The following is a 144,179-nucleotide window of genomic DNA, read 5'->3' on the forward strand; positions in this document are numbered from 1 at the left end:
CTTTATTTGAATGCATTGTAACATAAGCATCCAATACAATACCTCAGTCCATTCCCTATAAAGCAATGCTTATCCTTCGCTCACTCTGCTGTGACAGTGCTGGCCTTTTGCAGCGGATTACACAAGACAGGCCTGACTGGAAAGCAACACTAACACAGGCAACGCCCTCTTCCTGCCTGCTATAGGATGTGTGAAAGGGCCCACACAAAGCAGAAGCACGCACACACACACTCATACACACACAATGACAGACACACACACTGACCAGGTGACATGGTAAAACAATAACAGCACACGTGTCCCCTATGACACACGCCAGTGGCCTGAGACACTAATGTGACTGGCTGACTGACACACACGGTGCGTTTACATGACACATGCTGTCAGAATGTTAAGGATTCCAAATCTGGAATACAGATCCAGAATTCTGTTTACATGTATCAGCATTATTCATATTCTTGCGCATTTATGGCCATAGAAATAATCCCTTGGCTCCTGTATGAACTTGGACTGCCTGTCCAGTTTTGATCATTCATTACACATCCCAAAGGACGACACATGAGCAGTATGTGTTTAGTGTCATACAAAACAAGGACGTGTCGCAGGTTCATCTTGCAACTCAGATATGAGCAGAGGCCAAACTTTCTTTTTGTAAACAGTAGTAGGCCAACCCATGCACCAGCAGATGGCAATGGACGCCCGGCTGTGTCTGACATCAGGGCTGCTGGCTGTGGAGGGAGATGTCACATTTAGGGACCATCGCGTCTAGTGCGCAACTAATAATGTAACACAACACTTGTACTTTTCTGAGTCTCCCTTATTTCCCCAAACACTGAGCCGTGACCGGATGGTATTGAATGATACTGAATATGTATCTCTCCTGTGCAGTGTGACGTCTGCACCTCTCCAGCTGGGCGCTTGTTGTGGTTTCGTTTCTCCGCGCAGCTCGACACACCGCGACGCTCCCTAAGCGCGCAGGGTCCCGGCGGCGGCGGCGGCGGCTTCATGCGGATCCAGGCACCGGGAGCTGTGAGGACGGAAACCCTGCGAGTTCATTCAGCGTGGGCGGCTTCCCTCTGAACATCCTCCCGGCCCGCAACCCCGAGGGAGACGGACACGCCGGGGGTTTTGTCGTCGTTATTGGCGGCTCGGCCACCTCACACGCAAGGTAAGCGGGCGGGCGAGTGTTGTTGTTGTGCGCCGGCTTGCGTCGAGGCTGGCGGGGACGCACTGGTCCCTGCGCCCACCCGTAGATCCGACTGCGCTGCGAGGAAGCGTGACAGCCAACGGCAAATGTCTCCCTGTGTTGTGGCTCGCAAAAGCGAGGAGGGGACGACCAGGATGCCGGGGTGCTTCTGGGGATGGCCGGGGCTGTGCACTGCTCGCGTACGTGTTTGCTATACAGGTCCTTTAAATCCTGCCTTTTCACCGTCTGTCACGCCGATGCATGCATCTCGGTGCTGCTAATAATAACCCAATAATGCAGACTGGCGGCATCATTGTGAAAAGTTCCCTCACATCACGGGTTAAGGCAAGGTGACTGTATTTTGTGAAGGAAGTGGTGGAAGAAAACGCATGCATTGCATTGGGGTGTGCTAGTGCCAACGCATGGTGTAGCCGACTGAGGACACAGGAGGCAAAAGTTGATGGTGATCTTTTATGGGAGTTGGGAGTAAGTGTCTATTGCATGTATTGTTTTCTAAGCAGTAGGAGAAACTGATTTGTCTTGCTTACTGGTATATGTTGCTTAATATGGTCTGCAGCGTTTTTCTGTTGATTTGATGTATGGAGAATCACTATTTCCAATGTATTACAGCTAAGCATTTGCATCTGGATGCTTACGCCAGCATCCTCCCTTTTTGAATGAATGTTTAACATACTACTAATATCTATATCAGGGCTGCTATATGATAAAGCCGCTACGCCTGAAGAGCAGGTTTATCTGCTGTACTGATCAGACGGGTGACGTCAGTGAGAGTGGTTACATTGAGACACCTTACCAGTTACATGGGAGCTGGATTTACACTTTGTTACTGTAACTTTCTCAAACATTACATTCATCGTTATTTCCATTTATATACACTACAGGCGGGGAGAAGACGATTGAATAAATACGTAAGCCAAGATCTGTATAATAATACAAATAAGTATAATATATACACCTATTATTTAAATCTATAATATTTAACCTATTATTTAAATCTATAATCTCTAATCTTTTTGGGTGTGTAGTAGGGTGAGGGTGTTTACTGTTCTGAATCGGGGACAATGAGTGATTAGTGTGTAATTTAAACTTAACCTCTAATGTAATCAAAGGTTTGGATGTGAGCAAAAGATTGTATTTTTCACTATACTCCTGAACTGTGTTGGACACTACTTACATTCTGGTTGTGCCATTCTGTAAAGAAAAATAATGTCCGAAACAGAAATGTGTCTCTGCTTGAACTGACAATACACTCCGGCCAAAGCCCAGCTTTCTCCAAAATCTCTGTGAAGGCTCACGTAACATAGACTGGCATGGCTTTTGTGCCGCACAGATTAAATAATATTAAAGTCTGTTCTTTCTTAAAATAAAGTCTGTATATTATAAAATCCTGAAACATTAAACTCTGGATTACCAAAACCAGACCCGGCAAAATCATACTTGCTGCCTGACTTTTTAAAGACTTTTTTATCCCCTCGAAAATTGATGATCCCTACAGTAGGAAAGAAAGGCATGACTAAATTAGTAGTTTTGAAGCAAAGTTTACTAATTAAGTTTCTATGAAAGACACAATTGTGTCGTACATTTGAGCTATTGTATTGATTCGCCTCAGCTGAAAACCTCATGTCACTCCAGATTAAGTGTATTATGAGCTAATGATACACTCAGAAATTCCTTTAGAAATCAGTAAATCATTGATGAATTTTATGATTCAAAACAATAGTTAAAAGAGAACTAAATTGAACAAGCCTAGTCTAATCAGGTGAAATAGTGTTTTCTTTTAGTAGAGGTCATTTATCATATCATGAAGAGTAGGTTTATGTGCCCAGTATAATTCATTCATGTGTTTATGAGTAGAGGTTTGTAGCGTATTTGAAGATTTGATTTCTTTATTACTAGAGAGTGGAAACCCTAAATAAGATCTAAATAAAATATAATTTAGTATACATAACATATGCTTATATAATACAGTGTGTTCTGTCTGAAGTGCCTGCTATTTTCAATCTCTATATTAAACGCTTTACTCTCATAAATTGCCAGTTTTCATTTTAATAAGGCCCTGGTGGTTTGATACAGTGGTTTGAAGTGTTTATTTTTATATGAAGTTTGTCCTGCAGGAAAATGTAAGAGATTGTTCTTCTTAACAATGGAATATTACAGCAAAAGTATAATTCACATATGACAATTTTATTAAAAACAAAGAAGAGTAAGCTTTAATTTCAACCTTCAGATAAGGCCCACCTAAAACATCTAGGTTGGTGTTATGTTACAAAAAAGTATTAGGCTTGCTGTTTTAATTGACCTAATGTAAGAGGCATTATCTCATTTAGTAATGGTATAATTTATTCAGTAACAAATTTACAATTTGCCTATTTTAAAATTATATTGTGGGGTAGTGGCTTTGCCTTCAGTGTTGCAATGACATTACAATTACAAATCACAATGACATGATTTATGATCTAATAGATGTATAAATTATCTTGGGCTACTCTGTTGTAAACACTGGTAGAAACTTGTGCTATGAAGACTATTTTTCAGTTGGATTTTTCATAATGGTATGATCTGCATTTTTAACTAGGTTAATATTGTCCTATACTCCATCAAGGTCAGTAATTCACAAATGGCATAGATTTAGATTAAAGAAGGTAGGTTTTCAAGTTCCAACAAGCCTTTGTTTCAGTTAAATTCCTATCCAGTTGAAAAGAAAAGGTACTTCTGTTTTTTTTTTTTTTTTATATTTACATTTGATACTGAAAGCCTTCGACATGTTTATTTAAGATATGCTTCAGTAGAAATGTTCTGCTTTAAGTAAAATGTAAGGAAAATAGAAAGAGTTAATGGTGATTAGAAAAAAAACACCCTTTCTAGTATTAAACTGGCACGCACATGCTTCTATTTACCTATTAATAATGCCGTTGCAATGGCACATCAAAATATTATACCCAACTGGTAGATTAACAGTAAAGTGTCAGTCTGATATTAAAATTTTCTAGAAACATATTCTAGAGTCCAATTCTGTGTTGGCAGATAAACAATTGATGTTTCTTTTTGCTGTGTTTATGAGCCTTTATGGCCCAGGGTTGAGAAGACTTTTCAGAGAATGGTTTAACAAGAGAGAAAATGTCATACAATATCAATGTCATCTGCCTGTACTCTCCTTATTCAGTTTTTAGAAGCATACCGTGCATAGTATAGTCAAGAAACAAATACCCAAAAGCTAATTTGTGTTTAGGAAAATCTAATGGTAATGCTAGGTTAACTAAACGCACTGTATTGTATTCGGTTTAGTGCAAGTCACATTTGTTTTACTGTGGTTAGAAAGGATGACTGCGTTGTTTGTGCAAGTTTCTAACAAACCCTGACGCTTCTAAGTCATGTCCTCACACTGCGACACTGACAGGGCACATCATATCAGCTTTGAAAGAATCGTCCACGATGGCTTAACTCATCACGGAGTCGTGTAATTACACTATGGTGGTGCAGTTCGGATCCCTTTTTTATTTTTATTTTATAAAGATCTCTTTCAGGTCCCTGATCTACAGCGTGAAGGGATTATAAATCTGTTTGAAAGGAGTTGTACTCCTGTGGCATGTTTGTCTGGCAAGAAATCGTTTGGCTGCATCAATGGGCACTGAGAGATGATGGAGGGATTGGTGTTGGAAAGCTGATGGATGCTCTCCAAAGCAGCAAAACACTAAGTCTTTCAGTGATTAAAAGAGTCTAAGCATTTATTTCTACTTGACATGACTGCGTTAAATAGTGCTTAAAGCTCTAAAAAGGAATACAAATACTGCACCTTCTGTTCCTGGTGTTCACCTTCATCAGTACCTTGTTTGTTTCCAATTATGTTATTGAAGCCTTGGCTTGAAAGCATTATTCACATAGATTCTCGTAAGAAAGTCTAGACACTGCTCTGTAAAAACAGCGCCACATTCCACGTCTTGACATTTGAACACTTTTCAATGTTGGAAAATGAATTTCAGGGATTTGTATTACTGAGTACTACTGAGCAACAGCTCTGTGTTTGAAAATCTAAGTCTGCAGGCCTAGCTATTCCGACTTCCCAGAAATCAAGAAGTAAACTGGGGAACTTCCTGCTGCACTGTAGTGCGTTGCAGAGTGCTTTTGCGGTGGATTTAACGTCACAAGGGTTGTGTCTCATGTGAGATATGTGTCCAAGGTTACCTTTGATCTTTTGTGAGGTTTCCTGTCAAATGCAGTAGCTTACTGAGAGAAACGTCAGGGTGAGTGAGTTAGGGATTTCACTTTTAGAATTGAGTGGAAGTTTTGCTGTGTACATTATTGTTTTCTGGACTTCGGATTCTCTCCCCCAGCTTATTTGTTTGTAAAATAACACATTAGTGTAAACGCTGCTGTGTTGTACTTACAATTTTCCATAAAATAAGTTGGTTATTAGTAGTTATTTTTTTTAAATAATAAGCGATGACTTATGTTAATTATCATGGAGAGGTTTCATTTTTTATAATTTCATAGTTGCAGACAATCCCTGTTTTCCCATCAAAGTACACATTCATGCACCAAGATTGAAATTAAACAGATACAGAGCTGAGCATGTTGAAAATTGTTTTAAGAACGAAAGCTTAGTTTACTTTGAAGGGTTTGGTATGCCTTCTTTTTTTTATTCAATAATACCAGACCTTTTCCAGATTAGTTTTCCTATATGCAATTATAAGTAATTAATTGAATGATCTTTGAAACTAATTGAACTCACATCTTGCTTAAAAACCCCATAGCAATGTCTCTGTATTATTGGGAGATGAAAGTATTCACTATGAATCAGCTGATATTAAGGCAACAACACCATTGGTGGCAAACATGCCATACTTAAAAATATCAAGGTATCTTATAAGACAAACAGAATCCTGGTGCAGTCCACACCTCAGAATAATCTAAAATCGATATGTACGTTTAATCAGCATGCATTATTTAAGCACATTTTCAGAGCACATTATTGGTTTGTAATTTGGTAATTAAAATGTATCTTCACTGTATTTTGTACTTAGTAATTTATGTAAGATAGTTATTTTTGCAATTTCAGCAACCATTTCTCAGCTGTGTACCAATCAGTCCCTAACACTGCATGCCTACTGTGATATTTCCACTCGGCTGAATGCTCAAACCGATCTCCACAGTAGTGCTTCCTTGTACAAGCCGTGTTCGTTTGTGGGAACAGCAGCCTAGATTGATAACAAAATGATGGATAACTTGGGTGTAGTGTTATTAGTCTACATTTATTTCCCTCTCAAACTCCACATAATCAGGCCAAATTAGTACTAGCCTGCACATTGTAATCTATCTTGCATGCATTTGTATTTGTGTACATAATGCAAGCCTTTGCATTTTGACAGCAGTTCATTCATTGAACAAATGAAAAGAGACTTTTGCAATTTGGTTTATGATTACCTGAATATCAGACTATGCTTCTTGTGCAGCCTAAGCCACTTTTATTCTTTATTACTTGTGTGAACTTAATCTGTACAGAAATCTTTATGGATGATCACATGTATTGAGTACCTTGTTTGAAAGCTTTTTAAACGGATCCTTGGCTAAGACTAAAACAAGAGCAGTTGTGTTCTGTATAAGAATGGTTGCCTTAGTTAGTACTGTAGTACTGTAAATAGATGTGGGAAGACAGGTTTATTACATTATAGCGCCACCCTTCCACCGAGCTAAAGTTTGGGGTTAATAGGGGTGACAAAAGCTCTGACAGATTTAAAACCTACTTTCCGAGAGTTTAATTTATTGGACAAAATCCCAAATGGACAGAGGCATGAAAAATGTCATTTGCAAAAGGTGGCCCAGATTCAAAATTCATTGCACTTAGTAGTATAAAATAGTAGCCTAGTCAACTTCAAAGAAAATAACATTTTCTAAAACTAACCATCAGATACAAGATACGTCTCTAATTGAGGAGGGAATATTTTCTAAATATTTGAGGCAATGCTTCAAATAATAATAATTAGTGTGTGTGTGTGTGTGAATGGGTTTCTTTATGCCTTCCTAATGGATATATTAATTGTGTGCCCTCTTCCTGTTTGCGGTGCTGGTAGGCAGACTGATGACCTTCAGTAAATGGCATCTCCTTGGAGGGGCTCGCCACTGTGTGCCTGATGGAAAGGCTGAAGAGACAGTCACATGTCTGAAGCCCACCCACAGTCACAGCAGGGCAGCCATTGTGTAGCTCTAGTCTGCATTGTCTGCTTTAAACCTGACACTCTCCGTGTGTAAACGGTTATCAAATTTAGCCTGAGCCTGGCGCTACAAATGCAGAAGATCTATTTAGAGATTGTACAGGGATGGTTTTCATTTACCTAGCACTTCTGTAAAAATCTAATTTGTGTAGTGTCAGCTTTGGGTATAAATTCCTAAATGTATAATGGAAATTATGTTTTCATTTTTTTAATTCTAAACACCGTTAAATTTAATGTAATCTTTTTCAAATGGCTCGTGACATAATACTCATTATAACAGTAAAGAATTTGTGATGTGAGATGCTACTTGAAGACAAGAATCTTTAACTGCAACTTCACCTTAAATCCTTCAGACTGTAACCTGCTTTCTCCCGGTATGGCAATAGGTTTTAGCTTCACAAAACTGGTGGCTTTTTAAAGGAGGAACTAAATAGGTGACATAAGCTCTTTTCAGTTAGATGTATCTTAATATTTACTTCACTTTACCTGTTTCAGAGCAGCAATTATGTAATCAAATTACAACGACAACAACAAACATGACTAGATATGCATAGCATTGTTCTTTGTCTGAATGCAATCTTCAACAGTCTGTTTCCGCTCCTGGTGCAATTGTATTACATCAGTGTTGCCGACCCCATTTTAAACCCCAGCAACAGTCTGAACCCCAACCCTAGCCAAAATGAAAATTTGAAGCGAAGCCCTTACATATCTACACACAATAGTATTTACTTTGTAGAAACAAAGTAACTCGGCGTCTAGCAAGGAGCAAACATAACCCCAATTTCATCGTCAAACTTAATTTTAGTGCAGAATTTAACTAAATTACTCAAATTCCAAAAAATATACTAGAAGCAACATAAATGTAACTGTAAGAACATTGATACCTAAATCTGTATCCCCAATTTAAAGTTACCATTGCCAATTTATACTATGTTTCTAAATCATCAATACTATTAGTTATCACCTACATAATATTCCGATTCTTTAGTACTGTGCTGTGACTGCAGCGCATGAGGGCAATATGGACATATCTCTTGCAGCACCATTAAATATGTTTTTGGAAATTACTTTTTAGAGAAACGGAACAAAACAAACCGAGCAATGATTTCACTGGCAGGATTTTAAAGGTCAATGCCTACTTTTAGATTCGCCCACCCTCACGGACGGATCAGGTGACGGGCTGATACAGGTTTCAGGAAGCTTTTTAGTTGCAATTGATGCCATCTCCTTTTGCAGCTTTGGACCTGTATTCGTACAGTTAAGACCATTTATAATGATTCCCTTTAGAGTCTTAACCGACATGATACTAATTCACACAAACAAAGTGTGGAGTAAGTGTATTAGCCATGCACTGGTTACATTATTCTTTTTCTGAACCTGTTATTGGACTATCGTGCGGTTCTGTGACTAATTAACAGATATATGCAGAGTATTTTGTGTTTTCATCCTTGCAGACCTGAATTTACTTCTCAGGACAGCTATGGCATTTCACTGTTTAGTGTGTTTGCTGGCAGGTGGGCTTAAAAAATGCCACTTGAATGGCATTTGGACTGCATGTGTAAAATCTGACTGTTTACCAGGTGGAGCTCAGAAGAGAAGGAGTGACGGAGCTTGTGAAAATGATGCTGAGGTTTCAGTACTGCTTTGAATTGGATCTATGAACGAGCTTCCTGTCTGTCTTTTGAAGCCAGTGATGTCAAGGCCTTGAGTCCCCTGCAGCCCAGACTTATATGATTCAGAGCCACGGGGCTCAAAATCCCACAGCAGACTTTTCCTGGTTTATTTTCTTATTGTGCATGTCTGTGTGGAAATGAATAGCTGATGTAGTAGCTATGGTCCTCAGCAAGCAAATCTGCATTGATTCATCTGTGAAAGGCCCCTTGAATGTTAATCTCTCGTATATTCCTACAATTTAAATATTTTTTTAAAGATGTCTTGCAACTCTCTACAAATGGGTGTTGTTTTTAATGCTTCTGATTACTGGGAGGTAATTTAAACATCTTGCAATGTGGATTAGGAGTGTGTTTTTCTAACAGTAAAAATTTAAATACCTACCTTTACATTGCTGTGTGTATTATGAACAGCAAGACGTGTAATAATCATGTGTATTCTCTGAATTGCGCCCAGAAGAGTGGTTCAGTGTGTTTATATTGCTTTTCCTTTTGTAAAAGATGGATCCCCATATTTATATTACAATACATTGAAGAATTTGTTCTCCAGCTGGTCCGCACTCTTTGCATTTTGTTTGAACGTCACCAAAGTACACATTTGAAACCACGCTTTACTGAGTTATGTTTGCCTGTTCTGCAGTAGAAAGATAAACAATACTTCTTTCTACCGCTCACAGACAAAGCCTCTTCATTCTGTATTCGGTAAGGCCAATAATGAGGGCCTTCATGCACCTTTCAGTGGGCTGTTGAAGTATAGCTATTAAACAGGCTACATGTTGAATGTTGTGAATGGTAATATGCGATACTGTTTGCTCCATCTCCAAACTAAGTGCCTCTTCACTCATGTCTTGTCAAAGCAGCATCACACTGATTTCGATCTGCTCAGCTTTTCACTTGCACAAAATTCAGTGATCACCTGGAAATACGTAATGAAGCAAGCGAAAATGTTGACTGTAACGCGGAACAGAGCTGTTTTATTTGCAAGTGTAGTGAGGTGACGAAGTTGAATCATGTTGACAGATCTCGATTAAAAATATAACCTCCCAAGATATATCTTAAATTTCTTCTCTGGCTTCACTTCCTCCTGCTCCTGTTATCTGGAAAATCAGCCAAGCAGTCTACAGTTTTACAAAAATGAAACTGATGCACGGCCATTCATGTTGCATTGGTTAATAAAATATGAGTGTACAGTGTCGTACCTTTTTAGCAGTATTTTAAATTTCACTTTGCTACAAAACAAAATAAAGCTCAGTTTATCAGTTGTTGTAGGTGGGGAAATGAAGCTGAAATTAAACAATGGTTTTGTATACCTGTAAAACTGGTAGTGCCACTGTAATCAGGCATGTAGAAATATTCCTCACCAATCCTTTCATAATACACAAGTAGTGACACCACAATCCACAATCTATTTGAGGTTTCCCACGTTTCTTCTTTGACAGTTCAGTCTTTTTCTGCGGTCCTATATTTATAATGTCTATATTTGTTTTAGTAGCATTTCGCAGAGCAAGGGTAATGCTCCTGAATGTTTGAAAGCTCAAGAGGAGAGCAATTGAGGGCCTGCTGAATAAATCTAAACCGCAGCACGTCGATGACCGTCAAAAATTTAGCACTTAACTGATTCTCATTGGCAGTCTGACATTAAACTCTTATTAGCTTCCAGCAATATATCGTAACAAGAACAGAACAGCGCGTTGGATTAGATATGTCTAAAGTTGTCTCTCTCTGTTAATCCGTTCTTTGGTGAGGGGAGGTCTTTGCTGCTGTGCTATAGTTAATAATTCCAGGTTAACCTCACAAGATAAACCACCTGTTTGCTGCAGTTTATCTGTTGTATCTGTGGTTGGTTTGTTATTTCCTTAACATTTCGAACATTAACTGTTCGAACTGCATGGTAGCCGACAGTGTCCCTAGCAATTTTTTTTTTCAAACTGAGTTCTTATTTTAGTGGCACTGGAACTTGCATTTAAAACAGGAATCTGTGATCGTTCCGTATCGAATCCTGGTTTGGGAAAGCTTTTTCGAATTAACGAGAGATGCAAGATATTGATGCAGGTTTGTACTGTAATGATTTTGAAATTAATCTAAAGTCAAGTCAACTATTTGCAGTGAAGTAAACATTTTTGACAGATGTGTACAAATGGACCTTGATGGAGTATGGGACCAAAATCAATAGGAAGGTTTTGCCTTTTTTTTGCAGTTTGATCAAAGTACAAAATTAGTCGGGTACTTTGTTGAACTCCAAAGGCTTTATTTAACCTTGAGAATGAGAAATGTACACATCACTTGTATTTTTTAAGCATTCACAAAACTATTGGCATCTTCTTAAGTTATACATAACTATAACTATTTAACTATATGCATAAGTTAAGAAGATGCCAATATATTTTTGTGAATGCTTAACAATGCAAGTCAATGTTGTGCTTCGTTTTAGTGATGGGAGTAATGGTCCACGGGCCAAAAAAACGTTTGTGTAAGTTTGTTAATGTGATGGATGTACAATATGAACATACAATTCCTGTTTGTTTTATCTTTTCAGAAGGATATACTGTATTTGATTTAATCACATCTTTGTTGAGCAGTAAACACTTTTCTTCGACTCTAAATAACATTCCACTTCCAGCATGCTCTGCTTTTAATATTCATTAGTATTACACAACATTTTTCACTTTTAAACCATCTGATATCTCCACACTGTGATTTTGAGAAGCCAAGCAGTCTGTCAAAACTGTCAAACAGAGCGACTATTTTTATTTTAAATTTGAGATTTGCGGCATCGATAGCAGCATTCTTGAGCAATAAAACTGCAGCCAGCTCTCGGGTGAAGTGTGTGATCAAGCTACTGCTAACAAAGCCAGTTTCTTCATCTCTGGAATCCAGAAGCAAATGCTTTTAATGAGTTATTTGACCAACATCCAGCCAGTGAAAGACTGGGCAGCATGGGGTGGGAGCCTGGGCCTCTATTGGCTGCTTTTCTGTCAGACTTGGCCTCGTTGTTTGTGGGTTCGCCTGGCAGTGAGGCTTTGGTTCAAGGCTTGAAGCTGTTTGGGTAAAACAGTTGTGTCAGTTGTGAAGCTGTCATTTAGCTTGTTTACAATAAATACCAGTGTGTTATGAGTTTGTGATTAACTGTATAAGAAATGAATACTAAAGCTATAAGTGGGGGGAAACTATAAGTATGACCTCAAATTTGATTATTCAGGTTTTGGGTTGTTGTGTGTTTTGATCAGGATTAGTCACAAACTTGATTGTCTACAATAAGTTGGTTAGCCAATAGGATTATCCTATTTTGTAGAATGGTACACACATTTTTCATGACTTTTTGCTAGTGAATTATATGAATGTATCACTCTGGTTACAATGCAGTACCACATACCTCTTTATTTTATCAACAAGAGTTTTAAAGTGGTTTTAGAGTTTCAAATATTGTAATACTTATTAAGTCTTAATTGACCGTTTCATTGCTTCTAATAAGACCTACTTAAATACATTACATTACTTAAGAGCATAATCCCTTCCTGTGTGGAAAAAAGGTTGAAATCTGACTTCATTCAGACTTGAGAAACATTTAATCAGATTAAACAGAAATGCAGAATAAAACTTTTTTTTTTAAACAGATATTGTTTTAATTTCTTAATGGGTTTTCAACTTTAAAGGGCTGCTTGAAATTGAAAGCTATGTATTTAGAAAGCAAAATGGCTTATTTACTGTATTTAATATTCGCCAGTGATATCCATATAAGTAAGACAATGAACAGTTCTTATTCCTCATATTATTTTTTTCTGTAGGCCATAGATGATAAAATAATAATTTAAATACAATTATAATGGCAGTAAAATTGATCTTACCCTAAATGATTGATAATTATTGTATTTATTTCATTATTGCTTTTATTCTACTCATTTAAGTTATATATATATATATATATATATATATATTGAAACATTATTCCAGAAACGTACATTGTGACCTATTTAAGAAGAAGAGTTCAATTCGAAATCTGTTTCCCCCAAGACTTCCTTTCCTCTTTACTGCTGTGATATTGAACTGAAAAAGGGGTGAGAAAGTGTAGAAAAGTGGATGCAATATTATATGGATATTGTGCTTAATTAAAAGGTCCTTATTTCTTTGTAATCATGTGTTGGGTCTTCCATTTGATAGAAATGATGCAGATTCTGTATGAAAGTGACAATAGATATTATTGTTAATATCCTAACCTCACTTACTGTGTTCACGGTGTTTTTGGCTCTTCATTTGCATTGAAGTCTTAACCCAGATCAATTCTTCAGCTGCTAAAACAATGATTACCTGCATAACCCTGTGCGTTTACTGCTCTGGAAAAACGCCCATCTGTCTTTCCAGTGCAAAAGGTTTTATTGAAATTAGAAAACAAGGTGTGCTAGGCTAACTTTACGCTATAATTAAGGAATTGGCAGAACAGATGAAAACCACTGCGTGTTTGACGCCGTGGTGTTTAGATGAAGTAAAGAGATCCTTTGAACTCAAGTGCCTCATCAAAGATTAAAGACACTAGTGATAATAAAAGAGGAGGTAATATGAGAAATTTGGGATTATTAAGAAACGAAAATTGTAAGGATAACTTAAGATTTATGTATTTACACACAAGATAGAGCTTATCAAGAGCTTTCATTTGATAGATGGTGCAAATTTTGCCCAGAATATCACTGGCACCCCCTTTTTGTGAGTTTATCCAGTTCTGTGCTCGAAGAAAAACAGATCCTGCAAAGGGAAAGCTGACCCATTTACATGAGATGGAATTGGAGCGAAAATAAGCTTCTGCAAACCCTGTCAATCTTTACATAGTCATTTGTTTTGGACTGGAGACGATCTGTCATAGATGTCTAGAGCTTGACATTTTTATTTTCTTTAGTTTCACCATGTGACTGCTTTGTATAGTTGCATTCGACTAGAACTTCAGCATACTACTTTAGTTTGCATGTTGTTTTCTGTTGTATTGCAATGCTCTCACAGTGGCAGTCTTTAGAAAATTACCATTATTGTTTTGTGACATTAAATATATATGCTTGAATGCAGTGGATTAATAAGCACAGGGGAAAAACAATTATCTCCTCAGCAAAGCTTACTTTTTAATAGTGATCAACATTTAACAACATTTAATAACATTGCTTCATTGCTGGTTACAGTGTATTCACCTCAATTGACTGTGTTGATCAAGATACATTTATTTTGAAAGTATTGCAATTTGCTAAATCAAGATAAACTATATTAAAAGTTTAGTTTGGCGTGACAAAATTGAGAACAAAATTAAACCTAGTCTAGAGAAGTACTATATTATTTAAAAGAGGCACAAACCACATATTGGTCTTTAACAGTGCATGGTCTATAAATGTAATTTCCATAAACTAAATACTGTAAGTTAATTTCTGAAGGAACATTGTAAATCCTATTAATGGAAGGAAATTATACTTGTGGAAAATGAATTGATAATAAAATAATGTGCTGCATAGTTTAAATATCAACATGGAGGTGAAGGATCTTGTGCTAAAATCAGAAATATAGCTTTGTATTGTGATTGTGTTTTGAAAACTGAGTGATTTAAAAATATACAATAAAACAAAGAAATACAATATGAAGTAGACAGATTTTACTGTTTTACTTATTATGTACCCCAGAATGATTAACTTTCCTAGAAGTCTCAATCAAGATACGAGGTAATTTGCCTTTGTTTGCCACTGTAATGGAACGAATTCTCTGAGTGTGTCCTGTTGCGTTTGCTCGGCATCTGTTGTTTTTCCTACTCAAAAGAGCAAATTGAATGCTGGGGCTTTATGCTCTAGAGGTATCCCAAGGAGCAGGACTGAGGCAGCTCTACAGTGTATGCGGATATGTTTCTGCCCTGCTAACTCTCCAGATGCTTCCTTTAGGCTTACGAACTTGCTGTGTAAGCCTAATGATGATGGGAGAAATTAGTTCATCTGAGACAGATTTCCGGGAATGCTGTCTTTCCCTCCCCCCCAAAAAAAGATTATTCCCATTCAGCAATTTATATTCCTGATATAATTTAATATAATGGCACTTATACTTTTGCTTTTAACGTACTTTTGTATTATTTTATACGTCCGGTTTTGAGCTGAACCAAATTTAAACTTTGACATCCATAAATGATCCATAAATCATCAGCGATTTGTTAGAATTCAAAGCTTTGATTTGGTCCAAGGCTTTATTAAGATGAAGACTAACTTCAAATCTTCAGGCTACACATTTGTATTCAGATAGAGCAGGCATTACACTTCTTATTTTTAGTTCTGGTTTTTGAAACACAACAGAAGGACAGAAACTGCATTTTTGTTTTTGCACTGAAAGATCTGTTTTTAACCGTTTGTTTGTTTGTTTGTTTGTTTTTTTGCTGTGTTTTCATTAATCCTTCTGCCTTCCTCTCAGGCATGACCAAAGTTCAGACCTTTCCCAGGCAGCAGAAGTCAATCTCGCCAGCATTGTATAATCAACAGTGTCATTTTCCAGAAGGCTTGGATTACCTTCTGCAGCTTTCTGCGATTACCTGTTTTGTTGCAGAGGCTTGGCTTTTCTGCTCATTTCTTTGTAATTATTGGATTAGAAGGCTGATAAAAAGGGAACATCAAAAAAATGCCTCGGATGAATTATTCTCTTTATTTCTGCACTCGAGCTCATGAGAATAGAAAGCGAGATGAGGGGGAGTGTAATGGCTTCAGACTTCTTTTGAAAACGAGTGATTGCTCCGGTTAGAGTCATAAATACACACCAAGCAGTGCAGAAGCTGGGTCTGAAGTCTTTATTTTAAAGAGTGAGATTCTGACAGCTTAAGTTAAAATTTGTAGAACTTGGGTTGTTTCTTTAATGTGATTGCTTGTTTTGTGGTCCTTCAGGGTAGTATCCATGTATGCAATATGCTAAAACATTCTGACTGAAGGCCTTCCTGTTTGTGACACAATACACTATCTATCCAGTGATTTAACCTATGTGTGGTGGTTTCGGTAGAGCTATGATACAATGAGTTCTTCAGTTTTTAGAGTTAAACAGTGTGAATGAGGAAGTAATGCACAGTGACATTTGAGCAATTCAAGGAAGACTAATGCTGATACCTGGGACATGTTCAGAGGAAATGAAAAAGTAAAAGATATTCTTGAAATTGAGATAAACATGGACGGGAAGTAACTTTATTGTCTTATTGTGTGTCGGTTAGAGTAAAAGAACAAGGTCATAGGATACCAAAGATATAGTATGGATTCTAAAAATAAGATGCATTTTTGTAGTTCTTCTTAATCTGCAATACAATTTTGGTCCAGGAAGTCAATACCAGAATTGTATTTTTATTGTATAATATCTGCCCTATATATTAATGTTATGCATCAAGGTATCAAGCTTTAATTTTAAAAACAAAACAAAAAAACTATTATTTCTCAGTTTTATGAAGAAAGTTAATTTAAAAATATATCCACAATGGCGCTGGGACTATCTGGTATCGGTCAAGTTGTGTACCAGATATCGGATCATTTAGCATGCTCCACTGTAAGACGTATTCACAGCTTTGCAATGTCCAGGAGTAAGAAAACACACAGGTCTGAGGTTTCCCGTCACGGTGGTGGTGTTCTGCTAGTAAACGCTATGTATGCGACACAGCAGCTCAGTGGTTTGTCACTTTATATGTCATTTTGTATCCCTCTTAAATAAAATATAATCCCTGTCTCTTGTTGCCCTAAAGTGTTGTGTCATGTCAGAATATGACACTAGTGCAACCGCCATGGGAATCTCTGAGCATTAAGAAATGAACACAGAACTTGAGAACAGAGGGGAGAAGTCATTAGCATGGAGAACGGGACGAGCTGATTTGCTGGAGTCTGAGCAGATGAAATGTCATCTTGACAGCATGCTGGATTATTGGCATAAGTCACTGTCTTGGCAACAAACGCAACTGGTGATGCTTCTTAAATAAGACGGGTGTACTCTACAGCAGTTGTTAATTTTTCATTAGAGACGAAAGACAAAAATCTCTCTAAGGTGCGTAACACCCTGTACTTCGGTGTTTTTTGTGTTGTATGGAGGAGATTCTAAGTAAATTAAGTTTTTCCTGATTCAGTTGTGATTTTTAATGAAAATAAATGTATCAATCATAACAACCTGATAACCTGATACACTTATATGCATGAATACATTATATTATTTGTCTAATAATTAAAGACCCAGATCAAATAAAAAAAGACCCATCTGCTAATGGTAATTAAAAATAGTGCCTGATTTAAAATATATAAATATATATATATAATGTGAGCCCTTCAAACAATGTAAAATGGACACTTCACATGTAAAAATTAGTCCTTGACAAATAAAATTGCTTCTTCAAAGAATACTTTACATAATGCACGGCCTGTGGTTTTATTCCAAAACATTACCCTTGCTTATTCTTTGAATGATCATGATTACAGTAACATTATTTAAAACATTTAGTTTGACTGCTCATAAAATAATCATATTTCCTCCTTAAATCAGTTATCTTATGCACAGTATTGTTTTAAAACGAAACATTGGTTATTGTTTTATTCATGACCGTTTCTCAAAATAAAACCTCTCCTCCGAGGCAGCACTTTTCTAAATGGGCCCTGTTCTCTGCTTCAGGGTTTCAAAGATAATAATGTGTTGTGTTAGCTTTTGACCTTTCCTGTATTCCAGCTACATTAAATGTTTATTTTTATATATATGCTTCCTTTTTCATTCATTTAATAGTATAGTTCTATTTATAAGATTTTAAGAATTGTTGAAACAAGATTCTTGTTATAGATTTGTTTGTTTGTTTTTGCGTTGCATTACTGTTTATTTTAGTTGTATTCTTTCTTTCAGATTTGAAGTTTTGCTTACTGTTTCCTGATAGAACAGAAATGCTATTGAATATTAGAAGAAGCAATTGTCATGAGTTACAAAGTGCAGAGGGACTGTGCAAATCATGCAAATTCTTATGACACCTCTGCTTCTGAACTCTGGACCTCTTAATCAGTTGGTTTTGTGTGATCTTTTATGGCTCCCTTACTTTCCTTTAAGGTGAGCTTCACTGCAGAACTGATTTGATGGAAGAAAGGTGCAGCAGCTCCAGCTCAATTAAAACTCCCAGCTTCATAATTTTATGTTTATTTTGTAACAATGATCTTGTGTTATTATTTTTAATCTTGCTTACCCAGATTATACACGGTCGGTTTCCATTCTTCATACTTCATTGGTCTTATTTGTATACCTGTCTTGTTCTTGGGCTGCTGGTACACACCTGAACGGAAGGATCTGCCATTTTGCTAGATATCTGAAATCAAGTGAATGGTGTCAGAAGTGAAAATGGGATGTGTTGTCAGATTGTTAGGCTTCTGCTATTCAACGAAATTCTTCACATTTGTCAAAGTGAAACAAATACATTAGTTATTGTATGTGGAATTTAAAATGGTACTGAATTGTTTTGCTTTGTTTTAAAGAGCATTGTCTGAATATATAGTTGTTTGACTAAATACTTTCAGGACTGAAAATAATAAATAAATCTTGAAATGTTTCTGTCCTCCGCAATGTTCTCTGCAATGTAGCAGAATCATCTGGAGGTGATAGGTGGTTATAGCGCATTTATTACATACCTTTGTATCTTTATAGCCTAAAGTACTGTTCTTATTTTATTAGAATCCTGATGACCTCACAAGTATTGATCGTATTGAGTGCTTCTTCTGTGTGTTTATCTTTTATTATTATTGAATGCTGAAAGTGTTATTTTTCTCCTCTTTCTTGACAGCAGGATGGGGATGTGGAGTGAAAATTACAAAGACTAACAACCGATCCAGAGAGATGTGGTCGAGTGAAATCCTGCGGTGCTGAGAGGACCGCAATCGATTCGGCACTGTGGAGCAAAACGACACGAGAAGCATGAGCCGGCTCGCCTCCTAGATACTTCGGGGGAATCGTTTCTGTCCTTTTTAGTTTATTCATTTTTTTTATTGACACTTTTACACTTCTTGGCCATGGGGTCTTTTTACCTATGGAAGCTCTCCTCGCAGAAGCTGGGATTCTTCCTTGTGACCTTTGGCTTCATCTGGGGCATGATGCTCCTGCACTTTACCATCCAGCAGAGGACGCAGCACGAGAGCAGCAGTATGCTTCGGGAACAAATCCTGGATCTCAGCAAGCGCTACATCAAAGCCCTGGCGGAGGAGAACCAGAATGTGGTGGACGGGCCTTATGTCGGGACAATGACCGCGTATGGTGCGTATGTCCTTTCCTCAAACGCATCGTCCATGTTTGTTTCTTGTGCAGGATTAAGGCAGATGGCAAAAACGAACAAACCCGACTCTGTGTACTGTTAATGGCTTTGTTAGGACCTTTGCGTGATGGTGCGCTGACCTTTCTGTAGATGAAGGCCTGCACTCCTATAGGTCAACCTGAAACCTCTGTCAGTTGACATAATTGCCTCCCACTAACACTGTCCATTAGTGGCAGCAGTTTCCTGAAATGATGAATGGATGCCATTTGTCTTGTAAAGGTGTAGGACTGGGACGACCAAACCTTAACTAGTGAATAAATTATGTCCTTTGATGAGGTCCCTGTTTTTGAGACTTGCATTATCCCTTTAGCTAACTTGGGTCAGTCTGCTTTTTATAATTTTATATCACAATCACCCTATTAGTGAATGTCTACACAATGAAAGATAAATCGGGCATCTTTACGCATTTCTTCTCCCATTTGTTACTGCAGTTAGGAATCTAAATAGATCGATTGAAAAATAACGCAGATGGATTAAAGTCAGCTAGAGATCTACAAATCAAAATGGAGGATTTCAACAATAAGAAAAAATAGTATTTCAGAAGCCTTTTTCCTGGAGATATTTATGATTAAGTATGAATCTAGGTTGAATAGAAAACGGGACACGTCTTGCCTTTACAATAATATGAAAGTAACTGGTTCACAAATGGCCCGAAAATGGAAACCTATTGCGTGTGACAAATGCAAATTATGTAACCCTGTTAATTCAACAGCTGATGCTGCAGAGGGAAACACATTGATCAGAACATATTAATGCTAGGATGTAAACATGCTAACACTCAAGAATGTGTTGACCGAGCTTGAGAGATTTCCAGTGCTTTTTGAATCGGGTTTCATGTTTTATTTACTTCCTGTTACATCCAGGTGAGTTAAAAGCGTAGGCTACATGCACTGTTGGCACTGCAGCCTCCAAAGGTTATATAAAACTTTAAGTAAAGCAATAGTCTTGTTTAACTGTAGAGTTCTTACGGTTTTCAACTGTGTTTTCGAAAGTCTGTTTGAATATATACAAAGATGAGAAACGACAGATAAGGCATTATGTCTGTGCTATTAAAATTAACTAATGGATCAAAACGGTTGTGTTTATCTCAGTCTACATACTCAATTCACAGTATATAGGCTATACCGTACTCTAGTAGTTTCATGTTGCTTGCTATCTAATCCCGTTATATATATATTTTGTATCGATTTCATGTTTTTTTTTAATGAAATAACGAAGATCTTTGTTTTGGAATACGCTATCTTAAATGTAATGTAAAGCACCGTGGTGTGTTCTGTCATACTGTAGTCCGCAGTGTCCTGGTTTTGTCAGTAATTATATTCCTGCGGTCTAGGTTGAATGATGTATCTGATCATTTTCTCTTAAACTTCTATGTGTAGAAGCTCAGTGCAGTTGAGAAGAGGCTTATCTGACTCCAGTGTGTCTGTATCGATGACCAAGACTAATGGTGTTCTTGGAAGGTGCACTCTGATCTGTTTCCTGTGTTGTTCATCGGAAATGGAAGAAGAGCCAAAAGAAAAGGCATCGTTTTGAAAATAACAGATACAAAATACAGTTGTTCTTTTTTCTGGAGCTCTCGTCATTACTTTGTTCAGCTTCAAGGTTAAGCATTTTCCACGTCTTGAATTAATTTTCTTCTCTACTTGTAGCACGAGTACCTTCAGTCTTCTATTTCATTAATTTAACTTCAGTGTTATGTATTGTTTCACATACATAATTAGACTTTTGTCATTCCTTACATTTTACAGGTACAGTGAGGGAAAAAAGTATTTGATCCCCTGCTGATTTTGTACGTTTGCCCACTGACAAAGAAATGATCAGTCTATAATTTTAATGGTAGGTGTATTTTAACAGTGAGAGACAGAATAACAAAAAAAAAAATCCAGAAAAACACATCTCAAAAAAGTTATAAATTGATTTGCATGTTAATGAGGGAAATAAGTATTTGACCCCTTCGACTTAGTACTTGGTGGCAAAACCCTTGTTGGCAATCACAGAGGTCAGACGTTTCTTGTAGTTGGCCACCAGGTTTGCACACATCTCAGGAGGGATTTTGTCCCACTCCTCTTTGCAGATCCTCTCCAAGTCATTGGCTGACGTTTGGCAACTCGAACCTTCAGCTCCCTCCACAGATTTTCTATGGGATTAAGGTCTGGAGACTGGCTAGGCCACTCCAGGACCTTAATGTGCTTCTTCTTGAGCCACTCCTTTGTTGCCTTGGCTGTGTGTTTTGGGTCTTTGTCATGCTGGAATACCCATCCACGACCCATTTTCAATGCCCTAGCTGAGGGAAGGAGGTTCTCACCCAAGATTTGACGGTACATGGCCCCGTCCATCGTCCCTTTGATGCGGTGCAGTTGTCCTGTCCCCTTAGCAGAAAAACACCCCCAAAGCATAATGTTTGACGGTAGGGATGGTGTTCTTGGGGTCATTCCTCCTCCTCCAAACACGGCGAGTTGAGTTGATGCCAAAGAGCCCGATTTTGGTCTCATCTGACCACAACACTTTCACCCAGTTCTCCTCTGAATCATGCAGATGTTCATTTGCAAACTTCAGACGGGCCTGTACTTTCTTGAGCAGGGGGACCTTGCGGGCGCTGCGGGATTTCAGTCCTTCACGGCGTAGTGTGTTACCAATTGTTTTCTTGGTGACTATGGTCCCAGCTGCCTTGAGATCATTAACAAGATCCTCCCGTGTAGTTCTGGGCTGATTCCTCACCGTTCTCATGATCATTGAAACTCCACGAGGTGAGATCTTGCATGGAGCCCCAGACCGAGGGAGACTGACAGTTATTTTGTGTTTCTTCCACTTGCGAATAATTGCACCAACTGTTGTCACCTTCTCACCAAGCTGCTTGGCGATGGTCTTGTAGCCCATTCCAGCCTTGTGTAGGTCTACAATCCTGTCCCTGACATCCTTGGACAGCTCTTTGGTCCTAATCTCAGCTCGTTACCTGTATAAAAGACACCTGGGAGCCAGAAATCTTGCTGATTGATAGGGGATCAAATACTTATTTCCCTCATTAACATGCAAATCAATTTATAACTTTTTTGAGATGTGTTTTTCTGGATTTTTTTGCTGTCATTCTGTCTCTCACTGTTAAAATACACCTACCATTAAAATTATAGACTGATCATTTCTTTGTCAGTGGGCAAACGTACAAAATCAGCAGGAGATCAAATACTTTTTTCCCCTCACTGTACATAAAGTGAATTACCTATTTGCACTTTATGCCATATCTCTCGAAAGACTTTGAACTTTGTTGATGCATAACTTGCATAACTAGTTTTTACTGGCAAGGAGTTGTAATTGTAATTCAGAGCCCAGGCCCATATCACATATAAACACATTTTAAGTACTGTTCTGTCACTCTTTTCAGGGCTGTATGCATCTCTATAGTGATTAATTGAATAATCTCTCTGTTGCTTCTTAGCCATTATTTAAATTTTAAAAATGTCAGATCTGTGTTTTTAGTGTAAAGTTAGTAGAACGTCGGACAGTGATGAATTTTAGTAGAATCCCTTGCAATGTTTTTAGCAGTGTGATACATGTGGAAGTCTTTACATATGGCTAGTTTTAATTGAGTTTGCGATGTTTTCAATTGTTGGGACCGAGAAAGCTGCACAGTAGAAATCTACAGACTTGAAGCATTACATCTGATATTCATAGACATTTAAAATGTGAAGCAAAACAGCAGTGCTATACATCTGCTGACACAGTAATCCATTATTAATAACATGGCTCTGTATTTTAAGTCCTTAGTCTACGGTGCTGTTTTAGTTGCTGCATTGCAGGTTTTTAAAGTACTGTTCTTTCCCTTATGCTTCAAGGAAAGGTACAAAATCGGAACTGTTAGAAATACTATCAAAAGTTAAAGCTGTTTCTCAAAACACTATTTTACTCTCATTTTATTACCACCTAGACACTGTTTTGTATGGTACTTATTTTTGTCTAAAATGTATATTGGCTGATATGATTGTAATGGTCATTGCTATGTAGAGGTTAATCAAAATAACACCATTATCTTTTTTGTGTTTTATTTTACTATTATATTTTGATATGTTCATGTGTGTCTTAGGCCTTGAAAGGAATATCTGTGCTGCACCTGTAGAGTGTGTCAGCATTAAGATGAGCCACATTCTGTGTAGTTTTACATGTAATGCAGGGTCTGAAATGATCTTTTTGGTGAACCAGCCACTGTGGCTGGTGGATGCAAACATTTTACCATTTAGACTTTTTACCAGCTTAATTTTCCCACGGTAAAAACATTAACATGCTCTGCAATGCTCGTTTTACAATAATGGAACTAAATACATTAAACAAGCAGAATGGAAGAACAATTCCATTATAGCAGGTATATAAACTGGAATACACACACACATTAAGAAACACGAAACAAAGGTAATTTTCTAGTGCTACATCAAATTAAATCAAATTTCATCTAAATCATAATGCAGGGTAAGAATAGGGTTATATCTACTCCATTTATCAAAACTGGTTTTGTGTGTAAGTATTTCTAACATAGGTGGAATGGGAACTAAATTGGCTACAAGTTCTATAAAGTAGACCAATCCCTACATTTAATATCTACAACGGGGGATGTGGAAAGGTTTAGTTCCCCCGGCTGCATAAAACTTCATCCATCCGTTTAAGCCATCGAAAATATAACGCCAGTTGTCATGGGACAATTGTTATACTGAACCCTGAGACCGCTCTGACTACTTCAGTATAATTTGAAAAAATCAGGCGAGAAAGCTTCTGTGCTGTTCAGTGTGTATCTTATGGGAGAACTAGAGGGTTTCTGCAACTACTCTCTGCAGGAAACATAATCCGTCGCATCCCCAACCACTTTAATTCTGAATTCTGATTGTGCAACTTTACAATGTATGCAAGTAGCAGGGATTGATTTTCTTGTTAATTAAAATGAAGAAAATGCATAAGGGACCAAAGGACACCATTCCTTCTTCACTGATTCTAATCCAAATCTCTGTGAACTGACAATAGTATTCCATCGACATATGCACCTACATCAGTGGAAATAGTCCCCAATTGAGAAAAATGTAATTTCATGCGTATGTAATTCTGCAGTTGCAACTGAGGTGTTTCCGTTTGTAGCGACTTGATGTTAGAAAAAAGCAAATCGGATATTTCTAGCTTTTGTGGTTTCACCAGAGAAGAAACATGTTCTTGCGAGACATCCATTTTGGGTGTTAACAAACAACCAAAATCTCTAAATAGCTCCTTGTGTGTCTATTATATTCTGTGTTTGGCTTTCAGAATACAGCACTTTAAGGGCCCAGAGTCATAAGCAAAGTGTTAGGAAAATCACAAAGGATTTTATAATTATGTAATTAAAGCAATTGGGCACTTTTTCCACCTTTTCTTGGAATTTCAGGGCACATACTATTTTCACATAGATGCCTTAAATGATGTTGAAATTCAGGTTCTACTGGTACGTATCTGAAAAGAATATTGATTTTAGTACACTTATGGTCCAGTGTGAAACCTCCACACTGTGAAAATGGAAAATAATTCTGCCAATGTACAGCTACATTATAGCATATTCTAATGCTAGCATTGAATTATCAATAAGTTATTCATCCCGTAAATAGGGCTGTTTTGTTAAATTACAGCGCTCGTTAGGAACATGAGATTACTATTGATTCTGCACCATTTCAAAATTAACCCGCTGGAAAGTTCCAGCTTTAAACTGAGCTCTGAGTTTACTCTAGCTTTGCCTTCACCTGATGTTTTTTCATCTCTTTATTATTATCATTAATATTATTCTTATTTCTTATACCTTTTAATTCCCGGCCCCTGACTTGGAGGTATATTGAGGCTGGACGGTACCTGAGCCACTTAAAAAGTCTTGAACATTAACGAAGTGTTTTTAAAACCTTGGCACTGACATTCCTGTGATAGGAAAATATGTGTTTCTGGCAGGTTTGTTGGGCAGAGGTCAGAGAGTGTGTTGCTTCCTGGAACTGATGCTATTGAACAATAACAATACAAATCCCTTAGTTTTTATTTCCAGATCGGATTAATGGTATCATTAGTTTAATGTAATTATCCAGGTTTTAGTCGCAGTGTAAATTATTTTCCTTAAGCATGAAATTAGTTTTGGGTAAATTTATGTTATGGAAAAAATGTGCAGTTTATAGCCATGGGTAATGTGTGTTATTTATTTATTTATTTATTTTTAAATTACCTGTAAATAATACAACAACCCCCAATACATTATGCGTATTAAGGAATATAGAAAGCTTTAAAGGTGTATTCACTTTTTTCACCCAAATACAACAGTAAATAATGATTCTCCATATTTTAGAAAGAAAACTACCTTTTGAATGAATTCACAGCCCTGCTTTGACACAATGTTAATGATTTTGTTAATATTGTTAATCTGATGACAATATAATAGTAAATCAAGAGAGTGGCTGTCCAAATTGTACACTTCCCCTGTCTTAACCCTCTTAAATTTGCTGTAGTCATACTTAAATGTAGGCTGTGTTGCATAATGCAAGTCATTTTCAAATGATGAGAGACGTGTTTTCTTTATCGAGAAACCAGTGAATAACTGGAAGAGCTCACCACAGCCTTCTGCTTCTCTAGAGAGTTTCCTGCCCATTTCAAAGCCCAGCCTCTCGGAGATATGCTTTGTTTGCACTGGCTTTAGTTTCCTGAGTTCTGTTTTTAGATGACCAACTGCCGCAAAACTGGGTAAATGGGTTGGTTCCCATTGTATCCTCTCCTCTATCCAGGGACTCATCTTTCAGCAGGACTTTGCAGAAATCCATTGTTTCAGTTTATTTCAAACAGAAAAAGGTGGAAGTAAAAGTCGAAGCTGCTTAGCTCTCTAAATTTGAGCCATTGATGCGGCTCGATCCGTTTTAGGTGGTTAAAGGGGAACGAATTGATACATAGCATATTTTGCATGAATGGAATTAATTTTTGATTTTTAATACGTGTATTTTAAGAGTAAGGATGAGGTGTTTGTCTCGATGTGACATTTTGTAATGGGAGACATGGTTACTCTTTTTATTCTCGATTTAATGTTTGGAGATAAAGGATTGCTGATTGCAATAAAACATGCTTTCCAGGGCTGACGCAATTGTAAGTGTTGCTAAGGATGGCAGCTTTAGCACATCTCATTGAAATAAATCGTACACCTCGTTTACTCAATCCCCACTCCATTTTTGTGTCTCTTTGCACAGAATTCATCTAGGCTTAAACACAAACACAAATGATTCCTCGAAAACAGTTCTTTAAACAATGCAAAAGTAATTGCTCTTGTTCAGTACATGTTGCCTGACATTCCAGACTTGTTTGTGACAGGTTTGCGGTTAGCCCCAAGTGTTTTAGCTTTTGTATTCATATATGGAAACTCCTTATTCACTTTTGCTATAGTTTTCTATTTTTCCTTCCAAGAGAATCGAAAATGAAAAAGGAAGCAAGGTTTATTTCGCTGTGTTCAGTATTCACAAAGGTCAAAATTATAGTTTTTCCTGTCGCATTGGTGTTTGTTCTGGGAAGTTCAATTAACGCAGAATGGTGTTTTCAAGGCTGACTGCGCACACACAATGTTGTGGTACATTGAGCTGTTGCTACACTAGGCATATGAAGGCATGTTTACCTGGTGCAGATTACAGTATTGTGCAGGTTGCATTTCATGTGCATACTGATGTGGTTGGTGGTTCCAGTCAGGATAATTAATATAAGTCTGAACATATACTGAGATTCTGAAATGAGGGCAAACTGGTTCGGGGTTGAGATCTCTCTTATGACCCCAGTGCTCACACACAGCTCTGCTTCAATGGCATTCTCTCAGATTACCCTCGGTAGCCGAAATATGTTCTGTGGTCATTCATCCCTACCAGGCTTTGAATTGACCACTTCTGTGGAAAGCCAGTATCGGTCATAATGAAATCCAAAGCCCACGGGTCCTTTCTGCATCTGTGATCAGTAATGGGAGTTAGGGAATAAAGGAGCGGATAACGGCACATCCTGGGAAGCAGATATGTAGAATTGTATTACCTTATACACCCTTTATAATATAGGCTACTCTATTGTAGAAGCAATGAAGATTATTATTATTATAGCGGTTGGAAATGGCGGTGGTCTTTTTGATTTATGTTTTGAGTTTGTGATTAACCAAAATCTGTGCCACATTAGGATGCGCGGCTCTAATAAAGAGAACCCGATGGAGCGTGCATGATGAAGCATAACAATGTGTATTGCTGGGGAGTAGGAAATTAAAGATCCCCCATCTGTCACTTTCATTCATCGCAAATAAAAAATGCGCTTGTGATTTGTTCAATAGCTGCACAGGCGATCAGCAGAGTGACAGTGCTGCCGGCAGATCTTCAGCTTCCCCTTAAAGATGATCAGCAATATTGTTATTTGTTGAGGGCCCTATATAGGTCATTCATTTTATTTTTAATTTAGTTTACTTATGCCAATAAAAATGCTGCAGGAATTTCTCCAATTATAGGTGTCTTAAAAAATAGTTTATGCAACATGTTTCAATGAAAGTACTAAAAAATAAATTAAATACAATTACATCATAATCATTTGTGGAGATCTAAGAAGTAAAAAGATGCATCATTTTCTGCGCCTGATCTTTTTGGTCTGTCGATGTTCCACAGGTAATTTTGTGAGCTATAGGCTAAGCAAAAAATCTAGGTCAACAAAGCTTTGTTTTTAATGCGATTTTCTTTTCAAAGAGACCTACGGTATGGTGCCTCGAAGTGTGTTTGTAGTCATGAATATCAAAAGAGACCCCGTGCTTGTTCGTATTCAGTTGTGCTGTCAGGGAAAATATTCCTCGCAGAATTAATGCTCGGCTGTGTCGTACACCGAGAGGGCAAGCTGATTCTGGTCAGTAAGTAAAATGAAAAAAATTAACAGAGCATCGCATCAAAGCATGCAGTGCATCTTTAGAACAGACCCAGTGATTAAAATCTAATTAAGCCCTGGAGCCAATGAGAATGTGAATAGACCACTATTCAGGAGTGGCGTATTGAGTAAAAGGCCCTGTCCTCTGTGCAGGATTGGAGAATCGAGTCCATGTTTTGCCACTGGCCAGGTGGTCAGAGGTAGACGCACATTGGGGAGGAGTGGGAGTGGGATATCTGTTTTCTCCCAGAGAATATAGCCCTGCTGGTGGTTGTTTCAGAGGACAAGGGTATATTGTCTCCCGTACCTGTAGCTGTTCACTCGATCTAGTCAGTAGTAGGGAAGATAAGCTACTGATCGACCTGTTTGCTTCAGTGATGATTAAACACCAATATATGTGTCTCAACAAAGGTGTTATGATTTATTTCTAAGGTAATTTCTGCCAACTTTACACATCCTCTACACCATTTCAGTGTGTGTAGCCATTTAGTCAGCATATCAACATTTCTAAGGTTCTACTGTACTACTAAATTAATTATGCTATATCATGTTTTTTTTTTAAGCTGAATGGGTTGCATGCTGGAAAAATGACCACTTTTTGCAGTTAAATTGCACAAGGGCATTTGAATATTCCAGCTAAATCACGCACCTGCTTTTCACTTTATTCATCGCCGTGATTTTTTTTTTTTTTTTTTTAAACGGACACAAACATTTGTTCACGACTTCAAATCTTCATCACTTTGTGTAGCCCCCCACATCGAGGCCGGAAATGAACATCAGCGTATGTAGGCATGTACACACTGGTGCCTTAATTATATCCCTGTGAGAAGGAATTTTAATAGACAATTACACATGGAAGCAGACCTTCAGAAGGAATGTCTTGGGTCCTAAATCTTTTCCTGTGTTAATAGAAGCTCTGGGAGGTTATCTGCAGTCTTCTTGCTTATCCTATAGCCTATAATTATTTTCAGTTTAATGCCCCGGCAGCTTTCTGAGGTTTTCAGTTCATTTCTTCCTCATCCTCTCGCTGCTCTCTGCATCTGCTCATATCCCCAGTGGAAAGAGATGAATGCCCTAGTGGAACGTATTATGCCGGAATATCGAGTCCTGCGCTGTATTGTTTCCCCTGTGCCAAAATGATAAGGCATGGCTTACTTAATTTAATAGGGTCAAACAATGACTCTGTAATCCCATATTGCAAGATAATGGCTCCTCCATATCTTACATTCCTCTTAAAGTGATGTTTTGTATTATGTTACACAGCAATGAGGAATTTTAAACACATTTTTTAAAAACATTTTAAAGCATATTAAGGCAAGAAAATGACACTCAATCCCTGTCTCCTCAATCGGATGTAACGCAGAATTTTGGAGCAACGCAGGGCACTTAAAGTCTTTCATTTTGCTTGACGTGACCAGGCTCTGAATTGAAACACTTTCTCGTTTCTCATCAACGTGGATGTTTTCCTGCACAGGATTAGAAACACACATTTATTTTAATATGTGTTTTCGTAAGGGTTTTACGAGTGGAAAGTACGTTCCTGAGACTTGGCATTTTTAAGAAGAATGCATGGTATAGCCTATGTATATATCTTGTGCACAAGCATTGCAGTGGCAGGTAATGCTTGAATCTGCTCCTCAAAGGAGTTATAGCTTTCATCATTCGTTTGATCACTATATCAATAAAGTGTTCAAATCCCTCATCACAATGGAAACCAATACAATAGTGTTGGGCCTTTTGTAGGAGCTAGAAAATCACAAAGAGGGGATGCTAATTCTTTTATGATGTGTGGTAGCAGATACAATGATATTGTAGCTCATTTAAAAGTTTTTTATGTACATGTCAACATTAATTCAAAGGAAAAGAAGGAAGTGAATGAAGTTGATACTCTAGCCTACTTTTCCTCAAGTAAAGAGAATCGAAAATCTATGCACCTTATGAAGGTTAAAGAAAGCTGATATTTTTTGCAGTATATATCTCATCCCCCTCCAGAAATAGTTTGTGCTGCTTGTCACAATTTCTTACTTGAGGTCAGTGGAGTAACTTACTGTATCCGTGTTGTTTTCCAGCAATGTTTGTCACTGATGTTCAGAAAAATGACAATATACCAATATTGGCAAATGTATTTTCATATTAAAATAGATGCGTTACTGCACTGTTCTTGTTCTTCTTTGTATTGTGCCCTTTTCAAGTCTGTCCAATCTGTTGTCAATTATTGGATTTTTGTTTTTCAGTTTGTAAGTGGTTTTGTGGATTCATTTAACAGGTGTAATTTGATTTCTCTCCATCTTTTTCTATATAAAATCGTGTTACTTACAGACTGAGAGGAGAACAGTTTGTGAGAAGAACAGTACAGTTAAATGAAATCATCCAATAAAAAGACCGAAGACTAAGCCATTCAAGATTGAATGCCACATGATTACTAACGAAAGGGCATGCATGTTCTTTTGGGTTTACCAGTAAAAATAAGTGTCCTCTATCTTTTTGTTGTAGGTTATTGTTGTATATTTCCCGATGTTTTGTATCTTTTGTCCTCTGCGGCAGCCAGACTTGTCATCATTTGCTTGCTTCCGTCTCAATGTGGTGCTTTGACAATACAGAAGGTATCATTAACTGGACGACACAGTTGTGCAGGAAGTGTGAGTGTGAGGACAACAATTGGATCTCTCCGCAGGGATGAGAGCACAGATAATCTCATCTGAATTTCAATGCCCAGCGCCAGGGGAGCACTGAATTGCGGCTAATGTGTTAGTGCTCACTAGGTTATCCCACCAGATCAGCACGGAGAGAGTCTTCCTAACACACTGTACTGGTGTTTGTTTGCACTCTAACACAGTGCCTCAATATAGATACCTAAGTCGTGGAACTAAAGGAAAATAAAATACAGGTTTTGTTTTTAAATGACCATCTTTATTCTAATAAAACCACTGCCTATTTTTATAATAAGGCAGCAGGCAAAAATTATGATTGACACATTTTTGACAAATACTTTGAATAATTTACATTACATTTGTAAAAGTAAGTAAGAGCTTAGGTCTGGCAATTAGAATATGCTGCATGACTAAAAATATACCCAAAAATGTTAATTGTTGACAAAATGTATGAGCAAAAATAAGAGAATGATGTGCCTGCAATTTCTGTGTGACAGTGCCGTCATTTGGACATTGTGAAATCATCAGAGCAAAATAAATTGCTGCGGGCTCACTGTATGTTTCCATTTCATGTTTTCACAGATTTGAAAAAGACCTTGGCTGTTCTCCTTGATAACATTTTGCTACGGTTGGGGAAGCTGGAATCCAAGGTGGATAACATAATTTACAATGGCACGGGTGGAAACTTAACCAATGGGACATCCACGATTGTTCCCAGCGCAGGAAATGCAGAGAAAGTCAATGTCGCAGGTAAGCATCACAATATAGCCCACTTTGTCACACAGTGCAGGGTACATTGCGACAGACTGCAGTAAAGTCTCCAGGAAGCAAGTAGGTGTATTACCGTCTAGGTTTTGGGCTTTTTTTTGCATCGTTTATGGAGCAATGCTATGCTTTTTTTTTTATGGCTGTAATTTCTTCTAAATTGCTTCCTTTAAGCAGTTTGCAGATGTGGGCTGCTTATTCGGGAGGAGAATGAAAGGGTCTGTTTGAAAATCTCCTCCTGATCCCACTTAGACAAACTGTTGGGAAATTGAGAAGCCCTGCTTTCTCTTCAGAGCAAATGTCGGTTGTACTCTTCAGCTGTAATGACTAAAGGTACTGAGATGCCCTTATATGTGGTTTCAGATGAAAAACATAATAAACGCTTTTGGGTCATTATGTACTTTCTCGTTGAGATTTTTTCCCATTAAGTGTCAAATGTGCCGTGTTCTACAATACATTATGATATGTATGTTTTGCTTTGTGTTTTTACTTACCAACGGCCTGAGCTTTAGCCTGTAAAAACGCTGCTCTAGAAATGTTCACTGGATGCCTGTGATCGTGCCGCCTGCACACAGAGATACGGTCACAGGGAATCTGGCCAAGCTGTGCTCTGATCAGTTGTGATTAGTTTCAAGCAAGAGCCGGGTATACAAGGCGGTCAGAAAAAGAGGCAGGTTGTTAAAACTAGTGGCTGCAACCTCTAAGATTGTAAAAAAAAAAAAAAAAAAAAAATCTTTTCTTGCAAGGATCTCTGCTGTTGGGGGCAAGAAATCAGTTTATTTATTGTATTCATTGTCTTTCAGTAAAGGGGAAAAACACCCTGCCCAGCTCCTCTCACGACCCGTATAGGAAAATACAGTTTAATTTCACAGAGACAGCAGTGGTGCAGCCATCCAGAAACTGCATTTTGCACTGCAGTGTTCTCCCTTAGCAAACCGCACTGCCAAGTTTCAGATGCATTCAATAGTCTATTGACTTTCTTACCTTCATACAAAAAAGGTGTGTTTGACAGAGGCCCTTTGTTGCTTTAGGAATTGACAAACAGTGCAGCATTATTACATAAATTAGAAAAGGAATTTAGGCAACATGTTTATTTTATTAGCTTTCATTGATTTATTTTGTTTTGGATGATAAATGCATAGCTAAGAAAATGAAACCGTTATTTTTTTGGTAATTGAGTGAGTATTGCAGTAGTTGGTAAAATATTTAGTGTTTGAATCAGAGCCCTGTGCTGAAATTTAATTAGGCTGAAATAAAGTTATGATGATTGATTTGAAACTGGAGGCCATCAGAACTGCATGTTTGAAATTCACTGCATAATTCACAAAACATTGGAAGACATGGCAGTATTTGTCGTTAATATTGGTTACCGCTGTATTTGCTGTAATAAGTTTTAGAACCTTTATTAACTCTGATTTCATCCTAACCCAAAGTTACTTTCACAGTATTATTTGTGTATAATGCTAATCAAGTAGTATTAATATTTAGAGCTTGTTTTAGAAGTAGCCCAAGATGAGCATAGTGTAATTTAATGAAACTGGCAGGGTCCTTCAATACCTTCTTTAAAACGTGAATTTGTCCTTAAATTAAGCTTTTGAAATTACCAACCAACCAACTACCAACTTATAGGATGCAACAAAATACATTTACTACATCATGTCACTCCGGGTATGTTGAAGTGTTTGTGCTGGCTGCGTGACTTTTTGCAGTTAAAATCAGAAGATTTGAAATAAACCTGCTTGTTCACTGAAAAGGCAGTATCAGGTTGTGGCAGGCCCCTTTGAACATGCATGTCCTGCAACAATAAGTCCCAAGTGTCTGATGAGCAATAGGAATAATAGTCAGCAGCATTTTGTAGTAGTTTTTAACAAGTCGGGCTCTGCCAGCTTCTAGCCATCAATTCTCTCAGAGCAAACAGCTGTTTTTTGAGCTCTGTAAAGTAACAATTCAAACACCAGCTGCTCAGTTGTTGGGTCTGCTTCATAATTGGATCAGGAACTAAGAAACAGAAATCAGGCATGATGAGATCTTAGTAATATATTAAATTTTGCTGAATAAAACGTTTCAATCAGGTTTTCAAGAAGTTGTCTATTATCTTGTTTGGTCCATTCTGAAATATCACAGGTTGCATTCGGCATTTTAACCCTCAGGAAGCAAATCTACTGCTTTTAGGGTAAACTGAAAACCTTTTTAAGGTTTAACAACAATGGCACTGACTTTCATGTACTGATGCTTTTGAAATTTCCTGTAGTATTTTAGTTTCCAAATCATTTTCCTGTCCCAGATATACGATTTATCCATAGAGAAAATCTGTCGGGAATATGAAAACTGTACTTTTAAACGGAATATACAAAGGCATATTTAGTACTGAGTGTTCCCCATTTCTGTTTTTCCTGATTTCTCAATTGGAGAACATTGAGGGCTAGACCAAATCAAAACTTGGACCCACCTGTGAAGCATAAATTACAAACGTGTACAATTTCACATTTTGATTTATAAGTGGTGTCTTCTGGCAATACATGAAAACAGGATACAGGTTTGTACTTCGCAGGTAGGTCTAAGTTTTGATTGAGGTTTAATTGCAATTTTTTATTCAAGTGACAATGTACTTTGAAGACCTTCACAAAATCCGTCTTGCTGTCGGCTCATTCCGGTGATTTAAATTAACTTCCAGGATGCCCCACTCACGAAGAGAAAGTTCATTTTCATTAAATTGTCCTGGGGGGGTTGCACATTGAGTCAAATCAATCAAAATGAGTTGTTAATGTGACACGATAGCGCATACATTTTTCAATGCTGGAAGAATAGAGAATGCGAATCTCATGTCAGCTGACAGATTTGGTATTGGGCATGGGAAGCCTTGTGCTGGATTTCACCAGCCACTTAATAACTGATTGAGGACGGTCTGCCCCTGGGTCATCGAAACGGGAGTGAAGGCAGAGCTTGTTACGGCAGTGCTGCTTAGCAGAAGACTTCTGCTGAAGACAACTGATGTCTGACATCCCGGACCAATCCACATTTGTCTCAGTTTCCATTTTGAGATAGAAAGCTGTGTAACGTCAAATCATTTGATTAAACCAATGTAACATCCTGTAATGTGTTTTTTTATATGCATAGCTTTCTTTTGCAACATTTAGCATCAAGTCCAAAGATACAGGCCCATTTTTAAATTATTATTGCAAAGTGAAAGGTATTAACCATAATTGTACATGAAATATTACAAACTAGCCTATTTTTTCTACATTACATAAAACCATCTCAAATCTAACTAAACCGTATGTGTAAGACAGAGTTTCGTATGCTCAGATTTGTGATTTTAATGAAGATTCTGGGAAATGCACTGAAGATAAACCTGCACACGTACACACCACACACAGCTCAGCACACTAAGTGTCTTTGTACCTGCGTCTAACAATACCCAGGAAGACGGGAATTATCAAAGGCTTGGGTCACTTTGGGTCCTTCTTGTACCTGGCACCCAAGGACACACTGCGCTATTATACAGACTGAGGTAACGGAGCTGTGCGGCTCCCAAGCTGACTGACAGGCCGGTAACGTTAGAACGCTGGACTGGAACCAAGGGTCATTTCGGTGGAATCAATCTCCTTGAACGAGCGCTGTATCTATACGGTCTATCTAACCTTTTATGTGGAGCCACTTGATGTGGATTAAGACTTATTGATCTGATGAGAGCTCGTCAGTTTGTGTCAGGTTAAGGACATTGCACTGACTAAGAGTGCCGGATGCATACAAAAGTGGTGCAGAAACGTGTTAATCTGGAAGTCACATGCTTGTCCGTACAATAGATCACAGCAGGACTTGAGCATCTGTCTGTCCTTCCGTCCGTCCGTCACTAAGTCTATTTGCCATCTATAGAAAAATGCGTTAATGTTCGTTTAAATCTTTACTATACAAACATATACTGATAGATCAATTGAAAAAAGATGGTCTCTCTTTCTAATATTTGGTTTGTAGTGACATTAAATTCCAGTGACTTGTTATTTCCAATTTACAACTCACTGTAGGCTAAAGTAAATGGCAGATTTTTTTTTTTTCCTCCCACACCGGGTGTAATTGCTGGCATCAACTTGAAAATCAGCAGTGCAGGCCAGCAGGTGGACATCTGGTCAGTAATGACGAATGCTCTTTGAAATGTTAAACACAACGCATTCAGAAACTGAAATGAAACCTTAAAGGATCAAACTCCAATCATTCAGCAAAGTCAAACATGTTTTTTTTTTAAGATAAATCTACTTCTGCAAGAAAGACTAGGTCTATTGCTTTAAAAAAAAAAAAATTATTTAAAAGTTATTTAAAAGTTATTTATTTACTGTGTAACCTGTGAAAGATTGACCGGTTTAATTACAAAATAATCAATTTCTTACTATGATCCTGGATGGATACTGTGTTTAGTTTATTAGTTGTACTTGCTAGATAAACATTTTTGTCTTTAACTAGTCACCAGGTTTTATCCAGTAATATATGTGATTGAAATGGAGAGATTGTCGCTAACAATAAATGAGTGTTCATCACTGCAGCGCCATGTATGGGGCAATGAAGATCTGGTGTTGGAGTCTATAACTTCCTGCAGTTCTTTTGAAAGAGCCATATCTACTAGTGCATACTTTCTTAATCAAATCACACATATCTGAAGATGAATCATGCATTTATGAATAATTGCATTACATAAAAAGCACCAGGTGAAAAAGCGCAATGCAGCTGTGAAAGTAATTAACAAGTTGGTGCACTATTGTGTAATCTCAGGGTGAAAGATTTGCTCTCAATGCTTTCTGTTCACTCGAAGGATTGTGTGACGGCTCTCTGATTCTTAACTGCTGTTACAGGTGCGTTGCTTTCTGTCACCCCATCGCAGTTTAAAGAGAGTAATTTAAGTGAAAGCAACAACTATTAAAAGTGTGAATTGTCATCAGATCTGTCTAACTAAACTGAGAAACAAACATGGATTGACAACACACATTATCGCGTTAACGGCAGGTTAACAGCAGAAATAAACACTGAAAGTATGCAGCCCTAACCATGATCTTGCCTCACGTTCCAGGCAAATCCATTTTATTGAGCATTTACTGTAAGGGTGGGATATAGGTTTTCCACACATCAAGTAACCGCACAGTAGGATGGTGTTTGAAGAATCGGTCTGTCAGGATTACTGGATAGATGTTTTGTGCCATTAAAATATCTGTCTGTTAATAGAACCTTTCTCATTAGATCCGATCGCACTCCACAACGAATTACGTTTGGAAAAGCTAAAATGCAGATTATTCTCAAAATGACAAATAATGGCACTACATTAATAGTCTATACATCACTAGTCATGTGCCTGTAAATACAATTTAAATTAAACTGATCTTGTTAGCAAGATGTCTTACAACTAACAGCTACGCATATATTATCCAGTGGCCATTCTTACATTTCCATACTGTCAAACTGAAAATATTAATCTTTTTGTCTTTCTAGTTTAGTGCTTAGGTTAAACTTTAATCTGTGATGTTTTTTGCACTTTATTATTTTGTCGTAAACAATCTCATACACTTACTCATGTTACACTTACACTGCTATGTATAGTGAAAACATGTTTTAATGCAATGAAGGTGTGTTTTGTTTTGCTATGGGAGGATATGTTTTAATTTTTTATGTTACTCTTGTAACAGTGCTAGGAGGTGAGAATAATCATGCAGGGGAAGCACCTGACCGGCAGGCTGCCCCTGATTGGTCGGCTCCTGTATAAAAGCAGGAAGCTATCACCCTTTGTTATGGGGTGTAGGAGCTGAGGAAGGAGAGAAGGAGAGAGAATGCAAGGACAAGCCACACTTTCAATACTCTTGGATTGCGATTTGGACTGGTTGTGGTCTTTGTCGGGTTTTGAGTGGCTGCTTGTGTACTGAGGGACCTGTTGTCCACAGTTTACAGGCTCAGCAAGGAGCTAGGCTTTTGTTTTCACACTCCTGCACTGTTAAATAAATCTTAAGTTTTGCAACCATACACTCTTTTTCCTGTGCCTGTTTCCTGGGGCCTCGCCTATTTAAAAAGCCCAACACTGGCGAACCCCACACCATGTTACACTCTATACAACAGCGTCTTCATCGGCGGGTCCAGCAACAATGTTCTGGTCTCACAGTGTTAAATTATGTATATTATGTTTGTTATTTGGAATCCATTCCAGGCTTGATTAAATAATGTATAAAGACCATACTTTTAAAACCATAAAATTACAGATATACCCTACAAATCCATGATATTAGCATTTCATTCATCTGTACCTAATTGTTATTTGGGATTTTGTTTTTATTTTGTTGGCAATTATGGGAGCTCTAGATCAATAGTAATCAGTTAAAGACCGTCTCTCTCCACTGAGCACAGTGATATAGTCAATAAATCATAGACAGCTGCAATCCGTTCTGCAATGTATTTTATACCAATCAAAATCCATTTCACTTTGCTTACATTTGAGTTATAATTTTGTTTTTGTTTCTCCATTTCTTTGTATTGCAACAGATCTATGCCTTATTAGACTTCTGTGAACAATCATACAATTGTACTGGGTGTGTTTACTAGTAAAACTTGAATAAAAAAATAGCAAATGTTTTATTGCATGAAAGAAAACGTTCAACAGAACATTGCATCAACAGAAACATTCTTGAAAACAAAGCTATCCACATGCTATTGGTTTCTGTGTTTTGAGAGGTGGTTATCCCACGCTTATGCACTGAAATGCAGGTGGGTTGGGTTGCTCTCTGCATGCGAGACAGTGAGAGACAGCCAAGTCCCTATGAACACAATACAGCAAAACAAGCGTGACTGGGGATACAAACTTTTACAGGCAAAAGGACATTCTTTTAAAGGCTAAAAATGTAAATCTTGTAAAATTCCAACACTCCAAAATCTGATATAGTAGACTCACTGAACAAGCTGTTCTTCGTTGAAATCAGCATCATAGCAATTTAACCTAAGCCTTTTAAAACAACCCAAGCACTAATCGCTGAATCTTGTCACTGATATTTTAAAGCATGAAAGTACCTCCTGGACTACTTAAACCATGTCTGTGTGGCAGGCTGACGCATCCCACTGTGTAAATGGTAGTGTAGTTATATTTGAGTCCTATTCGTCACCCTCTTTTGTTGTAGTAATGATGGAGAAAAAGCCATCAATTGGATTTATAGGACAATTTAGCCCTAACTGTTTTCCTGGAGTATGGACGTCAACTGCTATTCAGACCAGTAAGATGCATTTTGTACTATAAGGCTGTTTTAGTTGCATGTTTATCAGGACCCAGATGTTCGTAAAGTATTTCTTCATGGCTGTGTTTTGAAAAGCACTGTATTCTTGGCGGTTGCATTTTATGTACCAAAAATAAAATGTGTGGAGTGGCCTCCGTGCGTGCTGGACGTTCGAGAGTAATGGAATTCTTCAGCTGTGCCAATCTAATGCAAAGGATTGATAAGCTTTGCAGCCTCTCGGGGAGTCAAAGGTATTCACAGAAATATAGAGTGAAAGCCTCTATCTGTAAGTCCTCCCCCCCATTATTTTAGCTTGATTTTTTTTTTCTGACACCCATGCACTTTTCTAAAGATAGGACTGCTTATTTCTCATTTGGAAGCAAGTACCAGTGTAGGTGTGAGTAATGTTTTGAATTGTGAGCTTCTGAGTATCAAGGCTGGCTCATACCTGTTTAAATTCCACGCATAGTTTTCACAGCTGAACTGATGTCTATAGCCCCAGGACTAGGCGAACGTTCTCCATTTACTCACCAAAGGAAATGAAATTTGCAGCTCGGATTACCTTGAACATGTTAGGTTACAAATTTGTTAACTGGTCTCCAGTGTAAGCAACAGAAAATATAAATAGTCAATTTACTGGCTTCTTATAATTAAAAAAAAAAGCCAAGGATACACACACATATATATATATACAGTGAGGGAAAAAAGTATTTGATCCCCTGCTGATTTTGTATATTTGCCCACTGACAAAGAAATGATCAGTCTATAATTTTAATGGTAGGTGTATTTTAACAGTGAGAGACAGAATAACAACTAAAAAATCCAGAAAAACGCATTTCAAAAAAGTTATAAATTGATTTGCATGTTAATGAGGGAAATAAGTATTTGATCCCCTATCAATCAGCAAGATTTCTGGCTCCCAGGTGTCTTTTATACAGGTAACGAGCTGAGATTAGGAGCACTCTCTTAAAGGGAGTGCTCCTAATCTCAGCTCGTTACCTGTATAAAAGACACCTGTCCACAGAAGCAATCAATCAATCAGATTCCAAACTCTCCACCATGGCCAAGACCAAAGAGCTGTCCAAGGATGTCAGGGACAAGATTGTAGACCTACACAAGGCTGGAATGGGCTACAAGACCATCGCCAAGCAGCTTGGTGAGAAGGTGACAACAGTTGGTGCGGTTATTCACAAATGGAAGAAACACAAAATAACTGTCAGTCTCCCTCGGTCTGGGGCTCCATGCAAGATTTCACCTCGTGGAGTTTCAATGATCATGAGAACGGTGAGGAATCAGCCCAGAACTACACGGGAGGATCTTGTTAATGATCTCAAGGCAGCTGGGACCATAGTCACCAAGAAAACAATTGGTAACACACTACGCCGTGAAGGACTGAAATCCTGCAGCGCCCGCAAGGTCCCCCTGCTCAAGAAAGCACATGTACAGGCCCGTCTGAAGTTTGCCAATGAACATCTGAATGATTCAGAGGAGAACTGGGTGAAAGTGTTGTGGTCAGATGAGACCAAAATCGGGCTCTTTGGCATCAACTCAACTCGCCGTGTTTGGAGGAGGAGGAATGACCCCAAGAACACCATCCCCACCGTCAAACATGGAGGTGGAAACATTATGCTTTGGGGGTGTTTTTCTGCTAAGGGGACAGGACAACTGCACCGCATCAAAGGGACGATGGACGGGGCCATGTACCGTCAAATCTTGGGTGAGAACCTCCTTCCCTCAGCCAGGGCATTGAAAATGGGTCGTGGATGGGTATTCCAGCATGACAATGACCCAAAACACACAACCAAGGCAACAAAGCAGTGGCTCAAGAAGAAGCACATTAAGGTCCTGGAGTGGCCTAGCCAGTCTCCAGACCTTAATCCCATAGAAAATCTGTGGAGGGAGCTGAAGGTTTGAGTTGCCGAACGTCAGCCTCGAAACCGTAATGACTTGGAGAGGATCTGCAAAGAGGAGTGGGACAAAATCCCTCCTGAGATGTGTGCAAACCTGGTGGCCAACTACAAGAAACGTCTGACCTCTGTGATTGTCAACAAGGGTTTTGCCACCAAGTACTAAGTCGAAGGGGTCAAATACTTATTTCTCTCATTAACATGCAAATCAATGTATAACTTTTTTGAAATGTGTTTTTCTGGATTTTTTAGTTGTTATTCTGTCTCTCACTGTTAAAATACACCTACCATTAAAATTATAGACTGATCATTTCTTTGTCAGTGGGCAAATGTACAAAATCAGCAGGGGATCAAATACTTTTTTCCCTCACTGTATATATATATATATATATATATATATATATATATATATATATATATATATATATATATATATATATATAGCTTTGGCACTGACATTCAGTTGGGTTGAAAAGCCACCATATATATACACACACAGTGTAAGTAGTTTAGTCTAGGGCTGCGTGAGAACCTTATTAAAATCCCTTTGCCAAACAAGATTTGCTATCACCATGTTTGGAGGTTCCTTGTATACAGTAGGCCTATCTGTTGAAAAAACAAAAATATATCAGTCTAGTATTAAAACTTTAGCTGTCAGTTTTCAAATTCCTCAGATTAGTTCTTATATTTGTATTCGTATACTGTTTTGGGGTCCTTAAAATATATTGCATGTGTATCTGAATGCTTCTGTTGACGTCCCCTGTGTTCAGGGTAGGGGAAAAAAAAAGATGATGAGAAATTTGAAATGCAATGTGAATGATGCCGGTCCAGTGAGATTTTCCTATTTGTGAAGCCATGGGGCTCTGTCACTTTGTGACTGACAGAAAATCTATGAAGAAATAATGAAGCTCTTAACTGTAGCATATGGACTATATAGTACTAAAAAGACTTGGGATCAGAAAACCACAAGGTAAAATAAGTAGTAAAAGAAATGGGGATTTGGAGGTTTGAGCAGAAAAGCTCAGTATAATTTTCTATTTTCCACAAAATAAAGTTACCAAAAATAATCACCTTAAAAGATACCATTATTGTTCTTGCCAAGATTCACTCAACTTAATAAACAACTGTGGGGATTCTGTTTTGCATTGCTATCACATTTATATGTAATGGAACAAGTGTGAGGATTATTTCACTTCTCCTGAGGTATAAATCTCCTATTTGAAATAGATTGATTGATCAGTAATTATTAGTTATCGTGTTGGAATGTATGTGAAGAACAGATTTGTGTGTAAGTGTTGCTTGGGTAGCAAACGTATAGAATTGTATGTGTTTCTAATTAAAATGTGTTCCTCTTGTGAAACTGTCATTATGCATGACATGGGGGCATAGGGACGTGTGGCTTTATTAATTTTAGACATGATTGTTTGTGTTTTGTCAGGCTCAGTTCAAAAGCTCTCCTACAACATGCATATTGTAGGAATTAGTCTGCTCCTCAGGAGACAGCCATGACTTCGGTTCACTGTTTACTTCTCCCTTTCAAAGCTTTTAAAGTATTCCTTCTTGGGCCCCGAAGTACCCCCGCCCCCCAGGGCCCCCTTTTATCATTGTATTAGATATCTCTCTCGTTTGTGGATCAGTACAGTTCACACCATCTGGAGAGCAGAACCCCAGCCTGAACACCACTGAGCGACAAAGTGAATTATTAAAAAAGTTAAAAAGGATTGCATAACTTTGTCTTTCCGCCATCTGTCTCTTTGATTATATTAGAATCATTGTTGAAAATTGGCCTCTTCATGTGGTCATTGGAAATCAAACAGTGTGTAACACACATGTGGGCCTGTAAGGGCTGGTGTACTTTTCAGTATTTTGTGCTCTTGAAATGTTTTACAGATTAAAAATGCTAACAGTTATGGCCCAATTTATTAGTAATAAGCATTTAATCAAGATTAGGTTTAGAGTGTCTATAACCTGCCGTTGATCACAGACTTGACTGGTTCTTCTGCATCTGATGAATTGCTAAACAGTTTGTCACTTCTCTGGAAAACATAAACCAGGGAAAGTTAATAAGCTGCATAATATTGTCTAGAACAGGTCAATCTGAGGGATTTATTCCAGATATACAGTAGTGGAAAGGGTTTTAGTTGTCCTCATATTTTCCATTTGAGGTCAGATCAGTGATTGTATTTCAGATTCGTTCACCCCCTGCCTGAGAAATATTTATGCAAGAAAGAAAAAACTAAAACTGCTCGGTAAACAAGGAGATTGTGCGACCTTGGCTACCAACCTTTAGTCTCATTACTCATAACTCTGTAAAACATTTTTCCTTCTTGTGCTTCAGAGTAATTAACATATTTCTAGACAGTATTGTTTGCTAGTGCACGTATACTGCACTCCTTCACATCTAAGCATCTTATTTTTTAAACTCATCCTTAAACTTCATACCTTTTCTTCTGACGCATTTACATTCCTCTTTCTGTGCCTTAAATATACTTGTTTATGTTGCCTCTTCATTTCCTCCACCACCACCCCCTTCTATATTAAACACTGTCTGAGCCATATCTCATAGTCTGTTCCCGGTGTGGAGTAGGAGGTCATACCATCTTGGCTCTGTAATTTTATGAAAGTGATTGTATGCATTCTTCTTCACATTATGTGGCAAATGTCCAGAAATTTGCCATAATGCCCATCATACAAAGGATTGAGAGCTAAGACTGCATGGCAGACGACTGTAATAGAAGTATTAAGCCTTGGATTATGGATGACATGATCAAGCAACCAGACTTATTCCAGGTCTGAAGGGAATGTCCTACTGAGAGACTGAGGGACCTGAACCTTTTCACCCTGGAACAGAGGAGACTGCGTGGGGACTTGATCCAAGTCTTCAAAATCATGAAAGGCATTGAGCACATCAAACCAGAGGAGCTTTTCCAGATCAGCAGGGACACACGCACCCGGGGACACAAATGGAAATTGGGCTTCAAGGCATTCAAGACAGAAAACAGGAGACACTTCTTCACACAGAGAGGCGTCACAATCTGAACAAACTCCCCAGCGATGTGGCTGAAGAGACAATTTGGGAACATTCAAAAACAGACTGGATAGGATCCTTGATCACTTAGTTATTAATGGACACCAAACGAGAACGATGGGGCGAATGGCCTACTATTGTTTATATACTTTCTTATCTTCTTAAGGATGTTTTGGGGGGGGGGGACCCAAAACAATGACTATCATTTTGAAAGTTAATGGCAAACAATGTTTATCAGGAACGAACATCTGCAGAGCGAGTCCTACAGCCACAATCTCAATCGAAAGCTGCTAATCTGACCTTGTGTTCAAGCGTCTCCCGAAAAGCCCCTCCAGGCACTCATGCCAGGCTGTCATTTATCTTTTGTCCACTGAATACATCCCCAGCCACTGTAACCTTGGATTTGATGCATATCTTTCATTGTTTGTATCAGGTTGTGCTATGGACAGTTTAGATTTTTATCACGTTTAGATATATAAATATAGGACATTCATGATGTTTAATTACTGACCAAAAGTAATTTCGAATCCATTTAATGAACACACCCCAGCTACAGCAATATGTATTACGTATCTATTAGGTGCACCCTGACATCCACCCACTTTTTGTTGGACTGTGTGTCTATATCAAACTGGAGTCAGCAGATGCTTTTGAGTTTTGTTGGCACACGATACAATTGTGTTACACTGCAACCTTTGCCAGTGTGAATTGAGTACGTCACATGACTGCTTGTGTGTTACCTATGACTAAGATATTTACAATGTGTTGTCTTCTCTTGGCTTGAATCGTCGGGGGATTTGCTTCTGATAGTTTGGCGTCTCACATTATATTATTTGATGTTATACTGTGATGTAAACAAATATTCCCTCGTAGCCCTGAGAAAATGTAATATATTAGCCCGACTCTGTCATTGGCAAATCATTCAAATTACCCATTGCTTTAAATGGATGATGTGTCTCCACCCCCACTCAAAACCTGCCGTGAAAATCTCAGTATATAAAAGACCAATTCAACTGTACCATGTCAAGGGAGGGTCCCTATAATTTGCTGTTAATTTCACAATCTTGTCAAGTACTCTTCCTCTGTCCAGTACATTTGTACATTTTCAATCTTTACCGTCTTAGAAAGTGATGGTAGACACCTTGAATGACCCTTACAGGAACCCGCATATCATAGCCAACAGTGAGAGTGTAAACTGTGTCCCCTCCTTCAAAATAATTCCCACTAAACTGGATTTCAATTAAAATCTTGTTTAATATTGATTTATTGTCCTGCTATTATCAGGGATTTCTAGGTTCTTATTTCCTCTGCTGTTGATCAAAATGGCACCAGTTAATGGTATACAATTTGTGAGTCACATATGGTTGATATTTCTCAATGGTGCCACTGTAGTTCTAGGAATTAATCCGTATTCTGACGGATCCTAAAGCTGTGCATCTGCTGATGTGCTGAATCGTGACTGAGAATAGTAAGCCGTCCGAACCTTTGTCATCCTGCATTTGCCGGCTCTGTAAACTGTGCAATGCAGCCCATCGCCCGCAAAGCTTTCCAGTGGCTGCCAAATCATGAGATAATGCTTTCTGTACTGCTGCACAGATGAGATGACCCTGTTAAACAGACAAGCATACAGTTTCTTGCCTTCTTGGAAATATATTTTGTCCCTTTCTGAATTACTTGTGTTGTTTGCTTAGGCTAAGTGGTGCTTTCTCTTATTGTTTAAGTGATCTGTATTGCAGTTTACTTGTAACACAGGTGTTTATTGTTCCTGTCACTGAGCTTCCATAAAAAGTAGACGACTCAATACTGAATTGTTGAAAAGAAGCAATTTACACTATGTAAATAAAGCACAGTTAAGAGCAAATTACATTTTGATCTTGCAGGTACTCCAGTGACACTTTGCCTGTGACAGGTTTGATAAATGCTATCACACTTATACAGACTTTCTCACATTGGTGACCTCGGGATTACTCTGTAACACACTCTGTTTTTGTTTAGCTGCAGGATATTATTTGGTGTTTATTATACAGTTTAAGGAAAGCATTTTTTCCACCTTGCTGACTCTTTTTTTCATTGTGGACACCATATTTGTAAAGAGGAAAGCAATTTAATCCTTTGACATATATAAGCCTTGGGGTTGATTTGAATTGAAAGGTCATGTGTTGTTGTTGTTGTTGTTGTTGTTGTTGTTTTGTTTATTTTTTCTATTTTTTCCCTTCTGGGTGTTTCGGCAACCAGCAAAAACGTGTTTCTGAGGATTGACTGATCAGCGGAGCTTAGCTGGAAGTTGTGTTTAGCCTCAGTGAATTTAAATAAAACTGTTTCAGAAAAAAACACTGAGCTGAATACTAAGTTTATTTTATACAATTTTAACCAAAATGCACATTCAGGAAGCTCAGTGTTGGATGAAAACCATATTAATCAGTATTCACCGGTTCCTTGTTTGCATAAAAAAACAACAGTACTGATTACTTGATAGTAAATGCAATAGAAGAAGAATTCTTTCCGTCCAACAGCAGGGTCATATCAAAGATGTGTTAATATGTGGAAGTTGCTCTTCTCTGCAGGGCATCGAAAATGGCTCAAGTCATGAAACCAGACTGGTTTTGATCATAGTGATTTGTTATCACTTCATGCTTTCTCCAGGCAGAGCTATTCAGTCACTTCAACGTGTTCTTCATCTGCTGACTACTGTGCACTACTCTGCTTTGCACAGGACACTAATGAAGGTCTTTGTGGATCCCAGTGTTTAAAATCGAAACCTATTTCTATCATGAAAGGTGAAAGAGTTGCTAATCAGAAAAAGGTTTTCGTTTTCAGTGGAATTGAGTGTGAATAGGCCTTTTTGTCAGAGGTTTGCTGATAAGTGTTGTAGTTTGTGGTGATATTGTTCCTCTGGAAGCCCATATGAACAAACAACAAGTTTAAACAAACTGTATAAGGGTGATTCTCACGAAGTTGGTTTTGGCCTGAGACAAAAATAAAATCTGTCATAATGGATAAAATATAATCTCAAATTATTGTCTATGTTAAATGTATAATTGTAATTGTTCAGATTTAATAATTTTTTTTAACGTTTTTGTGGACCATGCACACAAATATTTCATTACCGTAACAATTTTAGTTTTGGAAAAAAACATTGAAAATGAAAATACTGCCAATACAGGTACAGATACAGGAGAGGTTTAGAAACAATATTTCATGAAATAATATTCAATTTTAATATTAAGTATATTGATATTTTAATCACTAATCTCATTACTTTAACATATGGGATGCTCATAACATTAAAGTTTAAATTATTTCTGCCTTAAACTATTAATTAATTTAAAAAACAGTACACAAATATAAAGAGCAAAATACACATTTTATGCGCAACATTTTTATTTTTTATTTTGTCATATTATTCTACGGTAATGAGATCCATGTTACGGTAGATGAGGGACCACATTATGGTAATGAGAACTAAGAAAAACAAATGTATAACAGCCACTAAGAACAACAAACTTCCCACCACTGCCCATTTCCATTTCCCATTTCATAACAGTCCTTTGAAGATATCTTCCTTATTGTTCTTGCCATGTTTGTCTTTATCAGCTTACTGTTACTGTTCAACCGTCATTTGTCTCTTAATTTAAGAGAAAACATTCTATAGAGGGAAACCTTTTTAACTTGTTATCAAGTGTTTCATATCGTGTAAAAACATACTTTTCTCAGATATGTTTCAGTAAGAGATGCTATTTATATTCTGTAAACAGTTACTGCATCACAATCAGGCATGTAAATTGTATTGTTTAGCAACCACATTTCAGAAAATGCACATACAATACACAATGTAATTATTCTATTAGTCTCTTCTTTCACACCACACAAGAGATGGAGACTATTTATGTCTCTTCTGAACCAGTGGTGTTAGTTTAGATTTGACTGGGTATTATTTGAAATGCAAATGAGAAAATGCAAAACCTCTTTCAGAAGTGTGTCCTGCTACAATTACCTTCACCTTTGATTAACCCGGCCTTCTTAGCAAGCATACTAGTATCCAGTCCTTGGTCCTATTTGGGATTTTATATTGTTTCTTTCATTTTTTTAAATGGCTGGTGTGTCTTTCTCTTTACGGAATGTGGTCACTTTCGCAAATTAAGTTATTGACTTTATCCAGTTTCCCGGACAGTTGTCCAATTTAATGACTTCGGTGGGATTGGAAATTTTAGTCTTCAGTCTTTAGGCATTGTATGTTTTCATGTCGTGCTGGATTTCTCATGAGATCTTGTTAAAGTGTCTCAATTCTTGATTCAAGTCTTTCTCAGGATCTTCAAAGATCCTATTTTGAATCAGGAGACTTACAGCTGGGTGTTCCCCCGTGCTTTTTTTTTATCGGAGTCTCTTGTGTATGTTTGTGTCTTTTTCATTTTATTAACATATTGCCTTTCTGTGATATTAGGAAGTACACATTTTCATTTTAACAATAATGATACACCTCTTTGCTTTGTTTCAAGTGTGAGCTGATTCTGTCATGGGTGGCTGTACATCAGAAAATCCCTGACAAAATGTGTTTTAATAATTGTCTTCAAACATAAAGAGTTGGCTATAATCTGACACCTTTGGGGTTTGATTGGAGCTTAATTTTATATTAAACAAGAGTGAAGAACCAAGGCATCATTTTGGACTGTAATCTTTCCTTGATCCTCATATTAAGTTTGTAAATTGAACACCATCTTTTGGAAAATACTGTATTTGAAAATATTTGAAAAGTCTTTACTTGATAGGAAGTATTTGAAGGTTTTTAAACTCTACTGGCCGTATATAGTAAACGTTTACTTACACTAAATTAACAAACACACAGAAATGAGGAAGTGGCACAAGTTAACCAAATGTAAATCAAATGCTTTTCTTTTTAATTTCATTGTACTCCTTTGGGTGTGTTTTTTATTCTTGTCAAAATGGCCAGGTAAATTGAACCATTTTGCTGGTTTGCTTACCTGTCCAATTTCCTCTGAACAAACTACCCAGGCGTGTTCTAGAGTCTTTGTGGTTCACACCTGGAATCCTAAAAGTGCAGTTTATTTGGATTCTAAACTGAAAACCTGCAAAAACACGTGGTGGCGAACGCAGCAGCTATTAATGCTTGACTTATTCAAAGCTATTACAATCCATTTACCCATTCAATATCTATATCATCATTTGATCCTCATACAAAGAGACATGTGCTTTCCTTAACAAACCTGTACATTCTAAATAATACAGATTTTTTTGTTAGATACTGTTGGTTTTCTTCAGTAATCCTGTTTAGGCATCCACATCCAGGAAAAGTATTACATGACAGGCAACCTTTAGGACACTAGTTCAACCATTAGTTAGAAAACAACAACAAACTTACTGTCTTGTTAATGCAATGTATTTTTAATAGTTTCCCATTGTAAGCAACATTGAGCACCGTAGGCTAATTGGTTTAAGCCAGTAAATTCGGCTCCCCTGTAGTTCATGAATCTTTTAATAGAGGCAATATCTACCATGCTAGTTGCAGTTCCCCGCATGGACTTCAGATGAAGAATAGTACCTTGTCTAAGCATAAACTAGCACAACACACTGCATACATCCTTCAGTAATTCAGCACATTGGACAATTTCATACCTGAGCTGCTGCAATTCATTCCCCAGCGGAATGGTGACCTCCATTCAGAGGACATATGAACAGGAAGTCCTTTGAATTAATGTTTCAATTTAGGACTAACCTTTTTGGTGGCTGACTTGTTCTACATGTTTATTTATTTATTTATGATTTTCATGTACAGTGGGGTAACGGAAGGCAACAGAACCACTCTCTCACATTTCTCTATACAAATGTTCATCTAGAATGGAGGCACATATTCAGATTGCAGTACTACAGGGGTACAAATATTAAACCAGGTTTCTCTTATACCCCTACACAACAGTCCATGTATTTTAGTTCCATGAAACCTTGGTGTCAGATATGCCAAATTTATGTTTTTGGAGAAGTGCATTCATGTTCTCTGATGTCTCAGCACTGACAGCCATTTAAATTAAATTAATACATCACTCAAATGCCACCCATTAGATTGATGTATTAATTTAATTTAAATCCAAATATTCTGTTAATCAGTATTGGCCTCTTCTCCACAGATCTCCTCAGCGGCGCCCAGGAACAGTGCGAACTGCCTCCCATGGATGGATTTCCACATTGCGAGGGAAAAATAAAAGTAAGCAGTCGGAGAAGAAAATAAAAAATAAAACTCCTGTATATTTTCTTGAGTAGCCTCATCTGCATTTTTATGTTTGTAATAATTTAGATAATGATACAGACCAAATTTGGTAAAGTGTTGATAACTATCAAACTATCAGGAAGGGTTCCAGGAAGTGAATTCAGCTCTGTGCTGGCCTCCCCAGTCACCAGATCTCAATCCAATCACGCAGCTGTTTGGAGATCCATACACATGTAGTAGAAACAAAACAGACAAGGTTTGTCATTCCTTTGGTCTGTAATTACCTAGTAATTATTTGTATAGAGGCCCCTGGTCATTTGTAGTGTTGCGTGCTGTAATGCCTCGCTGTTTTTTAGCATTTTAACTTCCTTGCTAGAATTTAAGATGTTCTAGTTCTGCTTAATTGCAGTCAGTTTGCCCACATTGGAACATGTCAATGAAGCAGGTGTTCAGAATAAGCAAGAGGAAATGAAAACATGTCTGTTATAAGCCTATTACATTTATCATTTTAAATCAAAGATTTGTTCACAAACCAGAACAAATGTGTTATGATCGAACATATAATAAAACAGTTGGTTAAGAATTGTCTTTCTATGGAAAAGTACTGGAGATAACAAAAGATTGTGATAAAGTGGGATTTTTAATTATACAAGTAGCAGTGTGTAAAAAAAAAAAAAAAAAAAAAAAAAAGACATTTCCATATTCTCAACAATCTGCGTATTTAAAGCACCTCAGAGTTTATAAGCAGTTTGAAACGCACCCTGAGTAGCCACTGGTGCATTTCAAACCCCCTCATGCAATAATTCCTCTCATTTTTAAAATAGGATTTCTAAATTATACCAAGAGTTCTGTTAGTTATTAAAATAGCAAATCTAGTCAAAATTTAAATTAAAAAAACACGTAATGGTTAGCTAAATATTGCAGAAACACCAGCAGCTGCATCAGGCTTGCGGTGTGTAAAGAGGGCTTACTATTTTTGCAGCCAAGTTCCTTTTATCTGGCTGATTGATTTTGGTACAGATCTTTTTCTTCTGATCACAGAGCTTTAGGTGAAACATCATGTGTTCAAAAGATAGATTCCTATCACTGATCACCCTGCTCTTACACTGCAGATGTTATCAAGATGGGTTTAACCACAATGGAAATGTCACTTAATTCCCATGTTGATGAAGTATCTCAAAAGGCATTTCACAAATGTAGATCTTACTGAAATGCAAACAAAACAACCACACAAAATTAAAACCCAACAGAACCATCGAGTGACTGAGCTGAATAGTTAGCTACAGCTGTCGTCATAAATCTATGCAAGTCTTCTGTACAACACCGCCTCCCTGTTTTCTGCCCCATTATCTCCTCATCTAAACGTCTCTCTGCGTCCGTTTGACACGGCTCGGTGAGAGCGGCCTTTGAACTGTCCTGTCCTGTCCTGTCTCTCAGCAACCGTCCTTCAGCGACGAGGAATTTTCAGTGGCGAGATCCACAATCTCCGTACCCAGTGACGAATGTACATAAAGCCTTTGTGTCCAGAGTTTCACAACAGTAAAACGTCTGCTAGAGCTTTTCATTATCATCCGAACCAGGGTTGTAAATCTGACTGCAGTTTTGTATTCATTAATAAAACCATTTATTTTTGTCAGCCTTTTACTCATGTGAAATTCTAAACACTTGGAGTTACTGGTTGTGGACACTGTGGGGATATTGTGGGGGTCACTGGTCATTCATAAATGTCTTATATTGACCCGGTGTGGTGCAATAAAGCCGTAACATGTCTCTTTTCTTCCCTGCAGTGGATGAAGGACATGTGGCGCTCAGACGCCTGCTACAGCAGCTACGGTGTTGACGGCTCCATGTGCTCATTCTTTATTTACCTTAGTGAGGTGAGCAGGACCGCCATCTGAATCGCGCCCTTCCTTCCATCATTGTTGGGATTGTACTTACACACATACACTGAATGGAAATATAAAGAAGTGCATTACTTTTTTATAGAGTTTATAGAGTTCAAGAAAAGAGCTTGCTTGTACATTTTGAGCTGTTGTCCTGCTGCTGACAGGCAACATTATCAAAAACACACTTCAGCAGCACATGACATGACTGTGTTAAGCAATTGTGTTAAGGGTTTCTTCCAGTACTCTAAATAATTAGTCCAACATGTCATTAACCTTTCGAAAGAAGGGGGTTAAAATTCCAACATGCTTAATCCTGTGATTAATCACCAGCAGCCAGTGTTGAAGGCTTAAATGTTTGTAAAGGGGAGCACAAAATGAAATTGTAATAAGCGCTGTTAGAGTCTAGATTTATGGGCTGTGTGGGTTAGATATAAGTTGCAAATGCCATTTCGGGTAATTTGTTTGTTTGTAATTTGTGGGCACCAAGCTAGAGTTGACCAGTGCCTACGTGGGTGAGAAATGATCTTAACTGATGCACCGATCAGCAGGAGAATCGTGAGAGAAAGGGTAGACCTTCTTCATGCACTAGTAGATAAAGTGATCAATGGCCTGGTGTACAAAGCCTTTTGACAATCTGGTATCTGTAACCTTTGAAATGAGAATAAAGCAAGGGAAAGTATGTCAAGGAGACATCTGTTTTCACACACAAATGATTACGTGGGTTTTGCAAGTATATGTTGTGGTTTGTGGTTGCATAGACTGATTTAAAAGATCAACAACTGTTCTTTGGGTAGCAAGCACATAACTGTGTCATTTTCACTTCAACACTAATTTAACAGTAGACCATATGTTAAAGGGAACACGTTGGGAAAATACAGGATAAATGTCAAACAGATTGCTGCTTCATACCTATGTGTAGCTTTGGTAGGAAAGCTTTGGCCTACCTGCTAATTTGCAATATACAAATCTGTACATTATCGTGATTTAATGTATTGTAAAACATCTCTTTCTATTATTTATAATTCAAAATGCGATAGGGTACAACTTCATAATGTGCGATTCGTGTGTGGGTCAATGTTTTGATGTAGTCTAACTCTTGTTAGCCAGTGACGCTCTGTAATTTGGCTGCCTCTTCCTCCATCAGGTTGAAAACTGGTGTCCCCGTCTTCCCTGGAGAACCAAGAACCCCAATGAAGAGGCTGACAGAAAAGGACAGGTAAGATTTGTTAAATACCTGCAAACCTGCTCTGAATAAACTTCACAACACAATTTACTGATGCGACACAGTCCCCTCTACCGCCGCGGCCCTGATTGCACGCCAGGAGTGAGATGGGCCCGAGATGGACCTGTCAGTCAGGGGAATTGTTAGCTGTCAGAGGGCTGTACCTTTCAGTCTCCGAAATTGCACTTTTGCCATGTGTGTAGACGGCTCTGCGATTTGATTTGTAATTGTTTTCTGTCCGCTTCTAAAACGTTGCTCATTGAAGTAAATCCCCGCAGTTTGAGAGACGAGCCGCACAATTAAATCGTATGAACCTACGCACGTGTGTTTCCGGCTTCACAGCTCTAGTCCCACCGATGTCTCAAATCGGTCGCTCCTCTCCTTCCGGGTTCTCCTGTGATTTGTATTCTTGAAAGTGAAGGATGGCTGAGTGAAGTCAGGTGCCATGGCCATCAGAAGAATGGCATTTTTAGGATTGTACTTACGCTATAAATAATGTAATAACTCCCAAGTCAAACATACTTCCATGGAACTTCTTGTTTTTCCGAGATTAGCCAGACAATTTGTGTCACGAGTGTCCCTGGCTGTCTGACAATTAGCAGTGATTTCCTGTCATCAAGAGGGATCATGATATGATATTCTTGTACATTGTTTTCCAATAATTTTGATGTTAATGAGAGCTTGCATTAATGTTCCCCAGTGAAAGGACTGTTAGCTCCCATCATGGTTACTAAATCAAACGAACCTATCAATTCCGACCTCGTAACTATAATTTGCTCTCTAATATTCATCAGAGGTCCATAGGTTAATGATTCAGATGCAGGGAGCTGCATTTTATGTGGAAACGTTATTCAGGAGAATAAACAGTGGTGGCGCCTCTCTCTCCTCCTCCCCGCAGACGGAAATCAAGACAGATTTTGAGGAGCTCTACAGGGTGATGTCCCGGCGGGAGGACTTCCGCTGGATGATGCTGAGAATAAAACGCATGGCCGAGCCCTGGGTGGAGGCCATCAAATCTCTCGCCGAGAAACAGAACCTGGAGAAGCGGAGGCGTAAAAAGGTGTGTGTGGAATATCTTAGAGGGCATATCAGGCTAAAGCTGAAGGATAGGACATCAACGTTTTTTTTGTCTTTTTTTGTCACCTTGAACTTTCTTCTGTGTTCAACCACCAACATCGGGACTGTATGTGTGTTGCAATTTCCTCATTATTCAAAACGGGCCACCCACTTCCCGTAAATGATTTATTTAGGGAGTGGGTCCTCTTTGGGTCTTTTGAGTCCCCATCAGCAATCTGATCCGATGCATAACCCTGCTGACTGCTGAGGAAAATATACAGAGAACTGATTTGTTGACTCATATATAGTAAATCAGTGACTGTAAAAAAAAAAAAACATGTAAGAAAAGCATGTGCCATTAGTTTAAATGCCCGTGTCAAACGAGTTCAATATAGATATATTTTTTCAGGATAGATACAGTAAAACTTGGTTTCACCATCCAACACACCTCAGTGCAGGGTGTGTGCAACAAGAGAAACAACAACACTGTGCTTTGTGATGCGTGACCAAAACCTGTATTTCAGTTTTCCTTTCGTGTTACCATTATTAAAGCTGGATCATTCTGCCTCCAGTGGTGACACCTTTAAGCATCACATTGTATCACAGCTCGATTGACACAATACAAAGTCTGTGTGTGTACTTTTCCGTGCGTATGTGAATATGTATATTTTTCCCCCCTCCCAGATACTGGTCCATCTCGGTCTCCTGACGAAAGAATCGGGATTCAAGATCGCGGAGAACGCCTTCAGCGGGGGGCCCCTCGGCGAACTGGTGCAGTGGAGTGACTTAATTACAACGCTGTACCTCCTGGGCCATGACATCAGGATTTCAGCCTCGCTGGCTGAGCTCAAGGAGTATGAATATTCATTTCACTTAATCCTCTACAGTCTAGCTACTCGAGTCATTTGATATGTCAATAGGAATGGAAGAATGCATTTGCAGGTTTAAACAACCAATTAGACCTGTCTGTACGACATCTCTTAATGTCGCATTTCTCTGTGTCGTACAATAACACACAGTACAAGTACGGTAACATGATGTGTATATATTTTTGTAGTGATTAGGGTTTCTAATTAGAGGGTTGTGGGTTAAAATCCTAGCTGACACTGTTCTTAAATGTGTGAGCAAGGCCCTTTTCCCGCATTATTCCATAAGTAACTGTATTAATGGGTGCCTGTGTAAATTGCTTTGGAAAAAATCAAATGAATGAATAATAATTATCCCCTTAAGTGATCCAGTGATACCTCTGAGGAACTAACAGGTCTTCTTTTGAGATTCAATTGTATCCTTTCGGTGAAAATAAATATGAAAACTCTGGCCTGGGAATCGGGAGTTTAGCTCTCCAATAAAACTGATATTGTTTCAGTATTGTTCAAATTTGCCCCATGAAAATGAAAACGTTGCAGTTGAACAGCCTATACGGTAAATGAACACCCCACGTCCCTGTATCCAGCAATCCTGAAACAGTTTGGATTTAAATTTAGAATAAAATTAATATTTTATGTTCCCTAATTAAGAATGCAAATTTATTATTCATAGCTCTAAATTCTGTGCACAGATGCCCTCCTTAATTAGGCAGTCTGTGCAGACTCCCAAAAATAAGATGAAACCAAACAAGGAACTGATTACAAATAAGAGTGACAGTAAACAAACATTATTTTGCATTTAACTTAGAGGGCTTAAATTGTTTTAATAAAGAGTTAATACAATTCTTCCAAATCTGTTATCCACAAGAAATATCAGCCTGAGAATGAAACCTTTACATTATACTTAATTTATTCAGCATTACATTAGTGACTTGACTCAACTAGTTTCAACCCATCTAGTCTCAAACCATCTAGTTTTCATGACTGTATCCACCGAAGAACATTGTTGAAAAAACTATAAAGACGTCTGGAATATATTTCACGTCACTGGGAAGCTAAGAAAGGCGTTGTCGGCATAACATCTACCATGGAATAAGTGTTATCTCTGGTACAGTGCCGCTTCCCAAGCCCTGTGTCTGATGCCGTGAAAGTGAGCGATGGAGTGAAGTTATCTGCCCTTGAAGATTTATAATGGCCGGCTCTCTCCACACGCACATGCAGATTTGTCTCTTGGTCATTATGTTCGTGAGAGTGCTTGTGTTTTCATTAAGATCTCGTGTTCTCCTCACTGCAGGATAATGAGGAAGGTGGTGGGCAACAAGTCTGGCTGCCCAACCCAAGGCGATAAAGTGGTGGAGCTGATTTACATCGACATTGTGGGGCTTACGCAGTTCAAGAAGACATTGGGACCTTCCTGGGTTCACTACCAGTAAGTGCTAGTGTGTGGGAGAGAGGCGTTCATATTTTTGAGATGAGTTGTCAAACATTTACGGTTGGTTGTTTTTTTATGTTAGACGCACCCCACTAACAGGTGCTTATATGCTGATTTGATTTAGGAAAAATAAAACATTAACTCTTTCTTAAATGTTAGGCATATCGCAGACATATGAATATGTGCCTTAATTCCATGTAAGTGTTCTGTAAGGCATGAAAACCTTCTTAGAACTATGTATGTGTTAATCTAAATCAATTAATTAATTAGTAACCAACCTTAAATCAACTGAAATCAATTTAGAAATTAAGAAAATCACCACATTCACATCCAATTATCAGATTACTCTGTAAATGGGAATGCATTAAACATTTACACCGATCAGCCATAACATTATGACCACCTGCCTAATATTGTGTAGGTCCCCCTTTTGCCGCCAAAACAGCCCTGACCCGTCGAAGCATGGACTCCACTAGACCTCTGAAGTTGTGCTGTGGTATCTGGCAGCAAGACGTTAGCAGCAGATCCTTTAAGTCCTGTAAGTTGCGAGGTGGGGCCTCCATGGATCAGACTTGTTTGTCCAGCACATCCACAGATGCTCGATTGGATTGAGATCTGGGGAATTTGGAGGCCAAGTCAACACCTTGAACTCGTGATTCATCAGACCAGGCCACCTTCTTCCATTGCTCCGTGGTCCAGTTCTGATGCTCACGTGCCCATTGTAGGCGCTTTCGGCAGTGGACAGGGGTCAGCATGGGCACCCTGACTGGTCTGCGGCTGCGCAGCCCCATACGCAACAAACTGCGATGCACTGTGTGTTCTGACACCTTTCTATCAGAACCAGCATTCACTTTTTCAGCAATTTGAGCTACAGTAGCTCGTGTGTTGGATCGGACCACACAGGCCAGCCTTCGCTCCCCACGTGCATCAATGAGCCTTGGCCACCCATGACCCTGTCGTCGGTTCACCGCTTTTCCTTCCTTGGAGCACTTTTGATAGGTACTGACCACTGCAGACTGGGAACACCCCACAAGAGCTGCAGTTTTGGAGATGCTCTGACCCAGTCGTCTAGCCATCACAATGTGGCCCTTGTCAAAGTCGCTCAGATCCTTACGCTGCCCATTTTTCCTGCTTCTAACACATCAACTTTGAGGACAAAATGTTCACTTGCTGCCTAATATATCCCACCCACTGACAGGTGCCATGATAACAAGATTGTCAGTGTTATTCACTTCACCAGTCAGTGCTCATAATGTTATGGCTGATCGGTGTATAAGTATTTGACACTTTTATTCAATTCTGTTAATCCCGTGTCAAAATTGTATGTTAAAAACCAAATCTACAGTTTTATCGAAGTATAATTTGTTCATTGAAACAAAAATAAGAACAGTAATCGTCAGGAATCTATTGGAATAAATGCAACATCATACCAAAATATCTGTCCTGGACATTAAAACGCATTTGTTTCACTCCTTAGCAGTTTGATACATGTATCTGTCTGTAACTCGCTTTTCACTGTTCGTTTATACTGTTTCATCTTTGTGTATTCCAGTACCCTGAGAGTTAACAAATTTCAGCCAGTAAAGCTATTATTACTATAGGAAAGCTAATATCAGTCTAATGTTGTGTGTGGAACAGTGAATTGCTCTGTGAATCTGAAGCTGTCAACTGTATAACCCATTTTAAAAATGCATACATCACGTCCTTTAAACCAATATTTCCCTAAGGCAGCACTGTACCTTTCTCTAAGTGCTTAGACGTATCGTTTTTTTGACTTGCATGTTGTGAGATTTCAATTGACCTCCTGCCCCCCCCAGCACCTGGTTGTGTGGCCGTATATTGTCAATATCTTCCTACAGTGATTTCAAATCCAAATGACGGGCACATACAGTATAAAACAGTTGCAATAGTGCAGAGCATTTTTGTGATGATGTATCAGTCTTCTCAAAGTATCAGTCTAGTCACAGACTATATTTGAGACTCTGCCAGACTGAATGGATGGGGGAAAGTAGTTTTCATTAATTATTCCTTAACCTATATAACAACAATAGGGATTAAGATGGCCTTTTTATTCTCAGAAAATTAGAATAGTTGGTCCTTAAATGGTTTATTTTATTTCTGGCAATGTGCCTGCACAATAAAATGATAGGTCCTTTTACTATCTGAAAGAGCTGGACAGCACTGCAAATCGGTGTACTGTGGCAGCTACCCATCTGTCAAAGTAACAGACTGACTCAAGTCTTACAATCAGAAGAAATGTGTTTATTCATCACCATGACCCCAGCCTTTCTTTAGAATATTGTCTTCTTATTATTTATTTACTCAAACACATTGCTGCATGGCATAGGGGCACGAGATAATTAGTTTTTTATTGTCCTATTGTTTTCTTTAGGTGTATGCTCCGAGTATTGGACTCCTTTGGCACCGAACCAGAATTCAACCATGCCCACTACGCTCAGTCAAAAGGACACAAGACCCCGTGGGGGAAGTGGAACCTCAACCCCCAGCAGTTCAACACGATGTTCCGTAAGACCCCCTTTTCTGCCGCGTCTAATGTGCAAAGCAGAGTAATTCTCCAGCGCAGGGAAAATGGGGGTTCTGTGGTTTTACTCTTCCTTTGTTCCCGTCTCGGAAAACAAAAAAGTTCTCCAACGTCTCGGTTTCAGTAAGTTAAGTACTAGTGGGTTTTAGATCACGTCAATACAGCCTTTGTCTGTTGGTAAGGTATGGCTTTCTCATATGGTGCGCACAGAAGGCTAGGATTACTAGTAATCCACCGTTTTTCCCCCCTAATAAGCACTCAAGGAGATTCTGTCGCAATAATATCTGTATGTGTGTGTTTGTTTTCTGCAATTTAAGGGCAATATGATACGAGTGACTTGAATGCATACAATGAGCTGCCTTGTTTAAAGCTGTTATAAATGCACTTGTACCCTTATTAAAAGTATAGTATAATTATAAATTTCGGAAAAAAAAATTGAGACCCTCTTAGTAAGATGTCACAGGCTGTCCGCCAAGGTAGGCAGTGTTTCTGCATCCTCTTGGCACCGGGTACGATGTGTCTTATTACCAGCCATGTTTTAGGAGGATAAGATCAAATGTTTGAGAGCTGTGTACCTTCTGTCACTATAGTAGACTCTTCCATTCATACCTGTTGGGAAGTGGATTGCCTTGCTTTCTTCTCCCCCCCGGTTCAATCTTGTGAAGAAAACGTGTTTTGCAAGGATTGGCTTGAACTGCATGGAAATTGTAATCTTGGATTTCTCTGGCTGGTGTAGTGCATCACTGCAGATGTATGTTTCGTGAGAGGGTGTGTGTTTGTCTTCGGGATTGTGAGGATTGCAGAGTGAGCCTTATCAGCATGTGGATTTACAGCGTGAAAACTCTATTTATATGAATCTAAATACACTGAATACAATTGCGAATATGACATGAAGCAGCGCTTGATAATGTCGTTGTGAAGATCTGGGTGAACCAAGATAGAGAAAGCGTTTAATAATGGATGCATTAAAATGACTTCAACAGATCATTTAAAAATAGAATTGCACATAAGAGAGAAACTGCTGTCACAGGCACATGTATTAATGTACATGATGATGTGAAATATCACTTCAGTCTGTAATAGTTGCTACAGGGGGCAGTTAATTATCAGCAGGATTGTGAGACGCATCTTTGATAACTGAGCAGAGATCTTTCCTTTAATAAATGATCAACTTTTTCCTTCGCTTCTGGAACTGGAACAAGGACAATGATTAATTCCTTTTCTGTTATCATTTGAATCTGTCCTTCAACAAAATGATAAACATGTCATGTCACGTAAGGTGTGTAGAAATGGCATTTCTAGATTGTAAGAAAATCACAAGATTTGTGTATTCAAGATCTGTGCATCTGTGGGTATCAGAAACAGTTATTTCATTTTATTTTTATAAGCGTGTCTGCTAAGAAATGTAATAATAATAATAATCAGAGCAACCTCAGAAACCCAATAATATGCTGAGCGGAATGACCAGGTGTCGAATTTCAAGAAGAAGGCAGCATCTACACTTTTCAACGCTGATTACATACATCCTAGAATCAGATTTGGTCAGGATTGCTCATCACAATATCGCAAAGCCAGCATCTCTGTGGATACACAACATATGCCAAGTAATGAGTAACCTTCCTAGACAAAGGCTGTTGCTTTAACGCCCCGAGGCACCTTGTCATTCGTCAATCAGAGTACATGGGTCGCTATTTTCTGACAGTCATTTACAGATCCAGGGAATAGACCTCTGTCTGTCACATCACCCTAAGCTATGTGATGCCCGTACCTAACATTAATCTCAGTATGTACACAGGCTTATATTGTGATACGGTGTTTGGTACAGTACTGGAAAGGTGATGCATCAGGGCACAACTCCTCAGAAGCCCATACCCAGTATAAGGGATACTGTCGTTTTTCATAGCTGTTAAAATGGTGGACACAGGTCCCAGGATGCAGCTGGCCCTTGCACAGGTTAGTCACTCAGCAGGATAATGCCAAACACCTGTGGTTTATTGGGTGGGGCACTTAATTAAGGAATTATTTTGCATTAGTTTGGTGGAGATTTTAGGAAGTATACGTCATTGCTTTGTCTTTATATTGTTGCCGGATGAATGACTTTTGTTTGTATGAGAACTCTCTTGGTGTACGAAACTAGGACATGTGACCCAGACTACAAATAGTGTTTAAAACCTAAAATAAAGAAACCATTGCATGGCTTATGACAGGACATCTAGTACGGGACTGTGTCAATCCCTGTAACAGTGTCGAAGAGTTATAAAGAGAAAATAAAACAAACTAAAAGAGCAGAGAACACGGTATTTTTTCTACTATATAGATATAATATACACGTTTTTATCAAAATGGATTATGGACTTTAAAGATATAAGGATTGCTTAACAGGCTGTTTCACAAGTGTAACAACCTGCACACCTGGGAGGGGACTGTGTGTTTCCAGTCGTTGATTGGACATGATTTCTGGCCTTTACCTGTAATGTATTAATTGCAGGCTTGCTTTATTTATACTCATCCACAGCAAGTTCTTGAGGGGTCCTGTTTTGCAAGCTTTTCAAGATGCCTAGTTAAACATTAAAGCCAGACTGGTTATTCTGACAAATTAGTTTGCACCCCATATAGCCGCCTATTGTTAAATATGCAGCAGTAGATAATGAGTGTGTAGCTGATGGCTGATTAACTTTTGCGTTATGCCTTGTTTGTTGTGGGGGGGTTTTCAAGGCAACGGCGTGTTTTTGTCATTCACCTACCCCTGCTTTAGCAGCTGTGTTAAGGGCAGTAATCAGACCACACTCCAGTCTGTTTATCTTGTTGTGAATATGGACCCTCGGGTGTTTCTTTTAATTGAAGAAACATACTGATAATTTTGTTTTGTTTTGTTCCAATACACAATATCTCCTCTGGAGTAACAAATAGAAGTGTTTAATTAAAATGTTGTTGATGATCTGGAGTTTATGGAAATCAAAAGTACTTCAAATTCCAGGCTGTAATTTAAAGCACGTTTTTAAATATGTTTAGTGAAGTTGATAAAGCTTAATTTATCCCTTTGGGAGAGAGCTTTGCAGGAGATGTTTATGCAGGTGCTTCATGGCAGAACATTTGCTAAATGGTGTTTTAATATTTCCTTTTTTTAGCCAGCATGTAGAATATTAGATTCAAGAAGTTCTCAATAACGAGTAAATATTAGAAGTTGCACTTAATTTAGATGGGTCAAATTTACTTTGGATTTGGACAAGCAATCCCTCCAATGTTATCTATGGAGAGTGACAATCTACATAGATTTAAATTAAATTGCTAAAGCCTGGTAACACTTTGATTTAGTGTTCTTTTTTTATCTTATTTCCTTACCTAATCTGTTACTAAGTAATACATTAATAAATATTGTTTGCTCTGGGTAATTATGCTTACACAGAATGGCTATAATGACCCTAAATCTTGATAAGGAAACATGCAGTCACTGTACAGTTAATTAATGAAATACCTCAGGTATGTAAGTTTATTAGTGGAATCGGAAAACATTAAACTTCAAAAAGACAGACTGAAATAGCTTTCTATCCCTTCACTGGTCCAAAAACACACTTCAGTTTGACTGTAAGATGTGATTGAAGAGCCAGTTACATAAAACCTTCCATAAAGTATTGAATAGCTTAAGTATGAAATATAGCTAGCTTTTCCCTTCTCCTTGTGTTAAGGTGGTTTTGTGCAACATCCTTAAACATTTTGAACTCCTATGAGAAAACCTAACCTAAGATTGTTGTACTCTTCCGACCACTGCTATTTAAGGAGTTAACCTTTTCACAGAAGACGCGCCTTTAAAAAGAGGCTTTTATTACAGGGATGATGTTGGTTGTGGAGTATATTGCCCTTGTATCTCCCTATGATATTAAAGTATGACTCATTTTTAGATACAAAAACAAAAAACAAAAGAATAATTTAAACCATTTGCCTTACAAGATCAATTCTTATAAATGCAGTCTGCCTCCTGCCTGATGCCACTTAATTATTTGATGTACTGTATATTGCACAGGCTATTTAATTAAAATATGTTGGAACTGAAACAGAATAACATGTTTTCCTCAAAGATTATTTTCCTATCAGCCAGATGGTAAATATCACAATACTGGCAGTAAAAAAACTATATGAAAAAATAACAATAACTTAAAAATATATACAATTAAAATCAATTATTTTTGTATTGTATAATATAGCTCGGCACTTTTGTAAAATGTATACTTCTATGATATGTTATTCATAAACATGGAAAAGAGGATGTTATTTAAGATAATCACATATTATTTACTGTGATTTTTGAAAGTCAGCATATGCAGCATTGAAATGTACGGGATTTCAGTTTGGGGTTTTAGTTAACAGTTACATCAGTTACCTTGTTCTTTGTTTTGGGAAGTTTCGGTTAGCCTTCGTGGTTACGATTACGTGCAATATGATAAATGTGTATAAAGGATGTGAGTTGCCAATGACAAACGTATGCTTCTGCAGATACATGTTCAAACGGAACAGACACACACTAGAAAACAAACATAATCCATATTAACCTATTAGTTAATGTGGTTTACATTTCAAAATGGGTAATTTCTGAAGCAGGGAAGAACAGTGTACCTCATGCAGAGGTCAAATATAGGCTGGTCTCCATCCCCGTTGGTTAAGGAGGACAATTCAGACTTCAGCTGCTGGAGAATAAAATAGAAAGAAAGAAAACAGCCTCCTACCATTGTCACTAAATCTCTTTTGGACAGCTTAATAGCTGAAAGCATCATGGTCTCACAAATGTTTCAGTGGATGAAACCAAGGTTTATTGAGCAGAGTCAGGAGAGAGATCTAGCCCTTAGTCTCTTGTGGGAGGAGTTAGAAAGCAAAGCCTGACTGAACCTCCCTGATACAGCACGTCTTTTTCTGGTAAGACAGAAAAATAACTTATCTAAGCAAAACGGACAAGACGGTGTACAAGGGACTACACGCAAATTCATTGTTCCCTTTATCTTGAATACTAAACATTATATTTTCTATATAAAATAGGCACAATCTTAAGAAAAAAGGTTACATTAAGTATGAAAGGTCTGTATAAGTGTTGGAGATTGATTGGTTTTCCACTCTAAACTAGATACTTTATATCCTTCAGATGGTCATTATATTTTCACATTAAGTTTTCTCATTATTATTATAGTATTTTCAATGAATGCTTGGCATGTTTTTAGTTTATTTATAACACTTAGGTATCCATTTCTATTTGTTCATATAAGAATATAGTCTAAGTGTCTAAAATGTCTAAAAAACTGTTCATTTTCATATTCTTTTCAGTACACATTTTCTGTCATGCTTTTTTTTGCACTTGCCACTGGGAATGAGATGAAAACAGTCCAAAAATAAATGTGTTTTCCTGAGCCTCAAAAACACACTTTGAACAGCAGCTTAACACCCTACTACTGTTTAAAATAAAATATAACATTCTTAAAAAAAAATAACAAGTTATTCCCAGTCGTGATGTGGATAACACGATGGTGATGTTTCTGCTACACCAAGAGCCATGACAGCTTTATGTACTCTAGAAACAACTTGTTCCTACCATGGAAATAAATCAATCATATTAAATGGAATGCAATTCAATTACATTATTAAATCACAAGGTAATTAACTTTTCAGACTGTGCGTTACAATCCTAGATGTTGATTGAAAGTTGTGAGATGGGTCGCCTCCCACCACCGATGTCTCACTCACTTTCTCGCTCTCCGGGTGACAATCGCCTGATTTCCATTCCTTGCTTTTAACCCTTTTCTGTCTGACTCGACACATCGGCATCGTTTTTAAGACTGGAGTGCATCGGTGGTAAAGGAAAGAGAGAAACACTGTCTGCCTTTACCAATATATAATTAACAAGGACAGTTTAATGATAACATGAGCCACTGCATTTAAATCACTTCGTTTTTTAGTTTGCTGTATTAAATGGGCGTTGCTCTCCTTTTAGAAGGATTAGTGCTAATAATACTTTAGGGTGAATGGTTTTATTTGCTTGGCAGCCTTGTAAACACTATTCCCTCTTATTTATAATTTATGTAAATGGTTTCTTTATCCTTTTCAATAATAACTTTATGGAAATTCATACAAATGTGCATCACAGGGTTGTTTATTGCTCAGGCAGGTTTTTTATTTTTAATTACCTAGAGTTTAATATTCATGTCCCGAAATAGCAATTGCAGTTGTCATTGGGCAATCTAAGTGCTGTTACAAGTGGGATGCATTTGGAAGAGAGACCAGCGAAACAAAACATAAGAGGTTCTAAAATTTAAATATATTTAAGCAATTATCGTGAATCTGTTGAGAGGTCAATAAGAGTTCCTAATTGTGATTGTGGGAGACCTTAAGATCTTTGAATTATGTTCATATTTTCTGTATGGCTCAGTGGCACAGGCAGATAATCCAGGTACATTCCTAACGGGGATCTCGTACATGTTTTTAATTGTTATTTGAAGCACCACTAAATCATTTGACTACAGTACCACCTTACTCTGTTGCTTATTTCATTCCTAATTAAATCTTACTAAACATTACCCGTTCCAGCAAAATGTCACTTTGTGTGCTAGTCAGTGAGGGCTGACACAATTCTCCTGTTACCAATTTTGGACATTGAGTGTTATTTCCCAGGTATCATTTAGCCATGTCTGTGATTATTTCCATAATCAATGTCCCTGTTGTCCTGAGGAAAACATTTTAACCTCAGAGAAATGTATCATTTGTGCTTGACAATCTTTCATGCAGCCTCCTGTGGATTTTTCCAGGCTTTTTCATATAAATCCTGATTTTGCCTTGAATTTAGACAAGTAATGGATTGATTGGACAATCCAAACGGGGATTATTACGCACGTCGTGGTGATAATGATTTTGTTATGTGAATATCAGAATTATAGTACTAATAGATTAGCAGTTGACAGATAAACCTTTAAGACCATACAGATATAGTGATCTCATTATATAAAGCTGAAAAATAAAAATAATAATGTGTGTGTGTGTTTGTGTGTGTTTAAGCTTACATTCATAAGGTGCTTTTATGCTAGTGTTTTTATTTTTGGTTGTTCCTTACAGAACTGGCTTTCTGTTGGGTTCTGTTTGAAGGCAGATGGTACTCAGACCAAGCAGAGCCAAGTAATCTGGCCATTGAATGTTTGGCCTGCGATTCCAGCGTTGGCTACCCAGCGTTTGGCATTGCCGAAGTATATAAGAATGTCCCGCAATCTGTTTCACCGGTTTCAGCTTTTCACTGAGTTTTGTAAAGCATAATAGCTATTCAAATGTAATTACTGTTTTTCAAACTGTGCCAAGCAGAGAACCTTTCATTGTCTTTGTTTCTTTTTTACAGCTCATACGCCAGACAACAGCTTTCTGGGGTTTGTGGTGGAGCAGCATCTCAATGCCAGCGATATCAGGCACATCGATGAGATCAAAAGACAGAACCAGTCTCTTGTTTATGGTAAAGTCGACAACTTCTGGAAGGTAGGCGTGTTTCTGTACGATCTGAAAGGGTGCCTTTAAAGTTGCCAATTCCTTCGTGTTCCTCTTAACTCCTAAGCCATAATGCACACGTTCAATAGTTCAGTATGTGGACTGATTTGTGTGCTTAGCTGTTTTGGAGAAACACTGTGTTTGGAGGCAAATTGACAGTAAAACTGTGCCAGTGTTTGCAGTTCCCACATGTACAAATGTCCGTAACATCGCCAGCATGTGTATTATGGTTTGGGAGTTCAACAGTTAGGGAATTAATATTGATACTCTGTGTAATGTATTCCATTAGCTGTATTTCTTTGTAACTTGGATAATTATTACATTGTGTTGCAATAACAAGTGAGCCTGGCAACCCTAAGTAACCTTCTTTAATGGATTGTATTTTCCCATCGGCTGATGTTCTGACAGTTTGCTCTGGTACAAAGCGTACATCTATATAGCTGGCCAACTCCTTTTTGTAGAAGAGGAAATTGAATATTGCCTAGTCACGGTACGTGGCACATTGTCTGAATGTCATATCCTTAGCTTACCTTACTGGTCTCAATGCATTTCCTCACGGCTGTCTTCTTAAACATCAATAATCCTACACCTTGTCCTACAACATTTGTCACTGTTGTCCTGGGTGTCTCACCACCCAAATCAGATTATAATGTGTCTGGAAATGTTACCTTTTCAATGTCCCAAATCGCATTTCTCTCCTTACTCTCCTTAACAAGTAAAGAGTTACCAGCCTGTGCCCGGTGTGGCGTTGTGAGAGCACATTAAACTCTGTGTAAACACACTTTTACAGTGTGGTGAAGGTGTTTGTGGTGTCCAACCAATCGAGGCCGAACAGCAGCATTTTAATTTGTTTGCAAGAGAATTGTAAATTGGATCTTCAAGCACGAACAAGATAAGAAAGCCCTGTAGGGTTGCCATATTTTTTCCTGTCTGACAGCTTATTTTTGCTGTCTGCAATAAACTGAATTAGTTTACAGGTGATCTTAGAAAAAAGTTGCCATTATTTGATTTTTAAGTTTCATTGCCTCAGGGTCTGCAGCTATAATGCTGAGCTAAAATCCATGTATACATCCTGTCCTGATTAAGATGATGGGATTCTTAATATATATATTTTGGGGGAAATATATAACATTTATGTGAAGGATGTCTTTCAAGCTTTGTGCACTCGGTTTTGTATTCCTTCTGAAGATTAAAGCAGATTGTGTTCAGGGTTCAGGAAGCCTGCTTGTAAAATTCATTCAAATCATTACATTACCTCAAGTGATATACTAAAATACTTAGAAAAAAAGTAAATGTCTCTGCTTTTTCCTTATTGTAGTTCTTATTTTATTAGTTAAAATGTAAATAGTGTTTCTGAAGAAATGTAGTACATAACATAGATATCGGTTCCGTATATATCACATAAACTGATTAAGTAACAAGCTTAAGGTGAAACTGCAAATTGCCTTTATTTCCTGTGTCATGAATCCTAAAATGTACGTTGAGATTGAGATTGCGCCCTTTTAGGATTCACATTAAAATGGATTGTACGTATTTGTTCTGTCTCTGGTAATGTTCTCCTTCCGTGTCATTGTGTATTTACAGACTGGTAAATATTCAGTGTCAATCAATATGATTTTAATTACAGAACATGAGATGATATTTATGAAGGTCACAGCACCGATAGATTATTTTTAATGTCTTTTGATGTGAGAGCTCCTCAGTGTTTAATTAATTGCTTTGAGTCGTGGTTGGTAGAGGGAGAGGGGGGAAATGGTTCTACTTTATGCCCAAAATCAGCTTCGACGCACAACTTGGTGTGATTTACGCAGGTACCAAATTATGGGCTAATTCTGGATTCACGACGATTCCCGGACTCTGTCGTCACTGGTAGAGTTGGGGTGTTCTGCCACACAGGTGTGCCATATTCAAAATACATCTTAACACACAATTTGGATAATAGGACAAAGATAAAGATTGTCTTTGCATGTAAGAGGAAGCTTGAAGAGCACAAACTAAACAGTATTCAAAACCGCAAAAACCCCTCAGAATTTATTCAATCTTTTTCACGCCAAATACATGTCAAAACCTGACTGCTATTAAGTCGCAAGTCTGAGTTTTATTTTGTAACTTGACAATAATGTGCATTGGTGTAATGAAGCATATATTGCTTCCACACGTGTGTAGACCTTCAGTACATCCTGCGTTTAATGTGTAGTTAAAGACACAATTAATTTTTAAACAATCACACAGAAAGAGATTTAGAGTATATAACATAATGCCTTGAAAAGTCAAAATATTTTGTTTAATGTAATTCCCCTTTCCATGTTTCTAAATAGACATGTTCAGTGAATCGTTGTAGGTTGATTTAACTAAAATACAATTTTAATCATCCAACCTTGACACTAGGGGAATGTAAAAACACCTGAAATTTTCATATACAGAATTGTGTTTCAAGTTGAAATTGTGTAGGCTACACAATCGCCTGAAGTTTCATCTTGTCGATGGCTGACCCCGCCACCTTAAGAATGTAATCTGAGTTTTTCATGTACCACATCTTAGACGTATAAAAATGCTGTGATTGTCAGAACATAACTTACGCTTGAACCTGTTGACCAAATCTGTCTTTCTGAGCGGCTGTCAAACACCACAGCTTTCCATTGATTTAGCGCGCTGTCAACGTTAATGGCACCGTCTAGGGACACTAATCAGCAAGAGGGGATTCATTTGTTTTATGAGTGACGTTAAGTGTAATTATAGAGCTGTATTTGCAGAAAAATGGACCATCTGTCTCCTTTCTGCGTGGCCTAGTTATTCAAGCACGACCTTAAAATCATTTCACTCAGATAATCAGCTCGAGTTCCAGTTGTATTGGTTACAGTGTTTTGGTTGGTGAAATACTCTCTTCAATGGCAAGACGTATGTGCGCATCAGACAGAATTTGATTTTTGTTATATTTTTTGATGATGTCGTTATATAAAACTACTGGTAATGCCATATTTTTTATAATTGTTTCAACTATATAAATAGTCTCCAGTTCATCCATTTAAAAAATTGTATAGGATTGTATGGAAATTGTCGCACGTGTTACAAAATGCTTTGGCTTTGGAGGGAAAACCAGGATTTGGTTTTGTAAATTGCTGTAGGTTTGATTATATGGAAATGCTTTAATGTATGTATGCATGCACACACAAATACATGCGCTGTAGCCTCCAGGTTTATTTATGCCCTTGATAATAAAGTGTAACTACAATTTGATTAAGCAAGAAAATGTAGTTGCACATTCATTATTTTAGCAATACTAATATTAAAACGAATACGTTGCGTAACCATCCGTGCTAGAAAGTCCATTTGCAACCAAGCTTGAGCTCCTTCTTAGAGAGGGCATCAAGTCTTGGGATTTAATATCTTGGTATATTTTAGATTCTAACCATCCCTCCATTTTGACCAGGGCACCAAAACTACAGGATGTTTAAACAGCCTCAAAGCAGAACAGATCTGGAGTTACCCAATACAGCAGTTTACATTCGGATAAAAAGGATGCGTGGGTGAGAGAGATATAGGATTGTGTGAGATTGTGATGAATGCAGAGGTCCACAAAAATTAAAATTGCACTAAACCATCTATTCACTGTGGGCGGTTGCAAAGAAACTAAACAAACATAAACTACAGTGACTATTAGCCTGTCAGGCATTGTCTTTGATCCAAAAACAAACATGCATTTCATCCAAATAAAATCAACAGCTGAATGAAATGTTAAACCTGCAGGTGCCCGAGATAATGATGGAAGTGGGGTAGTTTAATGGATTACAGAGTATATTATCTTTCAAGTACCAACGTGGAAGGCTCAATTATAGGGAAATAAGCACAAAAAGTAAAAAAAAAAAAAAAAAAAAAAGAGAATATTGCCTAAAAATAATGTACTGTAATAAATATGTATCTGATATGATAAGGCATAACTGTGTAATCTGTTAGAAAGACGTATCTTTGTGCAGCTGGTGATTGATCTTAAATTCAGTATTCGAAACACTGGAGATACAGATAGACACGTATCGTCTGACAAATCTGTTGTTCGAGTGTGTCTGCAGCCTCAAGGAAAAATCTTTCTTTTTGAAGATATCGGGTCTCTACGCGCGAGGCTCGATGCGATGCCAGCTCATTTAACCTCTCTGCTGCAGTCGCACGTACGAAACAAAGCGTCTCCGGGCCCGTAGCAGAAACAAATAAATCAGTCCCGTCAGAAGCACGCCGATACCTGCAGGAGGAGATATGGACGGGGAGGCCTCGTCCTCTGTGCGAGGAGAAAGTGAGCAACGCCGTCACGAGAAACACGCGGCCGCGGCGCAAGCCCTGCCAAGTACCAGTTTCCATGGAGATGATATTGCACGCCAAACTAAGCTGACCAGGAGAGAATGAAAAGAGGCCGAGTCCTCCAGATGCAGCCAGCTTGCTGAATGTGTATGAAAACCGGCAAGGGAGAAAATCTCTGGCCCTCTGATCACTGCAAGCTTTTCTGCTACACAGTCTGCCCTTTGAGATGGTAATGTTGGTTGTTGGCCAGCAAATAAGCCATTTTCAAAACCACATTAATATGGTCTTTGCAGAGAGCAGGTTAATACTCGTTGGCAAGGCACGACTATGCTGCGCGCTGGAGCATAAGCCTTCAGGCATAAATCCTGAATTCTGAATCTGTGGCAACACCAGCAATGGCAATATTTAGGGCATCTTCACATAAGTCATTAAGTAGACCCGATAATAAGACTTAACAAAAACCAGTCAGACGTCACGGGGGAGACGGGGAGAGCTGAAAGACGACAGGTTGGTTAATCATGTTTCCTGTCGTATTGTATTTCACAGGAAATGTTATTAGGGAACGTTTGATGGGAATGTTGTTTTAAGGCAGTGTTTATATAGGGTTTGAAATATTGCGTCAGTGTTTTTGAGTGTTTTTTCTCTTTAATAGAATTCCTGAAAAAGGTAAAATCAGTGTGATAAGGAATGGTGACGCAGTGCAATCTTACTCCAGCTAGAGCTTGACTAATCAACTCCTGCCATGTATTATCTACTAAGTGAATTTAAATGTATGTACCTATGTCCTGTTAAACTCTTTATAAATGCTGTCATTAATGCTTAAAGCCTCAGAGCGACAAGCTTGAGGCAGGAATTACCGTACTCAAAATCCTTCCAGCATCCTGCTTTCTTACTCCTTCATTAACCCCAGCGATGCTCACAATGTTGTGCACCGTTCCAACAGGTAGAAGGATTAGTCAGGAGAAATGTCAGCATCTTAATTAAAGGATGCGAAGTCGAATAAATGTCAATATTCTAGGCACTCAATTGAAGGTGTGTGTATAGCTTCAATTACACTGGTGGTAGATTTGTCTTGTGTTTAATGTTAATACACATCCATACATACATATATGTGTATGCATTTCATTTTAAAAACATTTCCACTGTGGTTTTAGAAGCTTGTTTCATCGTTTTCCTTACAGTTATTTCTCAATCTCTCCCCGAATGTTGTCAGCATGGCAGGATATAAATGAACACAGGTAGACTTATGAAAAAAATCTCAAGCTACTGCAATTAGCATCTCTCTTCCCTGAAGCTGCTTCCTGCTTTTTGATCGTGCGTTCGTATCTGTTTTCTTACTTTTCGGTGTCTCCAAAGCCTTGTTCTGAGTTGCAGCTCAAAAATTGACATTGCACATTTAACCAGCAGAGCCACGATGTTAAAGTGAAAGTAAATCCTCTTTGTATAATCTTCTGTTTACATATTTTGAAAGCAAAATCGTTCAGTGGGGGGTGGGAGTAATGGGGAAAATGGCTATAATGCTGCTGTAAAGAATTCAATACCTGATTGCGTGTGAATCTGAAGAAACCACGATGTGCGCTGTTCTGGATGTGTAAGGAGCTTATGCAGACTAAGGCTAAGCCAAACAATAATTTGCAGTAAAACTTGTGTTATCGCGTTCCTGAAATATGGGGTCGCAGGGTTAGTGACATTGTCTAGAAAATTAAGAAGAAGAAAATAATCTGTAGATGTGGGTGCATACAAAAATGACAACAGTTCATAATGAAATGGCATGTTTTCACAGATTAAGGTAATCCAGGGAGGCAGTGGTGATGCTGGAGTTTATTGTAGACAATATCTTTCCTTGTATTGCTTTGTGTGAGCTAGCATTGTTATTGTACGAATGTAATGGTTGGATTGTTTCATTCTCTGGGGTCTCTTCATTGCTGCAGTCTGTGTATCTACCTTTTTAGTTATATCCAGTTATTATTGAACTTTACTTTAATATCTATATATTTTAATCATTCACTGCTGTTTTATCTGTGTAGACTGCTTACTCTCACTTTGTCATGAAACATTGATATAAATGGAACGTTTTTGGTGCATTCTTTCATTTTTACATTACAGAATCCTGGGTATTTCAATCTGGTCCTATTTTATGTAACGTTTCATGTGTGTTTTATAATGGGATCTTTCCGTCTTAATTCCGTGAGGTAAGGTGTAGTGTATTTAACATACAGAATATGATAATGGCTTACGCTTGATCATATTATGTCAGCGTCCACATTATGTAGGTCAGGATGTTTTACGGCAAATTCTGTCACATAGAGAATTAAAAAGCCAGGCCAGGCAGCAGACCTCGTTCTTCATGTTTTGACCCCCTTCTTTTAAGTTTTTAGGATGAGAAAATAAATAGTTGAGTAACTATAAACTGTCATTTTTAAAGGGGAGTGGATTTTAGATTTGTATTACTAATTAAAAGTATAACAAAATCATGTATACTTCCTACAGGAATAGAGTAATCCTCAATCCGCAATCCTCTATGATGACACTTGGCTCATGGTGTGAGAGTCTTAGTTCGCATGTGCAGAATAATCATCTACAGCCCTGTTTTGGAAAATGTGAGTCCTGCATTGAATGTGTCATTCTCCAAGTAGAATGAGTCAAGGACATATTTTGCCAAATTTCATAACATTTTCAGTTTTTTGTTTTTCTTCTGCATAAACAAACAGATTCCAAAAGCTCTGTTCTTGCGAGCTGCACGGATCTCTTTTCTCACTGTTGATTTGTACAACTGCCACATTCACCTGAATAACTGCATAATTGTCATTTGGTAAACGGCAACACACGAGCGGTTTCATTTCACATTAAATCAAAGGACAAAAACGGCACCCAGGTCAATTATCCCAAATTATTTCTGCAGTTTCCATGGGGCAGGTTACATGGGGGAATTAATTACAGATTAACCTCCTCCCTCAGCCTTTAATGAACTCTTTAAGCCAGGAAATGACTGGTAACAAGAAAAACAAGAAGCTCTTGTTTCATCAGCACTAACCCAAACTGTCATATGAGGAAAGTGAATTACAAATTCTTGGAAGCTGTTCTCAAAAATACTTTTTGCGGGCTTTGTTTTGAATTGTAATTGTATACAGCACAGTCTAGGCTTAGCAACTTGGAAGAATGTCTTTTAATTTAATGACTATGTAATATTATAGTACTTGCATAATGAGGAGAACAGAGGCATTGAGCTCAAAACAAGGTAGGAACAACATAACAATTTAAAGCTTTGAAGAGCATAAGAAAAACGTATTGTAGCCCTATACTGGTAACCACAGGACACAAGTTTCAATTCACATAACTGTATTTGATACCTATTAAATATGAGCTGTGTCAGATACCTTTGAACTACAAGAAACCTGGACGTGTAATTAAACCTTAAAATACCCAAGGGTACTACAGCACTAAAAAACAGTTAACATAAGATCGGTTTTTATTCACCGAATTTGCATGTCTTTATTTGCTAGTAGGAGACCAGGGGAAGTGTTAATACCATTTGGGAGACCTTATCTTTAAATTGGACTGGTAATGATGACAACCACAGAAAACTCTCTTATTTTTTCACACTGTGGAATTCGCGTTTAATTCTCGAAGAATGCTATCCACTTTCTCCTTGTCTCCAGAATGAATGAAGGTCAGTCAGCCGTGGCTATAGTTATGTCGGGCTTGATAACATTTTATCGGGGGCAGCTTCAGAAAAGACAATTCACAGGTCTTTGGCAACGTTTTTTTTTTTTTTTTTTTTTTACAGGTAATAATAGAATCAACTGTTCTCGGTTTTAATGGAATTGTTTTTCTCTGTGCATTGATTTAGAAATAGGACTGCAATGGCCTAGTCAATGCCTCTGCAAGCTGTTTGTGTGTAGTTTTAATCAGTGTCGATTGATCTCAATACTGTATGTTAACATTTTAACACAAAAATGAGGGTAAAGTGTCCATATTGGCTTTGTTATTGTTATTGTTGCAGTGATTATATAATAGTAGGGCATGAACAGATTCTTAAGCTGAGTCCACCGGCGCTGCCAAGAACTGATCTCACCCCAGCTGTATTTAGAGAGACTATGAGTGTTCCTCGGCAACACATTGAGCTCAGTTTATTGAGAAACGATCGGATTTACAGTTCAAGTGTTTCTGTTCAGCTGAAACAAAGTCTGAGGTGTCTTGGGAGGTTTTCTCCGCTCCTTGGAAATGCTTTCCATTCTGGTCAAACCTGTCAACGGTTCTGGTTGATGCATGATTTTCCGAGAGAGAGAGAGAATTTCTCCAGCTGTCTATCTGAATGCAAGTTAAACTGGTAAAATGTTGGAGAATATATTGATATCGCTCTCTCTCTGGCAGCAGTCCAGCATAGCATACTGATGATATTGTTCCCTTACTAGATACTGGGTTTATCTGAGGATTTCAGTCGTGATAAATGTGCAAATGGTAGCTGAACTGGGAGGTACTGGGAGTGATGCTTCAACTGATCTCATCGGGACACCCTCAAATTAGCAGCAGTAGTAGTAGTAAAGGTATATGTAGTATCACATGATATTGATGCGGGACGGTGCCCTGTCTAGTCAAACATATAATATTTGCACCATTGTTGCAGCATGATTGTGTAACCCATGTATGAATTTCAGCATTGTATATCACTCCAGAGAGGCCAGGGGCAGTAGTTCTGTGTAGCTGATACTTAGCAAAACATTTTCATCCAAGGCCAGAGAGAGAGAATAGAAGACAAAGGAGAGAAGTGTGTGATGAAGTTTGTGGTTCCTCCTGTGATGTGATAGTATGTTTGGGCCCTGAGCATTCCTAGTCTGCCTTTCTGCCATCGTTATCATAGCAGTGTGGGTTAACCCATGTGACGATCTGTGTGTTCGCAGGACAAGAAGGTGTACCTGGACATCATCCACAGCTACACAGAGGTTCACGGCACAGTCCACGGCACGAGCACAGTGCACCTGCCCAGCTACGTGAAAAACCACGGCATCCTCAGCGGCCGTGACCTGCAGTTCCTGCTCCGAGAGACGAAGGTAAACATCAGGATCAATACAAAGCCGCTGGCAGGATAAAGGAGATGGTCGGGTTTCGCCTTGACTCATCACTCAACAAGAGTAGGAGCTTTAAAGAACTGCCGATGACTCCACTAACCTTGCAGACACGCGCCAGTGGGTAACAAGGCAGGACGGGCGCCTCCTGTCACCTGATGCCTTCATGGTTAGGATCATGGCATTAAACATTAGCCGTTCTGTGCTGGTTCGTAAGGCGGCCCCGTATTAATGCCGTAACATTTAATTCCCAGAATATATTAAGTAGCTGCAAAATTCGCCTTCGTCCAGTATGTAGGGTGGAAACTTCTTTTCACAGATTTTCAGCGCTGCCCAGTTCAATCCCCTGCTCTTAGGTTTCCAGAGGGATAAGCAGGAATTCTCCTGAACACTGGCATTGTTCAAGATGCTTCGACTCTTATTGTACAGGACGCTCTCTGCCCAGCTGTTTGGATTGTAAGTCTTGCCTTGAGGGAACGTATTATATCACCACATGATTATGTGACTGGATAGCTGGTGCCTGGATGAAAAGGCATTACATTTTTCCAAAGTGGTCTCAATATACTGCCACCAAGCTACGAATAGGGAGTTATAATGGAAATACTTTTATTTAAAAAAATTGATGTATTGTTTTACATATAATTAAACGTATCCTATTCACTGGGACCTAGAATAATTAATATGATGTGTGTGGTCTATATTTTAACACAATTGTCTGCCACTATATCTGAGTCTGGCTTTGATCAAAATAGTATTAATATCGGAAAGGGACGGGTACTTGATAATACGATCGTGATGTGAATCTAAAGGTAATTAGAAGTATCAGTTTGAAGCTTAATTAGCCAGAGCAGATTTAGCCGTGTTAACAGTTAAAATATGTTCTCAATGTTCAGTTGAATCACAATGCATTTCCGCTCTTAAAACAACAGTGGAGTCATCCCTGAGACGTGGTTTTCAGGACATAGTAACGCACGTAATTAAAGCCGATCTGCAGGATTTAAACGTCGCCTCATTATGTGATTCAGATGAGCCTCAGGGAGAGATATTTAATTTACATGAAACTGGACTATTTATCGCAACATCAGACCTGCTGTTTCTGTAGCGCACAGAGTGAAAGATACAACTTTTTTGCCCTTTTTTTTTTAATCTGCTCACAGATTGCTTGTTACTAATTGTTCTCCTGGGGTTGGGAGATGGTCAGCAATCTAAGAGACCACAGAGAGAAATAAAATGACCGAATTGAGAAGAAATGAAACCATTTGAATATATCCATTTGCTGAACTATCTTGCTAAAAACTTGACAGTTGTTCAGAGCTTGGTGTTTTAATTGTCCTTTATCAGAGTCACTGATCCCTAAAGACACCATTTTAAACTTCTCTGTCTTCGATATTGCAGATTCTCCAAACAGCACCACTATATTGTGTGTGCAAATAGGCCCGGATGTTTCGTTTGGCCGATCTTCACGCTAGGCCTAGATGGACATTACAACTGACATATACATTAGACACATACAACTTTGGTATATTAATATCAAACCCAATGCCAGAGGGCCCTCTTTGATATTGTGTTCCTCTCCTCAGTAACCAAACCTTTAGCCAACATGGGCTTTTCCTGTCAGAAACGCGTTCCTTGATCTGTCTGGTCTTTGAAATGGAGAGATGGGTCTCTGGAAGCACCATGCCAAGGGAGAGGTGGCTCGGTTTGATGTGTTCACCTTCCGGTTTACCTGTGCCAGCTTGCCATTCCACGCTCAGAGTAGAAAGTCACACCGTGTCGACTGTGTTCTCTACAGATCCAGCTAGGGTCCCTTCTGATCCTGTACTCGTTACTGCGATTAGAAACAACTTGTCTATCACACGGCTCTTCACAAAGGGAGTCCTGAACACCATTTCAAAATATTCTCATCACCTCTATTTCATCTCTTCATTCTTCATTTATTTTTGCTGCTGCCATATTTGAAAAAGCCGTTACAGAAAGGATACAGCAATATATTACCTCAGACTCACATGACAATTGTGAAAGCTTGGTGAAATATTTGTATTGTATGCTGACCGACCTCACATCCCCGACTTCTGAGTGTCGATCATTCCTGTCCTGTCCTTGGCGGGCATCTCACTGGCATTCGTAAAACCTTCCTGATAATGCCATATAAAATAACTGTCTGACTGGTGTATTTATAGAACAGTTGCCGCGCATTAAATCTCCAACATAAGAAAATGCTAATTGGGAGAACAATATGACCGGACAAACACCTGGATGTGTTGATGACGGACTGCATGTCCCTGAAGCAGTAGAGTTGTGTAGTGTGACTGCAGCGTGTCAGTGCCGTGCGCAAACCACTCGATCATGCTTTAATGTCAACTTCCAGTCAGACGGCAAGTACCTGAAGAATCTGTCTCTTGTTAGTCCTCTGATACTGTTCTCCTTTTAATATGCGTACATCTCCTGTTGGAACATGAACCACTCTAGTTTCAGGATGTATGAATTATATGCTTTACAGCAATTAGAGCTTAGTCAGCGATTTCTTTTTGGTATATAATTTTCCGTTTAAATTATACATTTGCACTGAAGCCATAGGTGTTGACTGTCAGTTGTATTTGTGGAAGTAGGTGCTTTGTCTGCAAGGATCAGAGAGGAACCCCAGGCTACATACACACTCACACACTTGTTAAACAGGATTATAAATTCAACATTGTGCACTTCCACATTCACAACGTAATGCTTTCAAATATGTTTGTACTGATTGCATTTTTCTAAATTTCACATTAACCTTTGTATGCAGATTTAAATCACACTTTCTGTAAGCGCAGTGTCCCTCGACTAATCCCTGTTAAACAGTGTAAATAGTCTGTTTCGTAAGACTATTGTTGGCCAAATGTAACACTCTGTGAATGTGTCGCGCGTCTCTCTGCTGCCACCTGTTGGCCGACAGGGAGGGGTGCATGGCACGGGTACAGATGTTCTAGAAACGCGGCCTCTGCCAACCAGCAGATGAAAAAAGTCAGGGCGGCATACTTGTACTGTTATGTAACCATCTGAGAAATTGCTATATCTCCTGACGAGCCCGCTGGCCAGTGCTATTTCAACTGAAATATAATCAGACCACTGAATCGCACTTTATTGAGCCCAACGTGAAAGAGCCTGTTGTCGGACGTGTTTTTGTGAAGTGACCTTCTGTTCCTTCCAGATGGTTCCTCCACAGCCTTCTCTCCAGCGATCCACAGTAGGGGTATTGTAAACAGTGGTTTATAGCCAACCCCCTTTATTTCTGCTAAAGCAAATGCGCCCTTTGCATTCGTTAAACAAGCAGCCAATTGTGATGCACTTGAAGCATTTTTGAAAGATGTGGATAGGTCCATTTCTGGTTACAATATGGTAGAACAGCTGTAACCCCTCCTTTTGTTAGGTTTATTCTCTGAAACAACTAGTTATTCTCTTCCATCTGATTAACTGAAATATACATTTGTCATGAATAGGGGGAAAAGACTAAATGCAGGATTATTCACAGATTTCCAAAGTAATTCTACTTGGATTGTGTCTTGATGGTACCATGTGCAGGACATGAATGCCTTCAAATAAACAATAGTTTCTATAAAAAGAAACATGAAAGTAATTATTTTTTCATCTGTATGTGCAGTGCGCTAGTATAAAATAGTGAAAACATTCGGAGCAAAACTAATCAAAGGCAAGAGCTTTTGGCTCACGACTGCAGACATGTGGCTTTTATACAGACGGGCACGGCTTCCTTAGTGCATTTTATGGAGAAGTTTTATTGTAAGTTAAGTGGAACACTTTAATCCCCGTAATATAACTCACTTTACTCTTACAACAGCTCCCATATTGTGAATTACACATTTACGTTCGTAAACAAGACTTTTAATTTTTTTACACAATAATAAACTAAAGTGAAGCCTAATGAATACCTTTTATTGTCGTCTTCCAGCTGTTTGTTGGGCTGTCGTTTCCATACGAAGGGCCGGCCCCATTGGAAGCCATCGCTAATGGCTGCGCTTTCCTGAATCCCAAATTTAACCCCCCAAAGAGCAGCAAGAACACAGACTTCTTCAAGGGAAAGCCCACCCTGAGAGAGGTGAGTTTGTGTTTCCCATTGGCCTGTCTTTATTATTACAGCTACGGCTCTTTGCAGAAATGATGTAGTTTATCTGCAAGTAAAACATAAATGTCAAGTGTTAGATTGGACAGTCACACTAAAAATATACCAACCAGTCAGTCAGGATCGTATGGGGAATATTGCAGTTTCTTTGTTGAGTGGAAGCGGTTAAACAACTGGATAGTCTTTGACTTTTCTGTATACATTCAAAGCACTCAGCCTTGGCTGCCTTAGAAATGTGTTTATATGAATGAATTACAAATATAATTGTGAATTTGTTCGCATCCAGTTTGTTCCTGTTACAGAAAGCGCAACTGGGGGGGAGTGAGGAAAATAGAAATGTAAATGTGCTACAGACATTTTAAGAGTTTTTCTGTCTTACAGTTAACATCGCAGCACCCCTATGCGGAGGTGTACATCGGGCAGCCTCACGTCTGGACGGTCGATATTGACGATCCTGCCGAGGTGGAGAGAGCCATCGGAGCCATTCTCAACCAAAAGGTGCAGCTTGTTTTCCACCAGATATCATCACATGAGAGTTAACACACGGGGGAAAAAGGAGTATGTTTCGGTGATGTTTTTAAAGGTTTAAACTGGTTGAATAATTCTGTAAAGTTGTCTTGAAGTCCCAAAGACTGCGTTAAAACTGTAAATCAATCCACCCATCCCTGAAATAGCAAAGACATGATCAGACTACATCAGCTGCAAACGTCTAAAAATTGCACACTGACGCACCGAGGGCTCGTTCATCTGGTGCAGAGCGCACATCTGTCGAGAAACATTTCAGGAACCGTATGCTCGTCACTGGAACAGCTTCAATCGGTCGTATTCTGAGCAAATACTACTCGCTCACCAAAACACTGCATTGCTTGATATGCTGTGCAGCTCTCAGTGCCAGGAAGCGTCAGAACGCGCTTCTTCTATCGGTTTACTCCGTCTCTCCATCAGACACAGGAGAAGGTCTTGGATTATCCAACAAATTGGTGTTTTTTCTACAGACTACAGGGTCTTAGTTTTCAATAAAAACTAGTGTCTCTGGACAAAGACGTAGCTGGAACTAATACATGTAATCCCAAAATAGAATGAATTCAACATTTTAAATGAAAAAACGTACTGTATTCATGTGCTCTGACTAGGGATGTGTCAGATTTGACAACGCAAACTTTATTCTGGCCACAAGAGGAAACTTCACACTTTGACGCAGTGGCCAGGCCAGATGTTACTTTGAGGTGTAAAACGACCACAGAGTAGTCTCTAAACGCAGACTTCAAAATAGCACCTCAGTTCAGACACAGACACTAGAAAATGTCCGTTCGATTCCTGTCATTAATGTTCAAAGTGACCTTCCTGTTATTTCCACATCACGCTCACAGCTTTGTGTTATTTTGTGCCTCTCACAGATCGAGCCGTACCTGCCATACGAGTTCACTTGTGAGGGCATGTTGCAGAGAGTCAACGCTTTCATTGAGAACCAGGTACATCCACCCCTTCTGTCTTCACTTGTTTTGTTCTTCACCATCAATTGCGATTTAATCAAATGATTCCCCTTTAACCCCATCTTTAAACAGGCATTCAAACTCAAACCTGGGAATTTTGACTGCTATTCAGTTCTAGGTAATGAGGGCGATAATGCTACCTGAAAAATATACTCTCTGTCTTCTCCCTAGCTACGTTTTCTGAGGCATAATACTGCTGATTTCATTCAAGATGTATCGCATGTCCTTGCCAGTAGCAAAAGCTAGTCCTAGAGTTCTACTGATTACTTGAAAGTGTTTTTTTCCTCTCTCAAAAATCAGTATTGCTGCTTAAAAGGTCTGTGCTCTGCAATTAGTGCAAGATGATGCCAACCAGCCATAATAAAGTGAGAACTTTCAGTTACCTCAGTTACCTTATCTGTAAGGCCTGACACAAATCAAGTCTTCCGCTTCCTCCCAGTCGTGAGAGTGTTAAATCCTGAGACCCAGACTATCTGCTGTGATTGGAGATGGCTATTGAAGGGCAATCGTTGAGATCATAGCAAGTGTTGTATCTTACATGGCAGCTCCTGCAGAGAAAGGCGAGAGCCTCTCAAAAACGTACGCGCAGCAGACCGCTTGAAATGGTGCTCTTCAGAAAGAGTTTTCTTCCCTCCCCTGTCAGTTAGTCCAACGTGCAATAGTATTACAGTGTTGTAATTGTTCCTGCAGGGAATGAAAGACACCTCCCCTATATCTTCATTATTTTCTTTCAATGTGTAGACCCCTATCAAACAAAAACATGAATGTTCCCTTTCAAACATTGACATTTCTAGTTTACTCACCTGTTTGATTTCTTACCTTGGGGGAGCTACATTATTAATTCTTATCAAGGTCAGCCCCCAGTAGCAGGTATCTTATTCAGTTTGATCACGTTTGCTTTAATTCACGTGTGAGTTTTAAGAGTTTTAATCTGCCCACATCTCAAAACTTCTTACCCGCAGCAGACGTTACTCTTTCAGAACAGACCACCAGCCGTGGGTGCCTTCATTCACAGCTCTTCCCACGTGACAGTGTCAAGTGTGATGCCTCCTGCCTGCATAAGGGAACTTCACCTTCCTTTGACTGCTAGTCAGATCCTCCGTCTATGAATAGTAATTTAACGACTTAATATTTGATGTTAAGGTCCATTATACGTGGACAGATAATTCTAACAATAACCGTGGCATCGCAGGGTGCGTTTGCTTTCCATTATGTCAGCCCCACTTCCTGGGCTGCTTTGCCTCAAGGTTATCTCATTGTCAGCAAATACAGCGTTGTGATACCTTTAGAGTGTTTTCATTCTTTAATGCGGGTATTAAATAAAGGATGCAATGGCATGGCCTCTGTGCAAACAGTGTAGCCCTGACAGCACCCTGAATGCAGCCAAGTAACTATAGTGCCTTGCGTGCTGTCAGTGTCAGCGCCAGTGGTGTTTGTCTGTGGATTATCGGCACAAGATCACTTTTCAAGAAATCTCCCATAGGTGTTAAATCGGGTTGAGATCTGGTGACTGTGAAGGCCATAGCATATGATTCACATCATTTTCATACTCATCACACCATTCAGTGACCCTCGTGCCCTGTGGATGGGTCATTGTCATCCTGGAAGAGACCACTCCCATCAGGATAGAAATGTGTCACCATAGGATAAAGGTGATCACTCAGAATCACTATGTCATGATTTGCAGTGACCCTTCTCTAAGGGGACAAGTGGACCCAAACCATGCCAGGAAAATGCCCCCCACAGCATAACAGAGCCTCCGGACCCCCTCACTGTAGGGGTCCAGCAGTCAGGCCTGTCCCGTTCTCTTGGTGTCCCACACATGCACTCGCCCACTTGTCCAGAATATGGTGAAGGATGACTCATCTGACCAGATCACATTTTTTCACGTCTCTGTAGACCAGTGCCTATGGGTTTTGCACCACTGACCTCTCCAATGTGCATTTGTCTTTGTAATGAGGGGTTTATGCACTGCAGCCCTACTATATTATCCATCTCTGTGTCGTTCTCAATGGACTGTTCTTGCTGACACAGTCTGATCACGTCCTGCATTGACATTCCCTGTCACCTGGGAAAGAACTGCTCTTCTGTTTTTCCTTACATATCGCAGTAATGCACGAACATCACGGTCATCGAATGTGCGCTTTCCACCACAATTTCCAACCCTGTTTACTGATGTCTTTCCCATAGATCTAAATGCAGATGTAACTTTAGTCACAGTTCCTATCGAAACACTAGTCAGTTGAGCGTCTGTGACTGAAGCTCCTGCCACTCTTGCCATCTTGATCCTAAATCCAGGTCAACTGGGCTGCTCAGTATTTGTATACACGCCACAGAGCACGATAGGACGTTAATTGCTTAATTGTATCATGCAGTACACCTGTCTGGAGGCATCTGCATTCGTCATGTTCCTCCACTCATTTATTCAGGTTTTTCCTTTAATTTGTCACCCGTCTGTAGAACACAGAATCCTTTGGCAGCTTATTCCTTGTAATTGATTATTATTACTTGCAATAATTAATTTATTAGCAGGTGCAGACACACACAACATTTTAAAGCTCTCAGAAAGTGAGATAAGTGACTTCCTGGTTATAATGTTTTGTAGCCCAACTTTTACATTTTTGCGTTTGTGATCTACAGGACCCCAGTTCATATTGTTAGTAAAGGTATCATACAACATCATAAATACCCCCTAAAACATACAATAAAGTTGTAATTACAAAAAGAAATCTGTTATCTGTAGCAAATCATGAGACAAACTGAGTAACTTGTCAAGATGCAAATATCGTGGCTGACTGTAGGAGAAAATGTGTTGAGAAGTGGAAAGGAGCGGTTCCTCAAAAATAACTTGTGTGAATTCTCAGTCACGTGCTTTCCTGTTGCCCCTGCCATCTGCCGCAGCGCCCGGGTCTGGCAGTCGCTGTGACTGACGTGTGTCGGCTCTGTTCTGCAGGACTTCTGCCACGGCCAGGTCATGTGGCCGCCCCTCAGCGCCCTGCAGGTGAAGTTCGCCGAGCCGGGGAAATCCTGCAAGCAGGTGTGCCAGGAGGAGCAGCTGATCTGCGAGCCGTCCTTCTTCCAGCACCTCAACAAGGACAAGGACCTGGTGAAGTGAGTGTCGCGGCAGAAAGACCTCTCTGTGAAGCTTCAGTGCTGCTCTCAGCCTGGGCTCCGTAGGAAACACTCCAGCAGAGGGCGATATTATATTCTGACAGCGTTTCATACGTTTGATTTTTGTTTAGGTTTTTGTGTCTCATTTTTATTGGGGTTAAACAATAACATAGTTTAATTCAGTAACCAAAGCAAGTCGGCCACCTTCAGCAGTGTATCTGTTCATCATTCCCAAATCCAATACACAATACTCATGTTTGATAACATGTTGAGAATTCATTTTTATTAATTTAAATATGAGTGCATTCGTTCCCATCTGTATAAACCCGCAGTCCTGCTGTGGTGAGGAATGCTTTTCTTGTCCTTTGTGTGACCGAGTTGCCATCTTCATCAGTCGACTCACAATGCCTGTAATACCCGCTTCTACCCACCAGAGGTCGTACATAATCTTCTCCATGTCGCACAATATGATATGAATATAACCGTCTTCTTAATAGACAGTTCCCCATGATAAATATGGAAATATCAAAGCAGGATGAAGAATAAGTGGAGTAACGTCTGCTTGTGCGGATCTGAACTAGAAACAGAAAAGGACTTAACCCTGCGAACGTTTTCTTCATGATTAAAGCACGTGTCTGTATGTGATTGATTGTATTTGTTCCTTCAGGTATGGAATCGAATGCCTGACCGTGGAGTCGTCCAGTGACACTGTGGTGCCAGCCTACAATGAAGGGAGGAAGCACTGTGTGTTTCAGGGGGACCTGCTGCTGTTCAGCTGTGCTGGAGCCCACCCAAACCTTAAACGCATCTGCCCTTGTAGGGATTACATGAAAGGACAGGTCGCTCTCTGCCAGGATTGTCTATAGCATCTGCCCAATGACAGGAAGCCGCAAAACAAGAGACACACGAACGGAGGCCAACGTGGAGACCTGCTGTACTGCCCTGGGCCCAGGAGAGGAAACACAACCTCTGGGAGTCGGAGGATTAGAGAACCTTATATCCTTTCTTTAACGCTTTGTGAGAGGGAGCTTTCGATGCTCATAAAATCTGTGCAACAGGTTTTTAAGCTCCCCAATAAGAGTTTGAAGAAAACAAAAAGGAAAGAGAACATTTTGCATCAGAAGGAGAGACGTTCCAGACGTGGAAATAAAAAGAAAAAAAAGGAACTTGCTAAAGCTGTGTGTGTGCGTTTAAGACTCAGGCGGAAGAGGTTCTAGGAACTCGGACCGGCCTGAAATACTTGAATGTGAAGTGTGTGAAGATGCCGGACGCATCCGGAGCGTCTCCCGTGCAGCGTGGCTGGCAGCGGTGCTACAGTGTGGCGGCGGCTCACGGGCGTCTGCCTGTTTTTCCGAACCCATTTCCGTCACCAAACAGGGGACCAAACCGGCGAGATGTCGGGGACGAGAAAAAGAACCGGAAAATGGATCTGCTTTTCGACACCTCTTACTCCAGACTAGATGAGCGACGCCCACTGGAATGTTGACCATTATTACGTCGTAGGTTTGCACTAGTTTGTCCCGAGGTCGTAGAGAAAATAACGATCTAGAAGAGAATGTTAAGTGTATGTGTCAATGTTCCAGACTTGCGTTATTTACTGTAAATGTACTGCCTTTCATAGCCAGTGAGAGTCCTACATAGACGAGGGTTTGTCAGCAGTCTAGTTGTAGATTGTATTAGGAAGCTCTACAGGTGTGCTTACTAAATGCTGAGATGCAATATGTATAAAGTCATCGTGGTCGTTCCCACACTTAGTGCGACAGTGTCATTATAATTGCACCTTTATATAATCCGCATGGTAGTCCGTCGTCCCTCAATAGAGTGGCTGCTAGGGTCAGCCGAGGTCAGCACGCCCCCCCGCCCTTCCACATTCACTCCATTACAAAAAACGATTGAAAAGGAATATCTTAATGAGTGTAAAGTTTGTGCAGAGGAGCCGGCGCTTCACTGAGTGTTTAATATTCATCAGACTGAGCTTCATTAGGATTGGTAATCAATTAATCTGATAAATCCCGAGAACAAATAATCGATTCGTCACCCAGTTCTAAATTGAGGAATCTGCTGTCTCGAAACATCTGTATAATAAACGTGTGCTTCTACTGCACTGCCAACAACGAATTGCTTTACGTCTGGGTTACTCCTACTGTAGGGAATCTAGCAAAACATGTTTGGTAATGAAATACATTTTCTTGAAAAGTTATTGAAGATGAAAATGCTTTTTTGTTTTTGTTCGTTTTGTGTTACTTCTGGGGTATGTTGACTTTGGAGCGTATTTTTGGGCCCTTCCTGTTTGCGAAATGCATTTTGTATTTTTTGTATTTGGTTTCAGAATTCGAGTGCTTATGGTTCAGAACCATGTAAAGAATGATGTTGTAAAGAAAATGCACTATTGTGAAATATTTACTGAAACAGTGGAGGAACTACACTGTACATTGTTAATATGGGGTTTCAAATGTTTTTTTTTAATATTTATTTTGGATACAGATCTTTATTGCTTTAACTGTATGCTGAAAATATAGTTTACTTATGGTTTCTTTTATTTATGAACGACAAAGGAGACTTGTTTTAAAAGATTTCTAAAGATTTTACTTAATTTAACAAAATAATTTAAATTAGTTCAAGCTAAAAAAAAAAAGAGTATAAATATATATATAGAGATACATTATATATCTATATATATAGTGATAGATAGAGATAGATCGATAGATAGATTGATATATAGATCGACACTAAACATTTGTCCAAAGCAAAATACTTGTGTCATTATTTTATTTATTTATTGTTTCCTTGGCTGGAGGTGCCTTTCTGTGTTTGGTGATGCTGAAATGATACTGTTATACTGTGCGCGAAACATGAGGCAACTATCGTGTTAACCTGAACAGAATTAAGAAATGATCAGAAAGTAAGAAAAATAAACATACAAATATTTGCTTTAAAAAGTGCCTGTGATATATTTAGTCATGTGCAGTAAAAGGCACAAGTTCGGAGACTGGAGGCCTTGATTGGAGGTGTGGCTTGTAGTTGAATAAGACATCTAGGTTTTAAAAAACAAATCAAAATTGAACTCAACTAAAATGCATAATTATTTCCAAATTGAGTGCTTATATCCCTTTCCTGCTCAGTCGCTCCTGATTTGGATGCTCGGATACCTGCGTCACTGCTATGGTGTGAAAGGCCGAGACATTGTGTATCTTTTGGCGATTTCGAAAGCGAAAACGACGCAGCAGGAATATAGCGCATCTTATTCTTTACGCCAGCAAACACCTCATTTTGTTCTCTTAGTTCTATGTCATTCGATTTGCACATTTGTAAATATGGATTTTGTTCTTTTCCGAGTTTGCTACTGTACGTTTTCAGTTGTCCTTGTCACTGTTATACTCAAACGTTTGTAAATACAAGATTAAATTACCTGCAGCCAAGATACTGTTTTAAAGTACATAACGTGCCTTTAATGGTGAGTAGACTTGCTTTTTTTCTGACCAACAGAGCTACAGAACCGACTGCCTGAGTACCTTTTATTATAGTCCGATAATAAAAGTCAGGATTTCCAACACTGAGAGATTCCAATAAAGAAAAACCACCGTGTGTGGAGATCCTGTGCAAGAAATGCCAGTATTCACTCCCGTCCGGGTCAGGCTGGCTCTGAGCCTGTTGTCAATGCTGTTGTTCGGATGTTTCCTTTTGTGTTCTTAGAAATAGCAGGATTTGGAATATGAGCACTGAAAGAGAAATCCGCCGTCGTTTTCCTTAAATTGTCCCCCCCTCATACACAGGGAGGTCTCCTACTGTAACGCAACTTACTCTGTATCTGTAGGGAACTAATCATCAAGTCGCATTCACTTTTGGTAATTTTCATTTTGTTTCAGTTTTAAATCAGACTCTTCTCAACTGTTTGTCACGTTTAGCCGGGATTGGAAATTGGTAGATAAGGTGACTTATGTAGTTCAGTAGAAAAAAGAGGAAAGACAACAGATTTGTTTCCACTGTTTTTTGATGAATAATGCAGGATAAAACTTTATTTTTCAATAAACTTTTTCTGTGACAAAGACGTCTCACGGCTGCACGTGTGTACTTTATCAATGTACAGGGTGTATACATTCTCGGTAGTACTGATGAAATATTGACACTCACATATTTAATGTCACACTCTCAGTGGTGATCTCTCACAACATTACAGACCAAGCATATTCAAATTCCCCACGCGTCTGCCTGTCTGATTTCATCGGACTGTGTGTTTCTGTATAGGGCTAGTGTATATTATATGGCATAACCACCAGCCGCAGAGGGAAATCCGGTCAGATGTGTCTGTTGGTGAGCTGTCTGTCAAATACTGTAACTGCAGTGCAGTGCTGGCCTTACACATGCTAACTGGAAGATATGATGGCAGCATTTATTGCATTATGGCAAGTTGTTTGTGCTTTCATTCATGATTCACGTCACAGCAGGAGCAACTACGCCCGACAGGACTTCACACTGTCCGTGTGCTCTGAGCAGCGATGAATGTCGATGCGTGTCTGTGCGTGTGTGGTATGTCTGTTGGATGAGAAGGCAGCTAGCTGACATTGGATTCAAACCAATTACATACAGGAAAAAATAAATCTTAATTTTCAGAAGAAAAAGTTCTCTTGCATTAAATAGATGTTATTAGTGATCCTACAATACATTAGCTTTTTAAATAAAAAGTTTAAATAAAGTGCTAGATACAGTGTGCTTAAATACACTCCCAGAAGTCACTTTCAAATGTTTGTTGCCCACAAAACGTGACACCAGTTAATCAAGTAGTTTCTATCACCATGGCTTCAATATCATACACAACAATTTTGTACAATTTCTTTTAACATGTTTTTTCCCCCCATTTGTTTTATAGAAATGCAGAAAATGACAAAATATGTAGTATGTCTGACATGTAAGAAACTTGAATGGTAAAAAAAAAAAAAAAACATTTTGATGAACACTGTTTATATATATATATATATATATATAATTTTTTTTTTTTTTTTAATATGAATCCGGTCTCCTATACCTGTACATACAATACTTATTTCTTTAATATTTACAGTATACTGCTAAACACTGATGTAACTGTGCAATCATTTCTACCTACTTTACATTAAATTTAATTCACATGTACTAGTGTCTCACAGGCAGTTTATTCAGTTTAAAATACCCCACAGATACACTTATATTTATGTACATAAATGTTATTTATGGCAATTATTATTCCGGGATATTAAGAAATCCTTGCATTAGGCAAGTTAATTAACATTAAAGCTTTTGTTTGTATAGGTTTTCACAACCAAGATTCATCTGACTGTCCCAGGTTCCCCTGGGGTGAATCCGTCAGATTAGAGTGAAACAAATTGGCGGACGATGAGACATTTTTAGTTTTTGTTTGTGTTTAAATGTTCAATAGGAATTCCCATTATTGAAGGCTAGTAGCTTGAAGTAGTCAAGGCATGCCGAGCTTTCAACCACACGCTCTGCCTCGTTTAAAGGACTGTTAAACACTGTTGAGGATGTGTAGTAGAGTCTTCAGGTAAGCAGGTAAACGTAATGCTGGAATTACCGAATAACCGTTTACATACTATAATATATATATATATATATATATATATATACTATATATACTATAAATATAAATGATTGTGATTATTCAGCTCGTGGGAATGTACTCTACTTGGTTTGGGAGCGTTTCTGGGTTTTACTGGACTGAGCAAAATTCGACACGGTTTTGATTTAAGACCAAGTTTGACAACCAACCACTGGTAAAGACTAATATCAAGCCAAGAGTCACAAGCCAAGTCACAGTCAGAAATGACAGGCTGCTGGAATTGTTCACATACATCCTACTGTACAACCCCAGCATTAAGATATTTACAGTATTTATGTACAAAAGGTGCTGGTATTCCTTAAAAAAAAATCAAAGCTGTATAATTAGTGAATTGTAGCGCTTTTAGTTCATAGGGCTTGATGTGGAGACTGGAGTCCTCTCTGAATTCTGCACACAAGTGTCCACTGCCAAAGATAACGGTTTGTGTATTTAATGTCATAATGAGGCTCAGAATTACTGACCTTCAACACTAATGTAACGGCCTTCTGTGTGAGGCTGCCTAACGCTGCCAAGAGGAACTGTAGTTCAGCAATCATGGGTGTGCGAGACAAGCGACCAAACCAAACCCAAACTCTTAGATAAGCCCCTGTAACTCTCCCAGGGATGACACGGTTTCTTTATTTATACTTGGAGGTTTAAATATAGCTGTGAATAAAACTACTTCTTATGATTGATTGTATAGAATTTTAAGAAGAGGTGGAGAAACAGCAGGTAATGTGAAATTAAGTGAGAAATTAAATCTCTTTCAGTAGCCTTGATTTACAGCCAACATATCTGGCTCAACTGCAGTGAAAAAAGAAAAAGAAAAGGGAACGTCTCTCTTATTTCAGTTCCAGCTCTAATCTTCCTTTGGCAGTCACACTTTTGTTTGTTAATTTGCCAGTGGCACAGTAATAAAAAAATAAAACTGGTCTAATGCAGCACGGAAGCTCATAAAACATGCTGTGAAAGCTCAGGAAACTGAAAACAAATGACATCTTAATCGACAGCAGCCTGAGTTTACAGTCAAAACGAGGTTTCTTTTTATATCTACCAATAAACCCATACAGCAACTGGCACTGTCTGTAAACTTTCCATCCGTGTCACTGGTTCTCAAGGCACCACAAAAGACTGAACGAATTCACTTAAAATCCAGTTCATCTGTGTGTTAAATTGTGCCACACCGGGAGGATGAACATCAAACTATCAGAACCAGAGCTGTGTGGGTGAAAGGGAATGGCTGGACAAATCTCATCGGCTTCTGATGTCAGCTCTGTATATGGCAAAGTCTGAATAGGGGTGGATGTATAATCTACTGACACTACAGGCATTTTTTAAGCGTATGTCTGCTTGATATCTTCCTGTGAGTAATGAAGGCTATATTATATTAGTTTCTTCTAACTATATAATGTTGTGCTTTCTTTTTACCCACTAGCATGCTCAGTGCGTCGTTGTGCTATTCGTATATATCCAATTGGACGCATTTTGCTGGCTATCGTGAAGCGCTTGATATTTCTTCTCACTCCTTTTTTTTTTTTTATTTCCTTTCTATCCACCAGAGACGGCAGAGACTGGTAACAGTTTGTATTGAGCTGGATTGTGCTGACCTTGGCTTCTTCTGACTGATGTATGTGGGCAGCTGAGATCCCCAGATAGAGATTTCCTTTCCGCAGTAATTAGACCCATCAGACTGGTGCCATACTCCTGCTGTGAAACTCGACTGTACTGTTGTACACGGATCCAAGTGTAATATTTAAAAAAATGTATCTGCTTTTTAATTAAAAGGAAATGATAAGACTATATGTGCATATCATACTTGGTATTCTAGTTTTCATGGCACCTCGTGGCCTTTAAAAATTAAGCTATAGTAGATAACAGTGACCCACAAGATCTAACTGACCACAAACCTCCCGATCAGCTGGTTCCCATGAGGCTGGTATGAGCTTTTTCTCCTGCGTCCACCGTGACATATGAAAGAGCTGCAGCACAAAACCTACCACTGTAAAACACCACAGAGAAAAGGCATGTTGATGTTTGAAACATGGAGGCAAATTATATCTACTAAAAAGGCTTCAGCCACTTCCTTTGAACTAATAGTGTGTTGAGCTAGTGTCGGTGTGGGGCTGCGTGGACCTCGCATTAACCCAACGTTCGCATTGTTGTCTTCAGCGATCCCTCGGAGGAGACTGTCGGATGAGGCGTTCCTTGTTTTCCTTGACTTTCTCTACCTTTTATTTTACACACTGGGTTTGAAGAAAGAAAGAGACAAAAATAACGGCACGATGTTGCTGAAATGGGAGGCTTCATTTTAACTTAAATACCACTGGCACCTTATGGTTTATGCTTATCCGTTCTCTGAGTCTCTAGAAACGAAGAGCTGTGGAGGGGGGGGGTGTCCCGCCGTCCTGCCCCCGGCGGCCTCTCACTCGAACCTCTCGTAGTGACGCGTTTGTCTCACTCGAGGGACCATGTCAATTAGCAACCTGCAAGACAGAGGGCAAGGCGGTGAACTGCATATACTGGGACACTGTCTCATGTCAGCATCACACAGGGGAGGTCCGGGCACTCACTGTACATTTGCTCGAAGCCCTATTTTCTGTTGGGCATATGGACGACATGAACAGACATTTATAGAGTGTAACTAATACACCTGTAGCCTTTTCCCACTCGGGATGTTTTCCCTGCGCACGTCATATCACAGCTGTAAGGCACTGAGAAGCCAGATGGACTGAGGAACGCCAGGGGACACACATTGCCTTCGCTTGCTACTTCTGAAGCACGTGTGCCACCGAGAGCATTGCCAGGGCGCACCGCGTGCCCAACAGGGACGTTTCCATTCCAGCTGCCAATACTCGCGAACTGGAGGACTTTCTGTCACCCTGATCTTGTATGGGACACTCTTACTGTGATGATGTTTCAGTTATTATTTTCCTTTTGTACATTTTATGCATTTTGAAAACATGAAATTTAGTAAAAGTGGGACTTACTTCACTCCGTAGGAGAAAATGATGAGCCCAATAAGGACACCTATTGTCCCATCGAGATACCAGACCTGAGGATGGTGTCGGAAAACCTCGGCACTTATTAGTATAGAGAAGCCCATGATTCCCCCGACGAGAGAGTTGAACCCTGGAGAGCAATGCACAGTGAAGGCTGAGGTTATTATGGGCAGGAAGAACCTTCATTAGTTGAACGGCTGGTTTATCTAGTACTAGGTATTACGTATTTCCCATTAGTACTGGCTGTGCAACGCTGCTGAAGGAAGGAGAAGATAAGGAAAACTCAGTTGCTAAGATGAAATCTTTACGAGTTGCTGTTTCTTATCGCTGCTGTTTTTATTTCGAGGCAGATGACAAAGTTCCCTTCCAGATGTTATCTCATTTAAGGCATTCAGGCATAGTGATACAAGAGAGGAGGTCAGGGAAAAGGTACACCTCAAACACAATATGTTGTGTGAAGCCATCATATCGTGCTGTTTACTGGGTGCAATTTATGATATATAATTTGTAATGTGACGCACTTAGTGGTGTCCAAGTGTAAAATGATGGTTGTGGAGTTCATGAAGTTCAGTGGAGGCACGAATTAAAAAGAAACTAAAGTGTACAAGAATAACAGTGGCTTTTTAATAATCTGTTTCAAAAATAATATTGCAAAAACCAATGTATGATATTTTGCACAGTACAGCACATGTTTTATGCAAAATATTTATATATGAATTATAGATGTTGGTGTTCGTAGATCAAATCTACAAACACAAAACACAGCAAAATCTATACGATAAGATCAGGGAGGCCGCTGATAACACACACACATTTCATTACACTGCAGATGCACTTCCTGCGTGGGTTTCATGCCCCAGGCCGTCACCTCTTGTTATGCTGGTTTCTCAGAGACCCCTAACGGTGATGCAGGGGTAGTACACATTCACGCAGCCTGCAGACTCTGGCTGATTGAGGCAAAATAATATCCTGTTACTGCCCGGGAGTTACGCTGTCGTCTAAACTGTGCTCGTGTGTTTGAATAAGTACAACAGTGTCATATCTGTAGGTGTTTGTTGGGATGACACTTATTCGTGACCGCTCCAATTCAAACGTAAACAATCTCGTGGTGACATTATTTGCATCTCTGCAGCTTAATTAATCAAACAGTCGAAAACTGTAACTGAACCCCGAGCCGCTCAGAAACGCTGCCATGCTGTGACAGCACAGGGGGGTAATGTTGGAAAGTGATCCTTCATCTTGCGATCGCTCCCTGCTGTAGACGAGCACTAGTCTCTCCTCCATATCAGCGCTGGGCCCAGGTTTGCTCGGCCGCCTCCGCACAAATCAGCGCAAATGAGACAGGGCTGGGAATAGCAGCGCCTTGCCGGATGAGGACTGCCATGGCAACAAGGCCGATCAACAAACGCAGGCAGCCATCAGCTCGTGTTTACCTCGCACGAGAACAAACCCACAGATCCTGCCCAGCTTTCCTTTATAGTCTTAAGGTCAGACATCGCCCATTCAACGCGGACAGGAATCTGTCTTGAACTGAAAGCTATCTTTGACAGGCTTATAAAACCCCACTGATGTTGTACAATCTCTATATGCAATCCAGAGGAGCTCTATTCCGTTTTTTCTGACATTTTACACGTCTATCTTCTAACAAAGCACCTTAAAAGGAGTGCCATCTTTATCCCATCTGCGGCACTGGATTCCTCTTGCCAATCGATCGAACCCGCCGGGACCACCTGTCCGTGTGTGTGTGTGTGTGTGTGTGTGCGTATGTTTGAAGCCAAATGGACACTAAAACGATGCTGCTGGATTTAGATGATGAGTGCTTTAAAAGGCTCAGATAATCTGGTTGCTGTGGTTGGGCAATGCTACCTGGCTGTTCTGTCTTAACAACCATCGTATCCATGTATTACTACATTTGTGTGTCAACCACTTTGAGACGTACTTTTTGTTTCTTTCCAGTAATGCTCACACACTTAATCTGCCATCGTGCCTGATATAAAGGGCTGTGAGACGCCAGACACGTATGGCTTCATCCTGTCATTCTTCACAGGCACAGCTCGAGTGGGCTGCTCCCAAAACACAGAAGTGTTTTCTCTTATAAAGCCGGTGAAGATCAATACAGGGAGCAACACAGTCCAATTGCTCCTGACAGCCTCCTGCCCTGTTACCCAGTCTTTCATTACCAGAAACTAATGCCATAAATCCTCAGGGAAATAAAGTTGCTGTCAAATGCTAAAAAAAGAAACAATGGATTATTGGATTGCTGTTCTGTGTGTGTGTGCATGTGTGTAGGTGTGTGGGTGCGTGTGTCTGTGTTCGTGTGTGTGCGTGTCTGTGTGTGTGTGTGCATGTGTGTAGGTGTATGTGTGCATGTGTGTGTGTGTGTGTGCGTGCGTGTCTGTGTGTGTGTGCATGTGTGTGCGTGCGTGTGTATGTGTGTCTGTGTGTGTGTGCATGTGTGTGCGTGCGTGTGTATGTGTGTCTGTGTGTGCATGCGTGTGTGCGTGTCTGTGTTTGTGTGTGTGTGTGTGTGTGTGCGTGTCTGTGTGTGGGTGTGTGCGTGCGTGTGTGTGCATGTGTGTGATTATCACATCTGCCTTGGCACACAGCCCAAGCCGCCGAAACAACCATAGCCGAGCTCCGCACACCTCCGAGAGATCATCTGCATCATTTTATTGTGTGAATTAATTCCTATTACCCGCTCCAATGTCAGGACTTCCTATATTTGAACTCGTACCCCCACCAGATGGGCTTGTCGTACAATGAAAGTGAAGCGAGGGAAACGGTCGGAGAGGAGATGATGAGACTCCACGGTGCACTGGTGTGGAAAAATGAATTCACTCTCAAACAAAAACCTCTTTAAAAAACAATCTGCCTTTCAATGTTGAAGATGATATGTCAATCTCCCCCCCTTTCCATCCTCCCACCACTTTTCAGAAACCTACCATCTGTGATCAAAGCTCTGCTGGTCAGCACCCTCCCTAGCATGAACTTCAGCACCGCCAGGATGATGCACAGTATCCCACTCAGGATGGACACGCTGAACAGGAAGTCATCCTAGTGGAGAGGAGAAGGAGGCCGGTGAGTACCGCAGTGCCCCGGCAAGCTTGGAAAACAGCATTAATAATACAGGAAGGCCTTGCAGGGGTTTTTCTGAGTCATGAAAAAAATAAAATAACAGCAACTGCATCTTTCCACTGATGTGTGCTTTGATGAGATTATTCTGACCATTAACCACCTTTAAAATATGATCGATGTACAGCAGTTTTCTTTTCTTTTTTTCTATATGCAGCATAGAAACCTACAAACACCAACCTGTCTTTCAATGGGTCATGTCATTTTCTTTCTGTAAATATTTGAAACAGAGGTGCTAGGCCTCGTCTCACAATCGAATTGGTGCAGCAGGAGAAACAACTCAGTCCTCGGCCTTGTCTGGGTCAGTGCAATTCCTTTTCTACTTAATTAACATGTTCCTCTTGTCAGAGAACTAGCGGGAGGAGGCTGACCCCCTTCACAATGGGCTGCCTCCTCCACAATTAGATTTAAACATCAGCTGAGCTTGACAGCTTGGATAGAAGTGACTGCCGGACAAGGTTCATCAGCCTTCATATCTCTCAATTACAGCAGTATTAATCACAAGCGTAGAAAACAAACCTTAATTTGCGGGATGCTTTTGAAAACAGTACAAACGTCAGCCATGAACTGATTTGTTGTTGAAATTGGTCAGTAAAACCTCTAGTGTGTCACCTCAATGGAAACCCCACTGACACAGACAGAGACAGACATCCTATTACTTTTGTATGTCTCATGTGCTGCTACCTGATCCTTATTGATTAGGCGCACCTACAGGCATTGCCACTGGGGAAATTCCTCCTGCCAGCCTGTAAACCCATCAAAAAGGATGTCCCATTTGCCATGCTAATTGGCATCTGCATTCATGGCATCCCTAACACAGTAGGCTGAAGTGCCAAGATATAATTAACCATTTCCTCTGTGTGTACAGCACCTTTACCACAGAACATGACACGTTTAAAATGTCCTAATAATTGTCACTCCTGTGTTCTAAACTGCAAAGAGCTCTGTGGATGTGCGGCTATTCATCTGAAAACTAAATGTCTGACAAATAGCTCTTCTGAGGGACTGACATGTTCATTTCGTTGACACGCAGCTAATGAAAAACAGCTCTCGAGACTGAGATTCTTGTAAGGTCACAAAGGCTTACAGAACTCGGTGGACAGCGGTTGTGTGGAAGTACACCGTTTTCAAACACGAAAAAGGACGGTGGTTGTTGAATGTTGAACTTGAATATGGTTAAGCTCAACCAAAAGCAAAAGAAGTGATCGCAAAGTAAACACTTCTAACTAATCGTCAAACTAACTAGCTGGTCACTACATCTATAAATGTATACCTTCATAGAGCACTGTTGGTGCAAATAGAATAAATGTAGGATAGATTACTCCTCCAAATGATAATTGTAGAGCTCTCTCATTTCCTTGATGCATAATGGGGTGTTAATAACACACTCACTACACAGGTGGCACCAAGGGATGTGGGACAGTCTCCACAGCGCAGCGCAGGAATCAGCTGCCTACATTAACATGCAGTTGGCTGCTGTTCACTGAGATACATTTCACTCTTAATGAGAAGGAAGTAAATATATTTCTGCAGTGCTGCAGCCAGAAACCAGATGGGGCCTTCAACGTACCAAAGTGGTGTTGTTTTTTTAGTAAATGTAAATGGTATTCTAAGTAACTTCATATTCAAGTGAACAAAATAATCGTGAGAACTCTGCTTGACAGAATAAACACCATATCAAAATAATATTGGGTAAATTCACTAAAGCTCTATGTATTGGCTATGTTTATGGTACTAAATGGAAACGGCAAATATCCCCAGCCACAAATGCACAGGTGCCGTTTCAACCAGGAAGGAATACTGCAAAACTGGCAATTTGTCGTGATTCACGGTAAATGTATTTAACAGATGCTCTAACTTGACTTACGAGGTTAACAATTCAGTAGCACACAACGTTTAACATATACAAAGTAAAGTATGAAGTTACTGCCGAGATCAAAGCGTGAGTGAATCTCTTGCCCTGCTCAGGCCAGGCAAGCAGCGGTGCAGGGCTGTGGTGCAATAGGGATGTGTTAATACACTGAGCCAGCAACCGTTACTAGCGTGTTTTTGCTGCTGCTCCCCGAGGTCAGGTCTCAGCAGGAAGAGAAGCTCATGACCAGGTTTTCAATTCCCTGCCGCACTGGCCTGCCGCTCACGCCTCTGTTTGACAAGGGGAGGCCCAGCCACTCACACAACTGAAAGACTACCGAGCCCCGGTCTGCCCTGCGCTCGCACAACAAGCAAAATCAGCATCTGGGTATCAGGATGTTACAGTCAGAAGCGCTGGGCCTTAGTAAAGTCCTGATGTCGCCTGTCTCTCAGAAATACTAACATGACGTTAACATGATGTATGAACGGATTCCACTTCAGGGTCATGTTTCGCTTGTTTGTTGGGTTTCTTTTTAAGATTGAGCGTTCACTCTGCCAGTGTATCAGATTATCTAGTACATTTCATAATACAATTTACATATCTTCAATAAAACACTAAAAAGTGCACACATATCATAAAAATGTATTTTAAAATATGTAAGCAATCAAACTTAAATTAATTAATCCACACACATTTTAACATAAGAAAAAAAAAAAACATTCAAGCACATATTTGTACATATTTTGCTAATTACATTCCAAGCCCCAACTAATTCGAATATTTCCACTCTCCAGCTACAATCATTTGCTTTTGGCACTCTTTAAACTGAGAAACTTATTTTTCCTCAGATTGAACTGTCTGGGTCCTCCCACACAACCAAACCGAAAACAATTTCCTTTTCCTTTTCTGAGGAGTGAGTAACAAAAAACGGTTTGCTGTGTGATCAACAATGAAGTGTATAATGTGACTGGAATAATGATAGCACAAGTTTATTCCTAGAAATTATAAGTAGTAGAGGTTCCTTATGTTATGAACGAGCTGTAACAACATAGTAAACACAGCAGTAATTAAGTTTCAAAACCGTAAATGCCATCTTTATGAGAGAATAAACCTTTAGTGAGCAAAACCAGAACAGCTATATCCATGAGATGAAACCAGAGGCTGAAAACCAAGGAAACAGGATGATTATTAATAATTTATACAGAAGGAAATAGAACATTCCTCAGTCATGAAGGTTCGGTAGGATTCATCGGTGGCTATTTTTAGATTGAGCTTGTATGCGCCAGAATTTCTTAATAGGCTCTCACTGGACTCTGAATTCTCCAGAGCAGAGCGATGCAGCTTTGATGAAAACACAGTCGCAGGCTGGCGTTTCAAAGACGCCAGTGGTCTTTTTATTGTGTTTATCACTCTCCTCTGCTATTCATGCATGCCATCCTAAGTGGAGGAAATTTTATTTAAAAAAAGAAAGTACACTGTGTTCTGCTTCTTAGTGGATTCATAAAGATCAAAGTGTTTGTTTTTTAACAACCAGATACGAAGCACTGATTTATTAAATTCAAATAGTGATTTTATAGGATCTCTAATATGGGGGTAGCTGGTTCCTTTATACATTGAGTTTTGTATATTTATAACTGAACTTTATCTATATCATATTGGGGGGTCCGAAGGGAGAAAGGAGTAGGAGAGGTGGGTTTTGATGGCAGGTGGGGCTTTTGTTTTGATCTTTGTGGTTTTGTCTATATGCTCTTAAAGACAACATAAAAAAACTACAGATGACAAAGGAAGAAATGGGCGATTCTCTTTTTGAAGACATTTCCAGCTGTCAATTAACATATGTGATATGTGTTTGACCTTTCCCTTTCAAGTGATGATTATAAACCGTCTCACATCTGATCCACTACTGAATGCATTTTACAAAATATAAATGTAATTTCAAAGGTAAAAATGAAGTATATTTAAGTGTTAACAGATGAAGTAGAAAAGAGACACAATCATGAATGTTGCTTCATGTGCATTAGGTACATTGTCTAATTTCTTAAGACATCCTTTGTGCCTGATACAGTTCGGGATTAATGAATTATTTTTCATGTGTTTTGGGCTCCCAAGATAGACCTGTGAAGTCAAATTGCCTGGCAACAGTGTAATAAGACTATTCTGGGACCAATGTCACTCTTGCAAATGAAGTCTCTCTTCCCACTTGCAGAGCCAGGCTTTCATATAATTAAAGGGGGGAAAATGCTATAGGGTGGGAAAGAAGACTGCATATTTCTCCCTATTTTTTCACAGGTTTCAAGGTACAAAATCCCACTTTCAGAAGTGTCATGGTTTCACACATTCACACTAGTTTATCTTGCAAATGGAATTTTACTCACAAGCGTGATGCTGCCAACAAGGAATAAAATAATGGTTCTTTAAGAGATTATATTGAAGAGTAAGTAGCAGGTTTTTACACAAATATAGCATACTTCCCCAGAGTTTTCTACAGCTGTAGTCTTTCTTTTTGTGAGTCTAAGTTATGTAGAGTGTGCCCCTGGGTCGGGACTGGATAAACCTATTTTAATTTCGACTTACTACCTTCAATGTAGAGCTAAGTGTACTGATTGCCATCTCAGCTGATTGCTGGCTGTCAATGTGCAAACATACTTGCAGGTACTTTGTTTAGTGACTACAGTGTAGCGGTTTGCTTAGCTCTGGACTACAGAGTTGTCATGAATGGACATGTCTTACCACTTCTGGGAGCAGTTGTGTCGCCAGATCATGGATGGCTTTACCCAAGATGCACATGGATGACAGAATGAACACAACTCCGAGGATCACACAGGCTCTGTGGAAAGATGCAGGTTTAGATCATGTTAATGCAGAGCAAATACAAACACACTACTCTACTACTATAGATTTTATAAATGCACACAAAGTATTATTATCTCTATGCTTAAAACCTATGCTCTCATGTGTATTAAGAATGACTATTGATGAACTTCTTCTGGTTTCCCGTCAGTTGGCAAATCAACAATAGATGTCATGGAACTGAATTGAAAAGGAAACTAAATGGATCCTCTGGGGAGATCTCTGCCTGGCTTATGTGCTAGGACTGAGGTGCTACAGTGAAGATAGCGAATGTCTATTCGGGACACCTGGCCCGAGGGAAGACCGAGTTTCAATGAGTTATTGTTTGTGGGTGACCCAACCTAACAGACTTGCCAGGGCCTGAACTGCTCAGCTATCTGTGAGGAGAACCTCCGAGGCCTCGCATTCCCAGAAGAACCCCAGAATAGAGTGGGTCTTTGAAAATCATACAGACAGACTGGTATTACAGAATACATTTTCTAAAGCTTCACATCTTATCTTATTTGTTGTTCTTGTTAAGCCTCGATAGATCTGTCAGGAATCGAGGACATGGTACAGGGAAGGCGTGCTTAAATAAATATCATGGTTATTACTTCTCCCGAGTGCCAGTACAGAAAGCAGGTGTGGATGGCGACAGTACACTTTGAGATCGTGTCAAATATAAAATCCGGTCACAGCCAATTGACAATTGCAAGAATAAATCACTTTTTCCATCTAACAGACAGTACTGTCTACTAACTGCAGGGCATTAGCATGTCTTGTCTGCAAGGAAGGTGGTATGTTGACTAAGTATGGTTCATTCCTATTTAATCGTATGGCACACAGCAGGGCGATAATAATATAGGAATAAGAATGGAAAGATTCAGAAACAAATTAAATCAGAGTTCAGTTTGAAACTTATTGTATTTTGACAGACGGTGGTTATATGGGCTGAAGGGTTGGACGGCAATTAGCAATTTAGAAAATGACCTTTGAATGAGTGGGCTACTGTAAGACATCCGTCTCTAAACAAATATGCTCCAGTACAGGGATAAAAAAAAATTGAACTTTTTCAACTCTGTCTTTAATTAAATGAGCTGAGACTGTGCTTTAGGGTATGAATAAGATACTGTACTTAGTCTCAGAAGATCCATGTGTTAGATCTTAGGGCACCCGCATTTAAACACCAACTTTTTACACAAATTAATAAAGGAAAATACAATTGAGGCAATTATAGCAATTATACATAGGGGCTTCTTAAACACGTATAAATTAGCACATTTAGATACTGCCTAACACTCTTATCTCCAACCCAACCCAGGTCTGAGCATTGGCCAAGCAATTTTAAGACCTAAAAGCTTAATACAACAGCTCAATGTATAAGCAATCTTGGGCACTAACGACAAATTAAGTTCAAATGTTATGTTGGTTTTTAATACATATTTTGGTGACATATATTCACAAGGACATCCGTTTCAATGTATTTGCCTGACTATTTCTCCAGCTCTGAATTTATATTAACCTGAGTAAACCTGAGATTTTAATTACGTACTGGTAAAACATCAATCAATGGAAAACTCTTTTGGAGCCAATTTTCTGTGTGTGCCAGGTAAAAAAGAAAAATTAAAAAGAGGATAAACCATATTTAATTATTTTAGAAAAACCGTCTGCATGGAAGGCACACAGCGATAGTATGCCGTGCATGTCGAACTGTCTGCCTGCCTCACTAGAAGCAGACCCCCAGAGAAAAGGCAGAAATGTAACTAGGCAACACTGAGAAAGCAGTGAAGCAAGTACCAGCTGGAGATTGTGCATCAAGGGAGTCTCAGTGGTACGTCAGCAACTCAGTAGGAACACAGAGAACAAGCAGAATCAATATGCAGAATGCACCTCCATGGTCAATTAGTGTAACTGCAAGTTGCAGGATCTAAAACATCCTGAGCAAGGTTTACAGACTCGGCTGCACTTTGGTGGAAGTGTTTTTCTTGTTCAGCTAGGGGCTCTCGAGCGAGGGATGTTTGGATGCTGGGTGCAGGAACATTCCGAGTCAATATGTGAGATAACTTGATTACATATTGATTTTTATTTTTTGCACGTGTCATCAGAATTAGAAAGAATATAACAACAATAGGAACATACACCGATCAGCCATAACATTATGACCACTGACAGGTGAAGTGAATAACACTGATAATCTCGTTATCATGGCACCTGTCAGTGGGTGGGATATATTAGGCAGTAAGTGAACATTTTATCCTCAAAGTTGATGTGTTAGAAGCAGGAAAAATGGGCAAGAGTAAGGATCTGAGCGACTTTGACAAGGGCCAAATTTTGATGGCTAGACGACTGGGTCAGAGCATCTCCAAAACTGCAGCTCTTGTGGGGCGTTCTGGTCTGCAGTGGTCAGTACCTATCAAAAGTGGTCCAAGGAAGAAAAAGCGGTGAACCGGCAACAGGGTCATGGGCGGCCAAGGCTCACTGATGCACGTGGGGAGCGAAGGCTGGCCCGTGTGGTCCGATCCAACACAGGAGCTACTGTAGCTCAAATTGCTTAAAAAATGCTGGTTCTGATAGAAAGGTGTCAGTACACACAGTGCATCGCAGTTTGTTGCGTATGGGGCTGCGTAGCCACAGACCAGTCAGGGTGCCCATGCTGACCCCTGTCCACTGCCTACAATGGGCACGTGAGCATCAGAACTGGACCAAGGAGCAATGGAAGAAGGTGGCCTGGTCTGATGAACCACAAGTTCAGGGTGTTGACTTGGCCTCCAAATACCCCAGATCTCAATCCAATCAAGCATCTGTGGGATGTGCTGGACAAACAAGTCCGATCCATGGAGGCCCCACCTCGCAACTTACAGGACTTAAAGGATCTGCTGCTGACGTCTTGGTGCCAGATACCACAGCACACCTTCAGAGGTCTAGTGGAGTCCAGGCCTCGATGGGTCAGGGCTGTTTTGGTAGCAAAAGGGGGACCTACACAATATTAGGCAGGTGGTCATAATGTTATGGCTGATCGGTGTATTTACCTTTTCAATCATTATTCTTCCTCTCAACAAATCTGCCCTTCTTAACCAACATTACCTAAACTCAAGGTCACTTTGTTAAATCAATCCTGTGTTGGCAAATTGGAAGAAAGTGTGAGGAATCACATATCAGTAATCCTTTACATGCTGACACAGATGATATGGGCACGGTTTCTCATGAACCAACACTCTGACACTTGTAACTTAATTGAGGCATAATATGTTTTCCCCCATTACCTCTCAATACATCTTGCTGGGCAGTGTGTCTTGCAGTAATTAGATCGTCTATGTCCTATTTTCCACACTCTCCATACAGAGCACCTCTTGGCATGAATATCTAGCCGAGCGCAAGATTAATGAAAATGAGACGTGGTGTCATTTATCATGGAGATACACAGAGCTAACTTAACACAGCCATTGCAGACCGAGAACAAAATGAGACGGCATGTTTTGCATTGTGTTCTCTCCTTTATGATACAAACGATTTCATTATTGCTCCACCGCTACAGTATGCATTTTTAATTACGGATTGTGTGCATAATGTGAGCTACACAGAATTAAATAACAGAATAACTAAACAGTAAAAGATTATCTGTGGAATATTTGGAGACAATGCCTTGAAATGAAAATTTATGTTTTCGATGCAACTTTTGGTGCACAGTTTGATAAACCAAGAAGTCAGGATGTGTAGCAACTTAGCTCGATCACCTCAGTAGCGTAAGGACATTTACGTTGCTGGTTAAAAAGAACTGGAGGGGTGGGGAGAGAATGGCCTCGCTCCATAACTCAGCAGTTCAGTATTAATCTCAGTGGGTCACTCCTCTTGTAGAAACACACTTCATTTCTTTAAATTTCCTTTCAGGCTGAACACATAACAGTGTACTCTAATAGGATAATAAAGTTCAATGGAGCGTGTGAACTTCCTAATACATTTGCAACCTGCTTTCAGTTGCCCGCTGTCGCCTGCGTGAAGAGGAGGTAGATGCACGGAACCAGAAACAACTTTCTTAACGGCCACACATGCCAGGTGACACGTTAATACTTCTATTGTTTTACTCCAACATCTCATACGCCCCCCCTACCTTTAGCACATACCCAGGACTTAACTGTATTACTGCCCTTGTTACCTAATTGAACTAGGATGCATGCTGATTGTATTTTGTACATGTACGGATTGTACTACTGCACTTTTGAAATGCTTTAAAATGCTTATTGTGTAAAGTCTGCTAATAAATAAATCAATAATAATACTAATAATAAACAGACTACTGTGGCACAGGGGCACAGAAGCGTAAATTACTTGTTCCCTTTTGCAATTCATGTGTCATCCACTGTCAGGGATCTACGCCAATCCTCCCTCCCTCCGACTGTTAGATTTCACACCAGACAGCAGCATTACAGAACACTCTCATTCTTTGTTACATTTGGAAGTTAATCAAACATGTGACACAAGACGCACATTATGCTAAGTTAAGAAATGAAAGAAAAAAAAACGAATAAAGTATTGCCTTCTGTTTATTTCAGGCATTTTCTCAACTTGTGGGCTGCTAACACATTTTCGAGTTGGCAGTAGATTGTCTCCAGCCCTATATCCCGAGCACAGCTCTACTGTTCCTGAAGTGTCTCTTCAATTACAAATCACTTTGGTTAGTGCCCATCTAAATCTGTTGCTACAGAGCAGCTGGATAAAGACGACGAGAAGCTTAAGGAGCATAGATGGTTTACAAACACGCACCCTGACAATTTTCAAATTAAAACTCACTGGAGCATGTAACCTTTTTCATTCCTTTATGTTCAACACAGAGCAAAGTACTGGAGCGGCTTGTGTGGCATAATTAACTGAGGTTTTGGGATGTGTTATGTCAGTCACCATCAAGGCTTATAGACCTGGAGTGAGTGTAAAATATTATCAATGTTTACAATATTCACTATTAAAGGTATATATTAAGAACAAGCAGATGTATAGATTTTTTTCTTTTTCATTCAATAATCAGAAAATGTAAATTCTGTTTAAGTGTGTCACACAAAACAGACTTTGATTCGCTAATAACCAGTTGTATGTTGTTGTTTTCAAATTCTTATACAGAAGGCACAAGTCCTCTGAGACTGAGGCCTATATCTGTGTTGGCAGCCGCCAGTCACCTGTGCACAGCAGGCAAGAGGATCCCGGGAAACAGGAGTCTTAGTGCTCCCTGAAGGGTGATACAGATTACATCTGTGCTGCAAGTGCTTTGTATTCTTTCTCTGTGCACAACTAACAAAAACGTCTTTACTAACTACCACACAAAAGACACCCGCCCCGATCAGAGCATTGCTTTCCAAAAAGGGGCTGATAAGACGAGCTGCTGCCGACTGCTCCCTGCCTTTATCTCGCACCCACAAAGAGACAGTCAGACAGCGCTGGGTTTCTTCCACAAAGTGCTCCTTGAGCTCGTTTTACACGGGGCTAAACATCACTTGAGTTCTGGACAAGCACCGAGTCACCAATGAACCTGGAGGAAATGTACACCGATACAGTACACGGGTGCTAAAGCCCTAATGACAATCATCCTTGATTCGATTACATTTTTTCACAAATCATATTGAAAAGGAACTATGCGGCTCGGCACCGCATAGGTCAGGACATCGGCAGGGAGACGCACAGTGTGACACCCCCAGCCAGAGAGGAAGTAAAGAGCTTTCTGCATTGTGTGGGGCTCGGTGTACTCACATGTATTCCCGGTGAGCAGAGTGCACAGCGGCCGCGTTGCTGTAACGCCACAGCACGATGATGGAGGATAACACATCCAGCGTGGCGTCAAACTGAGAAAGAGAAAGATGGGTTATTAACATGATGGAAAACACTGGCCTACAGCATCCAGGCTTTAATTAAGCTATTGTAATTATGCTGCTGCAATAAAACCACCGCTCTCCGCCAATATTCCCTCCACGTTTTGCTGAATCACACTCCCATGTGTTTCTGAGGTCGAGGTGGCAGTGATTGCAATCCTCAGAAGACAACCTGAGCTGGGATGTTGTTTCATTTCCTTTGCTCTCGGACATCCAGGAATGGCTATGCATGCAACCTATCCTTCTAGTGAGTAGGAAAAACATAGCAGTACAGTATAGGACCAGTAAGACAACGGTTAATTTCCTCTACTTGGGCAATAACAATTAATTTCTTTGAGCTGGAGTTGCTAATAAACCGAGCTTGCTTTTAAGGAATAAGTACCAAATCAATTTTCAGCTGCTGTTTTGAGAACTTTTCAGATCTGAGCAATGCATTACTACTCTCCTCATTCTATTAATTATTTAATAGCGCTGTCACAAGTCCACTGCATATCTCATCTCATTGTCTTATTAAAAAAAAAAAAACACTGTTAGTCTGTATACATAACCGAGTATAAATATCGTTGTTTACTGTCCTTCTGTGCGCAAAAGGATCTAGGATGTAAGGGCCTGCATCACAGACCACAATAAATATCGTCCTCCGATCAAAACAAGGTATAGGGCTCCATAATACCAAAGCTTGTAATAAACCATTTCCTATTTGTTATTAAATAGCTTTACTTACAGCAAATCCAAAGGCAGAAGCACTGTACCTCATAATGGAAACGGCTGTAAATCAAAGAAAGGAAAAAATAAATAACAACAAATTGAAGATTTTTGTGTTTACATATACAAAATGGTGGATGGCGTCCGTGATTTTCTTCAGACACGGGAATCAGTGCTGAGAAGAAGTACGGTGTCTATAAGAGTAATGTTTATAAGAGTTCAAAATATAAGAAAACAATTAGTAATTTTGTGGGTGATGAATGTTTGGGAGACACATTCAGTTTAGAAAACACATTTGGTTTTATTTGGATGTGTTTCAGATGCTGTAGTAAGTCCAGGGCTATATAAATTGGAATACTATTCAGTTGCTTTAGGTGGGTTAAGTTTCAAAGGGATCTGTCATCTTCTGTGTGAGAATGGGTGTGAAACTGTCTGGTAGCTCACAAGGGAATAACATTGATTTGCAGGTAGAGATTAAAAACACAGCAAGAGGTTTGGGTTTCGATGCTGTCATTCAAAACCTGGCGATACGCACCTGCATCTAGAATCCAATTAGACACCAAATGATTGAAACAGCAATGTCCAAAGTCTGAACTCATCTTCCTCAGGGCTATTCAAAGTATTGATTGATACAACAGCCTTTACTAAAAGGTATGTTGTGCGATATCTTTTGGATTCATTCTGATGACCCATAAGCATTGACACAATACAATGAAACATATCTCTTAGGATGGTGTGTGATGAAGAACTATATTTAGAATGTATTTCGAGCATTCATTTGAAAAGCAAGTGTAATTCTTCTGACGTAAGAAGATAAATTGCACCTACTGCCCTCACTTACACTAGTCACATGGTCAAACAGTTACAGTAGTTTCCAAAATACAAAGCTAGATAAAAAACATTCAATTCTGTATTACTGAAGACTGTCTAATAAAGAACCTAAACCCAAGGGTGTTCTGGGACAACTGAGCAGAACAGCAATGATATAATTGAGTTTTTTTGGTAACTCGATTAAGAAATGTGCCCTCAGTGTTTATGGGATTTGTGTGGAACATTAACAAGATTGTCTGATATTGCTTGTGACCTGCCAGGTGAGAACAGATGTCTCTGTACGAAAATGTTAGCACTGCCTGGTGTTAATGAAATCTTTAACGCGTTGTTTGATCAGTGATAAACAGGGCTTGAGTGCCAGCTCCAGTCAGCTGTGTACTAGTTGCGTTGACACAGTGCCAGCTGTCAGTCAGAGAAGGGAGAGCGCGATGAGAGACCATTAAAAATGCTGCTGGAACTGATTGTGACGAAATGTAAATGACAAACACAAACTCGCTGATTCTCTGTGAAGTTTGAGGAGGAAAACGACAGATTTTAAACAAATCTTTTTGTTTTTTATCACTGGATGAAATGCTTGATTCGTATCCAGTGTCATGCCTAAAGTTTCTTCAAAACACAAGCTGTTGAATTCAGTGGCGCTTTTAGACTTACTTGAACCCTGAAGGAGTTTTTTGCTTCCTATGGACTGAGTTTATTATTATTAAATATTGGTGGAGTTCTAATTGCTAGTAGTGGGGTATGTTGTAACAAAATGGATGACTTTGTAGTAGATTTCATTTTTGTCCATCTATAAATTACATATATTAATTGGAAATCATTTGCAGAGATTTTAATACGGATTTTAAATGATTAATTAGAAAGTAATGAGTATTTCAGGGCACATAATATTCCACTTTTGCATTTTATATAACCAACTGGAAAAGTTTTACTTCTTATCAACCACAATTTATGCTGTGGACACATTTAATAACTCTTCATTTTCTCTTCTGCAAAGAAACTGTAATTATTGGTGCAGTAACAACCCTGATAATTAGTGTGTCTGATGGATATGTTGTTCCAATGCGTTCGGATAAGAATTGCAAGAAACTGATCAATTGCTAGCTTCACCACATTCCAGTCTGAAAATCTGCAGACTCGCAAAAGCATTATCTCAATGGTTCCTCTTGATTATTTGAAAGTGAGGAAGCCTTTGGGGAGATGATAGCCAGGTACTTTTTAATGCAGGATACTGAAAGCTTCATTAAGCATCAAGATGAGACAACTGCATTAAAAAAGTCAGTCACAATCAGCTATTATGAGACTCAAAGTGGAGATGGGCTTCTAAGAGCACTTAAAATACAAACAACCTGGTCACATTGCTAACCCAGCAGGCATTCTGACCTCCACCTCAAATATATTTGTTTTTTCATGATATATATATATATATATATATATATATATATATATATTCATACATACACAGTACATAGGATATATTTTGAAGACTAAAAGATGTGAGATGAAATAATAAACAGTGCAGCCGTGACATGGAAATTGAAAGCTATAGATCAAAGCAAGTGGAGACACCTTCGTGAGGCCTTCATCCAGCAGTGGATCGATATATGTTGTTGATGGTGATGATATATTTTATATATATATATATATATATATACCTGTCCTCGTAGGCATAATTTACAGGAGGGGACATTTTTTATTTTTAAATGTGGCAATTCGTCACCCCTACTGCTTTGAAATGAAGGTCCCTCCCCTGTTTATTATATTGAGCATCTTTTACTATAAATACCAGAACATAAAAGCCTTTTGCTGTCCTATGCATTGTCTTCACAGCAAAGCACAGCATATGCTTTGCCTTGTAGCTTAATTAAAGTAAAACCACAATATAAAACACATCCAGGAGCCCAATTCAAAAAGTGCTGCTTCCTCTCAGAGGCTTCTCCTCGTTGAGACAGCTGCTATGGTGTCGTGCCACACTGCTATTTCAAAACGCTGCGCTCGTTGCCAGGGTCAGAGTCTCTGGGTCCCAGATGAGTCATTATGCAGCGATCAATGTGCACAGCCTGTCTTTTAAAATTCATACCATGTTTACATCTCAGTAGAGGGGCGTGTCAGTCACATGTATCCGTGTGACAAAACAGAGAGAGAGAAAAGCTTCAACAAGCATGGCAGCCTAAAGCGGACATCTCTCCAATAGTTATTTTTACCCAATCATGGCCTTTGACTGTACTCAATAGGTGCTCAAATATTTTTCTGTGGAGTGGTAATTTTTACTTTAATGTGGGATAATTTGAGGAATTCCACAGACCCATGTTGGTTAGTCAGTGTCTGCCCATATGAGAATAAGTAGAAAAGACTAGTATTTACCTAACACAACTGATCAAAATACCAAGAGCATGTGACAACTGTATTTAAAGGTCTGGTGGTGTAATTAATGATATATTTCTCTGGGAATGTCCTGAAGCTACAAAAAATGCAAATCATGCTTTCAAAAATGGTTGGTCTAATATATTGATTTAATTCACACGTTCCAGTTACATTTTTAAAACCTTTATAATAAAACAAACTATAAAAATATTTATTTTAGGCACAACTGACAGGTTAATCTGAAGTCATCAAATGGGCACACTGAATTAAACATAAGAATACATTAAGAATAAAATAATAATTAATTTAAAATATCAGACTTTGACAATGTATGTAGTCATTAATATAGGTCCAAAAGGTAGTTTAAAAAATAATGATAGGGGAATTACTCAAAAGATTAATATGTCTCTGTGTGACCTGACTGCGTCTGCTGCAAAGATTGTCTGGTAGATGTGGCCATGAGGCACAAAAACAACATCCACATTTACACGTACGGTTATAGATAAATTACACATAACATATTTTATGACACAATCTATTAATACTGCAGTCTTTTCAAAAGGAAACCTTGCAGCATCACACTTCACCACTTTTCCATTTGTATAATAGTTGTGCAAAATAGAATAGCTCTTTTGTCTGCAACACTGTCCCATGGTCTTCAAATGGTATTCTTTACCATTTGAAAAGTGAGTTGAACTAAGCCCTTTAATGTGACTTTCCACATTCCAAAGCTGCAGTGGTCATTAAAATGTCATCTAAAAAAGTTTGACTAATGATTTTTAACATTAAGTGAAAACATAATACACACTTGAAAGCATATATTACAATATCTTGTAAATTTAAGCAATAATATGCTTACAACCCTTGTTGTAGTGAACATAAAATATCAAAGTTTGGGGGATAGTCTAAATGCTGTATTCAGTATTTACTTGCAGCAGATATTAATCACAAATATTTGTGCAAGCAATGTAAATAAAAATTTAGCACAAGAGCATTTAGTTTTAAAATTAAATCTAGTGCTGGGAGTTGAAAAATGTTTGTAAAGTGTTAGTGCTCATTCATGTGATTAATTATGGAGTGAAAGATTAAATGACAATTTGAACTTAGATAAAACAACAGACACCACCCTTTATATCTGATGTAGCATCTGTTTTCACAGCACATTAAAATAGCACTTTATCTATTTAAAGAAAAAGGTGTCAACATGGTCCAATTCCCTTAAAAACTTGTTTAAAAAGTGGTATTTATTCTTTTCTAATTAAAATATCTCCATCCTCACTTGCTTCTCTTGATAATAATATATAAACTAACTATTTTAAAACTATAAATCAGGACCCCCATTGTGAGTCTCCACATAAAAGAAGAAACAAAAGTGTAACTAGCTTTTATAATAAGCATCCAGTGTGCTGTTTTTCCATTTTCCTTGCTCATTACTGTTCACATAGTTGTACTGCTTGTGTTGCACAGACAGTGAAAATCTATATTTATTATTCATACCAACTGAAGTTTAAATTAAACTTTTACATACAGTAAATACAGCATACTAAGTACAGCCTTTTAAACTGATGAAATGTACCATTCAGAAAGGCCTTTCAAACTATGCTGATGTTTTCATCTTTTGGCAGTGGGGGGGAAAGAGGGGATTTCTTAAAAATGTATTAAGAATACAGTGACAGATTCTGATCACACATCTCCCTGCAGTTTTTGATTATATCCAGATATTCAGAAAATCACACTCTTTGCCCTTTAATAAAGAAAGTGTTCCATATCTGCTGAGCATATCTCACACTTCTTACCACATTCTGCAGTAACTAGCCAATACACCGCGCATCAATCTGCACCAGCTACACTGCCGAAATTAATTGCCTATTAGCTAGGAAATCATCATAAGTATGGTCCATTTTCGCACCAGCAAAGTTATACACCTGCCAGCCATTTATTAAAATGCTCGTCTACTTTCTCAACAAATGATTAGCTAACTGTGGCAACTCCTGAGGCCCTCATACCACTTGCTGACTCCAAAAAAAAAAAGCACAGTTATTTAATTCTGTGCGATGTTTAAGGGTTTGGGACAGGTATTGATTGGCAGCATGATCTAGCATCATATCTGGATGCTGGATTGAAGGCACACCATTTCTAAAAGAAGAACTGTCTAGGAAGAAGACCAGACCATTATAATTTTGCTCATATTATGTTCAATATGATTCTAGCACACCAAGACAACAGTGGGAGTTAGAGAACGACTTGATTTTATCTGTTTCTTTAGGACTAAACATAACAACATACAGTTCTTCACACACCATCTGCTAAAACAGGAAATGATCTCCGTGGCTTTGAGTAATTCAAAACTGTGGCCCACCCACCAACTGGAAACTACAGACTCATCATTTAGTGTTTTCTCATTTTTATTTGTTAGGACAAGTCTCCTTGCTCCTGCATAACAGAAATCTAATAGAAACCCACCACCAAGTATCATTTGTTTGGTGGAAATGGCATATTCCTACAACACTACCATGTAAAATCAGAGTAAGACTGGCATGGTTTTAATGGGTACAAATTCTCATTAAGAGAGTGACATCCAGAACTGTGTTGTTCTTTTTCCTCTTGCCATTATTCGTTATGAATACAAATAAATTGGGACTTACTTATTTTTAAATCCCTTGGCACCGGTCTGTGAGACGGTCACAATGGCCAGTCCTGATTAATCAGAAAGCACACATTTCAAAGCTAGTGGCCTTACGTCGTCTGATGACAGAGATCTGAGATGAACAGCAGCTCATTATCTTGAGCAGAGCAGTGAAACAAAGCATTTTGGCGTTTAGGAGATAATTGCTTTGCTTGGCACTGTATGTACAAATCATGTCTATAACAATTCCCTATTGCTTTTGAATTATTTGCACCAAATAGCACTGTATACACAAAAAAACTCCAGTTTCTTATACTGACTATCTTGATTGATGGTACAAATGTTTTCAGTTAAGGGATGGTAGAAGCAGGTTCTCTCAGGGTAGGAAACATTCTGAGTAACACTGTACATGGCATCACAGAGGGGTTCAATTATTTACCGTAAAACTAAAATGAGTTCGGTATCCAGGCAGAGAAGTCAAACATATTCCTCCATCTTTCAACAGAAGAGTTCAACTATTTCAACCCACTATGCGATATGAATTGCTGGAATCCTAGAGAGGCTAGAGAAGTCAAGTGTGCTGCGATGCTTATCCTCTGAGGAGGGCTTTGTCCAGTTTCTTATCTCATCAGTCGATGCAAATTTTAATTGCCCTTCAAGCGATAAAATATCAAAATGCTGTAGTTAATTTGCAGGGCTTAAACGTTTGGTTCACAGGATACATTTTCATCATCAATTACCTCAAAATGTCAGACAGCATCTTTCACGGACTCATCCAATTTATTGTGTTATATTAATGGCGTAATATATTACATTATGTCACATTATTTGGAATTTAAAACGAATACTTCCTTCAAATTCTGTGTATAAATGTATTTTCTAAATTGATTATATTGCATGCCTTGGGTTGCCACATCTTAATGTACATTCAAACATCATTTTCACTCTAATTATCCTTCAAGTTTAATTAATGGTAGCCTTTATTATTATTTAATAAGTGCTTTCCCTATTCGGTCTGTTTGCTGCATTACAGAGCCCACTTACAACTCATTTCAGCTACAGTGCTACACACTTACACAACTTTCAACATAAGTACTTAAGTAGTCTAAATGTCTAAAGTGAGTTTATAATTAGTTTTGTTTGTTTCTTGTATTTGTTCAATTCTTGTATTTAATACAGAGCATTTATTACCAAATGAGGATTGTTTGGCTTAATGCTTTAAGTACACTGTAAGAGGATTTCAGATAAAAACATCACACATAATTAACAGCTGTTGATTGCTAAGATACTAAGTAAGGACTCAAGTTCAGTATTGCTGTAATATGCAATTACTAACAGGTTAAAGGCGAGGCGTGATTACATTTAGTTCATAGTGCCGATAATATTATATTGTAGTAAATCTCTGCAGAAGTGAATTTCCTATATTATACCAGGAAATCCCATAAGTCTTCTGTCTCAAGGTGTTGCAAACTGAAATATACGATGTTAAAGCACAAGATATTAATCAGTAGACTTTCTAATCTTCTATATAGATCAGGATGAATTGCAGTTATATATTCCCGTGGAAGAGACAGTTCTGGCAGGGACAGCGCTCTCTTGAAATACAGCGTAAATAAATGACATGAGATTGTCACTTCAACACTATCTAATCTTTTTTTTCCCTCAAATAGTTTCTTGTGAATTCCTTGCAGAATCATTTTTTTCCCCTTTGTTTCAAAATGAGAAATGTAATTATTCCCTTGGGGAAACACACACAGATTGGTGGGTATGAAATTTAATTATGGAACTGAGAATAATATTTATTGTTTTACTAACCTCATGGGTATAAGTCAATGGCAACTCATGAATTTAAGCACTTTTGTAATGATTGACACGGATCTGAGAAAGACCATCCATTTATGATACTTCTTATAGATATATCACGGAGATTATCGCTGCAGTAATTCTGCTGACTTGTTCCTTTTAAACGTCTGGAGAACTAATGATAATGCATTCCCCAAATAACAGTATACTAAATCTCTCTGCAGACAGAGCACTCACAATAGCGAGGGAGCAGCAAAGCTGGACTACAAGGCAAGGCAGAGTATTAAGGTTTCAGAGACTCAATCAAAGTATTTAAATACTGAACATACAATCTTGCATTCTTAAAAACTATGAATGGGCCTAACCTGACATTTCAATACATATATAAACATAAGTGTTAAGAAACTCATGCTTGCATGGGAATCACAGATATTAAGTAATTCACTTATTTGGAAGAAGTGGGACTCTAAGCAGGCAACAACCCGAGTCTTACTGTCAGAATCACAGCCTGCAAGGAATGCCACTAACAGGATAACAATGAAAGAGAAATAGCACATATGTATTAGTATTTCAGATAGAAATATCTCTCACTGTAGTTGGAAATAAACATTAAATCTTGGCCTTTTCAGCATTGACCTGTCATGCTAATACCCCCCATGGTGATGCAGAAAATACACATTACCTGCAGCCCATCTTCCAAGTATGAAAGAAATATGCAGTTACATAAAACTCCACACTTGTGATGTCTTTTTGCAAACCACAGAGGATAGGAAAGGAAGAATACATTATGGATGTCAAGGCTGTGTGCTGGCTTTAACTAACAGATTCAATAATGCACTTGGTTTGCTTTTAGTGTTCCAATGAGCATGTATGTGGTGTGTGTGGTGAACAAATATTATTATTATTATTATTATTATTATTATTATTATTATTATTATTATTATTATTATTATTATTATTATTATTAAGCCAGAGGTGAAGGGAATAAGATGTTTGCTAGTACCATAATTAGTGCAATTAGGAGAGGATGCTGGACGAGATACGATAGAGACCTGTCATCAAAAATCCATCCCAAATAATTCATATTTGCATTCTCCTCACAGGGGCTTGTAATTGCTGAAAATTAGCCCTTGCAATGTGAACCAAATAATGTACCCTGTGGCAAACAACATCTGCAGCTGGAAAGATCAGCTTCCGGATACCCAGTCTGTAATTAACTGTAATTGTGACATTTAATACCTATGGTGCAGTGAACTTGTAACCCGATTATTATTTGTGAACCCCTGCCACACTCCACTCAGATTTAAAACAGTGAAGAGAGCAGAGTTGTTGCCATTTTGTCCTGCTGTTTAACTGCAATCTGTCATTGTTACTAATTGAATCTTTTCAGGAAACATGTTTAAAATCAGTCTGCACAGTAAATAAATGCTTTACTAGTTTGTACAACACCCTTCACACTTTTCCACTTTTTTAAGATCATGCCGCGAATTCTAGGTTACAAACACAAAAACTAAATTCCTGTATGATTACATATACCCTAAATGTTGTTCTCCAGTTATACAGACCCAACCCAGCTGTAATCCTACTAAGTAATACTCATACTGGTGGTGGTAGGAAAAGCACCACAGCTGCAAGTGTCTCATTTAAAAAACTGGAAAAGGCATCTGAACAGAACTATGTGAACAAAGAAGGAAGGACTTGTTGTTGTTGTTTTTGTTGTTTTTCTTAAATTTCAGGCAATGCTGTGCACATTTCATTTGGGAAGTCAAACTTGTTTGGGTCATCAAATACCTTGTCAGGTTTATTTATTGATCAATTCACAGATTTTTACAAATATTTATTTATTTACTTTATCATATTTAATATATTTATTATATTAAAAAGTTAACTCTTTCATTTTAAGTGTATTTTGTGCCATGATTAACAACAATAGCAGCCACTTCACCTGATGCAGTGAACAGGAACACAGGAAACTAATCAATCTGACAGATATAAGAGGGGAGGTAAGTGATAGATACTGTAACATTATGCACTAAGCACAGCAACACTGTAATCAATAGTACACAGTCATTTACAAAGTCATAAAAGGTAGAACATTCCTCATTTACATTGAACAGTTAATTGTATAGTAAATGGCACAAATTATGGTTTGTTCGCCAGTCCATAACATACATTTGAAAGCAAATTTAAATGTGCTTATACATAATCAAGAGATCTGAGCATTCTTTTTATATGCTATTTTTATAGGCAGATTTTCAGTCCAAAAGCAAAAGGTTAGAATACAAATTAAGGGCACAGTGGCATCAGTCCAGGATTACACATGTGTTTTGTGTTTTCTGGAAGTTACACAGGGATCTCCGGGCCCCCAGGTCTGAGCTATCAGCATACTGTGTGTCACATACTGTGGGCCTGGCATTTAATGTGATAGACTTGTTTTTTGTATATATACACTCACCTAAAGGATTATTAGGAACACCATACTAATACTGTGTTTGACCCCCTTTCGCCTTCAGAACTGCTTTAATTCTACGTGGCATTGATTCAACAAGGTGCTGAAAGCATTCTTTAGAAATGTTGGCCCATATTGATAGGATAGCATCTTGCAGTTGATGGAGATTTGTGGGCTGCACATCCAGGGCACGAAGCTCCCGTTCCACCACATCCCAAAGATGCTCTATTGGGTTGAGATCTGGTGACTGTGGGGGCCAGTTTAGTACAGTGAACTCATTGTCATGTTCAAGAAACCAATTTGAAATGATTCGACCTTTGTGACATGGTGCATTATCCTGCTGGAAGTAGCCATTAGAGAATGGGTACATGGTGGTCATAAAGGGATGAACATGGTCAGAAACAATGCTCAGGTAGGCCGTGGCATTTAAACGATGCCCAATTGGCACTAAGGGGCCTAAAGTGTGCCAAGAAAACATCCCCCACACCATTACACCACCACCACCAGCCTGCACAGTGGTAACAAGGCATGATGGATCCATGTTCTCATTCTGTTGACGCCAAATTCTGACTCTACCATCTGAATGTCTCAACAGAAATCGAGACTCATCAGACCAGGCAACATTTTTCCAGTCTTCAACTGTCCAATTTTGGTGAGCTTGTGCAAATTGTAGCCTCTTTTTCCTATTTGTAGTGGAGATGAGTGGTACCCGGTGGGGTCTTCTGCTGTTGTAGCCCATCCGCCTCAAGGTTGTACGTGTTGTGGCTTCACAAATGCTTTGCTGCATACCTCGGTTGTAACGAGTGGTTATTTCAGTCAAAGTTGCTCTTCTATCAGCTTGAATCAGTCGGCCCATTCTCCTCTGACCTCTAGCATCAACAAGGCATTTTCGCCCACAGAACTGCCGCATACTGGATGTTTTTCCCTTTTCACACCATTCTTTGTAAACCCTAGAAATGGTTGTGCGTGAAAATCCCAGTAACTGAGCCGATTGTGAAATACTCAGACCGGCCCGTCTGGCACCAACAACCATGCCACGCTCAAAATTGCTTAAATCACCTTTCTTTCCCATTCAGACATTCAGTTTGGAGTTCAGGAGATTGTCTTGACCAGGACCACACCCCTAAATGCATTGAAGCAACTGCCATGTGATTGGTTGATTAGATAATTGCCTTAATGAGAAATTGAACAGGTGTTCCTATTAATCCTTTAGGTGAGTGTATATATATACACACACACAGTGCTTTCTGTTTTTATGTTGCAAGCTGATGTTTTTCTTTTTAACATACGAGGAGAAGTTATTTCATTAATTATTTCAATAATATTCCGAATATCTATTGTTTAATTAAATCCCAAGAGCTTTTCTGCTTTCATCTCAAGACTAATTACAAGCTATTTCCAAGATCTCCAGTATACCACCTCATATGGCACAGAAATATTTCATGATAGAAAACACAGAAAAGCGTGGCAAATTCAATATTTTTGAGGCAAATTTACATTACTGAAGCTTTTTCAACAATGTTCCTAAATACAAATTCATAAACTGGTTTCCATGAATATGGAACTAAAAATGGAAACAGAACAAAATCAAAAGATAAGTTGTTAAAACATTCCAGCAGTAAGATGCAGAGTAACAATGAGACACAATTTAAAACTTCCCGATTTCCTTGTTACCTTTTATCCCATTGCTCAAAGGACAGATTTAAGCACCTGATGACAAACACATTCAAATCCCAAGACCCAGGGCAACACAAACATGGTATTCCCATAGTCCACTGTAGTAAAGCACAGTAAAGGTTTGTTGAACCTGTTGGAAACCACGGCAAAACCATTGAAAAGTAAAAGCAAAAAGATGCAAAAGTACTATGGTAAATTCGCATAAAGGAAGTGAAAAACCCTTCTGCTGCTATATATCAGATAAGATTAAAATTAAAATTAATGATCTGGGATTAAGAAAACATTGAAAAGATCTTTCATTCAAGACTTCCAAAAAATGTTGAGGAAAACACTAAAAACGTGAACAGGATTCTGTTTTGTGTTGGCTTTCATCAGAAAAGGTGGATGAGGTATTAGCTCTTTGCTCCTTATTCATCTCTGTTTTGCAGCCAATGTAAAATCTCGTACCTGAGCCTAAGAGTAAGGCTACCTAACAGTCCTTAATCTGAAATGATATATTGAGGTCATAAACACAGCACAAGCAGCCCTCACCTTCCTCGTGTTATTAAGGCCCTCTGAGGCTTGATTTAACCAGTCTCTTGGTCACAGATTCATCTTCCGTGGAATTAAATAAAGGCTCCACCTACAGGGCCGGTTCCCTCGAGAATGCCTCCCTGTTTAAGGGTTTGTTTTACTGTTGCTGTAATGCTTTCCCTCAGATCTTGTTTTGTGCAGCAGGACAGTTGAAAATAAACTTCACGTAACCCCTAAAATATATACAGTATTTAATTGATTAATATTTTGAACTAATACTATATTTAAACTGTGTTTTCTATAACACTTTAGGTTGGTGAACAAAATTTGTATCTATAAATGTAACATGAAATGTATTAATATAGAATGAACCACAGTGTACCTGTACTCATGGTTAAATGGATACTTCAGGGCTTATAGCATGGTTATTACAAATGTATAAATTGACAATGTTAACCATTGTGTTCCCTAATCTAAAGTCTTAGAGGTTTATATGCTGACCTTTGTCGTGTTTTCTGAGTATAATGGGATATATAAGATTGAACAGACCCTTCCCCAAGGTACGGCTAATGACTAATACAGCACCTTTATTGTTATTATTACACAATAAGGAATTTAAGCATTACAAGAGTACAGTAATACAATCAATACAAAATTAAATTTAAGCATACAATTACAATAAAAATACATCCTAGTTCAATGAGGTAACAATGAGGTGCAGATTAAGTCCCACGTATGTGCTTAGAGGGAGGGAGCATAGAAGGAATCACAGTAAAACAATCTACTATCCCACAATGTATAATTAAGCAGGAGCATAAGGACCAAAGTTATATAAAGTATTTGAGTGCTGCACAGCTCAGCAGAATAAGCTGCTATATTATCGTAGTATGTTCCAGTTCCTTGTTTTCTGCCATGCTGGTTCTATGTTGACAGTTTCATCTGTCTATAGGCAACTGTCCTTGAGACGTTTTAATAATTTAATCTTGTTGCTCCTTTGCCCATGATTGTGTTTCTCCAGTGAATTGGTCTAATACGTGCAATGGCTGGCAAAAACTGAATGTCATTTAACACTGGCCGGTTGTCTGCTAAGCTCTCCGGTGCACCCCCACTTTAACTGCCAGTGCCGGCACTCTGGTGGCATCGCTGCCACTGCAATTCATCCTGCTCACCACCACTACTCTGAACACATCTGACAGCATACATATTTAAGAGCTCTTTCCATTTACTGACTAGAGAGATTACTCCCTCAGTTGCAAAATTGCAAAATGTAGGAATACACAAAAAGGAATCTTGGAACCCCCCTCTCAAACAAATAAATAAATAATAATAATAATCTTCAAAGTCCAGTGGAAGACTAATTATAAACTGTTAAGAGGTCAAATACACTGGAAAGTTAAAGAAGAAGGCTTCAGCTTAAAAGGGCTGACCTTTTATTATGGTAATTTCTGCAATCTAAAAACTACAAGTCAAAAAGGACTGGCTTAACTATAAAGCAAGTGAAAATTAATCAACCTACAACATCTTGGGTCATTAAAATGGTCAAATTAGAGTGTTCCCTTTATCGGAATTGTTAATCAATTTGAACGGCCTGTAATCACTCAGACTGCTTGTAAAAGGTCGCGATTAAAAGTAAGCCCCCGTGAGCTTTGGTCTAGTGTGTGAATTTAAACTGCTCAGTGTCCCATGCAAGCTCATTGATTTCTGATACCTGTGACACATTAACAAAACGTTTTTCATAAATATTGGCAATGTTTCAGAACGAGTTTGTTACACCACGAGGAGCTGAACTCAACAAAACACAATTCTGCCATGGTTTCTCCTGCCACATGAACAGCGTGAATCAGTTCCCACCCTGTCAACAACAGTGTACAGAAATACGAAAACATAATCAAAATGGGGCCGCAGTGGGATGAAAAAACAATCAAGACAGCCGAGCCAGTGAATTTATGCCCAAAAGTCATCCTGTGAAACTCTTGACACTCCCCTCGATTTGTGTACAATTTAGGCACACAGATTTGTCAATATTGCCATAACTCTGTCTGTAGTCTTTTAATGGTATTTGGGTTTTTTTTGGGGGGGGGGTTATATTCATTGCTGTTTTGCTGCTGTTGTGTTTTACTCAAAAAACACTATTATTTTCGCTGCTCAGTCTGTCTCTGTGCTGTGATATCAAGTGGAGGGTGCTATTCCTGAGATTCTGTAACCAAGCAACATCACAGGTGTTTCCGGTGACTGATATTGGCTTCTTTATTCCAAAAACGGCTCTAGGAGTAGCTGACAACATGCGGACACCTCTCTTCCCGCTTTATCGATCAGAACAAAGGAGCGCAGCGCCTCGCTTACAGAACTTACACAGAAAGAGAATGTAAAATTATTTTGTTTAATTGTTTTGGGAATCTGGAGCCAACTTACCAACTCAGTAACTGTGAATAACTGCACGGTCCACTATGTCAGAATATGCAACTAATTTTGAGAGACTGTATTAAATTTAATTTTGTTTTAAATTACCAGTACAAACCTGCCTGGTTTATCGTTACCATCTAAGTTACATCAGATGCATTAGTACTTGCATCGCTATTAAGTTAGGGTTTGTTCTCTCTCTCTCTCTCTCTCTCTCTCTCAGAAAATGCCATATCTGTCACAGTACTATTAGAGTTATGTTCTGCTATCTGTCATTGTCGCGAAGTGTTTTGGAAAATTACTGTTTCACATTTGGTACTCGGGCACTATTCTTTACAATATCACAGAAATCTAATTCTAGCCTCAGCCTCTGGGGATCATAGGTATTAAATGTAAAATTAGACTTCCCCACAGAGCTATGCAGTGCACTGTGCAGTAACACCAGGGATAGGACGCATCTTTGTGACTCTCGACTGTTGGATCTCAGTAAGGGCCTCATTCTCCCAAGTGTGGCAGTGTTTACTACTGGCTGCACCAGCTCAATATCTTTTTATAGGTGCTCATTTGTTCTAAGAGGCTCAAGAAAACTGTGAGATTTATGGACCATCCTCTGACTCTGGACACGTTTCCCACTAATGATGCATCTGTTATTTGATAAAATGTCAAAGAGGGTAATGAGGATAATGGCAGGTTTAGCACAAAACTATCAATAAGGGCAAACATGTTTAAGGGTTGTGGCTCGGGTTTTAGTCCTGTTCCATTGTGCAGAGGAAGCCAGACACTGGGAAGGCCTTCAGGCAAGGTGGTACTGCTCTGCTGCCCCTTGGCAAGGTTGCTCCTGCACTTGGAGGGAGAAACAAACTGGAAAAAAAACTGGGCTGATTTCCCAGATTGTACAGAGACTTACTTTTGCTGTAGCTTTCAATACTAATGTATTAACTCTCAATAGATCTAAAGTTCTTTTCCTTCACATTGTGTGGCTGAAATGGAAAGAATCAGAGGGGATATGAGATGAAATAAGCACTGAACTTCCCCATGGTGTGAAAGGTATCCACTGTAAGAGATCTACAGGAGGCACAGACCTAAGATCCGTCTCAATATAGAGTAAGGAGACAACCCCTACTTCCCCGTTCCACTTTTATGTCCCACTGTCTTACAGCAGAGCCACTTTGCGAAGAGGCATTCATGCTTTTAAAGGACTGCCCTGCGTAAATAACTCTGAACGCATTCATAAGTAAATCCCTTTCTATGGTTCCCATAGTGAGGCATGATTTACATGCATAGCTACACTCTGAGGAGTATCTTCAGCCCCAATGCATCCTTGTCACCAAAACTAATTCAGGATACTAGCTACCCTTCCTAACCACATCGGCAAACCTACATTATTAGCTTTGCCAGTCAACCCTCAGAAAGCAGTGCATTAAAAGCCACAGAAACTTAAAGAAGGGGACGGAGGTGAATGTCAAAGTGTTGACAGCCTTGAGAATAATTCACAAATTTATAAATATAGGCTATAAATACTACATCTTAGCTGCCACCGTTTCACAGCTAAGAGTATTGCTCCCTTTGCCATTACCTCTGTTCCTCAAAGAGTTTATTTTTAACAGAAACATTATTTTTTCTCATTTTCCCAAGGATATGAAAACACACTTATCAAAGACTAATGATTCCATGGGCCAAGTTATAAAAAAAGGCCTATTGATCAATAATTTTTCCCAAGAGCAGACACGATGTAATTATTTTTCTTAGCATGAGAAATGACTTGAGCAGGGATGTACGATATTGTTCCTTCATCAGCTCCAGAAAAAGTCCTTCCACAAGATGCCTGGTGGATAATTTTTAAGGAGAACAATAAAAAATTTGAAAGGATAAACTGGAACTCACAATCTCCGGACACAGTCATTTTAATCTGTGCAGCAAGGCTTCATTTTAATACCTGACTAATTTGAATGATTCAGACTTATACAAAGTGACAATTCGTACAGCCACTGAAAGAGCCAAGTTATTTTTTTAAGGGAAAGCCTTCTGGTAATCACCACTCTCTATGACAAAGAGAAAGTGACATAATATGATTACAAGGAAAATAACACCGACAGCAAATCTCATTACAAATGTTTCTAATGGTACAGAGCACAGACGTCCAGATCCGGTTACATCCCAGACTCTGCCCATGGCTTGCCCACTGTGTTCCCTTGGAAATTGTGAGTATGTCTCCCATTACAACGGCACTGGACAGCACTGGTGAACATGTCTGCCCTTCACAAAGAAAGGTTACGCCAGAAATGTGAGACACAAAATGTGTATTATTGACCTCCGCGTATCCAGAGATAAGATTCAAGTGAGCATAAGAGAGAACATTTCAACAACCACTGGTCTCCCACCAGTAAAATCTTCTAATTTAAAAACTAATTTAACTAAAATCTGTCAGATTCTAGTACATTAGCAATCATTCAACCAGGCTGGCTTCATCTATTTACAGTTCTAGTTCTGGTAATTAAACCAGCAACTTTTCATATATTTTGATGAGTCGAGAATTGTCCTCCAAGCCTATTATTGTAACTAATCCACACAAAAAAAGTGTTGTTGTTCAATTTTATAAGCTGCTTGTTTTATGATCCACAACAGCCCGTTATATTGTAAACGCATTGTGAAACCAATCCCCCTGCCATGAGAGTTAGAGCACAAAATATGATTAGAATACAAAAGCAGTAAAGCTTAAGGAGCTTAGGAGCTAATCAATTATTTTGTTAATATGATTAGTGAGTCCTATACATAGACATATATAAACATATGAATATCATTATTTTCACCTAGGCGCAGCTGTTTTAAAATGGTCCTTCAGCTTTTTCTCTCTGCCACGTTCTGTCTCTGTGTTCTATCGCTTTTATTTTTAGATGAATCGGTCGCCATTGCTGCTGTACAAAAGTCACATCAATTATGCAGAGAATCTGTCTTTCTACAGAATAAAAAAATCAGAAAGACCCAGTTTCAAGGATATTTTTCTCAGCAAATTGAAACCCCTGCAGATCTGGGGTGCAGCGATCAAATAGATAGTCTATTCTGAAAATGATTAAAAAATAAACACCAGACATGACAGAGAAATTATATTTCAACAATGTTTTGTTGTTGTCCTGGTTGTCATTGTTGAGGCAATTGATTTGGATGTTGTTTGTAAAATGTTCTATTGAGGTGATTTTTTGCCTTCTGAATTAAACAGACAACAGTTTACATCAATGTTTGGATGCCAGTATTCATACATTTTAATACCTGTACAGGATAGGAACTATATCATAGTTTAAAATATACACATTACATAAATCTTTCATTTTTAAGGGTATGTACTTAAATGATCACAGATTAACAAATGATGGAATATATTGCATTCATCCCAGTACAATACTGGGTCTTAATCAGCTTTATATTCAAGTTAAATACACATTCAAATGTGTTCTGTTACATCACCAATGTTTTGTTTGTTGTTGTTGTTTTGAACAATAAAAACAGCAATATTAACATATGCTATCGATGAGCATTTTAGGAACAACTGGATAAATAAGACACATAGGACAAAACTGTATTCTAGTGATTTGTAAGTTTCATATATGACTCCAATTGAAAGTATTTCTGAGCATTTGAATAATTGTTTTTATTTCCAAAATACAAGGTGATTTATACCGTTATTTCAGATTGTATTTCTGGTGTTTACATATTCTGTTGAAATGGGCTTTTCTTCAACACTGCCTTTGATATCTACACCAGACTATAGATTCCCTTGTATTTTTGCCAGCACTGCATTTTTAGACTGCTATGAAAACTAATCAGATTTATAGTATTTCTCCGTCTCTAAAAAAAACGTATCAACATGTTGTGTTGTTGAGCTGAATGCAAATGAAATACAGGTGAAACTAGTATCACAATTGAATTTCACCTTCCACTGTGTGATCTTTATAAAGTAAAGTCTCAAATTAGATTTTCACATGAAGTTATCGAATGAAATCAAGACATTGATCCACAGCAAGAAAAACAAAACAAATGCATCTACTTGATGTTGATGAGGAAAGTAAAAAAAAATCTTAAAGTAACAATGTGTTTATCTCAGCAGATCCCAGATCAATATCATGGTCTGTTACATGAGTGAAGTTAATTTCCTGATGCTTAGTTATAAAACTCTTTGTTGTCAGCACCGTATAATTTAATTTCAATCAACCCATTCTTTTCTACTGCATTGTTTACCTTGTTTAACTTCAGCTGATGCTTATGAAGAATAATGTTGTCATATTTTCTTCAATAATATCAAATTGTGACTACAGTATCACAAAAAGATACACTGGAATGAAAACCGTTATAACATCTGTCGGTGAGAAGTTAAGGTTTGTAAAAACAAAATGGAAAAGCAGATTTCCCCTCAATTCTATAACAAACTATGACAAGCCTCAAATTTAAAAAAGTCAGGAAGAAGGCAGAAGCACAAAACTCTCTGCAAATTGAATGTATAATGTATTCTGTTTCAGGATTACACTACCTCCAAGAAACACACCAGTGAATACCCCAGTGTTGCCCATCGTTATTTAAATATCAGCTATTCAAGCTATTTCCTACAAATTCTACCAAAACCGTGACGCCTAAGCCTAGTATTATGCATTCACTTATGTATTTGCATGAAAAGGAAATATAATGTAGTAAATACATCTATAACATGAACAGGAGAAAAATACAGCACTATCAGCAGTGTTTACTCAGTCTCTTGACAGATGCCGTCTTCAAACTGGCTGAGGAGCGCTTGTTATTTTCCATAGCAACAGGGCACAGATGCTTCCCTTTCCTTATAGGTTGCTGTTTTCTTTTCACAGGTAATGCTTGGAAACTCAAGATTTCATCATTACATTTGAACACACACACACATACACACACACACATACAGTATTGATGGTCTCTGACTCATATATGAATCTCATATGCGGCATCTATTTTTATAAAATGTCACTCTTCAATACAGTGTCCTGGAGAGTATTTGTATCTCCTCGCTCAAATCGGTTCTAAAAAGCTCTTGACAATAAAATGTGGATGAAGTGCTCTGCGTCTTGTCACATCTCCATTACCTCACACAGGTATCTCAAAGACTTCCAGGAAAACAGAAGGAAGGATGAATGGCAGAATGAGTACCTCAGACTAGCATTGATAATGTTTTCAGAAGAAAAAAAATCTCATATTTGTTTTCTTAATTGAACAGATAGGATTTATGTCTTCAGCTAGCAAAACACATACAGCTAACTGCAGCAGAGATGGAAAGAGATTAATATATTTTTAATACCCAGGCACAGTATCGTTGTTTATCCTTTTAGCCATAAAAAGGTCACACGTTATTGGTAAGCTTGGATCAAGTGAGCTTTTCAAGGATATCACATACTGTCGTCACTCTGTCACAAGAACCCTCCTGTGCTTGTTAAAGTCAGCCATGAATGCATATTTATGTGGCCACTGCACAGCCTAAGGAGTATCTGGAAGTCTTTTGAGATCAGGAAAAAAACTTGAGTGCTCATCATAAACTAGATTAACATCTTTGCTTGTATTACAATCATCTATGGTTTCAGAGAGTTGCATCAAAAAAGCAAATTCATATAAAAGTGTAGGATCTGAAAACTTAAAATCGGTTACGCCCAGTATTTTATGTTTGAGAAGGGGAGTAAATGCACTTATAATTGTAAAATAATTTATATTAAATGAATAAATAAATACATATTAAAATAAAAATTATTATAATTTGATTGACTGACAGAGACAGTTCACTTTACCTTGCTGGACAGAATCTATCAGAAAAGTTTGTTTATTTATACTTTTTTTGAGCAATCTGTCTTCAACATTTAATAAAGCATATGTAGGATTTTTTCTTTCTGTTAATTAAGGAGATAGGTGCGCTGTTATGCCTTGGTTATCTTCCAATCAAGTGCAAATTAATCTGCAGTTGCAGCAGACGATGTGTCACTGAGATGCTGTTAATTGTTTTTTGCTGAAGTCGTTCTGCGTTGTGAGAATTTATTTTCTCTTATTTATGGACCAAAACTGCTGCCAAGTCCATAGGCAAGAGAGCAGATTACAGATCTCCATCTTACAGTAGCAAGCTGACACTGTAAATATCTAGGTTAGTTGCCATGAAGCCAAGCCTATATGACTTCATAAAAACTTAAAAGATACAATTTAGTCAATATGCAGCATTATGAACCTATCTACTGACAAGAATAACATTTTTTATACAGAAAATGTGGCTAGTCAAACACTTAATATGAAAAGAGAGTATGCTCTTGATGATGTTAAAAATGAAAGTATTTATCTAAAGCGATATAAAAGCATTTCTTTTGCACGATTAAGCCATAAAGTTAGTAAGTAAGTCAAAGGCTTATGAGCTGTTTCTCACAAACAGGCACTGAAGAGAGAAGAAGCGCCCAGTTAAGGCGCTCTGCCCCCCCAGGCCGTTAACATCATAATAGAAGCAAGTCCTGCTGCCAATGCTAATATCCCAGAATTCAGAGATATATAGCAGCAATACTGTATCATTCCCATTAAAACTTGAGATGAAGATTAAGTTTGTGCTCCCGACACAAATCGTGCTGCTGTATCTCAGCATCACCATTAATTCGGTTGTATTACAGAACACACACGCGTGAGGTGGAACACACAACAGCTGAAAATCTCACAAAGGGCGCCCAGGGTTTCTATCCATGGTCAGCTTGTCCCTCCAGCCAAAGACTGCAAATGTTCTTGAAGAAAATTAAAACATGTTTGCTTGGGATGCCAAGACAGCTGAAGACACGGTGGAGAAATTCGCTCACTTGTCACATGTGGCCATCAAGGCGAAATGGCCTTTCTTTTGATTTTTGCCTTGGTCAGTGAGTTCTGACCATGAAGAGCGACAGTTCAGTAAACATCAGCGGGAATTTCAAGAATAGATACATGGTTTGGTACAACAACGACACTGTCTATTTTGATCCAGGCGATCGTTTTCTTTTGTGTTTTTTTGGGGGGGGATGGGGGTGTAGAATCCATCAATAACCACTTGGCCTAGTTTATGCTAAGGTCGTCTAAAGTTGATTCTCTGGCCATGAAACAGCACTTTACTAGTGAGTGACACATACTGTACTTCCCACTGAGAGTTTCAGACAAAGCATGGCTCTGCTCACATTAGCTCTTGGCAAAGGTAAACTTCAAACCAGACATTTGTCTAACGCTTTTGTGATAACATATAGTAAGTAGAAATACTTTTTCAGTACTGTATGAAGATGAAACGGACATAAGCCATTCAATATGATCATAGCCAGACCCTGCTACTGATAACATCAAACATTTACACAACTGAATTTCACAAATCGCATGCTATTTTTAATCTCTATTAAGTGGAATAATTTAAATGTTCAGTATGACAAACATTTAATCCAATGTATTGCCTCTAATTAATGTTCATGTTGCAAATCACCAGTTGTCAGTATATCACACAATTCCTATCAAAACTTGATTATACTTCACAATTGATTATACAACACAATTAGACAATAGCTTTTGGAGGTCACCGAAAAATTTAGAAATACTGCAGGAGCTAATGTAATTCTGAATTGTGAGGAGCTAATCTGTGTATATATGCATTGCGTAGACAGAGTGTGAGCTATTTATTTAAATCTTCTGCACAGGGACTAAGAGAACCTAAAACAAAAGCAATAGTAGGGAATCATTAAGAAGCTACTGCATGAGCCCTTACAATCAGACATTGGTAAGAAAAGTCACGGGAAATTGTAGCGAAGGTGTCACCCTCTTTCTTCAGTGCTTTTAGTTCTTACTCTGCTGCAGCAAAACAATCAAGCCGGAATTTATTTCAATGTCATTTTCCCCCTTCAAGGAGAAAAAAAAAACATATTCAGAGCAACTTTCCCATGCAAGAGGAAAGAATACACTTAATTCAAAATGATTCATTCATAGCTCTCAAACACAAGTTTCACAAATCCATTGTTTTATTGTATTTTCTCTTAAATGAATAGAAGTCTCACAGATTAGAGAAATGAAGCAGCTTTTGGTTTGCCACTTATGGTAGGTGATGAGGAATTATAATGGCTTTATAGGTTTAAGGACAGACACCAAAGAATTCAAAAATGCAAGCACAAGTGAACTTTACTTTGAAAACATCCATGTATGAAACTACAAAGAAATTAATAACAGGTAAAATATACGAAACTACAATAGACAGATAACTTCTCCAAATTATTCTTCTGGGTTGCTCCTAATACTCGAGATAAGTGTCTAATTCCTGCACTTGATAGACCTTAATCTTGGCAATGATTATCAGGGACTCTTTGAGGAGCTGCAGGTGAAATATATTGGCTCTATAACAAAACCATTAAAAACCTGGAGTGTTTCCATTCAATGCCCCCAGGATTCACTGCATGATTTGATTTTATAACTAAATGTATCTTCAGCCTCTGGACTAAATATATTACAAAAATATTTATTTGTAACAAATACGTCGAAGCTTAGCATGTCATACATTTTTCTGTTGTGGCAGGAACCCAGACAGCGATGAAAATTAATCTCTGCTCTGTATGCTTAATACTCTGAGAGAACAAAGTGCTGTATTCAACCGGCTGCAGATTAAAGCAAGTAATTGATAAATGAAACTCAATAGGGCAGGCTTTTTCCACCCTGTGTCTGGAGTGTCCCTGTGTCTGCTGATTGTTAGACCAAGTGAGCTGTAAGCTACTTAGTTGAAACTTGATTCAACTAATCATTTGCTTAATTAGAATTTGTAACCAATTTCACCCTCTAAATACTTGCTGATGATTTTAACTTTCTTATCAATGGTTAAAGGCATGTTGAAATCGTGCACTGTTAGAAGAACTGAAAAATACTGTATTATAATTCTGTTCAAGTGAATTATTAGTTTAATTAAGGGTTCATTTAAGCAACTGGGAGCTCAGATAGAAGTAAACCAATTGACAGAGCGGTAATCCAGGACTATGCATGCAAAAACCTGCTTGAATGGAAAAATCACACATCCCAAACAGTACAATTCATGGGGGAAAAAGTGTGCAACTGATCAAATACCATAACCAAGAAAGAAAAATCATTCAGTATTGAGAAAAAGCTGTGAAGCCTTTGTCCAGAATTACAGAATTTGATGGTGATTTTTATGTTGCTGTCAGATTCATTCTACTTTGGGGGTGAATCAGTCTTGCCACAACTATTAAACATGAATAAGTAGATAATTAACATGCATTTTGTCCCTCAACTGCACACACACTCAGATCTGAGCCCCCAAAAAATAACTTACCATCTTTGTAATTAGTCTCAAATCAATCAGACTTGTTTCCAAATCATATATAAATTAAAAATAATTATAATTATAATTAAATTAATTATAAATTAAATATAAATCATGTTAATTAAAGATGGCGTAAAGATTAAGTATAGAAAGAATCATAGGCTACACTGTTACATTAAAAGTGTATTTTCTCTCTCTCTCTCTCTCTCTCTATATATATATATATATATATATATATATATATATATATATATATATATATATATATATTTATTTACAAAAACTGCAGAACCCTATGAAGTTTTCAGAAAAACATAAAAGAAACTGCTGAATAAATGGAAAGCTCCCACAACAGTAGTCTTTGACCTTCCAAGAAAAAAAAAAATGTTTCTTATTCTCTCTGCCTGTCATTCTCTCAAGGTGAGTACAGAAAAGCACATATAACAAAAATCGTCACATAGCAAGTGAGGTGAAATGAATTGCAAAGTAGGTGAATGTGTTTTGCTTTACCTTTTAGAATAATGAATACCCGCTCAGAGAATTGAAGCCAACTACAGACTCCAGTCCTTCTATTTATAAACAAAATATAATATTCATACTAAGAGCCTGAGGCAAAGCAGGTTTCAGCAATAATTTAAACTGGAAGTAACGCTCGATTTGAAAGCAGAGACCCCTTTGTTGCTTCTGATGGATTAAAGTAATATTCTGGTGGCTATGCAGTGATAACATTTTATTTTCTTACTTACTTTTACTTAATTCGTACATATTCAATAGCATAGATTAGAATATGCGAGAGGAAAGAGGTATAATCTCACAAACCCCATAGAGTTATCATGAGCTCAGCGTTGTGAATGAATACTGAATATTTTAAAAGAAGTAAGACAACAGCAGTCAAACAGTTCAATGTGAAAGATACTTTTCCAACATATTCTCTGTGCTGAAAATGTTGAACATGTATGGTATCTGATATCAAAATATCCATCTCCTCTCTGAGTTTTGATTCAAAATTATAATGTATCTGCTTTATCAGACTTATAATAACCTCACTACATACCTATAATGCGCTCACCCCTTAAACAGCGTTGAAGTTGACAGTTATGCTTACTCATGTTCTGGCTTTAGAGATGTTTTCTAAATGTAATTATGTGTTGCCTGAGGGGTAGTAAAATAACTAGTAACACAACTGCATATTTGAAGAACACATTTCCTTTAAAACTCTCTCTAGGAAATCCAAACAGGATCTAACATCCGTCCAACAAGACCATGGATTAAATCCAATGGTGGCTGTGCTAAATGCCAAACTCAGCTGTGCCATAAACGTGATCTAGCTTCTGGAATCGATCACAATTAATTTAAAATTGACATATACTACCATATACATATACACTTTTTTAACAGTGCTTAATACAAAACTATAACAGGTTCTACCAATGGGTGATTTGTGGCTTTTTACCTTCCTACAGAGTACATTGGAAAGAAGGCTATTCGAGGAAACCTGCCAAAATGCCCCCTTGCTAGTTTTCAGTGTACATCCTATAGGACCTGGCAGAGGTGAAAAAATAACTGGTTTCCATATGGCCTTTTCAAAAGAAAACATTCTGCATTGCCTTAACCCAGCTGGATGATCAGGAAATACCAAATAAAACATAAGCAGCCCAACTAAAAGCTGCAGTGAAAATTAAAACAGTTCTCTTTTTGTCATTAATGCTCTGTTATTTAACACCATTTATAACATCTTTACAGATCCAGTATTTAAAAGCCTCCTTAAACAAAGGTTCCTCCTAGAAATCTTCTTTTCAATTACTGCATAGCGATTTTAAGACCCTTGATATGATTATGTCAATCAATATTGTCTGTATATATAATTGTGAATTTATAAAGTCACTCAAATACCTTGGAGATTAAATGTAAATAAGATCTGTTTTTGCAGAAAGTAGCTTAACGATCGATTCATTTTACACACATAACTAAAAGGTCTGCCATTTTATTGGCATGCTAACTATTAACTTTTGACATTTTTTTTTTTTAAATAAGCCTGAAAATACATTTGAAAGAAAAGCAATACATAAATGAAATAAGTATAATGTTTAATGTCATATAGAGTAAAAGCCTGAGTATAAATGTTTGTATACATATAGTAATTTAATCTTAAATATTTTGTACTGAATCTATGTGATAATTAAATGTATATGTTAGTATGTTTTACCCAAAGAACAAGACAAAATCAACACATTCATCAGCTTTTTCAAGACAGTCAATTTTTTTATACATTGTCTCCTCCAGTCTCTTTCATTCTTTCATAATTTATTTAACCAGGAGAAAGCCACGGATATCACAAACCTCCATTGCAATAGTGCTCTGTGAAGACAGTGAACAACGTGCACACATCAGCCAAACAGGGTATAAATTCCCTGTAAATAACTAAATACATATATAAACAAACATTAAAGGCTTTGTGGAATAAATTATCAACATGCAAACAGGACTGTCACGGAAGATGAAAAGAAAGTGGGGAAAAGATATAATAAAAGGAGGCTCTGATATCAGAAACATACACCAAACATACAGCTCTATTTAGGCGACTTGGTTTCAGACTGTTGTGAAATGCATAATTGCCGGGACTGATTAATAGTCAAGTAGGCATTGCTGAGTATCTATATAAATTGCTTTATCTAATGAATGTTGAGCCTGGCACAGACTTCTCAGCAGTGCTCCAATAATCCCCCTTGGAATGTGCCTCCTGTCAACCACAGCCTCCACGTGTCTTATTAACACAGAGATACACTGGAGAATTACACACCGTGCATCTCCACTGCCCCGGAGACATACAGCATCCTCCTGTTTCTTCAGATCAGCTTTATTTATTAGTACAGTACAGATTCTTTTTGTGATTGCGCCATTATAGGCAACAGTGGTAGACAGAGATGTAAGCCTTATTTCAGAAAGGGAATTTATGTATATAAAAACATACTTGAATGCTTTTGTATCGACTGAGCACCTTTCATTTGTATCCGTGTGTGTAAGTCTATACGCAATGTTAATTGTTTTCTGTTATTTTGGTCCAGCCAGGCTTCCAAACACATATTTTCACAAAAACAGAATCCTTACCTACATTTCAGTTGTTAATTTTTGCCTTCAATTTTAACATTACTCAAAGTATTCCACTTGACTAATATAGCAAATGGCATTTCAGTCAAAATGACACCATTTTCATTTTTAAGTTAAATTAGTTTTTCCAAGTTCGTATACCATTACAGCAATGCTATAGCTGAAGTAGTTGGTATACTCTAACTCTAAATTGAACGTTGATGGAGGCGGGGGTTGGGGATGTGCTGGCTTTTTGTGGCGGACTAACAACATGATGAATTATAGGAAATTATATGAGGGTATACAGTATACGCAAGATCTTCCAAAATTACGTGGGCATACAGCATAAGCCTGCATATGCCCTTGACTACACCATTGCATTACAGCCTGAGAAACATTCAGTCCACCTAATGTAAAATCTCTTGTAGCTGCTGGCTGTTCCAGGCAGGAGAGTGGCAACAGATTCAATCCTTCAAATAGTTCAAGCTAGTTGGTTTAGCAAAAGTCAGTGCTTCTAGTCAGTCACCCCTTAGACATGCTCATCCAGTGTCAACAATAATTTAATGACTAAAAAGAAACATCAAATAGACAAATACAATGGTTTATCTGTCACGGGTTTGAAGAGATATCAACTGCACCGAAACCTGGATTTCCTTGTAGAAGGCATCCGTCAGGAACTCTCATTGTACTGCACTTGTGTTAACTGTGCGTTACAAAAGCATCTATTTCAGCTTGTTACTATCCTCGAAGTGTGTGGAAAAATGTTATTGGAAGCGATGTGAATCTGAGGGGAATATGAGAGAAGCCTGCCTAATTTGGAGACACGTATGCAGTGGACATTTTTTATCAGGTGATTTCAGAGAAAGGCATTTTCGAGTTCTTGTCCAGCAGGCAGGTGTTCACCTTCCATTTCCAAATGAAACCCTGAATGAGGCAGCTAATGTTTCTAACATGCTAATAAAATCCATTATAAACACAGAATGCCTTTAAACAACGTGTAATGTAAATTGTATGCCATTTTCTGCTACCCACCAAAGCCATTACCGTTACGGTTAGTTGGGTGGCTGGTTTCCTGAAAGCACTGAACAAAATTGGTCTCTGAAGCTTTGATATTACTCTTCACAGTCTTGATTAAACCTACAGTTTATAACCACTGAAAAAACACACTAAAAAAGTATAGTTGATACACAAATGTATTCAAACTTTGTAGGTGGAGCAACCAATAAAGTGGCCCCTTGGATGCTATGAACTGCACGATTCGATTCTGCCTAATCGACACCTCAATTTCTAGCTTAATCCAGTGAACCACAATCGCAGAACCTTCCTTCATACCAGTTAAAAAGGCTTTGCTTTCTTTATCCCCGTCATGAGGGGATTCTGGAATATTCCTGAGCGATACGCATGCAAAACCCTCTCGTTGCCACAAGCTTTCAACTGGGCATCACAGAGTCTCACATTCCCCACTGATCTCCAGTGGCTCACTTCTCCACTGACAGTAAATGCTTTGTTTCACTAATTTATGGAGCAGCCAAGCCGCATGTCTCTCAGGGTAGCAAACAATTTAGTGTAGATAGAAAGACGCTCTCGAGTAAACTTTATCCACCCAGCCGTGCAGGACTGGATGAATGCACTACAAACAAGGATTAACAAAGAAATATGACACTTCATCAATACAAAACTAAACATAATTTAGAGTGAATACTAGAAAAGAAATCAAAGAATCCATCTGCAGCAATAATATAGTAATGTAAAGTCAGATGTTAAGATACACCTATCTGAGCAGGTAGAGGATTTAATAATGCTAATGGTTTCATCCCTTAGCCTACACCACTCCACACGACCAGGACAGTGAAGATGATCTGACCACATCGGCAAACGAAGACCATTTCTACTCAGCCCACGTCTTTTAAACACTGCACATCACCACAGGAAGGCTGTGAGGTTCCTGCATACCATCTCCACAACAAAATAATGACTACAAACTCATCCTACTTTAAACTGAAAGCATATCCTGCCACTAGACCACAGTTGCGCTGTATTTCATATCTCGAGGAACCATTTTGTTTTTGATTAAATTTCTAGAATAACCATCCAATTTCCACTGTCAATGCAACTGTGTGCACAATACACTTCTCTGATACACACATTACGTATTACTTATAACATTACTCTGTGTTGTCTATATATTTTCTAGCCCAACATTATTGGTTGCATAAGATATTTTCTTCCAAGATTTCAACCTAATTTTCATAATCTGCTCTGTGTCTGCAAAATCGCCAAGGGTTTATTTTAATTTGGTGCTTCTTTATGCATTGAAATCTTTCCAGAATTACACAGCTGTCTGAGAGAAATACTCTTTTCACAGGCCAGACGAGATAAAGATAAGTCATCACAAACACAGGAGCAATCAGGACCTCAAACGTCAACAAGAACAGCAATGTAAGACCTTTTTTCTTTTTGAAAACTACATTTATATCGCAACAGTAAATTTAATCCTCTTGTTATTTTTTGTTTTGCTTTTTGAATTTAAAGTGTTTTGATCTTGGAAATGATAATGATAATATATTGGAAATGAAGTAGACATCTTGTTTTAGTAATCTCCTCTTTCAGTATAAAAAAAACAACATTTGATACAACTATGGCACATTCTCCTCAAAGTGTGTGTTTTTGTAGTCTGCACGCATAGCAAATGTGTCTTTTGTATACATTCTGATAAGATGAAACAGCAAAATATGTACATAACAGCAGCACAAGCTGTACTTAAGTGCAGTTGATGTCCAGTGCATGAAAGTATGGATTTGTAAACAAATATGCACCATGGTCATTTTCTTAACTTGCAAAACTAGCAAACACCTTTCAACCATTGATCTCAGCACACATTCAACTTGTATAGGGTGTACATACTCTGCATTTTTATTCTCAGCAGAGTCACAGACATGCAAAACCAACAAATGCAAAGACTTACTGAAGGCAGCCACAGCCAGGACTAAAGTGACAACAATGGAGATCCAGGACACCCACAATGCCTTCTTACGATAGCTCTGGGCTTCGTGAGGTTTCAGTCGAGTGCTGCTTTCAAGTAAACCTGCCAAAAGCAATAAACACAAAGTAATTAATGCTGCATAGGGTTACTCTGTACACAACTAGTATGATAATATGTCCAATTAGCAATTCTCTTACTACAGCAAAATTGCCATTAACAAGAATTATTAGCCTTGGCCATCAAATACAATCCAAAGACATTTTATTTACAATGTAACAATAAAGTGCATAGTAGATAAGATGCTGCCTAAAGCTAAATTACTTTTCTCTTCAGAAAGGAAATAAATCGGACTTTGGCAAAGCATACAGTCTTGCATTTCTTTATACTATGTTACATTTATAGTATTTTTTTCCACTTACTAAATTACTTAAATGTAATATATTGGTACAATTCTGTGTACAATTGTGCTAGATTGAAAGTTATAGACTTATTTTTTGGCAAACATTATGGATATATATAATTTGTAAAACAACTGGATATAGCTTAATTATTAATACTGAAGCAGAGCAACAGGAGAGGAAAAAGTAAGAACATTTGAAAAATATGATATTATATACATTGTTAAAATAAATCAGATGTCTAAAAAATGTTGACATGTTTTCCAACTATCATTTCATTTTTATGTTATGTTTATGTTCTAAAAGAGTGTATACCAGCCATATTTGGAAGATTTTTTCTCCTCATTCACAGTACTGATATCAATTACATCTGTCCTAAATCAGCAGCTCTCTAGTATACAAACAGACAGAGCAGCAATCATCTGAACTCAGCAGTGAGACTGCAACAGGAATGGCCAACAAGTAGTGTACCAGTTGTCGAGAAGAAATTAAGGGCTAGACCAAACCAAACCAAAACTTTGACCCACCCGCAAAACACAAATCAGGTAGTTGTACCCTATTGCATTTGATTAATCAACAGTAGAAAGTGGCTTCTAACAATACATTAAAACGCGAAAGGGTACAGATTTGTAGGGTAGGTCAAAAGTTTGACTTGGCCTCGCCCTTCGTTGGATTATTAACATTCCTAGGTGGCATATGACCTCGTGTGGTGCCTGGTCACAACACTCAAGACGTGCTAAACTTCTTCTGGAGGGGGAATTCCCACAAAGCTTTCTTTATTATATTGATGCCATGTGCCTGTCCACTCAGCCAGCATCGCTCACTAACCGAAAGGAAGAACAACAGATACTGGTGTGTTTTGAGTATTTTACCATTGTTTGTTTGATTTATAGATTTTTTTATTTGGTAGTTTAGTTCTTGTTTGTCCTCAAATAACTCAAAGCAGTGCCTTGACTAAAAATGTTCAATAGCTTCCAAATGAATGTGTCCTTTGTATTTAGAACCGGGGCTTCATATTCTGTGTCCTTGGCCAGTAATCATGTGCGTAAAAGGGCGCAATACATAATGTAGGGCCTCTATTGAAAGTAAATGTTACTGTTGTATTGAATTTATCACTTTTAATAATTTATTTTCTAATATTCACAGTTGACTTCATAATTAATTATTGATTTGCGTTGAATTATTAGTCATGTTTTGAAGAAAAAAATGGGAATTAATTCAATATGTGTGTGGGTATGTGTGAAACATACATTAGGATTTCTTTCCATCCTGGAAAACAAAGTGGCAAGAAATATGACAGTACCGTTATAACTTCCAATCATAAATCTCAGAACTGGGGATTAATTTAACACTTGACAGTGTATATACTCCATTAAGTGTCTCCATTTAGTTTGCCTTAAATGCAAAGTAGATAACTTGGTTTTCTTTTCTCAAGAACTCTTCAGGGACTCATATCTTTAAAAACAATTATCAGTGATTATTTTACATTATATTTTAATGAAAAAATATCATTCTGAATAGCAAAGCAACATTCAATTAGACTGTATTCGCTTTAAAGAACAAAACAATTGTAATTATTATTATGATTTCAATCTTATACTTTAATCTCAAACATTAATATACTATGAATACATTATTCAAATATATAAGGCTATTTCCATACTTCTTATATGAGGAGGTTACAAACTGAATCTGATTAATGTTAGATGATTTTCAAATGAAATGTTTAGACAGACCGTGTGTATTGTGAATTACCCTAAAGAATAACCATCAATACTTATTTTCCCCAGGAAAGGTTCAAGATAAGAGTAAATTGATCGTTATGCAAAGAAAATAACAGACAGTTACAGACAGTTGTAACATATGGCATCAAAATAAGGCTGCTCTTCCCAGCACTTGAATTTATGTTCAGAATCCAAATTATTCTGCAGAGATTTTTTTTAAAAAGGAAAAAACCTGCGTAGCCTTTGATCGACATAGGGAGGAGAAACAGCTGCAATGACTGAAAGAATATGACATTGATATCTTTATTTGTTTGGTATATCTAAGACCACTTGTTTGTGGTACTTAATTGTTTTTTCCTCCTATCCATAGCTTCTGCTTAGACTTTTTACCCATGGCTCAAGTTAACAAACTAAGTCCCAGCAAATCCTGATCTTTCACATAATTAAAGTCAAAGTGTAAGCTCCCAGTAAGGCTTGGGAAACGCTGAATTCTATATAGTAGAGGTATTTTAATGCATTTTGATTTACAATGCATATGACATAATAATGCAAGGCTTATTTCCCTTTTGGAGTATGCAGCTTAAGCATCTCATAAGTCTCAAAGGTTATCCCCTGTGGAATTTTAAGTTGTTACTCTGGTATGTATGTATTTTTACAGAGTGTTAACTTCAGTCACAATAACAATAATCATAATAATAAGTTACACCTTGGGAAAAGTGTCAGTTTAATGATTAATTTTCCTTTTACATCAGAAACCTAGACATACACAGATTAGACACAAATAAACAGATTCCACCCAGGTTAATACTTGATTGGCCTTATGAAGCTGTAACACTCTTAAAAAACACAAGATACTGTGTCATAGGCATGCATTTACTGAAACTGAATCTTATCTGTATCCCGAGGAGAGGGTTAAGTGGGGCATTTTTTCAAGGATTGCATGAGGAAAGCTCAATTAGTCAATGGGTTACATGCTTGGTTATTGGCAGAGCTGTGTTGTGGTGGCGAAACCTGCTGACTTGCTCCACGTTTTCATATGATTGGTTTAATCCATTAGTCTGACTAAGAGGGGAATGATCATTCTGATTAACTTTATTCACAGGAGAAAGGGTGGGATAAGGCCAGTAAAACAGTTATGCTTTTTGTTTGTGTATAGACTTACATTTTTTGTAACTTAACTAATATTTCAAACCCCCTATAACCACCAAATGGGATTTTACTTTTTTTTTATATATATATATCAAAACATCAGTTAAAGATTTCAGAGGCACCCCCCCAAGATTAAGTTTTATATGTGGGATAACAAATCATTTTCCACACGTTCCAAAATGGGTTGATTTTTGATTAGCAGCAAGGGACACCTGGCACTGATTGTCCCAGTAATGCTGTAATGCTTCAACCCAGCTGCACCTGAAAGCTCCCGTGCCAGTGGAAACCGATACCCACATCCTGTCGTTGCTTAGATAGACAACTGATGCCTGTTGTTACTATTTCATTATTTCTGCTCTTGTCACTTTCATCATCTTCAGAAGAGCCAGCGAGCAGAGCCACTTTGCATAATGCAGCAGGTACAGTAACTGGGCACATTCACTCTCACAGAAGCCACAGCGGGGAGTGGCCATTCCTGCTTCAGCACTCCTGTCATTCCCCCATATATTTAAGCAATGCAATACTGAAGCAGACTAAAGTAGAAACCAGACTAGAATTCATTTAACAACAATGTATAGGACTGCACACAAGAACTTCTACTAAATTACCATTCAGTACTGGAAAAACAATAATAATCTTCTTGACTTAACTTGCAGAGTAAAAGGAAGATGTAGTGATCCTATGCTGTGTTTAATCACTCCTAGTACTGGATAGTTCTCAAGGACTTTTTTTTGCTCTCCTTTTTAAATGGCAGTCAATTCTGCAAAGATGACCCTTGACAGTGCCGTTTAAGATTGATTTGCCATTGATTCCAGCTAAGTGAAGAACTGACAGCGGCTCATAAATGCACAAACCTCGTCAATTGATCTACAGTAGCACCAAAAAACAGCCTTTTCGATACAACCTTGGCACTGCATGGCCACCCCTCTGCAGCAATCAATAAAACTATCCAGCCACAGATGATGGGCAGATTCCAGTCTCCCTTGGATGTTTATCCTCCTTTTCAAAAACATGCATTTTTACAGATTTCGTTTGTTTCACAGATATACAAATGCTTGTGTGACTCAATTCAACTTAAGGATGTTTTGGTAAATTCAGTCAATGTAAAGTTGCGTCACCTGGTTTTTGAAAAGCAGAGAATTAATACAGAAAGTAGGAGCGCATCTTTGAGAGACAATCTACACCAGGTCCCCCCCCAACACACACACACACACCCTTACAAATCATTTATTAACTGTGTTAGCAGGGCTGTTTCCTTCAGTGCAGTCCTAGATTAAACATTTAGGTCACACTTGGTTTTAAATCATTTAAACTACTTTCCAGGCGCCATAAAGCCCCCTTCCCATCCTGTTATCCGCCTTAAATCTTTTTATCATTATAATAATCTGTTTAATTAAACATTTTTACCTCGGTTCTCCACTCCATCACTGAACTGCACGCTGTCGCTGATCTTCATCTCCTGATCCCGGTCCATGTTGAACGGGTCTCCTCTCTGGGGTGGGTGCGGGTCTGGGGGTGCACACTGTCCGTTACGCGCCGAGGGGTCCACGACGCTGCGGTCCGGGGCAGTGAAGAGATCGGGAGCTGGAGAGTCAGTCATCGTTAGCAGTTTAAAGTTAAAAGGCAGCCCTCGAAATATGTCACGGCAAGGCGAGAAGTGTGATCATCCAGCGAGGGGATGAGGCAGGGAGAGAGAGCAGCGCACAGCTCAGGAGATCAGAGAGCAACGCAATCTTCACTGCATCTGCATCAGACCCCCGTCTCTCTCCGGCACAGACCTGCTAAGTGGAAAACCGGGACTGCAGCAGACACACTCTAATTGAAATCCAGGTTTGTTAAGGAGAGCCCTGCACTGGTGCTGTGCTGAAGCAGTGGACATGCCCCTCAACTGCCAGGACAAGGCAAGGCTCTGGCAAGACTGGCAATTGCCTTCAGTGCGCTGCGCCAGCCTGCTGTCCCAGGTGGCAAGGATGCCCACGACTCACAAAGGTGCGCGTCAATCCCGGAGCCACACGACAGACAAGTACATGCATTATAATAATAATAATAATAATAATACACTGTATATGAAAAATAAAATAGTCAAACAAGAATCATGCAGTGCTTTCTTCGCTCAACATTATGGATAGGCGACTCTGATGACTCTTGCTGCGTACAATACAATATTTGGGCTGTTTCTCGCTTGGACTTGGGCAGATTCATATTCATGCGTCTTTTTAAATGTGTGTGTCTGGACGAGTTGGCCAAAAGTTGTAACATAAGGGGCACTCCCACACAGCTATAACAATCATTTCCTGCGTGATCTAATTTTACGCTACTGTATACAGTTTTATTTATGTTTTTCATTATATTTTACTGCTGTCCTTTCAAAAGCCTTTTAAACAATTTGAAATGTTTTTATATTTGTAATTTAGCTTTTAAGGCCGATTTAAGAATCTAGCTTTCTACAAAATGTAATTTCTAATACAATAATATGGGGGGCAATCACAGGGCTCGCTTATTTAACTTAAGGCATATATTTTTAAAATTCTTGTTAAAAAAATGTAATGCTTTTTTATTTTACTTCATGATCCTGTTTCTAACTAGTATAAAAAAAAGTGCTTTATTACTTCTTTGAAAATGATATAGCTACATGGCCCACAAGAGGGAGCTACTTTCATTGTTATTTTCTGTAAAGTTTGTCTCCCTCTAATGTAAAGGTTATCAAATTTCCAATATATCCCTTTATAATAACAATTTGTAATAGCAGCTATTTCAAACAACCTTTATTTATGCATTTAATCCCTCTGTTCCAAGTTTGTATTTTTTTTTTCAAATAAACAACATTATTATGGAAAGAATATCCCACCCTCTTATTAAGGGAGGAGGATTGTAATTTGTTGTCAATTACATTTATTTATTACAATAATTATTTGTATTTATGGTGTTAGGGATAATGGGGCTTTATAAATTAATGTGGAACTACATTTTTCTTTTTGCATTCTGACTAAACTGGATTCACTATGTACTGGGGAGTAACCTGAAATTAGATACACTATAGTACAATAAAATAGTTACTAGTTGTCAGGATAGAATACATATTTGCAAGTTTAATCACAGCTGTAACATCTTTTCTGGGGATTCAATTTAATTTCAGAGGTGCAATGAGAAGCACACATACTGCACAAAATTAAAATGGTTATATAGACTACAAATATACCCTTTACAACAACCAGAAACCAGTAGGTTACACTGTTTTATGCCC

General features: G+C 38.5%; 2 protein-coding genes across 4 annotated transcripts; one reads left to right on the top strand and one right to left on the bottom strand.

Annotated features, from left to right (window-relative positions):
- Nucleotides 1-730: 730 nt before the first annotated feature.
- Nucleotides 731-88,719, top strand: mgat5 (alpha-1,6-mannosylglycoprotein 6-beta-N-acetylglucosaminyltransferase). Of its 3 annotated transcripts, none has more exons than XM_066688562.1 (17): nucleotides 731-1,168; nucleotides 18,862-19,328; nucleotides 31,515-31,682; nucleotides 50,008-50,084; nucleotides 51,875-51,964; nucleotides 53,118-53,189; nucleotides 54,094-54,255; nucleotides 54,936-55,105; nucleotides 56,412-56,546; nucleotides 58,942-59,075; nucleotides 66,455-66,588; nucleotides 75,789-75,938; nucleotides 79,897-80,043; nucleotides 80,449-80,565; nucleotides 81,465-81,539; nucleotides 84,514-84,671; nucleotides 85,339-88,719. In XM_066688562.1, exons 2-17 carry the CDS (start codon nucleotides 19,088-19,090, stop codon nucleotides 85,535-85,537), a joined length of 2,229 nt encoding a protein of 742 aa, XP_066544659.1. In that variant the 5' UTR covers nucleotides 731-1,168; nucleotides 18,862-19,087; the 3' UTR covers nucleotides 85,538-88,719. The 3 variants fall into 3 exon arrangements, with proteins under 3 accessions (XP_066544659.1, XP_066544658.1, XP_066544660.1); XM_066688561.1 differs by having other exon boundaries at nucleotides 18,865-19,328; XM_066688563.1 differs by lacking the exon at nucleotides 731-1,168 and adding an exon at nucleotides 18,138-18,284 and having other exon boundaries at nucleotides 18,865-19,328.
- Nucleotides 88,720-92,546: 3,827 nt separating this feature from the next.
- tmem163a (transmembrane protein 163a) lies at nucleotides 92,547-142,878 on the bottom strand. The gene is made up of 8 exons (XM_066688564.1): nucleotides 142,343-142,878; nucleotides 137,647-137,766; nucleotides 107,653-107,696; nucleotides 106,810-106,901; nucleotides 100,975-101,071; nucleotides 96,203-96,314; nucleotides 93,249-93,390; nucleotides 92,547-92,744 (listed from the first exon to the last, which is right to left on the bottom strand). Exons 1-8 carry the CDS (start codon nucleotides 142,533-142,535, stop codon nucleotides 92,684-92,686), a joined length of 861 nt encoding a protein of 286 aa, XP_066544661.1. The 5' UTR covers nucleotides 142,536-142,878; the 3' UTR covers nucleotides 92,547-92,683.
- Between the last annotated feature and the right edge of the window lie 1,301 nt (nucleotides 142,879-144,179).

Source organism: Amia ocellicauda, chromosome 16 (assembly GCF_036373705.1).
Source record: "Amia ocellicauda isolate fAmiCal2 chromosome 16, fAmiCal2.hap1, whole genome shotgun sequence".
Taxonomy (NCBI): Eukaryota; Metazoa; Chordata; class Actinopteri; order Amiiformes; family Amiidae; genus Amia; species Amia ocellicauda.

What these genes read in the sequence shown, in the direction of transcription:
- mgat5 (XM_066688562.1), top strand. Translation starts at nt 19,088, where the DNA reads ATGGGGTCTTTTTACCTATGGAAGCTCTCCTCGCAGAAGCTGGGATTC. An exon ending in TCGCTGGCTGAGCTCAAGGA is followed by an intron (nt 55,106 to 56,411) that starts GTATGAATATTC and finishes TCCTCACTGCAG; the next exon opens with GATAATGAGGAAGGTGGTGG. An exon ending in ACGCTTTCATTGAGAACCAG is followed by an intron (nt 81,540 to 84,513) that starts GTACATCCACCC and finishes TCTGTTCTGCAG; the next exon opens with GACTTCTGCCACGGCCAGGT.
- tmem163a (XM_066688564.1), bottom strand. Translation starts at nt 142,535, where the DNA reads ATGACTGACTCTCCAGCTCCCGATCTCTTCACTGCCCCGGACCGCAGC. An exon ending in CCTGGCTGTGGCTGCCTTCA is followed by an intron (nt 107,697 to 137,646) that starts GTAAGTCTTTGC and finishes TTTGATTTACAG; the next exon opens with CCGTTTCCATTATGAGGTAC. An exon ending in CACAACTGCTCCCAGAAGTG is followed by an intron (nt 96,315 to 100,974) that starts GTAAGACATGTC and finishes CCTCTCCACTAG; the next exon opens with GATGACTTCCTGTTCAGCGT.